General features: G+C 48.8%; 4 protein-coding genes across 6 annotated transcripts; 3 read left to right on the forward strand and 1 right to left on the reverse strand.

The window, feature by feature from the left end:
- The first annotated feature begins 16,479 nt into the window (after window positions 1–16,479).
- On the forward strand, window positions 16,480–37,514 carry LOC116938335 (uncharacterized). Its single transcript, XM_032945447.2, has 2 exons — window positions 16,480–17,286; window positions 30,113–37,514. Exons 1-2 carry the CDS (start codon window positions 16,903–16,905, stop codon window positions 32,246–32,248), a joined length of 2,520 nt encoding a protein of 839 aa, XP_032801338.2. The 5' UTR covers window positions 16,480–16,902; the 3' UTR covers window positions 32,249–37,514.
- An 11,216-nt stretch (window positions 37,515–48,730) lies between these two features.
- SH3BP5 (SH3 domain binding protein 5) lies at window positions 48,731–79,167 on the forward strand. Of its 2 annotated transcripts, XM_076052435.1 has the most exons (10): window positions 48,731–48,831; window positions 50,114–50,542; window positions 52,592–52,654; window positions 54,227–54,355; window positions 56,645–56,809; window positions 66,255–66,385; window positions 69,213–69,255; window positions 70,367–70,589; window positions 71,257–71,586; window positions 74,004–79,167. In XM_076052435.1, the coding sequence occupies exons 2-10, from the start codon at window positions 50,363–50,365 to the stop codon at window positions 74,630–74,632; spliced, it is 1,893 nt and encodes a 630-aa protein (XP_075908550.1). In that variant the 5' UTR covers window positions 48,731–48,831; window positions 50,114–50,362; the 3' UTR covers window positions 74,633–79,167. The 2 variants fall into 2 exon arrangements, with proteins under 2 accessions (XP_075908550.1, XP_075908551.1); XM_076052436.1 differs by lacking the exons at window positions 48,731–48,831; window positions 56,645–56,809 and having other exon boundaries at window positions 50,063–50,542.
- Window positions 79,168–82,586: 3,419 nt separating this feature from the next.
- Window positions 82,587–109,802, forward strand: CASC3 (CASC3 exon junction complex subunit). 2 transcript variants are annotated; one of them, XM_032975540.2, is made up of 13 exons: window positions 82,587–83,145; window positions 87,717–87,744; window positions 89,487–89,542; window positions 90,331–90,519; window positions 93,826–93,974; window positions 94,112–94,282; window positions 94,580–95,502; window positions 95,804–95,865; window positions 96,808–96,925; window positions 99,348–99,452; window positions 103,566–103,777; window positions 106,339–106,458; window positions 107,619–109,802. In XM_032975540.2, exons 1-13 carry the CDS (start codon window positions 83,002–83,004, stop codon window positions 107,643–107,645), a joined length of 2,304 nt encoding a protein of 767 aa, XP_032831431.2. In that variant the 5' UTR covers window positions 82,587–83,001; the 3' UTR covers window positions 107,646–109,802. The 2 variants fall into 2 exon arrangements, with proteins under 2 accessions (XP_032831431.2, XP_032831430.2); XM_032975539.2 differs by having other exon boundaries at window positions 82,589–83,145; window positions 107,611–109,802.
- Window positions 109,803–116,740: 6,938 nt separating this feature from the next.
- On the reverse strand, window positions 116,741–121,621 carry CMC1 (C-X9-C motif containing 1). The gene is made up of 4 exons (XM_032975542.2): window positions 121,514–121,621; window positions 119,278–119,367; window positions 118,076–118,166; window positions 116,741–117,470 (listed from the first exon to the last, which is right to left on the reverse strand). Exons 1-4 carry the CDS (start codon window positions 121,530–121,532, stop codon window positions 117,317–117,319), a joined length of 354 nt encoding a protein of 117 aa, XP_032831433.1. The 5' UTR covers window positions 121,533–121,621; the 3' UTR covers window positions 116,741–117,316.
- Between the last annotated feature and the right edge of the window lie 22,558 nt (window positions 121,622–144,179).

Consider the following 144,179-nt stretch of genomic DNA (forward strand, 5'->3'; position numbering starts at 1 on the left):
AGCTCAGTGGGCCTTACCTGGTAAAATTAAAACAAATAAATAAAGCACTCTTAATGTTTTGTCTGTCGCTCAATATCTACCCATTGCTAACTGTCCATTTGCCAATTTAAGAAAGTTCATCTGGAAATAGTTTTTGTTTTACCCTCGCCCCATGGTGTACAGTGCAGTCTACACCTATATCCACTCAATCTCTCTCTGGCATCTCTATATGCTATGAAGGGTCATTGACAGAAAAGTCACCTATGATTTTATATTAAGGCCACAGAGTGTAATAATAGGATTTTTCCCCTTTCTGGCAACAAAACTGAAACCTTCTTACAAGGGTTCATGTCTACATTAATCACGATACCTGCAGCCGCAGAGTGTTTTATATATATACAAAAACAACTGTTTAGTTAAAAATAGTTAAGACTTAAGAAAAGCGAGTGGGCCCCCGGGCAAGATGCGTCCTTGCTGGGAGGGATGACATCCATTGGCCGAGATGAATGACGGGAGGGGCACCCCAACGGAGGCATCGCGAGATCACCGCTACCTTGGAGACGGAGCGCGAGCAAGCGAGTACACGTGCGTGCGAGAGTGCGTGCGTGCGTGTTTGAGTCGGAAGTGGTGACACAGTGGACTAGCACGCTGCGCTACGAACTCAGCGAGCCGAGTTTGATTCCTGATCACAGCCAATTATCTGAACCGTTCCTGGGTCTCCCCTAGGACGACTCGGCCTCAAGTGAGCATCTGGTGCGGTGGGCAAACATCCTCACTCGGGAGACAAAGGCGGCTGGGTGTGGTACTGGCCACCGACCCACCTCGTGTGCTAACCTTCATAGATGCTGCTCATGAACAGCACTTGCCCCGACAGTCTGTGAAGGCCATCCGGGGGGGGATCTGTGTGTGGTTTGTAACCGTGCTCTCTGTTGTGTTTCTCGTTGAGCAGCGACTAATCATCCCGAAACAAGTTACAAAGTGATCCATAACTTCAGCTCCACCTCCAGATCCAATCAGCTCAGCCTCTCCAAGTCAGCTAATGATATTGGTGAGTGTTTTGGTTGATCATTGTATGCAATGCAAATGTCTCTTTATTTGTATTAGTCGTACCATTGGTATTATGCTTATTTGTCCAGGAAAGTCTGATTATTTTTCAGGAGGATCCTGCCATGTCTTTTTCTTGCAGTAGGAGGCAATGTTGATGCAGTGTCTGGTCAGAGTGAAGTGTAACTCGAGCACCACAAGTAGCACAAAGTTAAGCGATGCTCACATAACGAGCGGCATCGGTGGCTAGGAGATGTTACCTACCTCGCCTGGTAAACAGGAGATTGCGGGTTCGATCGCGACCCTGACGACTGCTGTGTATTTGGAGTTTGCATGTTTTCTCTCTCTCCCCGTAGTCGCGTGTATTTTTTACACGAGTCCTCCGGTTTTTCCCTCCACACTTAGAATCAACGTCACGCGTTTAGAGTATTTGGCTGCTATACATTTCCCACGATACGCCATTTCGTTGAGCTATGATTTGTGACCAGGTCGCTTCTGAGAAAGAGCCATATAGCTCAATGGGCCTTACCTCATGAAATAGTTTCTAGTTTCTACATCATTAGACCTCCTTTGCCGTTACCAAAATATAATAATAGAGATTTCCCTTTTTTTTCTGGCAACAAAACTGAAACCTTTTTTGCAAGGAATCATGTGTGCATTAACCACAATACTTGCAGTCAAAATGCAAACAAAAACACACTGGTAATATTTGCATTGTCCTTGAAACTGATTGGTCCACACCAGAGACGGCTTTCTTTTGAGCCTCGTCTCAATTGCTGCTCGACCAGAGGACGCCAAAAGGCGCCTGTAGGGGGTGGTTAATGCCGGTGTTATGGGGACTGTTATGGAAGACCGTTACAAAAGGTGCCACGGTGGCGAGATGTTAAATACCTTGCCTGGTATACAGAAGCTCGTTGCTTTGATTCCGACCCTGATGCCTTTGTATATGTGGAGTTTGCGTGTCTCTTTCTCCCCGTGGTCGCATGGCTTTTTCTCTGAGTTCTCCGGTTTTTCCCTCCACATTTAGAAAAAACGTATGTCTAGAATATGTGGCTGCTATACATTCCCACGTGATGATAATGATGATGATAAGTCACTCCATTGAGCTATAATTTGTGATGGCCAGGTAGCTTCTGAAAAATAACTATACAGCTCAGTGGGCCTTACCTGGTAAAATTAAAACAAATAAATAAAGCACTCCATGTTTTGTCTGTCGCTCAATATCTACCCATTGCTAACTGTCCATTTGCCAATTTAAGAAAGTTCATCTGGAAATAGTTTTTGTTTTACCCTCGCCCCATGGTGTACAGTGCAGTCTACACCTATACCCACTCAATCTCTCTCTGGTATCTCTATATGCTATGAAGGGTCATTGCCAGAAACGTCACCTATGATTTTATCTTAAGGCCACAGAGTGTAATAATAGGATTTTTCCCCTTTCTGGCAACAAAACTGAAACCTTTTTACAAGGGTTCATGTCTACATTAATCACGATACCTGCAGCCGCAGAGTGTTTTATATATATGCAAAAACAACTGTTTAGTTAAAAATAGTTTAGACTTAAGAAAAGCGAGTGGGCCCCCGGGCAAGATGCGTCCTTGCTGGGAGGGATGACATCCATTGGCCGAGATGAATGACGGGAGGGGCACCCCAACGGAGGTATCGCGAGATCACCGCTACCTTGGAGACGAAGCGCGAACAAGCGAGTACACGTGCGTGCGAGAGTGCGTGCGTGCGTGTTTGAGTCGGGAGTGGTGACACAGTGGACTAGCACGCTGCGCTACGAGCTCAGCGAGCCGAGTTTGATTCCTGATCACAGCCAATTATCTGAACCGTTCCTGGGTCTCCCCTAGGACGACTCGGCCTCAAGTGAGCATCTGGTGCGGTGTGCAAACATCGTCACTCGGGAGACAAAGGCGGCTGGGTGTGGTACTGGCCACCGACCCACCTCGTGTGCTAACCTTAATAGATGCTGCTCGTGAACAGCACTTGCCCCGACAGTCTGTGAAGGCCATCCGGGGGGGGGATCTGTGTGTGGTTTGTAACCGTGCTCTCTGTTGTGTTTCTCGTTGAGCAGCGACTAATCACACCGAAACAAGTTACAAAGTGATCCGTAACGTCAGCTCCACCTGCAGCTCCAATCAGCTCAGCCCCTCCAAGTCAGCTAATGACATTGGTGAGTGTTTTGGTTGATCATTGTATGCAATACTCTTTGGTTCTATTGGGTAAAGTCACGTAGGTAAAAAAGAAAATAACAAAAATCACGACGTTTCGGCCACAACACAAGCGGCCTTCATCAGGTGAAGGGACGAGACTGTCTGGAGGACAACGCTGGATTGTATGCAATGCAAATGTCTCTTTATTTTTATTAGTCGTACCATTGGTATTATGCTTATTTGTCCAGGAAAGCCTGATTATTTTTCAGGAGGATCCTGTCATGTGTTTTTTCTTGCAGTAGGAGGCAATGTTGATGCAGTGTCTGGTCAGAGTGAAGTGTAACTCGAGCACCACAAGTAGCACAAGGTTCAGCGATGCTCACACAACGAGTGGCATCGGTGGCTAGGAGATGTTACCTACCTCGCCTGGTAAACAGGAGATTGAGGGTTCGATCGCGACCCTGACGACTGCTGTGTATTTGGAGTTTGCATGTTTTCTCTCTCTCCCCGTAGTCGCGTGTATTTTTTTCCACGAGTCCTCCGGTTTTTCCCTCCACACTTAGAATCAACGTCACGAGTTCAGAGTATTTGGCTGATAAACATTTCCCACGATACACCATTTCGTTGCTATCATTTGTGACCAGGTCGCTTCTGAGAAAGAGCCATATAGCTCAATGGGCCTTACCTCATAAAATAGTTTCTAGTTTCTACATCATTAGACCTTCTTTGCCAGTACCAAAATATAATAATAAGAGTTTTTCCCCTTTATTCTGGCAACAAAACTAAAACCTTTTTTACAAGGAATCATGTGTGCATTAACCACAATACCTGCAGTCAAAATGCAAACAAAAAACACACTGATAATATATGCATTGTCCTTGAAACTGATTGGTCCACACCAGAGACGGCTTTCTTTTGAGCCTCGTGTCAATTGGTGCTAGACCAGAGGATGCCAAAAGGCGCCTGTAGGGGGTGGTTAATGCCAGTGTTATGGGGACTGTTATGGAAGACCGTTACAAAGGGTGCCACGGTGGCGAGATGTTAAATACCTCGCCTGGTATACAGGAGGTCGTTGGTTTGATCCCGACCCTGATGCCTTCTGTATATTTGGAGTTTGTGTGTCTTTCTCCCCGTGGTCGCATGGATTTTTCCCTGAGTCCTCCGGTTTTTCCCTCCACATTTAGAATCAACGCGCGTTCAGCGCTTTTGGCTGGTATAAATTTCGACTTCATTGAGCTATCATTGGTGATTGCCAGGTCACTTCTGAAAAAGAGCTATTTAGTAGCCTTACCCTGGTAAAATTTAAAATAGTTTAGTTTCATAGTTTTAAACAGTTCTGTTCAGGGCCTCCAAAGTGCCAGGATCAATAACTTCCATCACCCCTGCTGGTGAGTACTCGTCCCCCTGTGTGAATGCAGAGCGCTCCAGACCAACGCGGTGCCCTACCCGTTTTTTTGTCGCTCACAGACAAAATCATGTCCAACTTCACAAGCCTGTCCCCCCGTGGCGTGCCCTCCCGAGCAGGGCGTGTGTCTCCCGTGCCCTCTCGACTCGGTCCCTTTTGGGGACCCTAAAGGGTCTGAGGAAAGGACGAAGACCACGCAGGAGACAGCTTACACCACAAGTCTTCGACCGGCGTGGGACAACAACACCCACGCCTCATGCCACACCAACCCGCATTTTCTTTTTGGATGTTTAGACCACGTGGTGGTATTTTTATGCCAACGTAATTGTCATTAACCCCTCCATCACCCGACTGGGGCGCCGCGGTGGCGAGGTGTTAATTACCTTGTCTGGTATACCGGAAGTTGTCGGTTTGATCCCGATCTGAATACCTGTATTTTTAGAGTTTGTGTCTCTCGCCCAGTCGTGTGGATTTTTCTCTGGGTCTTCTGGTTTTTCCCCCTCCACATTTAGAATCAACAGGCATTTTGATTATGGCTGCTGTAAATTTCCACGTGATAAGCCACTTCATTAAGCTATAAATTTTGTATTCTTGGTTCTTTCGGTAAAGTCACGTAGAAGGGAAACAATAAAATAAGGAAAATATAAAACAATAAAATTCTCACGACGTTTCGACTGCAACACAAGCAATCATCATTAGGTGTGAAAACCACAGCAAGAAAATTTGAAAAAAGTAGCGTTTTTCTTCTTTTTTTTCTTTAACGTTAGCACCACGGAGAGTGATTTGGCAGTTATTCAGATGGACGAGTCCATCTATGTTCGTTAAAGAGAAGGGGGGAGACGAAAATAATGGATGTGGTCTGAAAGCCACCGTAAGCGTGAACAATCAATTAAGACCTGAAATGGTTTATCAAATCCTTCCAATGATTGCTAAGCCAGAATCCTTCTTCTCGGTTTGAAATTGTCTCTTTGTTTGTATATGTGGATATCCTCATGAACGAATCTCTCATGGTAGCCAGATGGCTTGCAAAGAACCTCTGTCTTGGAGAAGTCAATGTCATGTGAGCCTACTGAATTATAACAATGATCTGCCACGGCCGAGGTGTTGGTCCTACCGTGTTTTAGGTCTGCTTTGTGTTCGCGGATGCGGTCCGAGACATGTCGTTTGGTTTATCCAATGTAACTACTACCACAGAGGCAACTTCGTTTGTAGACGCCAGGGTACTGTATGTCCGGAATCACATCTTTTACAGATGGAACCAGATCACGGATTTTATGTAATGTGTTGAATCGGACCTGGATCTTGTGTTTATTCAAGATTTTTGAGATATTTTTTGTGATCCCCACAATGTAGGGTAAAGTGATCGTTTTGAAAGGCTCCTCAAGAGGGTCCTTCTTCATGGTTGGAGTGATAGCTTTGCGGATTGTGTAGTCGGAGTAACCATTAGCCTTAAGAGCTTGGTGTACGTGCTTGAGTTCACTGGCTATGTGTTCCTGGTCGGATATGCATTGGGCTCTATGGTGCAGTCTTGATGAGGGGATTCTTCTGGGATGGATGGTGGTGGGAATCCGGTTTTAGGTAAGCATCCGTATGGGTAGCTTTCCTGAAAACAGAGTGAATCATTGAACCATCAGGTCTCTTTTTTATTAGGACATCCATAAAAGGTAGCTTGCTATCTTTTTCCACTTCCATGGTAAATCTAAAAACTATAAATTGTGGTCAGGTCCTTTCTTAAAGAGAGCTATGTAACTCAGTGGACCTTACCTGGTAAAATAAAACATAGTTTGGAAGGTTTTTTTAATGGTTTAGATTACACGTGGCCCATGCATTTGTTGACCAGGAGGGGTAATAAACGAGTATGGGTGCGTTCTACTGGTAGGAACGAAGTTGTTAACTGAGTGTACCAGCCTGCAATAGATTAATGTGTCCGTCTGTCCGTCCGTCCGTCCCCTTTCAATACTTTAACGAAGTGAAATCTCGTGTTGTTGGGTGTAAAAAATTCCAATGTTCCTACCAGCCCACCCTGCAGGGACCTGTTATAATAACCAACTAGAATGGGGCGTGGCCGGGGGCGTGGCCGGAGGCGGAGCCTGGCCACACCAGGAAGTATATGAACCTTATGGCAGGGCCCCGGGGTCCCATAAACTCCCGGCTCTCGCGTAAACATATTTTGCTCTTTTTCACCAATGGGTTTGAAGGATGGTGGCAAGTGTTGTCTTGTTAATCTATGCCTTTAAAACTGAAAACTGCTTACCTGCAGTACCTCTATTTAAATACAATATCTAAAAAAATATTTACACCCCTCTGTCAATCATCGTGTTTCGCAGTGTGGATTTGTGAACACACTTTATAAACAGTACTTGAACTAGTCCACGTTTTCAATGCGCTGTTCGTATTGTAACAAGCGTTTATACCAATGTTACTCTATAGAGTAGTGGGTCGCCACTCCTCTTATCCGCATTGATAGGAGTATGTGGGGACTATGGCTTAACCACAAAAAAACCTATCTGCAGAGATGCATACGGACGAGAGAAGTATTATCAAACAGGAGGAATTAACAGTGCAACGCATTTCATGTGTTAAATATTTGCAGGTAATAGGATTACTCTTAGTTTTTTTCGGTAAAGTTACGTAGAAAGAAAATAAATTAGATAATAGAATACGACGTTTCGATTGCAACACAAGCAACCATCATCAGGTACGAATGAATGAGTAAACAAACCTAGTAAACTTATAAATATAATGCAATACAACTCAGAGTCGGCTAACACAACAGTCAACATCCTATCTTCATCAGGTGTCAAGAACAAATCATGGAGGTAAATACAACAAGAAGATGAGAGACGAGAATTCAACAAACCCAAGAAAAATTATGTGAAGCATAACCAGTCAGGCCAACAACACAGTTAGACACTTCCTGGCGGACCACAAATTTCAGAAGAGTGTTAAATTTCGTGTTCAACCTCTGGATTGCACTTACCAGCATAGACAGAGAAGCGAGGAGAGAGAGAGGGGGGGCCGGAGGGATGAACAGAAGCCTTAAATAGGAAATACATTTGGTGGGATGGGGAGGGGTCCGGCGAGAGAAGGTGCGGCAGCTGAAATAAGCACAACCTGCACATAAACAGAAGCGGGGGGGACACTCCCATCCACCAAATGTATTTCCTATTTAAGGCTTCTGTTCATCCCTCCGGCCCCCTCTCTCTCTCTCCTCGCTTCTCTGTCTATGCTGGTAATTGCAATCCAGAGGTTGAACACGAAATTTAACACTCTTCTGAAATTCGTGGTCCGCCAGGAAATGTCTAACTGTGTTGTTGGCCTGACTGGTTATGCTTCACATAATTTTTCTTAGATTTGTTAAAATTCTCGTCTCTCATCTTCTTGTTGTATTTACCTCCATGATTTGTTCTTGACACCTGATGAAGATCGCTTGCGTTGTGATCGAAACGTCGTGATTATTTCGTTTTAACATAATTTTATTGTATTTCTACATACGTGACTTTACCGAAAAAAACAATGAGTAATTTTATGCAGTCACGAAAGCTTTAATTCTTTATTAATCAACATACTACCTGGTTGATTCACGTTCTTCCAAAGAATGCTAAATTTGAGAGACAAAACACAGACACGGAGACAGACAGACACACAAGTAGAGAGAGAACACAGTCACAGAGAGGGACACACAGAAAGACAACACCTCTGTGTCGTGGCCTTAAATAGAGAGAGGGGGAATGGGGCAGAAGGAGGGGTAGAAAATAATGAGAGAGTTGTGTGGAATTCCTGCCCATAGCGGGCGGAGGAGCGACAATAGACTTACAAACAAGTACGGAGAAAGCAAGTTTAGTAAAATTAGGAAGTGTAATGCAATGCAACCCAGAGAGTTGGTTAACACACAGTTAACGCATAGCCTGGCTGATTACGTTATTTCAAAGATTGCTAAATTAGAAATTAAGTTTTGATTTAAAGCTTTCGTGACTGCAGTAATTCATATTCTTAGTTTTTTCGGTAAAGTCACGTTGAAGAGAAACAACAAAATAATAAAATATATATAAAACAATAAAAAAATTCTCACGACGTTTCGACCATAACTCAAACGGTCGTCTTCACCTGAAGACCATAACTCAAACGGTCGTCTTCACCTGAAGACGACCGTTTGAGTTATGGTCGAAACGTCGTGAGAATTTTTTATTGTTTTATATATATTTTATTATTTTGTTGTTTCTCTTCAACGTGACTTTACCGAAAAAACTAAGAATATAGAAATTAAGTGTCAAACAAACGCGGCAAATCGTCCCCATAGAGGTGGTTCAAACTAATAAGATTGTCATCGATTGATCCTGGCTGCAGACATTGGTAGGTCACAAACAATAATTAATATAAGAGCAGTTTCACTGTATTATTCATACCGTTATGACAAAGGACTTAAGTCGTGTAGGCAGTTTGAGCAGCTTTGGATAAGACTTATGAACCTGCCCATACCCAAGCATGGAGTGAATTCGCTTGTTCAGCTCGCTCTGCGCATTCGTCCTCACTACTGTGCTTGGACGACAAGACAACAGAACGATCCGTGGCAGGTGGGTCGCGGTGTTTGTGCGCGGTGGGATGGAGTCGCCAAAAATAAAATAATTAATTACGATTTTGACTTCCGATTATTTGGGACCCCGGGTCCCGCCATAAGGTTCATATAAGTGGTAAGTGACCGAAGGTTCGGGGCTGTCGTGTGGTCCGGGTCCTGGCTACCGTCGCTGTCTTCGCCATTATCTCTCTTCATCGTCCGGCCGCATGGACGATCCTCTGCACAGCTCCCATCCTCTGCACGGCTCCCATCGTCGTGGTCGCTATATTAGTCAGCCAGCTATATAGTTAAACGCCGACGATGGGGCTGTGTAGATGGGTCGGCTATGCGTAGCCGTATATATATGTCGCCCAGTGATTGCCTAAAGTGTGAGAAATAAGAAGCCCTCTACACGTTGTGTCTCGGAAGTCGCTCACTACACATCCATCATATTCTAACCGATAGGGCTCCTTCTCCTGCACCGGTGTCTCGAGAATTATCACTACTGAATTCAGCATCAATGTAGGATGGTGACAGCGTATCATCGCTCAAACCACTTCATGCTTCATCGGGGTAGAGCGTGCTCGGGAATCGAGTCAGGCCCCTTCAGCCAACTGCGAATTTAAAGTACCCGCCGTGACATCACCAACTGTTCCAAAGAGTGGCCGCCGGGTTTATATGTGAGTCACTTCCACTTATTTGCAATTGGCGCCTTGGCACGTTCAAACCGTTGGTTATTTCAAACAAACTATAAAACTATTCAACTATTTTTATTTTACCAGGTAAGGCCCACTGAGCTATGCAGCTCTTTTTCAGAAGCGACCTGGCTATCACAAATGATAGCTCAACAAAGTGGCTTATCGTGTGGATATTTGTAGCAGCCAAATGCTTTAAACACGTTTCTAGATGTGGAGGCAAAAGGCAGAGGACCCGGAGAAAAATCCACATCTCGCCAAAAGTGGCGCCCAAATACTTCCAACGAGACGGCCTTCATTTGGAATGGATCCGCACGTCTGAGCGAACAGTTTGCAATGGCTGTCGGAAGTGAATGCTGGGATTTGGGTGAAGGCTGTACTTTTAACATCACCAGTTTCTAGCATCACCAGAATTACATTAGCCTGCAAGTTTGCATTATGGTTTATGCTCCTTGACGAGATTAGCGATGTATTGTGGTTCATTTGTGGCAAGCACTTTGTGTGTAATGAGTGCGACCTTATAACAACGTATTCCTTCGGTAAGTGGAAGCCAATGCAGTTTGGCGAGCATTGTGCGGACATGGTCAGATCTTGCAGTACCCGTCACGACACGTGCCAGAGAGTTTTGTACATGCTGCACCTTGGTAAATATTAATTTAAATTGCAGGTCAACCAACCAAATGAGCCAGCCAGAATTAGGAATGGTTCCTCTACCATCCGCAACACTTATCATTATCAATCAGACTCTGGGAAAGAAAATACGTAGCGATATCAAATACATGACACCTCTAGCATTTGTAGACTACTGAGAGGTATTTGACTCGATAGAAATTCATGCAATCGTTCACACAAGTTCATGGTGTTCCGAATGTTTTTCAATATCACAAGCAAAATTACTTTTTCAAATTTTGAGAGGCTGCCTTAGCAGTGCAGACAAACCCCGCTCATTACGCTCGTGTCAACAGCACTTTACTTACTACGGCAACATCTCTTAGCACAGACGTTTTGGGCAATGGCCCTGCTTCAGAAACACAGCAGGGGGGGACAACGAGAGCAAACGAGAGATTAGGTGAACTGTATCGTCTGATGATTGTCCGAGACCCTGGTTCTCTGACAAATTAGGCGGTGTCATTAAAGTGTTTAACATGTACTGTGGTAAGCTTTACTAAAGTGCTTAACACGTAGTATTAAGATTTACTAAAGTGTTTAACACGTAGTAGTAGTAAGATTTACCAAAGTGTTTAACACGAAGTCGTAAGATTTGTTTCTCGATATGTGCAGAGAACATACTGGCGTCTGGTGGCAACCGGCCTTAAAAACTCTAAAGCCAAAACATGTGTAGTGACAGGATGCCATCTGTTGACCATGAGGGATAACTACGGGCATGGGTGCACTATATAACAGCCAACCATTAGGGGGGTGTAACTGGGCCAAGGGTCAGAGGCGGGGGTCAGTCGGGAAGCTCCTGGAACCTGCATGAGATTTCTAGAAGGGGGCGTGGCCAGAGGCGGGACTTAGCCAAGCTGATAAGTATATAAGGGGGGGGGGGGGGTAACTGGAGGTTCTGGACTATCTCCTTCGCCGTCATCTCTTCATCGTCGTCCGGCCGTATAGCCGATCCGCTGTACGGTCCCCATCATCATCGTTGCTGTATAGTCGGCCAGCTATATAGTTAGACGTCCGCGATGTGGCTGTATGAGTGGGTCAGCTATACGTAGCCCAGTATATATGTTATTCAGAAATAAACAAGGAGCCCTCTATAAGTCGTATCTCGGAAGTCGCACATTGCACATGGAAAGTCCTTGCAAACAAATGGCCCTCAGTCCCCCGCAGCCCTTAAGTGGACAGAGGGTGTAAATAATCTCGGGACCCAATGACTCTGCTGCTGCAGGGAGTGCAGACCCGGGCGGTGGTAGTATGTTGTCTGCACATATCGAGATGGCGAAACAAAACAGAAAGAGCAGAAGGTTTTCCGGAAGGAAGATAAGGTTGGCCACATGGAATATTGGAACAAAGACAGGAAAAAGTCATGAATTAGCAGACTGCTTGAGGAGGAACATCGACATCGCATGCATACAGGAAACACAATGGAAAGTCAGCAGAGCAAAATAGATTGGCTGGAGTTGTGCTGAGTGAGGATACGAAGATAAAGGTGGTGGAAGTCAGAAGAGTGAATGACAGACTGATGATAGACTGGTACCAGAGAGTGGGGTTGTAAACGTGGTGTGTGTGTATGCCCCACAGATGGGCTGCAGTGGGCAAGAGAAGGTTGCATTTTGGGAGAGCTTAGACAAGGAGTTTCAGAGCTTACAAGGAGATGAAGCAGTGGTGATGGGCGCAGACTTAAATGGAAGAGTGGGAAGAGGCAAGGACGGATATGAAAGGAACCATGAATGAAGCGGATATGGCAGTAGGAATGGGGGAGGGGAGGACATTCTTCGAATGGCCCAGGCAAATGATCTTGCAGTGATGCATACCTACTTCCAGAAGCAGGAGGGACATTTGATGACCTACCAGAGTGGAGAGGTGAAGAGCCAGATAGATTTTATTTTGGTGAGGAGGAAGCACCTGAAAGGAGTGGAGAACTGCAAAGTGATCCCTGGAGATTCTAGATTTGAAGCTTTCGTGACTGCAAGGATCCATACTCTTTGGTTCTATTCGGTAAAGTCACGTAGGTAAAAAATAAAGCAAAAAATCACGACGTTTTGGCCACAACACAAGCGGCCTTCATCAGGTGAAGAGACCAGACTGTCTCGAGGACAGCGTTGGAGTGAAACACAGCCAAGCTTAGACCGCGACCTTTAAGCTGTGTGAAAGTAATTAAGGTGCCTTGACAAAGGAATTAGCATAAAAATTGCATTTTAATAGGCGGACTTAGCATGATGAAAGGTAGGGAGGGGGTCGACCTGTGCAGGCTGGCGAGGGGGCACGGCAGCGTCCATATGCTGGTGGTGTGAAAAGGGGATTTTAAGAAGCTGCGAAAGTTTGGGGTACCACTACTTGAAAAATATACTGTATTATTGAAAATTAGTTTAATGTTTGGTTCGATTTAGAACATCTTTCCAATGGTTGCTTAATTTGAAACCATCTTCTCGGTTAAAATTGTGTCTGTGTTTGTAGATCTGAATTGCCTCGTGAACAAATCTCTGATAAAAACCCGTGGGTTTGCAAAGAACCTTGGTATCGGAGAAAATTATATCGTGATCACCCACAGCGTTGTAACAGTGATCAGCTACGGCAGAAGAATTCGTTCTGCCGTGTTTCAAATCTGATTTGTGCTCGCGAATTCGGTCAGAGACATGTCGCTTCATCTCCCCGATATAGCAATCACCGCAGGTACAACTCAATTTGTAAACCCCGGGGTACTGTAAGTCAGGAATGACATCCTTCATGAATGGGATCAGATCACGAATTTTGTGTACTGATTTGAACCGGACCTGGATTTTGTGTTTGTTTAGAATTTTGGAAATATTTTTAGTAACGCCTGCTATATATGGTAGTGTGATGGTTTTGACCGGAGTATCAAGTGGTTGTTTCTGTATGGAGGGAGAAACAGCTTGGCGGATGGTACAGTCAGAATATCCATTCCTTTTGAGGGCCACGTGTACATGTTTTAATTCACTGGTCAGGTGGTGTTGGTCCGAAATGCAATGAGCCCTATGGTATAAAGTTTTGATGAGAGAATTCTTCTGAGCTGGGTGGTGGGAATCAGGCTTCAAGTAGGAATCCGTGTGGGTGGGTTTCCTGTAGACAGAATGCCCCAACGAGCCATCAGGTCTCCTCTCAAACAGAACATCCAAGAATGGTAGCCTGCTATCATTCTCCACTTCCATGGTGAATTTGATGGCGGGATGTCTGCAATTGATGTGGTGTAGGAAAAGGTTCAGAGCTGGGAGGCCATGTGGCCAAATGACGAAAGTGTCATCCACATATCTCTTCCACAGGGAAGGTCTGAGGGTGGAAGTCTGGATGGCGTCCGATTCAAATTTCTCCATGAAAACATTGGCTATCACTGGTGACAAGGGGGAACCTATGGGAGTACCCTCATTTTTCTTGTAGAAGGAACCATTCCAAGTAAAGTAGGTGTTGGTGAGGCAGTGCCTGACCAGAGTAGGTACCTCGGGGTTTAGTCCATGTTGTACCAAATTTTCAATTATATCAATGGTATCAGGTACCAGGACCTTGGTGAACAAGGAGACCACATCGAAGCTGACAAGGATGTGGTCTCCTTGCTCACCAAGGTCCCGGTACCTGATACCATGTGGTGTTTATTTATATCGAGGTGTGCTACAGGGTGCCTAGAGAGCTCATCTTGTGGTGTATAAGAAGAAGAGGTATTCCTGAGGTATATGTCCAGCTGATCCAGGATATGTATGAAGTGTATGAAATCTATGTGCGAAGCAGCTGTGGGGTGTTGGAGAGAGTTCAGGTCAAAGCGGGAGTGAAGCAATCTGCACTGAGTCCCTTCCTGTTGATCCTGGTGCTGGACACACAAACGAGAGACATTCAGAGGGAGCCCCCCTGGTGTATGCTGCTTGCAGACGACATTGTGCTATGTGGTGAAAGCAGAGGGGTAGTGGAAGATGATTTGAAGTTCTGGATGCAAAAGATTGAAGGGAATAGGTTGAGGATCCGTCGGACAAAGACTGAGTATATGGTGGCAAATTTCAGTGTATATAATGCAGAAATAGGATTGCAAATTGGAAGTGACCAGTTAATGCAGACGAACGAGTTTAAGTACCCGGATGCAACGATGTGGTGCTGATGGATCACTAGAACGAGAGATTTGAACAATAACAAGAGCCTCGACTCACTCTATAAGCTGTTACGAAATATTCTACTGAAATTCAATCTTAATTTCTCCCCCACAATTCTTATTTTTGGATATAGGGGGAACGAGGGTATCAATGATAAAGAGGGGCTGACGAACTTCATCGTGAACAACGCCAAAATGTCCATCTAATGGGCCAGAAAATGCGCAATTGAAGGAAGCGGCTTCCCCAGCCACTGCCGCATCTTCAAGGCCCTGGATTCTGCCAGAATTTGGCTGGAATTTCGGTACGCTGTCGGCGCGTTGGGCTACCGAGGGTGCATTGTGTAATTTGACGAAAGCAGCGGATCTGGTGATGGCGTTTTTAGGGTGATTTTTTCTTGTTGGTGTCTATGAACACAGTAGCAACACAATGGGATTTATGTGACACGGGAAAACCGCGTCTAATCTTTGATTTAAAAAGGGGGCACATAAGCAAACAAAATAGACAAAAAAACGACGATGAACGAAGCAAAGTGCCGAAAAACCGGGCATCTTTGTGTTTCTTCTGATCATAAAGGAAAAAAAAGGAGGGAGTGGAGCCAGGAAGGGAGGGAGAAGAGCCAGGCAGGGAGGGGGAGCCACGAAGGGAGAGGGAGCCAGGGAGGGAGGGGAGCCAGGGAGGGAGGTAGGGGAGCCAGGGAGGGAGGGGGCCAGGGAGGGAGGGAGGGGAGCCAGGGAGGGAGGGGAGCCAGGGAGAGAGGGAGAAGAGCCAGGCAGGGAGGTGGAGCCACGGAGGGAGGGGAGCCAGGGAGGGAGGGGAGCCAGGGAGAGAAGGGAACCAGGGAGGGAGGGAGGGAAGCTAGCAAGGGAGGAGAGACAGGGACGGACAAAGAGCCAGGGAGGGAAGGGAGCCAGGGAGGGATGGAGGGGAGCTAGCAAGGGAGGGGAAGGATGTGAGCTAGTGAGGTGGGAGGAGCAAGGGAGGTAGGGGAGCCAGGGAGGGAGGGGGAGCCAGGGAGGGGGGGGGGAACCAGGGAGGGAGGGGGAGCCACGGAGGGAGAGGGGAGCCACGGAGGGAAGGGAGCCAGGGATGGAGGGGAGCCAGGGAGGGAGGGAGAGACGGGAGTCCGGGAGGGAGGGGAGCCAGGAAGGGAGGGAAGCCAGGAAGGGAGGGGGAGCCACGGAGGGAGGGGAGCCAGGGAGGGAGGGGAGCCAGGGAGGGAGAGAGGGGAGCCAGCGAGGGAGGGGGAGCCAGGAAGGGAGGGGGAGCCAGGGAGGGAGGGAGAGACGGGAGCCCGGGAGGGAGGGACGGGAGCCCGGGAGGGAGGGACGGGAGCCCGGGAGGGAGGGACGGGAGCCAGGAAGGGAGGGGAAGGATGGGAGCCAAGGAGGGAGAATAAGCCAGGGAGGGAGGGGAGCCAGGGAGGGAGGGAGGGGAGCCAGCGATGGAGGGGGAGCCAGGGAGGGAGGGGGGGCCAGGGAGGGAGGGGGGGCCAGGGAGGGAGGGGGGAGCCACGGAGGGAGCCAGGAAGGGAGGGGGAGCCACGGAGGGAGGGGAGCCAGGGAGGGAGGGAGGGGAGCCAGGGAGGGAGGGGAAGGATAGTGAGGTAGGAGCAAGGGAGGGAAGGGAGCCAGGGAGGGAGGAAGAGCCAGGGAGGGAGGGGGAGTCAGGGAGGGAGGGGGAGTCAGGGAGGGAGGGGGGAGTCAGGGAGGGAGGGGGGAGTCAGGGAGGGAGGGGGGAGTCAGGGAGGGAGGGGGGAGTCAGGGAGGGAGGGGGGAGTCAGGGAGGGAGGGGGGAGTCAGGGAGGGAGGGGGGAGTCAGGGAGGGAGGGGGGAGTCAGGGAGGGAGGGGGGAGCCACGCAGGGAGGGGAGGGCCACGGAGGGAGGGGAGGGGCTCTTGTGACGCCACCGGGGAGGAACCCGGGCTCGGGGCGCGGTCGCTTCTCCTCGCCGCGGTGATACTCCTCGTAGAAAGCAACAACAACAACAGCAGCTGCAGCAGCAGCACTGCGGGTGGCCGCGACCGAGCCAAAGCTTCAACCACACTGTCAAGTGCCGAGCAACTTCACCGTTTGCTGCTGCTGGTTCTGCTGGTCGTGCTAGCTGCTGGTGCTGCTGGTAAACTTTCCCACTGTGACTTTGAGAGAGGAAGAGGGAGGAGGAGGGGGGCTCTGTGGAGGCGGCGGCGCTTGTCAATCCGGTTGACTTGCACGCGAAGGAGCGCAACGCGTGCCACCCAGCGAGCACGCGAGGCCTGAGACTGCGCTCACAACGCGGAGTGCGTTGCGCGGTTCAATCGGCTCACGGCCGGGCGATGGAGTCGCTCGTCATGCCGAGCACCTCGGAGCTGAGCACCCTGAGAGTCCTCGAGTCCCTGGACAGACTCCTGGGCGAAGTGGAGCTCCTGCAACGGAGGCAGCGAGACTCGGGCCGGCGGCAGACGGAGACGATCGCCGCCTGTCACGCGATCGGAACCGACGTGAGGCGTCTGGCCCGGCTCGAGGAGAAGGGGCACGCGGCAAGCCGCGAGCTGCTGGCCAGGGTCGCCGAGACGGGAGGGCAGGTCCGGGCTGCCCGGGCTCACCTGCTGGTCCAGGGCCACAGTTTGAGCGCCGTGGCTCAGCACGCGCGGCTGCTTGGGCAGCGCAAGGCGCCGAGGATCCTCGTGGTGAAGCTAGGCGCCAATACCCCGCCCCAGGTGAGATCTTTGACGGGGGGAGGGGGGCTCGCTGGCACTGCTTCCAGCGAGCGGCATGGCTGGCTGGCGCTGTGTGGGATGTGGGGCGGCATCGAGAACCCGGTGCTCGGTGCGGTTTTCCTCCCATAGATTAAAAAAAATCCTCTTTGGCCGTAGCCAAACATCGCAATGCTGAAACGTGAAACTGCAAATGTTAACCCCTTTCCCGTTTGGGATGACAGCAGCAGCGTCGCCCTCTCTTCTGCGAACGCTTGGTGGGGGAGGGACCCTTGAGACTCGGTGAGGCTCTCCTGGATAAACACGGGGTGGTAATGATGATAACAATAAATTATAATCAATAAAAATACCCATTACATTTAATATGAACACAGCTGGATCAGTGCGTAGAAACGCAATGGACTCAGGGGGCTGGGTAGTTTCTCAGCATTTGTCTGCTGCTATACATTTCCACGCGATGATGATAAGCCCAATCTTGATTTGAAGCTTTCGTGACTGCAGGAATCCATACTCTTTGGTTCTTTCGGTAAAATCACGTAGGTAGAAAATAAATTTACCTACGTGACTTTACCGAAAGAACCAAAGAGTTTGTGATAAGCCAACTTCCTGGAGCGATCATTTCTGATGGCCAGGTCGCTTCTGAAAAAGAGCTAAACAGCTCAGCGGGCCTTACCTGGTCAAATAACTCAATCATGCACCGTGTGTTGTCTGTCGCTCTATCTATTATTCAATCTCATCTCTCTCAGGCCCTTCTTTGTGCTACGAAGGGCCACTGCCTGAAACGTCTTTTTCTCTCCAGGCCATATTTTTCATTCACAGCGCCGATATCATCCTGGGCTTCGATCCGGGTTTTAGCCGCCTGTGACTCAGCCGAGTTCTCGGTCACGGTCCGCGAGACGAAGACAACAAAACGTCGTTGATGATTAGAAACAACAACAAACAGATCGACTTGACTGGAATGCAATCGTTTGACTCGTGGGGTGTAACTAGCGCGGTTTAACTAGCGTGGTGTAACTTGTGTGGTGTAACTAGCGTGGTGTAACTAGCGTGGTTTAACTAGTGCGGTTTAACTAGTGCGGTTTAACTAGTGCGGTTTAACTAGTGCGGTTTAACTAGCGTGGTGTAACTAGCGTGGTGTAACTAGCGTGGTGTAACTATCGTGGTTTAACTAGCGCGGTTTAACTAGCGCGGTTTAACTAGCGTGGTTTAACTAGCGCGGTTTAACTAGCGTGGTTTAACTAGCGCGGTTTAACTAGCGTGGTTTAACTAGTGTGGTTTAACTAGTGCGGTTTATCTAGCGTGGTTTAACTAGCGTGGTTTAACTAGCACGGTTTAACGAGTTCGGTTTGACTTGCGTGGTTTAACTAGCGTGGTTTAACTAGCGTGGTTTAACTATCGTGGTTTAAGTATCGTGGTTTAACTAGTTTGGTTTAACTAGTTTGGTTTAACTAGCGTGGTTTAACGAGCGCGGTTTAACTAGCGCGGTTTAACTAGCGCGGTTTAACTAGCGTGGTTTAACTAGTTTGGTTTAACTAGTTTGGTTTAACTAGCGTGGTTTAACGAGCGCGGTTTAACTAGCGCGGTTTAACTAGCACAGTTTAACGAGTGCGGTTTGACTTGCGTGGTTTAACTATCGTGGTTTAAGTATCGTGGTTTAAATAGTGCAGTTTAACTAGCGTGGTTTAACTAGCGCGGTTTAACGAGTGTGGTTTAACGAGCATGGTTTAACGAGCGCGGTTTAACTAGCGCAGTTTAACGAGCGTGGTTTAACTAGCACGGTGTAACTAGCGCGGTGTAACTAGCGCGGTGTAACGAGCGTGGTTTAACGAGCGCGGTTTAACGAGCGCCGTTTAACGAGCGTGGTTTAACTAGCACGGTGTAACTAGCGCGGTTTAACTAGCACAGTTTAACTAGCACAGTTTAACGAGCGCGGTTTAACTAGCGCGGTGTAACTAGCATGGTTTAACGAGCGCGGTTTAACGAGCGCGGCGGTTTAACTGGGGCGGTTTAACTAGAGCGGTTTAACTAGCGCGGTTTAACGAGCGTGGTTTAACGAGCGTGGTTTAACTAGCGCGGTGTAACTAGCACGGTTTAACGTGCGCGGTTTAACTAGCGCGGTGTAACTAGCAAGGTTTAACGTGCGCGGTTTAACGTGCGCGGTTTAACTAGCACGGTGTAACTAGCACAGTTTAACTAGCACAGTTTAACTAGCACGGTGTAACTAGCACGGTTTAACGTGCGCGGTTTAACTAGCGCGGTGTAACTAGCACGGTTTAACGTGCGCAGTTTAACTAGCGCGGCGGTTTAACGAGCACGGCGGTTATCTAGTGCAGTTTAACTAGCACGGTTTAACTAGCACGGTTTAACTAGCACGGTTTAACTAGCACGGTGTAACTAGCGCGGTGTAACTAGCGCGGTTTAACGAGCGCGGTTTAACTAGCGCGGTGTAACTAGCACGGTTTAACGTGCGCGGTTTAACTAGCAAGGTTTAACGTGCGCAGTTTAACTAGCGCGGCGGTTTAACGAGCACGGCGATTATCTAGTGCAGTTTAACTAGCACGGTTTATCTAGCACGGTTTAACTAGCACGGTTTAACTAGCACGGTGTAACTAGCACGGTGTAACTAGCGCGGTTTAACGAGCGCGGTTTAACTAGCGCAGCGGTTTAACTAGCGCAGCGGTTTAACAAGTGCGGTTAAAACAAAAAAAAACTAAATGTTGCGTTGCTGCTGTGTTGACAGTTGTGCTTAACCACTGAACACAACGCATTTGTCAAGAACACTGTGGCACTACCATTAGCATAGCTCCGGTTAAAGCCACTGTGTTATTTCCGAATGTGTCGAAGGGATCTAGAAGTAGTTCTGTGTCGTCTCCTTCCGCGGGGCCCTTCTCTAGCACATACGCACACACGGGGCGCTACCCTGCAAGAGCTGCGAATTGCGATACATTTTAAAAGAGAAAAAACATTTTGGTCCATCAACCCACGAGGCTACTGGAGCAATGATTTCCAGCAACATTTGATTCAGCAATTGTTTAAGCCTGCAATGCAGGTACAAAGACAAAGATCCCCCCCGTATAGCCTTCACAGACTGTTGGGGTAAGTGCTGTTAGCGAGCATCATCTATGAAAGTCGGCGCCACGCCCGGCCGCCTTTGTCTCCCGAGTGGTGACATTTACACACCGCACCAGCTCCTCATTTCAGGCTGAGTCGACCTAGAGGAAGCCTAGGACCGGTTCAGATAATAGTCACTGGTGTTAGCCGTGAGCTGGAATCGAACCCGGGTCGCCTGTTTTGTAGTGGATTACACTAACCACTGCGCTAGAGTACACGCACACACGCATACATTCTGAAGACGTGCAATGTCTTACGGGCCCTGTGTACAAGTTTCCGACGGAATAAGCCGAGAAAGCGGATGAATTCGGCCTCTCAACGGTGCTTATCGCATTGACGCTGTGGAGCGTTACGTTGTTGCGAATCGCATTGGGCTTAGCTTCGACGAAATCAATCGGCGGCGCTTCGTGCGGCCGGAAAGTTCGTACCGGCCCCTTGCAGGAGAGCGGGGGGGGTGCAGCGCTCTGGCCGTCAATTCCTGGGCTGAATGGAATTCCTGCGCACAGGTGCAGAGGCAGCGCCGCGCGTCTTCCTCGAGCGCCAGTGAGCTCATGGGTTTATTGCGCCCTCCCACGGGGAGGTATCCCCTTACCTGTGAGCCGACCCTTCCCTGTGAGCCATCCCCTTGCCTGTGAGCCGACCCTTCCCTGTGAGCCGCCCCCTTCCCTGTGAGCCACCCCCTTCCCTGTGAGCCACCCCCTTCCTTGTGAGCCGTCCCCTTCCCTGTGAGCCATCCCCTTCCCTGTGAGCCACCCCCTTCCCTGTGAGCCACCCCCTTCCCTGTGAGCCGTCCCCTTCCCTGTGAGCCACCCCCTTCCCTGTGAGCCACCCCCTTCCCTGTGAGCCACCCCCTTCCCTGTGAGCCACGCCCTTCCCTGTGAGCCACCCCTTCCCTGTGAGCCACCCCCTTCCCTGTGAGCCACCCCCTTCCCTGTGAGCCATCCCCTTCCCGGCGGCGCCACGATGGCTAGGAGATGTTAACTCCCTCGCCTGGTATGCAGAAGTTCGTGGGTTTGATCCAGACCCTGATGCCTGCTGCTGTATATTCGGGAGTTTGCGTGTCTCTTTCTCTAAGTGGTCGTGTGGATTTTTCGCCGGGTCCTCCTGATTTCCCCACCATATTTAGTCAACTTGCGTTTCGAGAATTTGTCTGCGAAACATTTCTTCGTGATAATCCACTTCGAATGTATGTTGAACTTCTTTCACACCGTACGTAGCCAACTGTGCTAATCGGAGGTACGACAAATGAGCTATCATTTGTGGCCAGGTCGCTTGTGAAAAAGAGCTATGTAGCTAAGTGGGCCTTACCTGGTGAAAACCGAATAGTTTATAGGTTAAATAGTTTTATCCTTTCCCCGTGAACCGGCTGCTCTGTTGAGATATCCTCGCCCTGTGAACCGGCCGCTGAGTGGAGGGTTCCGGTTGGCCAGAGATGCTCGCCGTTACGATCAATACGAAACAAATTCAACAAATTACGTTGCCAGTGGTGCACAATCACAATTAATAGTAATATTTTTTGAAACCTTGACATGTTCCTCAATAACAGTGTGTTTGTGTCCTTCAAAGGAAAAAAAGTAATGATAGGCGACGTTTTGGGGCAGTGGCCCTTCCGAGGCCTCGCACGTCGTGTTTTTCATGGAATCCATTGACTTTTTCATCATAACAACAAACAGCAAGACTCTCCCTAGTGGACCAATAAACAGTGGCCCTCCGTCTCAGTGTCCCCAGAGTTCGGTGGCGAGATGTTAACTACCTCACATCGTATACAGGAGACCGTGGGTTCGATCCCGACCCTGACGCCTGTATATTTGGAGTTTGCGTGTTCTCCCCGTGGCCGCGTGGATTTTCCTCCGGGTTCTCCGGTTTTTCCCTCCACATTTATAATCAATATCACGCGTTTAGAGGATTTGTTTTCTATGAATTCAAAAATCGCAAAAATAAGTTCATAGCTCAGTGGGCTTTACCTGGTAAAATACAAATATTTAAGTTATAAAAAAAAATGTTATTTGCTTACCTTTACGATACTTTGCACTCCTACCGTGTTGTTGCACTGTTTGTTGCATTAACGTTCTGACCTCGTGCACCTCCTGGATATCTGTGAAAAAAAGGGCTTCATAGCTGATCGGATTCTTCCAGTATATTCTGATTCACATCCCTAATTTTTGCTATTAAATTAATGGGAAGGAGCAATTCCGATTCATGAAAACGTTGTTTTACGCGCGTTTTTTGAAGGACGCATCCCTTTGGTGAATCCAGAGACACCTGTACATTAAAGGGGGGTGGGGGGCACAAAATATAATGGATGCTTAGGGACCCCCCCCCCAAAGGGCCAGCACCACCATTGCCATCCGGCTGCCTGAGCGGCTGTTGGCATGCCACGTGGCAGCGGCGAAGGACTTCACTGCAGAGTCAAACCACCATGGCTCCACATCTGTCTGCGGTAGCGGCAGAGGGGGGGGCAGTGGCGTGATCATCAGATCTTGTTTGTGCCAACGCGAGAGTGTGTATGATTATTTTGTTTTAATCGCCTGCCACCGCGGTCAGAATGTTCCCCGTGGCTGCCACGGTCTGGGTTGTGTTTCGCGAAGTCTATCCTGGGCGAGGCACCCCCCCCCCCCCCCCCCCCCGTGGGAGACCCTCGTATAGGGGACGGTGCGTGCGCGCTTTGTGTGCATGTGTGTGCGCGCGTTCGTCCGTGCGAGCGCCGGCGCCGGAGGAGGTAACGAGAAGCAGAGTGGCGGCGGCGCCAGCACCCCGCTCGTGTTTCCCTTGACCTTCGAACGCGGAGCGTTGCTAACCGTTGCGACAGATCTCTGTTGACGTTTCCACATCAAATTAAACAAACTAACTATTTTTATTTTACCAGGTAAGGGCCCATTTAGCGCTGTATCTCTTTTTTCAGAAGCGACCTGGCTATCACAAATGATAGCAAAGTGGCTTGTTGCGCGGACATTTATAGCAGCTGCCAAATCCTCTAAATGCATGATGTTGGTTCAATATGTGGAGGGAATTAACCGGAGGACACGGAGAAAAATCCACGCGACCACGACCTCCTGCAAATCAGGCGAGGTAGTTAACATGTCGCCACCGTGGGGCAGATGCACGCGCACAGCCACTCTGTCAGTCCGCTGCTGGATCACAGCTAAGCCCAGTGCAGCAACAGATTTTTGATGACGACGGAGCCCCGCAGCTGCAACCCATAGCACCTGTGTCATGCACCGTGGTCGTCATCCATCCATCCAATCTTCGTGCAGGCTCAGCCCTGCTGAGACGAAGCATAATAAGTAGATATATACTCAACTGTGAGGCGCGCAATGAGTGGACGCTCGTTTCAGTCACGGGTTGTCGTACAGAATCGAGCCAGGCAGGACTCGCTCTGACCAGAAGGAACCAGGCACCCACGGCACCGATGGTGAACGATGCATGGCTTTTACTACCCCTATGGAGGGCAGAATGAGTGGGGGGGGGGCGCGGAGGTGCAACCAGATTCTCGTGGGAGAGGAGACTTCGACCGTGAGAGTTGGGCAGCGATCGTCGCGGCGTTCGAGGCATTGGGGCCCCGTGTTCAGCGCTGCCCCCTTCGAGTGGTAAAGCCCTCGTGTCTCACCAGGGGATTGTAGCACCGCAAAGAGAGCGCCCCCTCCCGCGGCGTCACCGCTGAGAGGGGGGGCCTCTGTCCCCTCGCTCGCTGCCCTGAATAATCGATCTGATGCAGCCGCTCGGCTTGATTTTGTTGGGGCCAGGTGAGAACTGAAAGAGACAAAGGATGAGTCTAAATTGTTTGAGTGACCCGGGGCATCATTCTGCCAGGAGAGGGCGATGATTGCTGCTGTTGTGTGTAGAGTCACAATTAAGCAATTTTCGGATTTGTCATTTTTAGAATTTGACAAATTTTGTCCCTGGTGCCTACTCTTGTGAGTGACATCAGGGGATCTTTCACGTTCACTCGCATTGTTACTCCTGCGGTGGTAATTGCACACAGTGGTAATGATCATGATGATAATAATATTACTGCAGGTGTAATAAGCATAACAATTACCTATGTATAATTTATAATGTATATGATATATATCGAAACGTCGTGGTTATTTTAATTTTATTACTGAAAGAACCAGAATAAGTCTACATTACAGACTGCCAGTGCGCTCACTCCGATTAAGAACCAGGCTACAGTCTACATTAGTGGGTTGTTTTGTTTTTATAAAAAAAATTTCACTTTATTTTTATTTTTCTATCTATGTGACTTTACCGAAAGAACCAAAGAATATAATATATATGCTTTGGAAGCCAAAGTGGTAGGCTTGGTCAATTTAAATGACAGGCAAAATTCCACGATTCGTTGGTGGTTGAGGAGGGCCCGGTTTTCCCACGAGCTGTGGACATCCGCGCTCATTTCAAGTGACCAGTGGCTTGTGGACGAGCCAGCAAAATAAACCATTTTTTTATTTTACCAGATGTAAGGCCCACAGCCGTGTGGCTCTTTTTTCAGAAGGAATGGGACTCGGAGAAAAATCCACTCGACCACGGGGAGAGACGGAGAGAGGCACGCAAACTCCAAATATACAAGTGTCGGATTTGGAATCGAACCCACAACCTCCTCCATACCAGGCGAGGTAGTTAACATCTTGCCACCGTGGCGCCCCAATAACACGCCAGGGACAGAGAAAACACGGGTTGGACGGTGCAAATTGTACGCATCATGTTGGCCGTTAAGGAAATAACATAACACGAAATAATAATTCGCGTCTTTGTGGAGAATATAAATATCAAAGTAAATTACACGTTGAGCTACGCTGTTCTTTTGGAAGGGTGACTCGGCGAGTCGACAGACATGGCAGCGAGAGTCAATAAACAAGATGTTAAGTATTACAAAATATAAAGTAAATAAAATCAAACTATCTCAGGAAACAATTACTTAAATTCGCATTTGGAAAATAGATAAGCAGACGATACAGACTCATTCACATATCCCTTCCCTCGCCGTAAAACAAAAGTACAGCGACACCCCGATGTACGTCTCTCCCCTTTTACGTATTTTCGCAAATGCGTCATCGCTTTAGTATCGCCTCAACCACCCCACACGCTCTTAACGTCGCTGACAGCATCTTCCCCTCCTTTCTCATTATCCGTCGTCTCTCAGCCTTCACCACCACCTACCACTACCCCTGTTAAATCGCTTCGATTGACATCGTCTCGATATTCGTCGTCGCACATTTCAGGAATGCATCCCCCCCCCCCCCCCCCCACACGTAAACCGGGGAGGGAGAGGTGTCACTGCATTTATGAATGCAACCAATCGCTTCCAGGGCCTGATCTCAGCCAGATTGACTCTGCCGACGAAGCACTGAACGTGCTGAAACCGGTCCAGGGGTTTGCTTGCACTCAATGCCAACGCTGCTGAAGTGATGTGCTCCCAGAATGCCGTGGCACCGATGATGGATTGGCAGAGGATCCTTGTATTTTATTTGTTGTATGTGGAGAGACGGAGACCTGAGTGGGCTTGGGCTCGAGCACCTCGCTCCAGGGGAGGGTCTCAGATGCTCAAGACTAAGGCCAGAGTCTTCGCGCTTATTACACCCACACAGTGCTGAGCCACAAGTGAACCACGATGCATTGGCTGATCTCGTCAAAGAGCACAAACCACCATCACGCAAACTCCGGTCGTGCTCACAGCAACAACGGCTTCCTGGCTGGCCATCGAACAAAAAATGGTCACCGCATCGCGCAGCGCTTTCAGATGAGCTTCTGCGGCCCTCTGGAACGCTATCCTTTCCGATATTAGGAAGACAATTGGAAGCGCCGCGCTTTTACAGAATCTAGGTTGAGAACGAATTTCTTTATAACTGCCTTTTGTATTTAGTTTGTCCTTTCCCCGCATCTCTGATTAGCACGGTTGTCTACGTATGGTGCGAAAGAAGTTAGACGGATATATACGTACAAAAGCAGGAACGCATCCGAGAGCAGCAGAGATAGAGCGATACAATCGCCTCGTGTGCAGGTGCTGTATGACGTTAACTGTGAGAGATCAGAATCTTTATTTCTCCTGGAGCAATCAGATGAGCTATGAAGCTCTTTCTCGCAGATGCTCGGTAGGGGCATGGGGTCAGAAGGTTACAACAACAACGAACAAGACAAAAAGACGACTGGAGTGCAACGTGTAGGAAAGGAAACCAGAAAATCACAAACAATAAAAATGTTAAATAGATGGCGGCGGCTCCGGAGAGGCCTTGATCCAGCAGTGCATTGATCGTGGCTGGTGGTGGTGGTGGTGGTGTTGGTGGTGATGGTGGTGATGGTGGTGATGGTGTTGGTGGTGTTGGTGGTGTTGGTGGTGTTGGTGGTGTTGGTGGTGTTGGTGGTGATGGTGGTGGTGATGGAGGTGGTGCTGGATCTTGAATTTCATTCAAGGACCCAGCTGGTTCTGGCTCCGTGTTCTGACATTGGCATTCACCCCCAAAGTCACATACTCTCCAAATGTTTGCAGTTTGGACATATAGTCAATATATTTCACTATTTGACCCACAATTGCACACTGTCTCAAATTGCAGTTTTTAATTGATGCCAATTCACACAATCTGTGAGTAATAAAAAAAATCTATAATTTTTCCACAAAGCGCATATTCATTCGTGTTTTCAGTAGGTCGGGAATTCTAGCCGCTTGCACAACAGTGAGGGAGGGTGGGAGGGGCGTTATGAGGAGAGGGTAGAGGGGGGCGTTATTAGTGGGGAGAGGGGGGGCGGAATTAGTGGGGAGAGGGGGGCGTCATTAGTGGGGGGGGGGAGGGGAGTTATTCTTGGGGAGAGGGGGGGCATTATTAGTGGGGAGAGGGGGGGCGTTATTAGTGGGGGGGAGGGGAGTTATTCTTGGGGAGAGGGGGAGCTTTATTCGTGGGGGGAGATGGGTTATTCTTGGGGGAGGGGTACTCGGCATGTAGCCCCCCCTCCCTGCCGTGCCCTCTTTAAATAACCACCACGTGGCATCCGAAACCACGCGGCGAGCCCCTGGCGTGTCGCACGCCCCTGGCTGGGGCCCGCCGCCCAAGCCCCCCCCCCCCTCCTCGCCAAATTGTTTCAACGAATCTCCTCCGGGATGCCGCGATCGCGTTTCGGGTTTTGTGCGCGAGCGTCGCGTGCCGTTGTGACAGCTACCCCGCAGGAGGAGAAGGCTCCTCTTGTTCTCTGTCTCTTAAAACAATAAATAAGAGGCGAAGCCAACGAAAACACGTAACAACTCTTGTGTTTGTGTGTTTTTTTAAGCAAGTACGAAAAATATAAATACCAAAAAAAAGCTACATTTCCACATTGTATTGTTTTGCACAAAGGATATGAATCGGTTGGAAAAACAGCAGCAAAAGGGCGTACGAACGGGACGACTTTGCGTCAAATATTCCGGCCGGGGTCAACTTAGTTCAGTAACAGCAGCATCATCAGCATCAGCAGCTTCCTCAGCAAAAGTAGTAACAGTATCAGCTTCTCCATACTTTTTGGTTCTTTCGGTAAAGTCACGTAGGTAGAAAAATAAAACAAAAAATAATATATCACAACACAAGCTGTCATCCTCAGGCGGAAAACATAATCCAGCAGTGGAACTGCCGGTTCATAAGTTCCACTGTCGTCGTGATATACAGTATTATGTTTATTTTATTTTTCTACCTACGTGACTTTACCGAAAGAACCAAAGATTATGGATTCCTGCAGTCACGAAAGCTTCAAATCAAGATTAAGCTTCTCCATAATAGAGGTTTTTTGGTTAGATTTCGTAAATATAAGTGTCGTTAAACCCGCCACCAGCCGATACAGCCAATTAGTAAAGGTTTGTCACGTAAACAAAACGTGCCAATTCGTTACTAGCACAGCACACCGGTGTGTTGGAGAGTAAAACCCACAACATTTACAATTCGAGTGTTAAACTGAGTATCAGCTTCATCATCAATCTTAACATCATAATCGTCATTATCATCATGAGGACGACCATCACCATCAGCAGCAGCATCATTAGATGCATCAGTATCAGCTTCATCATCAAACATCATCATCACCACCATCATCCCTCAGAGGCCGGTAAAATCTGCACACGTCCTAGTTAAGGCTGCTCCGTCACGTGGTGGGACAACAACAGTTTTGTCCTTTGGACGCACTGGCTCCCTGCCACAGGAATGTGGAAATGTCACCACTGACTCGGGATGTCCCATGGAGATTGTGCCGAGTGCTCCGTTGAACTCCTCCGCAACTCGACAAAAGTTGTTTATATAATTTATTTGCAAACATTTGCAAAACGCGTCATTTTGAGGAGCGGGGGCTTTGCTTGCGATCCACCGCAGTGAAAGCCCCGCCGGGTGCCGCTATTCACGGAGCATGCCCTGGGAACTCGCGTGGGGTCCAGGTCCGGCGCAAAAATTCCCAAAATTCCCTCGGCAGAATTCTCCAGATTCGTAATCTCACGCTCGCTGACGATCCCCAGCGACGACGGTGGCAGGGCGGGTCACGGGAGAAGTCGGCGCTCGCAGGAGCTTTAAAACAAAATAAAAAACACTTATTTTAAAAATATATTTTTCCCCACGATTTTGTGCAATTTGATCAATTAAAGGGAATATTTTTGTTACTTGAAGGTGATTGTAACGGCCGCACGAGCCAGGTCACTGCGCATGCAGCGAGCAGCGAGCGCCGTGCGGATAAATTGAGCGGCGCTTTGGCGCATACCCTAACGGACGCTCATGGTTTCTCTTGAGATGAGCGCGGTGGAGATCCTGCCGCGTGTTTTTGACACCCCGAGGACAGCCGGTGGACTCCTCAGCCACGGTGCCACCTTCATCGTTTTCCCAACGAAGGGTGAAAGCGTCCCCACCGTACGCGTCATAACGGCGCGCGTTCCGCGTCATAACGGCGCGCGTTCCGCGTCATAACGGCGCGCGTTCCGCGTCATAATGGTGCGCATTCCGCGTACTATTGGCACGCGCGTTCCACGTTATATCGGCACGCGCGTTCCACGTTATATAAAGGCGCGCGTTCTGCGATATAACGGTGTGTGTTCCGCATTATAACGGCACGCATTCAACGGTATAACGGTGTCCCTAGTGGAAGGAATCAAGCGTTACAGCAAAAACGCGTTCCAGTGTGAACACCACAACGCATGAAGCGAGGACTTGCCGCACACAAACTCTCTCTTACTCCTGAAGCCCCACTCATCGTGGCGGTCAGGATTCGACATTGGCATCCAGCTCCTGAGCATACTGCCAAACGCAAGAATAGAAACGGCGACAGCAAAGAATTTGCAAACGTTATCCAACTCTTTCCTGCACCGGTTGGAAGGGCTTGACCCTTAATTCTTCACGGCCATCTGTCTATCCATCACAAAAAGGCTGCTTAGGGGGTTGGTGGGGGCAACGAAAACCTCAATCACCCGATCTGAACCCTGCATTTAGGTTGACAGTGGAGGCCTGGGCTGTACTTTGGCCACTGGCTGGAGATGGAGAGACAAAAGCGTATTTCCAGATGCATGAAAAACATGCGCGTGTGCGGTAAATGTGTCGCGGTTAGCGATGCTGCGTGACGAACCTGGCCACCCGAGTTTGATTCCAGCTCACGGCCACCAACACCGCTCGCTAACAGCACTTGTCCCAACAGTCTGTTAAGGCTACACGGGGGATCTTTGTCTTTTGTTGCTTGTGCATACATTATTTATTTGACCGACGCACTGCAATGGATGTCCTCTCTACAGGCCGTACGCACGGCGCCGGGAATGGCGATCGGAGTCGGATCCGACCGGCGCTCCGTCGGGAACGAGCACGCGGCCCTCAACGGTGCAGCCTGGCTTTCCCGGCACGAGCGGCCGGCGCCAGGAGCCCCGGGGCCTCCTCGAGGGCCCTCGAGCGAGAGCTGCACTCTCGACGAGCGCACAATGCGTCCTGCAGCACTAGCGGTGGGGGAGTCAGCCCGGCCGACCCCCGTCCGCGGCGCCGGCCAGGTCAGGCGGCTCGACAGCATCAGCGAGGAGGAACGCGCAGATGTCGGTGCCTCGCCGAGTGGGGCCACAACGAAGCGGGAATCGGGGGATCCCGGTTTGGCTGCCCATGAGCCCAGCGTGAACTGGGCCGTGGGAGAAGAGGAGGAGCGTTCCATGGGTACGGCTGCCACAGCTGGAATGTCCAGAGGGGGTGCGTCGGCACCGCCCGACAGTCCGCGAGGTGGTGCGACGGCGACGATCGGCACGGCGGCCCTCTCTCGGTTCAGCGAGGACATCGCGAGGACTGTGACGGAGCAGGGCACAGCCGCCGCTCACTCCCTACTCAACGCCCGCTGTCCCCCGGCCGCTGCCGCCATGGAATATTCCCACGGCGGGAACAAAGCCGGCGGCCACGAAGGCGTCGACAGCGGGATCAGCCGGGCCGGCGGCGCGATGGAGGAGGAGGCGACGGAGGCGGTGATGGAGCGAGCGCGGCCGCCCGAGAAGAGCGCCGGGCCAAGGGGCACGCGCTCCAAACGGCGCCGCAGGACGGCGCCGCCCGCCACCGCCGCCGGGCCCCCCACTAGCCCCGCAGGGTTCCGGATTGCCCAGATGGCGCCGTGCGTGTGCGCCGAAGCAGAGCTACACCTCAAGGCCGGGCACGAAATCGCGAGCGCCTGCGAGGAGATCTCGCGGGCAATGGAGCGGTGCTCGCGGCCCACGGCCCCCGCGGCCTCCACCCCGCCAGGAGACGATCGCCCCCTGCCGCTTGAACTGCCCAGGCGGCAGGGACGAGGCCTCGGCGAGGATGAGGCGGAACCGGAAGAGAGAGCAACGGTGCCCGGGCGCGACGGGAGCCCGGTGAGATCGCGGACCGAAGTCGGAGCTTGGCAGGACGCGGACGACGATGGCGCCGTGGGGGCGCCTGCTTGGGCGAAAGACTCGGGAGGCGCCGGGAGAGGGCAAGAAGGCAGCTCAAAGGAGCGGGCGAGCGAGGGGCAAGGCGAGGAGAAGGCAGCAGCAGCGTGGTGCGGGAGTGGAGGAACCCCTCGGGAGGATGAGCGGGGATGCGTGGAGCAGACGGCCCTCGCAGTTCGCTTGACACCTCGAACGACAATGACCGCCGTCCACCCGGGGGAGAACGGGTGCCCCGTCCCGCTGGGCAGGCCGGGCGGTCAAGGGGAGACATCGACGCAGGCCGCAGGGATGCACGGTGGGGCGCAGCGGGCAGCGCACGAGGCAATCTCGAGGGCGGCCCACCTCTCCGGCCTGTGCGGCGACATCGCGAAGCAGCTGCAGCACCAGCAGCAGAACCAGCAGCTGAACCAACAGCAGCAGCACCAGCAGCAACAGCACCAGCTGCTGAACCAACAGCAGGAACACCAACAACAGCAGCAGCAACAGCAGCAGCAACACCAGAGGAATGCTCCTGAATGTGCCGCCCGCGCCACGTCCGATTCTGCGGAGGGCCAAGGCGGTTCAGCCCGCGGTCCTGATCCTGCTGCCGGGCGGAAACGTGGCACGGATGGAGTGGTGGGAGCAGCGAACCGGCCAGGAGAGCGCGAGGGGAAGGTTTTGAACACAAGGGCGATTTCTGAAGTTGGCCAAGTGGAGGAGAACGACAGGAAGGGCTTGGCGGGGACAGGCGGCAGAGATGGAGGCACGCCGCACGGGAGTGAGGGTGGGCGGAGATTGGCGAGGGAAGGCGCGATGCCGAAGCGGCAGTACGCGCACGCCAGTGGCGGCAGAGGGGCAGGGGAGGGGAGGCTGGATACCAGGCCGGCCGTTAAGAAGACCAGGAATGTGGAAACGAGGATCCGTGGAGAGTCGGAGGGCCTCATACCGAGACAGAAACGGGGGCAAGGTTTTAGAGGAAGAGTCGGCCCATTGCACATTGATGACGAGCTGTAGTTTCGAGTTGATGTTGTTGAGCCCAGCGAGGTCTCGAGATTTTGTTGAGCCCGGTGAGATCTCGGGATTTTGTTGAACGCGGTGAGATCTCAAGATTTTGTTGAGCCCAGTGAGATCTCGGGATTTTGTTGAGCCCAGTGAGATCTCGAAATTTTGTTGAGCCCGGTGAGATCTCGCGATTTTGTTGAGCCCGGTGAGATCTCGGGATTTTGTTGAGCCTGGTGAGATCTCCAGATTTTGTGAAGCTCGGTGAGATCTCGAGATTTTGTTGAGCCCGGTGAGATCTCGGGATTTCGTTGAGCCCGGTGAGATCTCGAGATTTTGTTGAGCCCGGTCAGATCTCGAGATTTTGTGGAGCTCGGTCAGATCTCAAGAGACCAGGATAGGAGTCTCACTCGCAAGAGTGCGGCCAGTAGGAGGCAAAGATTGCCATGCAGTGTCCCAATTGAGTATTTTGTGACATGAAATTTTGACCCACACACACCGGCACTCTTGAGAATGACATTGGGGGGATCTTTAACGTCCACTCGGAAGCAGATGGCGGCATGTAGCATTGTTGTGGTTAACACGCATCACAGTATTAGCCAGGGTGGCCACTGGATTCGAACCGTGACACCTCTGCAACAACAAGAGACAAATGCGCTACCGCCGGGGGTACCTTTAGATAATTCCAGTTATTGTAACACGACGATCTTTATCTTAGCCCAGCCAATCAAACTCCTGTAGCCATGATCATGCCATTAAATTAATGGCAGTGCATAAAATCTGATGATGATAGTGATTCATGACTAATCAACGTGTGGTGGCCTCTCAGACGAGCAGTGATTTATGAATGATGCAGTAAAAGGGGTTTCTCTGCTTTCGTGTTATCTTCAAAACTCCCATTGGTCACGATGCTTCTTATTTTGCAAACAAGTTTTAGAATAGCGGCTTCTCCGTCAGTTCACTCTGCTTCCTGCCGGTCGTCTATAGCTACTGAACAACATTCCTGGTCGGAATATTCGATACCCATAACCGTGAGCCATGGTTCTTCCATGTCCCCACGTCCGCACAAAGCAACGGTGGAGATTGTTGTCCAAGGGTGATGATTTGAGTTCGCTCATCGCCCTTGCGTCGGGTACTGTGTGGCAAAGCGCTTCTGCTCCACAGCAGGGGTGGTGCAGAAACGACGCCAATGGAGGGCAGCGCCAAGGGCAGGAAGGGGAAACCTTTGGGAGAAGAGATTAAACAAACGAATTACAAAGTGACGAGTTGCGCAGAAACTTAAACGGAGGCGGTGAACAAAATGCCACGCAAAAGTCTCTCTCCCCGTGGTCACGTGGATTTTTTTCTCTGGGTCCTCCGGTTTTCCCTCCATTTAGAATCAATGTGCGTTTTCGAGTATTTGGCTGATATAAATTTCCACGCGATAAGCCACTTCGTTGAGATATCATTTGTGGCCAGGTCGTTTCTAAAAAAAAGTGCTACACAGCTCAGTGGGCCTTACCTGGTACAATAAAAAAAGTTGTTGAGTAGATTTTGTTTTGTCAGTGTATAAGGCGCATGCAAGCCTGTTTCCAGGCGGTTCACGTCAATCGGGGAGAGAACGAGGGAGCAAGAAGGGATGGGAAGTGAGGACGAGGGGAGAGTGAGAGAGGGAGAGAGGCAAGTGAGGAAGGAGGGAGGGGAGATGGGAAAGGAGTGCGAGGGGAGAGCGAGGGAGAGAGGGAGGGGAGATGGGAAGGGAGGACGAGGGGAGAGTCAGAGATAGAGGGAGGCAAGTGAAGAGGAAGGGGGGAGGTGTTAAAGGAGTGCGAGGAGAGAGCGAGAGAAGCGAAGGAGAGGGGGAGGAGAGATGGGGAGAATGATGGAGATGGAAATGGAGGACGAGGGGAGAGTGAGAGAGGCGAGGGAGAGAGGAGGGAGGGGAGATCGGAAGGGCGTGCAGGGGGAGAGCGAGGGAGGTAGGGAGGGGTGACACCATGGCACGGCGTGGGCCCAGCGAGGCCATGTGCAGGGGGATGATGGGGCCCACGAGGGGCGGCACCGACGAGTCCGGAACAGATAAAGCCCGGAGGGCCGACGGGTCAAATTTGAAGAAGGCCCCAATTTTACTTGGACGAGATCAATCAATCTTCCATTTACGCGCCGATATCGCCCTCAACAAAGTAGTGCATCGGTGAAGATGAAACCGGAATGGAAACGGTGCCGGTGGAGTGAGACGGAGCAGCAACAGGGATGAAGAAAGGAACCCCAAAAAATGACCTCAGCGGCTAGCGCCGACCGAGCAAAGCGAAATCGCAACCGCTCGCAGAATAAAGTATGACCGTGCGCAGCGAGTAGCGTGAGAGAAGTAGAAAATAAAATTTTAAGAAAAATGAAACAATTGTTTATTTATTTAGGGTTTTTTTGGGAAGGCGAGTCTGAGATGAACGGGAAGTCCCGCCACCCACTCGGCCCGGCTCGCCACAACACCTGCAGTGGGGTGAAGCGTCGAGGCAGCGCTGTTTCTCAAACTTGCTTTGGGCCCCACTCAGCCGATGGAAACATTTCCGCGGACCACCCCAGCTCCCCACCCCCGCAACCCCCTGGCGACAAATTGCATTCACTTATCTCTCTTTAAATACCACTCGAACAACATGATTAAATATTAGAACATACAAAATATAACAACGCTGTTATAAGATTTTTTTTTGGGGGGGGGGGGGGGGGCATTTATATCTTACAGTCAGGGTCGTTTAATCAGGGCAGTTTACCTAGTTTCAATGAAAATGTAATATCATGAGTAAAATAAGTATTAACGTCCGAAACAAAAGGCGTAATAAACGTCATTATTCTCTGGATCAACCGGCGTTTCCATCGCAGCCATCGCGCATCCACCCTGGAGGATGCTCTTTACACATCAAAGGGGCCACCGCTGGGCTGTTGCATTGGACGGGGTGTACGAGCACACTTGTCCTGCCAATCAGACGCTTACTCTGGTGCTCACGCAGATCCCCCAGCCAATCAGGCGCCTACCCGGCTGATTCTGCCTTCTGGGTGCCCGCGCCCATCATTCGTGGCTCCGTCCCCCCTCTACCTGCCGCGCTGTGTGTGTCCTAACCGCGGTGGCTGAGTAGCCTCGTCATGACCATGCAATTTCACGTCAATTCACGGCGCCACAGTGTAATTCAACTTGGGGGAAGTCGGCCAATTCCCTGGCCCCAGGAAACCGTGGAGGATGTTCCCACGAGGAGGGCTCCTGGGTGAAAACCTGGAGGCCAGGTGACTTCCCCACGAGGTTCTACGTGGGGGTGTGTGTGTCTGTTCGTGTGGGGGGTGGTGAGGGGGAAACAGCGTCGGCCAGGCTGCTTTGTTGCGGGGGCATCGCAGGCGCGGCGCCGACAGAGCGGCTTCTCTGCTATGGCATCACACTTGTCCCGTGTTCAAAGGTCTAAATTTATTTACAGTTACCAAAATTACCATTACAGAATATAAAAAATCTATAATATATTTGATATAGATATACATTGAGGGAAAAAAATATTTATCCCGTGCTGATTTTGTATGTTTGCCCACTGACAAAGAAATAATCAGTCTATAATTTTAATGGTAGGTTTATTTGAACAGTGGGAGACAGAATAACAACAAAATCCAGAAAAAAACATGTCAAAAATGTTATAAATTAATTTGCATTTTAATGAGGGAAATAAGTATTTGACCCCTCTACAATACATGACTTAGTAGTTGGTGGCAAAACCCTTGTTGGCAATCACAGAGGTCAGACGTTTCTTGTAGTTGGCCACCAGGTTTGCACACATCTCAGGAGGGATTTTGTCCCACTTCTCTTTGCAGATCTTCTCCAAGTCACTAAGGTTTCGAGGCTGATGTTTGGCAACTCGAACCTTCAGCTCCCTCCACAGATTTTCTATGGGATTAAGGTCTGGAGACTGGCTAGGCCACTCCAGGACCTTAATGTGCTTCTTCTTGAGCCACTCCTTTGTTGCCTTGGCCGTGTGTTTTGGGTCATTGTCATGCTGGAATACCCATCCACGACCCATTTTCAATGCCCTGGCTGAGGGAAGGAGGTTCTCACCCACGATTTGACGGTACATGGCCCCGTCCATCGTCCCTTTGATGCGGTGAAGTTGTCCTGTCCCCTTAGAAAAACACCCCCAAAGCATAATGTTTCCACCTCCATGTTTGACGGTGGGGATGGTGTTCTTGGGGTCATAGGCAGCATTCCTCCTCCAAACACGGCGAGTTGAGTTGATGCCAAAGAGCTCCATTTTGGTCTCATCTGACCACAGCACTTTCACCCAGTTGTCCTCTGAATCATTCAGATGTTCATTGGCAAACTTAAGACGGGCATGTATATGTGCTTTCTTGAGCATGGGGACCTTGCGGGCGCTGCAGGATTTCAGTCCTTCATGGCGTAGTGTGTTACCAATTGTTTTCTTGGTGACTATGGTCCCAGCTGCCTTGAGATCATTGACAAGATCCTCCCGTGTAGTTCTGGGCTGTTTCCTCACCGTTCTCATGATCATTGCAACTCCACGAGGTGAGATCTTGCATGGAGCCCCAGGCCGAGGGAGATTGACAGTTCTTTTGTGTTTCTTCCATTTGCGAATAATCGCACCAACTGTTGTCACCTTCTCACCAAGCTGCTTGGCAATGGTCTTGTAGCCCATTCCAGCCTTGTGTAGGTCTACAATATTGTCCCTGACATCCTTGGAGAGCTCTTTGGTCTTGGCCATGGTGGAGAGTTTGGAATCTGATTGATTGATTGCTTCTGTGGACAGGTGTCTTTTATACAGGTAACAAACTGAGATTAGAAGCACTCCCTTTAAGAGTGTGCTCCTAATCTCAGCTCGTTACCTGTATAAAATACACCTGGGAGGCAGAAATCTTTCTGATTGAGAGGGGGTCAAATACTCATTTCCCTCATTAATATGCAAATCAATTTATAACATTTTTGACATGCGTTTTTCTGGATTTTCTTGTTGTAATTCTGCCTTGTATGTTTGTCAGTGGGCAAACGTGCAAAATCAGCAGGGGATCAAATACTTTTTTCCCTCACTGTGCGTACACCACTGGAGCAACAACGATTATGCATCGGTAAAAACAATGATTATTAATGTTGTATTTTAAATGACCGTTTCAGCCAAAATACGTTTCTATTTGCACGTGTGACACAAATTCCCAGCGACAATTAACGACGCTGTCCGTCAATTCTAACGACCTGTCTCTGCAACGCGTGATATTGTATTCCCTGAACATTAAAAAAAAACCACGATACAAATGAAAACTGCCCGTGGCTTCGTGTGAGAACGCCATTGTTTTACTGGGCAGTGATTGTGTACACTACAACAATGACACTGGATTGTATGATTGTGTTCCCTACGAAAGTATGTATGTATGTCAAACCGAGAAAAACATACGGTCTTGGTCACACACGGGGCAGCATTGGAAACTGGTGGAGGAACAACTGGGAAACGCAAATATCATCCTGAATATACCCGTCGTCGCACATCTCATCACCATCACCAACCTGGCCAGCAGGCGGCTCATTGCCCTGCAAGCGGTGGGGGAACCGATGGGTCTGTGTGAGTCTCTATGCGAGTCTGTGTGAGTCTATGGGTCTATGTTTGTGTCTGTGGGCATCTGTGCGAGTCTTTGGGTATCTGTGTGAGTCTGTGGGTCTATGTTTGAGAGTCTGTGGGTTTCTGTGTGAGTATGTGGGTCTATGTGTGAGTATGTGGGTCTGTGTGAGGTCGTGTCCACTGCGAGCGTTCTCCGAGCGCGTGAATGGATGTTCCCTGATGCCAGCAGCTGGAATTACTGACCGAGACATCCATTTACCGATGCTACTCTCAATCATATCCAGGATGAAAAAGGAATCGGTTTTACCTTCCACGGTTCCCACCATAGGAAAGTGTACCTCTTACCACGTGACGAGGAGTACTATCCAAGATTGGTTGGAGTGTCGAGACACTTTGAGAAGAGATTTAGAGGCCTAGAATCGGAACCAGGGCACAGCCTGACTTCCTTCGTACAAAGGCAAAGTTCCCCGTATAGCCTGAACAGAATGGGGAAGTTCTGGGTGGCCAGCATCACGCCCTGCCGCATTTTTTTTCTTCCGAGTGGCGATGTTTACTCACCGCACCAGATACTCATTTGAAGATAAGTCGACCTAGGGGAGATGCAGGACAGGTTTAGATAATCTCCACTGGTGTTGCCCGTGAGTGGGAATCGAACTCGCTTCGCCAGGTTTGGAGCACAGCGCGATAACCGCGACTACATTACCGCTTCCTTTGTACACACACACGTGTTGTACACACACATGTCGTGTTAGCTATGCTAGCAAATCCAGTGCAAACAAAAACCTATTACTAATGTCCTGTATTAGTTTATCTGCCAACAAAGTACATTTAGTATAAATAGTACAAGTTTTCTTACATTTTGCTATCTTCGCAGAGGAAGCAAAGCAGTTACGATGATTCAGACCTTTTTTTGGGAAATTCAAAAAAAACTATCTTGCCTCTCGAAAATATAACCAAATATGGAATGCCGTGGTAGTTCAATCACGGAGCTTTCATGCACAAAAGCAAATCTTGTTTTGTTTACGGGATGGTTTATAAAGGCAAAGCTTCACACCACGTGGACCAATCTTGATCCACTTCACCACCACGTGGACAGATCTGGATCCACTTTACGACCACGTGGACCGATCGGAATCCACTTCACCACCACGTGGACAGATCTGGATCCACTTCGCCACCACGTGCACCGATCAGGATCCACTTCACCACCACGTGCACCGATCTGGATCCATTTCACCACCACGTGCACCGATCAGGATCCACTTCACCACCACGTGAAGCGATCTGGATCTACTTCACCACCACGTGGACCCATCTGGATCCACTTCACCACCACGTGCACCGATCTGGATCCACTTCACCACGTGCACCGATCTGGATCCACTTCACCACCACGTGGACCCATCTGAATCAATTTCGATTTAAAGTTTTCGTGACTGCAAGGATTCATCTTTTTAACACAGCTTAAAGGTCGTGATCTCAGCGTGGCTTTCTCACTCCAGCGCTGTCCTCCAGACAGTCTCGTCCCCTTCACCTGATGAAGGCCGCTTGTGTTGTGGCCGAAACGTCGTGAGAATATTATTGTGTTATTTTATTTTATCAATTTATTATTTTATTCTCATTCTACGTGACTTTACCGAAAGAACCAAAGAACATCTGAATCAACTTTACCACCGCTGCCCCGCGAGATCACTTTGCAATCCTTCAAGAGCCTCCCACCACACGACCACGGCCGTCACTGCACATGAGCGCACGTGTGACATTGGTTTGTCTATGCGCCTGCCTGCTGAACAACTCACTTCGTTAGAATTGATGTTTGTGTTTAGTTTGTTGTCCTTCCCCCGCACCTTCCTATTATCGCGATTGCGCAAGTATAATTGTGTCGTTAAACCCGCCACCACCCCACACAGCCAATTAGTAAGGTTTGTCACGTAAACAAAACATGCCGATGTGTTGCGGCCGCACACCCTGGTGTGTTGGAGCATAAACCCACGACATTTACAATTCGAGTACGACGTTTCATTGGTGATTGCAACCAGCTTCGTCAGACGATTAGCCCAAAAAAAACCCACCTTTATTATGGATAACATTGGTCGCGAAAGCCTCCTACGTGTTAAACTTGTATTGTCTTTGCCGGTTCCCAGTGTTTAGTTTGACGAGTGATCGTCATGGTAAGATGCTGCCACGCAGCTGCCGCATCTTTGTGCAGCGTTTTTAAAACCCTCGATGAAAGCCGCTTTATAAGTAAAATAATTATTACTACTCCGGTTCTACACTTGCGAGGGGAATTTTCTTCTGGGTGAGAACCCTGGATTTGAACACAAACACAATCAGGCTCACCTGGCCCAGTGCGCTCACCCAGGTGTATTCAAGGCCGTAGGCATGGAGTCAACGTTGGGGGGGACCAAATCTTCCAGGGTGTCTGGGGGTCCCAACCCAGAAAAAGATATAAATTTGAAAACTAATTTCCTGCCTAAAATAAAAAAAATCACTAACACATGGGATGGACTTTTTATTTATTTTTTACAACAATGTCTAATAGTGTATCGTATTACATTTCTCTGTTTTTACTTTTTTACCATTTCATGTTTCATTGTATGTAATGGCAGAGATTAGGGATTAATAAAGTACAAACATAACCATATAAACAGAAATCTATGCATTGGTTTAGCAATATATTGGGGAGGGACATTTTGAGCATATTTGAATATTGGGGGGACACAACCCACCCGCACCCCCCAATATATATTATAATTATAACCTTGGAATCATTCCGCTTTGATCCAGAACTCGGTAGAAGAGAGGTGGGGGAATCGCGAGATCTGTGAAGTTCCCAGCGCCACTGGGATGCGAGGGCGCCGGGGAGATGGCAGTACCAAGACAGCTGGATTCTTGAATCCATCTGAGCAGAGCTTTCGAGCGTTAACCTCTCACATGCGTGGGTTATCTCCAGGTAAGTCCGTTTACTTCCACGTGCCAATCACTCCCTCCCCTTCATGCCACTGGCGAAACACCACACACGCATGGCCTTTATCAAAAGCCATCGAAGAAAGGTGGCCATCGCTTCGCGCGCGTTCAGATGCGCTTCTGCGGCCGTCTGGAACGCTCTTCCTTTCGATATTAGGAAGCCACTGGGGCTATGCACTTTTAAATCTGAATTGAAAACTGTTCGTTTCTGTTTAGAACTGCTTTTTCTGTTTAGTTTGTGGTCCTTCCCCCGCACCTCCGATTTGAATTATTGGCTATTACGGTGCGAAAGAAGTTCAATATAATGTATATACATACAAAGGCATCGATACGTTATGAGGCTTTCTAGGGTAACGGACATCATTACGGTATCGATATGGGGGCCCTTTTGCCAGTACTGTACAGCGATGCCCGTATTTTGGTGGCCTTTGGTCTACATAACACTGATTGGTCAACGTATGTACGTGCCGTATGCAGAACTTCTTTTGCACCGTACGTAGCTAACCCTGCTCCTCGAAGATGCGGGAGGACTACGTGTGTGCTCCTTAAAGGAGGCTACATTTGTGTGTTTTACCACGAGCATGTGTGGTGGTTGCACAGACGCGATGCCTTGTATGTGATTGGTGTCCATTTGGTGTTTGAACATCTTAACACCACCTGCATTTACGCGAGAAATGGGAAAGCGTTTTGCTTGTCATCAATGAACATCCTCATTGTTATTATTATGATCTTGCATATTTTAAAAGACTCGATCGATATGTATATGAAGATACACGACGCTGTTTCCGGAACGTGTCTATGCACTCGATAAAGCGGAAAACAACGCATCGATTCCGCGACTTGTTTGTGATCCTGTGGGCTCGAGGCGCCCTCTGGTGTCGCAATGCCCACCCCCCGCCTTTGGGAGAGCAAAATTGCAAGTCGTGAAAGTCAACGGGAAGTTGTTGGTCCACACGTAAAATAATAAATGATACATTACATTGCTACAAGTGGGTAGCACAAGCACTCATCAATCACTCTCACACCGCGTGAGTCATCAACACGGCCTCACGAAGGAACACGTATTGCAGGGTGCTTCAAAAAAATGTGAACACTTAGGAGACTATCGTTTTAATGGAAACATGATAACAAATGTAATGCTAATACCTTCAAAAAGTCAGAGAGTCTCCCACTTGTTCGCCATCGTTGTCTCCGCATGCCTGGAATCTTCCCCAGGTGGTCTCCAGAAACCGGAGGCAGCAGCACATTTCTCGGAGCATTGTTGCAAATTCTCGAAGTGTTCACATTGTTTTGAAGCACTCTGTAGATGGTGACAAATCATGAATGCACCTCCGGTATTCTTTGGGTCTTTCGGTAAAGTCACGTACAGTGAGGGAAAAAAGTATTTGATCCCCTGCTGATTTTGTACGTTTGCCCACTGACGAAGAAATGATCAGTCTATAATTTTAATCGTAGGTTTATTTGAACAGTGAGAGACAGAATAACAAGAAAATCCAGAAAAACGCATGTCAAAAATGTTATAAATCGATTTGCATTTGAGTGGGCAAACGTAAAAAATCAGCAGGGGATCAAATACTTTTTTCCCTCACTGTAAATAGGTTGCAAGAAAATAACAAAAAACTACGACGTTTCAATCACAACACAAGCGATCGTCATCAGGAGGAAAAAAAAAGCTTTCTTTCTCCTGATATCTAATCTTGATTTGAAGCTTTCGTGACTGCAGGAAAGTCACATAGGTATAATATAAAATAAATCACGACGTTTCGGGCGCAACACAAGCGTCCGTCATCAGGTGGACCCTTTTAGATCAATGATTAATGTTTCGATGAAATTTATATTTACTTCGTTATCCATAATAAAACTAGTTTAAACTAAACCATGTTTTATCTTACCAGGTAAGTGACCTGGCGACAAATTATAGCTCAACGAAGTGGCGTATCGTGTGGAAATATATAGCAGCCAAATACTCCAAGCTCATGTTTTGTAAATGTGGAGGGAAAAAACCGAGGGACCCGGAGAGAGATTCACGCGACCACAGGGAGAGAGAGAGACGCACACTCCAAATATACAGCAGCAGGCGTCAGGGTCGGGATCAAACCCACGGCCTCCTGTATACCAGGTGAGGTAATTAACATTTCTGAGCCACCGTGATGATGAGAGAGAGACACGCACACTCCAAATATACAGCAGCAGGCGTCAGGGTCGGGATCAAACCCATGACTTCCTGTACACCAGGCGAGGTAGTTAACATCTCCGAGCCACCGTGATGATGAGAGACACGCACACTCCAAATATACAGCAGCAGGCGTCAGGGTCGGGATCAAACCCACGACCTCCTGTATACCAGGCGATGTAGTTAACATCTGCGAGCCACCGTGATGATGATGAGAGAGAGACACGCACACTCCAAATACACAGCAGCAGGCGTCATGGTCGGGATCAAACCCACGACCTCCTGTAGACCAAGCGAGGTAGTTAACATCTCCTAGCCACCGTGATGATGAGAGAGAGACACGCACACTCCAAATACACAGCAGCAGGCGTCAGGGTCGGGATCAAACCCACGACCTCCTATATACCTGGCGAGGTCGTTAACATCTCCTAGCCACCGTGGCGTCCTGCACGCTCCCCAACAACGAATACAAAACGTTGGGGGGAGGGGGGGGTGTCGCTATCGACTTTTGCGCCTTCATCTCACTGGAATGCTGAACCCAGAACCCGAAACCCAGAACCTGAAACCCAGACCCAGGCCGTCTCTCGCAGCTGTTGTTGCCCTGGGCTCCATGACCCCGGGCAGCCGCAGTCACTCACGGAAAGCGAACGGCGGCCACTCGGGCGGGATGATTTCTGACAGCGCAGCACGGGCGAGTTCTTCACGATTATCACGATTATCACGATAATCGTGATAACAGCGGCGCGTTAATGGGTAACGAGCAGCAGAGGCGGCGGCGTCGGCGTGCAGAGGCATGCGCCAGATCTCAAGCCAGTGTGTGGTTGCGTCACAAAGACAAAGATCCCCCCTATAGCCGTGACAGACTATTGGGGCAAGTGCTGTTAGCAAGTAGCACCTATGTAAGGCCGACACGGCACACGAGGGGGTGGGGTGGCCAGAACCACGCCCGGCCGCCTTTGTCTCCCCAGTGGCGATGTTTACACGCCGAACAAGTACTCATTTAAGGCCGAGTCGACCTAGGGGAGGCCAAGGGACCGGTTCAGATAATCATCACCGGTGTTGGCCGTGAGCGGAAATCGAACCCGGTTGGCCGGGTTCGTAGCGCCGTGCGCTGACCACGGCACTACCGCTCCCCTCGTGGTTGCGTCACACACACACGCGCGGACGCCGTGTGTGTGTTACTGTGTGTGTGTGTTACTGTGTGTGTGTGTTACTGTGTGTGTGTTACTGTGTGTGTGTTACTGTCCGGCAAAACAACCCCGTACCTCCTCGCGGTGCCGGACGGGCAACTCTGTCGTGGACAGTGCTGTGGGGGGAGGTACAATTTTGATTGGCTCCTCCCCCCATGGCATATGTGTCCACCACAGGTGCTAAACGGGGGCTCTGGACGGGTGTGAGGGGCTGGTAACCCCTCCACCTTCAATTAATTACCACTAAACCACGAGTTAAACTGAAATATGTAACTAATAAGCTTGTGCCAGAGGCCCCGGGGGGCCAGGCGAAACCCCAATTGGCGGAGCCAGGAGATTGAATATGTACCCTCGGGGCTCCTCCAGAAACAACGAAAAGCCACTACGGGTGGCCACGTGGAATGTTCGAACGCTCACTGCGGAGGAGAGGCTGCCACTCCTCTGTCGGGAGCTGGACCTGTACCGCCTGGATCTGTGTGGCATTCAGGAGGTCCGGTGGACCGGCTCTGGCTCCTGCCACCATGAGGGGTGGACAGTCCTCTACTCGGGGCAGCAGACTGCCAAAGAACAGGGTGTGGCTCTTCTTTTGAACAAAAGAATGAAGGGGGCGTGGGAGCGTGGTGGTGAGGTGTGGGAAGCTGTAAGTCCCAGGCTACTTTGGGCTCGCCTTCCCATCAACCGGAGGCGAGGAATGGTGGTCATGGTTACTTATGCCCCCACCGAAGATGAACATCCGTGGAGGGATGCAGGCAAAGCCGATGAGTCAGATGCCTTCTATGACCTCCTGTCACAGGTGCTGGCTAAAGTGGCCCCTCGGTATAGAGTCATCATGTTGGGGGACTTCAATGCCTGAGTTGGTCATGATACTGGCACCTGGTCTGGAGTGATTGGAGGTCATGGGCCAGATCAGCTCAATAACAACGGCAGGAGGCTGCTAGATTTTTGTGCAGCCCATGGGCTTGTAATTACCAACACGCTGTTCCGGCATCGGCGCATCCACACAACATCATGGATGCATGCCGGGTCCAAGCAAGAACATCTGCTGGACTACATAGTGACGGACCAGCCGATGCGAGCCCATGTCCTAGACACCAGGACCTACCGTGGAGTTGATCTGCCCTCTGACCATCGACTAGTCATCTGTAAGATGCGCCTGCCATTCTTCCACTTTGGTGGTGGGTGTACACCCAGGACCCCATTCCAACCTAAAGTGGCCTGGTCTCAGTTATCTGATGAAAGTTGCAAGCGAGAATTTCATCATCTCTTGCAGCTGGGATTGGCATCGTCCCCGACTCCTCCTGATGTCGAGGGTAAATGGGCGAGGTTTAGGACTGTGACTCATGCAGCTGCAATGGCTGCTTTGGGTACGCGGTCCAGACCTCCCCAGAGACCCTGGCTGACAGAGGAGGTGTTCAGGATGGTTGAGAAAAAGCGACAGGCCCACTGTCATCGGCTACAGAATCCCACGTCAGAGAATGAGGAGGCTTACCGCAGCCTTCGCTCGGAGGTTCGGAGAGCCTTGAGGCGCTGAAAGGGTGGGTGGTGGTCGCGGGTTCCTGAGGAGATGGAGTCTGCCTCAGTGGCCCGCGATCACAAATCTCTATTTAACTCCATCAAAAAAGTAACCTGCAGCACCACACCTATTACCATCATTAGGGGGAATAAACGGTGATCCAATCTCCGACCCCCAGGAATAGGTTTGCAGATTTGCTGAGCATCTCTGTGAGGTCCTGGGGGAGGGGAAATCCCTCAGCTAGGAAAACATCGTGGCACAAAGTGGGGATGACCCTGCTGAGGCTGCAGTGCCTCAAATATTGGAAGAAGTCACCCCCTGTGAGTGGCTGGCTGAGGTGCCATCTGTTGAGGAAGTACTGAAGGCTATCCGGAGTCTGAGACCAGGAAAGGCACCGGGCAGAGATGATCTCCCAAGCGAAATGCTGAGGGAGGGCGGTGTTTGTGCACAGACTGCCCTATATGACATCATAACAACAATCTGGACCACTAGACGGGTTCCGCAGGATTGGAAGGATGCCCTGGTGGTCCCCCTTTTTAAGAAGGGGGACCGCACAGACTGTAACAACTACAGGGGCATCTCACTCCTCAGTGTGCCGGGAAAGGTCCTGGCAAGGATTATTCAACATCACCTTGCCAGGCACACTGAGGAGAGGCTTGCGGAGCCCCAATGCGATTTCAGGAAAGTGCGGTCCTGCACAGATGCCATATTTTCTGTCCGTCTGCTACAGCAGAGGTGTAGGGAATTCCAACAAGACCTACATCTCTGCTTTATTGACCTGGTCAAGGCCTATGATACCATCAGTAGGCCAGGGCTCTGGGTTGTTCTTCGTGCTTTTGGAGTACCTGACCCTTTGCTCACGATCATTAAGGACCTTCATGATGGTGAGCGGGCCCAGGTAAAACTACGTGGTCGGGAGTCAGAGCCATTCCCTGTACACCTTGGGGTGCGACAGGGATGTCCTCTGGCTCCCACATTATTTAACATCTATTTTGACCACGTAGTTCGTGAAGCCTTCAATAGCTGTACCGGGGGAATCTCCATATGGTACAGATATAATGGGAGGCTGATCGATGCCCGGGTGTGGTCAAGGGATGGCTCCCTATTGCTCAACCACGTTATGTATGCTGATGATTTGGTAATAGCTGCTCATTCAGAGAAGGAGTTGGAGACGCTGCTGCTGAGACTGGAGCGTGCCACTAAGAGGTGGGGCCTTACCATCAGCCCCACCAAAACTAAGCACCTGCCTGGGTATTTTGTACCATCGGACACTCCATCCCCACAACTGCCCCATCACCGATTGGGAGTTGTGGGGAGAGTGGAGAGTTTCCCATACCTGGGCAGTGTGCTTATGACTGGCTCCAGTTTAACAGCAGAGGTCTCACTCCGAATCAGTCGAGCGGCAATATCTTTTCATCGGTTGCGTAACGCTGTGTGGAAGCTACCTGGTCTGTCGCTGCGCACTAAGCTTCAGGTCTTCTCGGCCACGGTCATTCCCTCCCTTCTCTACGCTTGCGAAACGTGGACCCCCCAAATGGAACATCTTCGCCGGTTAGAAACATTTAGGCTGGCCTGCCTACGATCCATCCTGGGTTTAACCAGACTGGATTGTGTGAGGAGCTCACAAATCCTTGAAAGATCTGGGCAAGGTCCCATCGGTGAGCTCCTCCGGCGGGGAAGGCTGCGATGGCTGGGTCATGTAGCCCGCATGCCCAGCCACCGCATGCCGAAACAGCTTTTGTTCGGCCGGATCGAGGGGGCTAAGCGGGCGCGGCACGGGCTAGAGAAGAGATGGAGTGATGTGGTACAGGAGGACGTGGAGCTGAGTGGACTTGCCGATGACTGGTACCAGCGGTGTCAAGATCGTCCTCTGTGGAGGAGGCTCGTGAAGGATGCTACTGGGCAGTTGGAAGTAGTCGCCCTCCAACAACAACGGAGGGCGGAGGAGCGACGCTCACAACAACGAGCGGAGCGCCGGGTGGCTAAAGCACAGCAGGTTGGCACAGTAGGGGGCACAGGTGGTGCATCAGCCAGTCATCTCAGTCAGTCGACCCGTGGCACCTGGGTCTGCCCCGTGACCTCCTGCCAGCGGGCGTTCGACACTTCACGTGGCCTCAGGGTGCACATAGCCTGGCACAAGCGTCGTGGTGACGTCACCGCCACTTAGTGGCGAATGGCGGTTGTTGTTGTGTTACTGTGTGTGTTACTGTGTGTGTTACTGTGTGTGTATGTTACTGTGCCCCTACAGTCTGTTACAGGCTATATGGGGGATCTTTGTCTTTTTTTGTGTGTGTGGCAGTGAACACGCCGCGCTCCGAACCCGGCGACGCGAGTTCAATTCCCGCTCACGGCCAACGTCAGCGACGATTATACAGTCTATCTGAGCCGGTCCTGGGGCCTTTCTCTAGGTCGACTCAGCCTCAAATGAGTACCTGGTGCGGTGTGTAAACATCGCCACTTGGAAGACAAAGGCGGCCGGGCGTGGTTCTGGCCACCCCACCCTCTCGTGTACCGTTCCGGCCTTCGTAGGTACTCGCCAAACAGCACTTGCCCCAACGCAGGCTACACGGGGGATCTTTGTCTTTGTGGACGTGATGGAGGCGGAGTTCGATCGCTTTGTCTGAAAATTTCGCAGCCTCAGCATTCGTGGACCTCCCCCCCCCTTCTCTCACCCCCCCTTCTCTCACCCCCCCCCTTCTCTCACCCCCCCCTTCTCTCACCCCCCTTCTCTCACCCCTCCCCTCTCTCACCCCCCTTCTCTCACCCCCCCGCCTTCTCTCACCACCCCTTCTCTCACCCCCCTTCTCTCACCATCCCCACCCCCCCCTTCTATCACCATCCCCCCCCCACCTCTCACCTTCCCCTCCCCTTCTCACCATCCCCCCCCTTCACTCACCCCCCCCTTCTCTCACCATCCCCCCCCCTTCTCTCACCCCCCCTTCTCTCACCCCCCCTTCTCTCACCCCCCCTTCACTCACCATCCCCCCACTCACCCCCCCTTCTCTCACCCCCCTTCTCTCACCCCCCCTTCTCTCACCCTCACCCCTTCTATCCCCCCCCCCTTCTCTCACCATCCCCACCCCCTAGTGGCGACTTCGAACGAACCGATCAGAGTGGCGGTCGGTCGGCCCCGAGAGGAGTCTCTTCGCGACGACTGGCAACAGCGGGGTGTGGTGGTGGTGGGTCATTGTTGGTGGTGGTGGTGGGTCATTGTTGTTGGTGGTGGGTCATTGTTGGTGGTGGTGGGTCATTGTTGTTGGTGGTGGTGGGTCATTGTTGGTGGTGGTGGTGGTGGTGGGTCATTGTTGTTGTTGGTGGTGGGTCATTGTTGTTGTTGGTGGTGGGTCATTGTTGGTGGTGGTGGGTCATTGTTGTTGGTGGTGGTGGGTCATTGTTGGTGGTGGTGGGTCATTGTTGTTGTTGGTGGTGGGTCATTGTTGTTGGTGGTGGGTCATTGTTGTTGTTGGTGGTGGGTCATTGGTGGTGGGTCATTGTTGTTGGTGGTGGGTCATTGTTGTTGGTGGTGGGTCATTGTTGGTGGTGGGTCATTGTTGTTGTTGGTGGTGGGTCATTGTTGGTGGTGGTGGGTCATTGTTGTTGTTGGTGGTGGGTCATTGTTGTTGGTGGTGGGTCATTGTTGTTGGTGGTGGTGGGTCATTGTTGTTGGTGGTGGGTCATTGTTGTTGGTGGTGGGTCATTGTTGTTGGTGGGTCATTGTTGGTGGTGGTGGGTCATTGTTGGTGGTGGTGGGTCATTGTTGTTGTTGGTGGTGGGTCATTGTTGTTGGTGGTGGGTCATTGTTGTTGGTGGTGGTGGGTCATTGTTGGTGGTGGTGGGTCATTGTTGTTGGTGGTGGGTCATTGTTGTTGTTGGTGGTGGGTCATTGTTGGTGGTGGTGGTGGGTCATTGTTGTTGTTGGTGGTGGGTCATTGTTGGTGGGTCATTGTTGTTGGTGGTGAGTCATTGTTGTTGGTGGTGGGTCATTGTTGTTGGTGGTGGGTCATTGTTGGTGGTGGTGGGTCATTGTTGGTGGTGGTGGGTCATTGTTGGTGGTGGTGGGTCATTGTTGGTGGTAGTGGGTCATTGTTGGTGGTGGGTCATTGTTGGTGGTGGTGGTGGGTCATTGTTGGTGGTGGTGGGTCATTGTTGGTGGTGGAGGGTCATTGTTGGTGGGTCATTGTTGGTGGTGGTGGTGGGTCATTGTTGGTGGTGGTGGGTCATTGTTGTTGGTGGTGGGTCATTGTTGGTGGTGGTGGGTCATTGTTGGTGGTGGTGGGTCATTGTTGGTGGTGGTAGTGGGTCATTGTTGGTGGTGGTAGTGGGTCATTGTTGGTGGTGGTGGGTCATTGTTGGTGGTGGAGGGTCATTGTTGGTGGTGGAGGGTCATTGTTGGTGGTGGTGGGTCATTGTTGGTGGTGGTGGGTCATTGTGAACAACGTCGGTCTTGTCGCCACTGGGCAGGGTCAGTCCCGGGGGGGAAGACGACGACCACTGCCGTGATGCGACCGACAATTCATTGCCTTCGCCGTGCCGGGCAGCTGTTTACCCTGACAGCAGCTGCTCGAGGCCATCCATCTATCGCGTAGTGAGTGGACGATCAGTCCGCCCCCTGTTGTTGGACGAGACGAGTAGGAGGAGGAGGGGGAGAGAGAGGAGGAGGGGGGAGAGAGAGGGAGGAGACGGCGAGTTACTGCTGCTGCCGCTGCTGCCATGGCGGGCGTGGGGGGAGACACTGCGTGCAGGACTGCACAGGCCGCCGGGGTCCGCTCGCCACGACCCCGCGACGAACCGGGGTCTCCGAGCTCGGAGGAGGAGAGGCTTTGGGATGGTCAGCGCGACCCCAGCGGTGGCCACCGGGAGGAGGACGAGGGCGTGGACCCACGCGTGCAGGTGATGACAAAGATACAACACCACCACCACCCGTGTAGCCTTGGCAGACTGTAGGGGCAAGTGCTGTTCGCGAGCAGCACCTATGAAGGCCGGCACGGTACACGAGGGGGGTGGGTGGCCAGCACCACGCCCGGCCGCCTTTGTCTCCCCAGTGGCGATGTTTACACTCCGCACCATTTGAGGCTGAGTCGACCTACAGCTGTATGAACACACGCGTGCCATGCTGTGTAGACTAAGCATTGGACATTCGGGTTTATCGACCTATATTTTACGCAAGCGTGATGGATAAACAGGACACTATGGACAGGTTTCCACTTCTCCGACTCTCATCAGCAAGCGCGTGGTTCGTTCAGTTCTACTTTGCCTCGTGGCGTTTGGTGGAAATTCCACATTCCCATGGCAGCGGGCTCATTCCTTCATTAGAACGGCCACTGTTGACTTATCCGCAAAACAATACTGTGCAATGCTTTATCGACCTCAAAGGAGGTGATGGGCCGATTCTAGAACAAACCGGGTTTCTGTACAGAGAGCATATGTATTGTACAGTAATCAGACGTGCAGTATGCACATTCATTACCCATAGCATTGTGAAGGCAGAGTTAGTGCGCACTGTTGTCGAGTACAATGCACACTGCTCCAACCCACATTGTCTTTCCTGCAATACACGTGTACGGGGTGGCCGGAAATAAACATACCGAAACGAATGTTGGATAGTTGTATTGTTATTAATTTTAATATGAATAAATGTCACGTATTTTTAAGTTGTAGTTCATTTAAAGTGTTATGCTATTAATTAGTTATTCTCGAATTGTGGTTAAACTTCGACGTGGTCCATGACCTCCCTATCGATGTAATTCGGCGTTCAAACTTTAGGGAAAAAAATGCCAACAAAGCTGTCAGACTGTAGCATGATAGCATCGGAGTAGTTCAATTGTGATCACACACAACTGAATTGTTGAGACCACGCGGTGTCGGTGGTGTGGGTCCTCCAGCGAGTGCTGGTGGGTGCACGTGGGAAGCGGTAGTGTAGGGGTTAGCACGCTGTACTACGAACCCCGCTCACGGCCAACACCAGTGACGAGTATTGGAGTCAGTCAATGGGGCCCTGCTCTAAGTAGACTCAGCCTCAAATGAGAACCTGGTGTAGCGGTGTGTAGTAAACATCGCCGCTGGGGAGACAAAGGCGGCCGGGCGTGGTGCTGGCCACCCACCCCTCTCGTGTGCCGTGCCGGCCTTCATAGGCGCTCGCTAACACCACTTGCCCCAACAGTCTGTGAAGGCTACACGGGGGATCTTTGTCTTTGGTGGGTGTATGGTTTGGGTTCACTGCATCCGTTTCCAAAAAAACATTTTTCTCGGCGTGGGTTACTGCCAATGGCACTGTACACAGAATGAGTAATAGTGACCATTTGTATTTAATGCGATGTATTTTACGTGTAACACGAGCAGTGTGTGTCGTGGTGTGTAGCAACAAGCAGATTCGCTCACGATCTCTCTTTAAGCTTTTTAAAATCCTCTATTTTGCCGCTATGTTGACAGCCAAGCCAGTAAACAGGCAACGTTGAGCCGACGTTAGAACCGCTGGGCCAATGTTGGCCGAACCTTGTCCCAACGTTTCCCCCGACTTTCCATGTCTCTTTGGTGTATTAATAATGTCCTCACTGATGTTTGCTCTGGAATAATTTGCTGTGGTGAGTAAATTAATGGCTTATGAAACAGCTATTTTAGCACAAACCACAAAACGACGATTAGAACAACAACAACACAAAGCCACAGTGAAGACAGTTCCACTTATTCAACACCTCCCAGAAGTTACTTACGCCTGCAAGGGGAGCGGTAGTGCAGTGGTTAGCGCACACCTCTGCTTAGCACGGTTGGCTATGTACGGTGCGAAAGAAATCAAATGTACTGCACATACTGCCTGTTTGGCGTGAGCACTCTGTGTACTGCGTTATTGGATGCTGTGCCAGGTTTCCACTGCTGTATTTCACATACACGTATACTGACTGACTCCTCGTGGGGATTTTTGCCGTTCCCCGCTGCTCGCAGATCGAGTTGGAAAAACTGAACCAGTCGACTGACGCCATCAACCGCCTCGAAACGGAACTCGAGGTAACAACGGTTCCGCTGGGCTTGGTGACATCGTTTCAGGCCCCTGGCCAATCGCATCAGACCCCTCAAGGGAACACATTTCTCCCGTCAGTGACAATGATTGTTCTCAAGTCGTGTTTTTTTTAATGAAACTGGCCCCTGGCAGGAGAGAGAAATAAATAAACTCAACACATTTAATCAATGACATCCTTGCTGCGGTGGTAAGCGATGTGTTCAGGGGCTAGTTGACAATGTCGAGGTCTGATAGCCGTGACGAGAGGGCTTCAGCAGAGAGAGAGTTCCTGTCGTTTTGCTCTTCCTCATCCATTGACGGAGCGCAGACCACAGTGGGTTTACGGTACGGTCCATAGTTTGGGTTGCAATGGCCTTCATCGCAGCATTGGCTTGTCTGATATTGGCGCACATTCGTCAATATCTCACTGTGGCCTGAACATAAAAAGTTTATAACAGGTGATGCTTTGGGCAATTGACCTTCACAGCAAATGGAGAGTCATGGCGGTTACAAGTTACAACCAAAACACTAACCTTGGACCAGCACTCCAGCAGATGAGGTTTTGGTCTCCCTGGAAATTACCCCTCTTGATTTTGACACTGAGTAAAAAGCATTTTTATGGGAGGTAACAATACCACATCAACCTGTAGTAATGAATAACTTCTACAAGGGCTGTATAACCCAGAATCCTAACTTGTGGTGTGTGCATTAACTCGAGCCTGACATTTGAACGGCAATCTTACTTTGAGCCATCGCACTGTAATGAACAGAACTTGTTCATCCCGTACACAAAACAAACTTGGGCCAGGTCTAGCAAACCCAAACAAGTTTTTCAAATTAAAATCTTTAAAAAATATTTTTTGTTAATTTAACAGAAACATATTTTTGCTTTCATAAAATATAACAACATGGAGTTTTTGTAAAATTATAATGTTTTTTACTCCAAAGGAAACGAAAGCCACCGCTCACTGTAGTTGAGCGGTCACGCCGGAGCAGTCGTTGTGTGTCGACTTGCGGTGACGCTTTTCCTGCCATTAGGCCCTCCTGGCTCTGCAGGGTTTTTTTATTTCCGGATAGGAAGTCCCTTTGCTTCTTGGAAATTAATTGGTGATAACATCTCAAAAGAGCATTCTTGTCTTGCACGCCCCAGGGTTTCTCTCAGCAAACCAAAGACTCCCCAAAATTGTAATTTGTTCATCTTCGCTTGCAGAATCCCTGTGAAATATCCCCGAGATCTAAGTTTTGTGCAAAAGAGCTCTCGATCACCGCGAGCAAGGTTTTGTAGCAACGCGTTGATTCGGGCTCAGTCTATCCTCAGGGGCGCCGCCGGTGGCGAGATGTTAACTCCCTCGCCTGGTATGGAGGAGGTAGTGGGTTCGATCCTGACCCTGACGCTTGCTTTATATTTCGAGTTTGCATATTCTCCCTTGAGGCCAGGTTCGTGTAACTCTATGGACACTGCTCGGGCACAGAGGGACAGGGCACAGAGGGACAGGGCACAGAGACGCGCGTGCCAATGCGTGGAGCGCCCCGGAGCACGGCCACTCGCACTTTGTATGCTGGGGCGTGCGTGCTCACAGGAGGCTCGCAGCCGGTTCCGGGTGGTGTTGGCAGAGGCGACGGCCAAGCTGGACGAGTTTCTCAAGAAGCTCGGGAAGTCTGTGGAGGAGTCCAAGCCGTACTGGGAGGCGAGGCGAGCGGCTCGGCAGGTAGTAGCCGACCCGGCAACGTCTCCCCATCTCTGCACCATAACGACGCGGCCCGGCGATGGTGGCACGCTCCCTCGCTCTATTCCCGCTTCTTGCAGTGGTGTCACTATTCACTTCCGGCGGCCACCCTGGTTATTGCTGTGGTTGTGTCATGACCATGATGATGCCACGCGCTTTCTGCGTTCACCCTTGGTGGACGGTAAAGATGACCTCGCGTCGATCGGCTCAGTCAGGCGTCTGGACTACATTTTGTGAAATCCGAGATATATCCACAATTTGCTAATTTGGGATTCTACAATGCGCACCTCCGATTAGCACAGTTGGCTACGTATAGTGGGAAAGAAGTTAAACATACATACAAATACCGCACCTTTAATGATCACGGTTTGCTATGTACAGTGCAAAATAAGTTCAACTTACATACAAATACCGCACCTCTGATTATCACGGTTGGCTATGTACTGTGCGAGAGAAGTTCAACTTACATACAAATACCGCACCTCTGATTATCACGGTTGGCTATGTACAGTACGAAATAAGTTCAACTTACATACAAATACCACACCTCTGATTATCACGGTTGGCTATGTACAGTGCAAAAGAAGTTGAACATACATCAGCAAACATCGCCCCTCCCCCCAGCACCACTGGCAGCAGACTCATACCTCAGGTCACTCTTGCAAATGAGACTTATCCTGGTCTCTTGAGTTCTCACCTTGTTCAACAAATCCAACTTGAACCTAACTGCATTTAACGTCTTAAAGCGCAGGAGTCACTTTCGGCTGCAGTGGAATATTGAATCGCTGGGTGGTAAACATTTCACGGATTTAATCGCTGATTTGGCGAATGCGACTTTGGGACTGTCCATAAATGACGTCACGCGACTTATGACGATTTTTGACCCCCCCCCCTCGTCACACGACGTCACAAAAAGTCAGACCCCCCCCTTAAATATGATGTCACAAAACTCTGCCCCCCTCCCCCCCAAAAAATATAAAATATGCTTCAAATCGCTTTAAACTATTGTCATTGTAGTGCTTATTTAATGTGGCGCTGCACTCTGATGTTGTAGGAGAAAACATTTATTAAAACGTCTATTTAATTAAGTAGAACGTGTTGTCTATATTTATTTAAAGTTGCGCATTTTGATGTGATGTCACATTTCTCAAACCCCCCCTCCCCCTAGGTGCGTGACGTCATTTATGGACGGCCTCTTTACACTTTCTCAGAGGGACTGCATTTTGGTTGAACTGAAAAGTGGCAGCGGCCACAAGGCGCCCAGCACAGTCGTTTCTTACCAATCTGTGTTCGGATTTCTTCTGACAAATTTCTGATCCGTGTTTATTTTTGGAGGTGAGGCCACTTGCCTGCACTCTTGTGTCAAAAGTATTTTCATTATGCCCTCCACCACCCAATAAGATTGTCACATTCCGCACCTCCAGTTGGCACGGTTGGCTACGTACGGTGCGAAAGAAGTTCAACACACATACAAGGATATCATTATTATTATTTACACGTGCGTTGAGATTACATTCATGAACGATACAGCTTCTAGTCCTTCTTCAGAAGCAGATTCTTTATTGAGACTGGAGGGGAGGAATCTGATGAGCTATAAAGTTATTTTTCACAGATGTCAAGTATAGGCACATTAGCAAGTTACAATAACAAACAGTACCAACAACACGATAGGAGTGCAAAGTATAGGAAAGGTAAACAATCTTGATTTGAAGCTTTCGTGACTGCACCTGGCTATCACAAATGATAGCTCAACGAAGTGGCTCATCATCATCACGTGGACATTTATAACGGCCAAATTAACATAATCAGAAACGAGAGAGCATGAGCAGGATGCTCGTCGCAGAGACGTGAGTTAGCGTGTTCAAGATTACGTCGAGTGAGAAAAAGATCGGCGGTGAGTGGGAGAGGAGGAACGTGGACTTTTCTCCGGGTTCTCAGGTTTTTCCCTCCACATTTAGAATCGACGTCACGTGTTCAGAGTATTTGGCTGCAAGAGATTTCCACGCGATGTATGTTGCACTTCTTGTGCACCGCACGTAGCCAACCCGTGCTAATTGGAGGTGTGGGGGGGGAAGGACAACAAACTAAAGACAAGAAGCAGTAAAGGCACCCCGTTGAGCTATCATTTGTGGTGACCAGCTTGCTTCTAAAAAGAGCTTTATAGCTCGGTGAGCCTTACCTGGTAAAATAAGAAGTTTAGTTTAGATCAAGTCCGATCGACGGACCGACTAACGCCGGAATTAATTTTTCCGGGGGAAATCTCCTTTCAAGGCACAAGTTTTGGCGCAGAAGGCAACTCAGGATTTCCAGCGTGCGAGCGAGGTCCTGCGAGCGGCCAAGGAGACGATCGCGCTGGCAGAGGAGCGGCTGTTGGAGCAGGAAGATCGTCACTTCGACTCAGCCTGGCAGGAAATGCTGAACCACGCCACTCTCAAGGTAGCAGCGGGGGTGGAAAAGGAAACGGCGGAACAGATGCGGTGGAATAGATGTGTCAAATGTTTTGTTTTATCGCCAAGGGAACTATATTTCTTTACTATTGTTTTAATGTTACCAGGGTAAGGCCCCACTGAGCTACGTAGCCCTATTTCAAAAGTGACCTGGCCATTGGAAATGATAGTGGCTTATTATCACGTGGAAATTTAGAGCAGCAGCCAAATACTGTAAGCGCACTCTAATTCTAAATGTGGGGGGACAAACCGGAGGTCCTGGAGAAAAATCCACGCGACCACGGGGACAGAGACACGCAAACCCCAAATATACAGGCGTAGGGGTCGAGATCAAACCCACAACCTCAACTTGATTCCTGGTTACGGTACTGCAGAAGGCCTCTCGCTCTGTAAATAAATAAAACACACGATTTCAGTTGACATTCCATCCACGTACGTCCGTGACAATGGTCCCGCTTGCACTTTTACGTGAGCGTAGGAAGTCGATTGGCAGGTCTCGTATCGTGGTGCAAAGTGCGGCTGCTGCAATCTTTTCCGAGGTGTTTTGCTGGCGTTTAAGAGTAGGCCCCAATACCTTCGAGTGGGGGGCCTCCAGAAGGTCCTCGCTAGAGCACCCTCTGGCGAAGCCCCGTCCGTCAGCAGCGGGCGTGAGCGAGTGGTTTTTGTGCAGGGCCGCGCCTTTAACCGGTGACCTCTTTTTTCATATTTACGGTAATTTATTCGTTCGCACGGCCGCGTGTTATTTTGTAAAGCTTTGGGACGCATGACCTCGGGCTAGAACCCTCGTGTGTCGCGGCGGCCATGCTCGCACACACGAGGGGTGTGCTCTATGGGCTGTCAGTGTCGAGGAATAAAACGAGGTCAGGACAAATACAGTCAATATTCCTCGCGAGTTTCTTTCTCCGATTATCCATCCATCAGCGGTCCTGTTTTATCAAAATTAAAAAGCGTGCATTTCTCATTTCATAGGCGAATGCAACTTCTGTTTGACGGAACTCAACGTTCCGTAGGCTGGCACTGTTAAATGACCTTGCCAAAGGTGGGTGATATATTTATTTAATTGCTATGCACATTTTAATCCACTGTTTGAGCAAAACACATTTTTTGCATTCCTGACCCGAGTGGCCCCAAACACTGTTGCCACTGTTCGAAACACGGAAGGGGGGTGCTTGTTTTTGGACTTGCACGCTCCCTGCGTGAATAAATATTTTGGCACCGACAAAAAAACACACATTTGGCAAACATTACTTTGCTGGCAGGGCAGCTGGCGGCGGCTCTGTGGCAACGCAGTGGTTCGCGCTCTCTGTGCCTCACGCAGCAAGAACTGCCTGGGTTCAATTCCCGACATTGACGCACGCCTCTTTTGTGTGTGTGTGCGTAGAGTTATTTAGGTAGAGTAGCGGTTAGCGCACTGCGCTACGAACTCGTCGACCCGAGTTCGATTCCCGCTCACGGCCAACACCGATGACGGTTATCTGAACCGGTCCTGTATCCCCCCCCCCTAGGTCGACTCAGCCTCAAATGAGTACCTGGTGCGATGTGTAAACATCACCACTGGGGAGACAAAGGTGGTCGGACGTGGTGCTGTGTACCCACCCCCTCGTGTTCCTTGCAGGCCTTCGTAAGTGCCCACTAACAGCATTTGCCCCAACAGTCTGTTAAGGCTATAGGGGGGACCTTGTCTTTTTTGATGTTTTCCCTCGCCTGTTCTGCGTGGATTTCCTCTGGGCTGCCCCGGTTTCCTCCTACAGCAGTCGTAGTGGACTCGACTTGTAAGAGAAATGCGCGAAAACAAAGGGTTCAGACTTGATTACAAATTAAAGCTTTCGTGACTGCTGTGGTTTTCACACCTGATGATGATTGCTTGTGTTGCAATCGAAACGTCGTGAGAATTTTATTGTTTTATTTTTATTATTGTATTATTTCCCTTCTACGTGACTTTACCGAAAGAACCAAGAATAGGGTTCAGACTTGATTACAAATTAAATAAATTATGTCACTTGTACGGGCCAAACATCCCAATGCAAAAAAAAATACTTTGGAGGTCGTGGGTTCGATGCCGATCCTGATGCCTGTACATTTGGAGTTCGCATGTTCTACCCGTGGTTGCGTGGATTTCTCTCCGGGTCCTCCGGTTTTTCCCGTTACATTTTGAATCAAAGTGCATTTAGAACAGTTGTTCTTAACCTCTACTGCAGCCTTGCACCCTTTTGGTTCTCAATCATAAAAAAAATATGTTAATAAATAAATAGGGTTCGATGAAACAAAGTATTTGTACTTACGTGCCCGTGCTTAATTAGTTTTTTCGATGATTTACCTTCGAAGAAAATCCGGCCATGTTTCGCATCCCCAGAAAGGGCATCTTGCACCCCCAGGTTAAGAACCACTGGTGTAGAGTATTTGGCTGCTATAACTTTCCACGTGATAAGCCACTTCGTTGAGGTATCATTTGTGATCACCAGGTCGCTTCTGAAAAAATAGCTTTAGAACTCTGGGCCTTACCTGGTAAAATAAAAAATAGTAGTATCGCCACCCTCCCTCCTGCGCACACTTGACAGGACCCTTCCGAAAAGAGTCTCGAGTGAGAAGAGGGTATTAGAGTGAGGCATTCCTGAGTAAGCAAGCGTAAAATAACAAACAGCAATGGCTTAATGCTGTCATGAAGGACGATAGAATGTTACCATGTGCACGGCACGTGTGGAGAATGTCCCGGGATTTGGTCCTGCTTTGCCGTCCGCTGGGGTGACTCACCCTTGAATGAGAACGTCGTGTGGTCCGGTCAACGGCGATCGCCGGGGAGACCGCCGGCAAAGTGGGGATGGGGCCACGCCACCTTCCTCTGTGCCGCACCAACAACCTCAGTAGACACTCACCAAACTAAACTTCAGGATACAATTTAAAGTATTGCTGCTCACCTAGAAGGGCCTTGAACCGGCCTCGCACCATTTTGCATTCAAATGAACGATAAACCAGCAGGCACCGTCGCGGCCTCTCTCCGATCTGCCGGTTTTACATCCACTTCGTGTGCCGGCAACTCGACTCTGCACCTGGGGTGACTGAGCCTTTGCGTGCGCTGTGCCAAGACTACGGTGGAATGCCCTTTGGGTGCCCTGCGCCAAGACTACGATAGAATGCTCTTTGGGTGCGCTGCAACAAGACTAGAGTGGAATGTCATCCCCACCAACGTTAGGCAGGCGAGCTCAACTCACCCCGTGTAGGTCTTCTCTAAAGACTCACCTGTTTCGCCTGCCCTACACGTCACACAGTGGACTCTGGAGGACTTTGTCATATTTCCTAACTTCGTGCATGGTGCACTGAGATGCCTGGATGAATTGCACCTTATAAATGTAAACTATTGTTTTTATTATTAGTTCTGTTGAGTGAGGTTATAACGGGGGACTCCTTCACGGTGGCTGTGGACGGGGGGGGAGAGGGGGGGGGCAGTTTGCGCTGGCAGGCGTGAGTGCCAGTGGACGCCGTTTTCTCCGGCAGGATATGTGCGAGAGCCGTGCCATTTGTGCTATTTGCTCAGAGGGAAGCGAGTGCCTTTCCTTTTGAAGCAGATTTTGGGTTTTTTGTTGTTTTAATGCTGCCAGTGTGGGTTCATGTGCTGCCAGTGTGAGTCCAGTCAAAATTATCCATTACTCGTCCCTGTACGATGGACTTTACTCAAGTGCGGTGACGGATGGACGGACGGACAGGTGGATGTGTACTGTGTAAGGGGTGTGAGGGGTGCTGCGGTGGCACGGAGATGCTGACTATCTCACCTGCTATGCAGATGGCCGTGGGTTCGATCCCGACCCTGACACCTGCTGACATGAGACCTGAACCATCGGCCCCAGCAGCTGGCGGGGGGGACGCTCAACATTGTGAATAACTGCGAGCCTCAAGGGTTAAGCCTTGAGACTTGATGTGTATGAAGGCTCTGCACGTGAACATCATTATACAGTCATACCTTGGTATATGACCACTTCGGAATACGTCGAATTTGGTATACGTCGTGTTTTGACGAGAAAAAAATGTCTTGGGATACGACGTCTTGCTTGGGATACGAGGCGCTTGCTAGAACTTGTATGGGTCGGGATGAGTCACCGCGTCCCCGCGTAGACCCCGTTCACGACTGAGACAAAGCGCCGCTCCTCAGTCTGCCTGTACAGTAGATCTGGTTCCGTGCACAACCCCCGTAGGGTATCAACTCCTCTCAGCAAGGTAAAGTGACGTTAAATTTTATTTTTATTTCAATTTATTTTAATTTATGCATTTATTTTAATATATGTATGCATTTTAGTAATAAGTAGTGTCTAAATAATGTTATACAACCCCATTAATGTATAATATGCCATATAAAATATAATTTCTCATACTCTGGAATGGATTATTTCCTATCCCTTTATTTCTTATGGGAAAAATTCGTTTGGTATTTGTCATTTTCGGTTTAAGTCCTACCATCTGGAACGAATTAACGACGTATACCGAGGTACCACTGTAATATGTTTTCGTTTGCTTTAAACGGTTAATAAGTCTCACCTGTTTTTTTTATTTTATCAGTTAAAAGGCCCACTGAGATATATAGCTCTTTTTCAGAAGTGACCTGGCCACAAATGATAGCTCGACAAAGTGGCTTATCACGTGGAAATTCTAGGAGCCCAATACTCTAGACAGCATGTTGATTATAAATGTGGAGGGGAAAACCGAAAGACCCGGAGAAAAATCCACGTGACCACGGGGAGAGAGACATGCAAACTCCTAATCTATAGGTTGGAGTTGGGATTGAACCCACGGCCTCCTAAAAACTAGGTGAGGTAATTAACATCTCGCCACCGTGGCGAATATTCAAACGGGTATGATATTCCATCCAGTTTGCAGCATGAGCACTCATCTGTCAGTGAACTCTATTGGAGCAGTTGGGAAAATTATAATAGTAGTGCTGAAGATATCTGTATAAAGCATGGAGCATGCGAGTTGGGAACCTTGCGATCCAGAGAGTGGATTGCCAAAACGGGTTGCACGTGTGCTGTACATGGGATGAGCCTGGTGAGTGCGCCGGAGTGTAACGGATGTGTGCGTGCCCGTGCGGTGGTGTGCTTGGCGCGGGGCTGATGCACGCCGGATGTTAGTGGCACGGTGCCACGTTGCATCTTCCCCGGTGGTCGGCTCGAGCTGGATAGAGAGAGCGGAAAAATACGGCGAGAGCCGGGGGCCCCGCAGGACCGAGCAACGGCAGCACCCCATTGCGCGCAGCCGTACGCGAGAAACTAATCTAAACTGGATTACTATTAAAATAATTTCCATACTGGCAAAACAAATCCCATCGATATAACTGCTCAACCCGAGCTATTAATTATTTGCTACTTGCATTGCCTTTGCACTGTGTTCGCCTTTTGGCGTTCTCCGGTCTAACACTGGTGGTGAGACTAGGCCATAAATGAAGGCTGGTGTAGGCCAATCAGTTTCAAAGACAATGCATGTTTTGCCACAAGTATGTGTGATTAACACAGATTTGATGCCTTGCAAAAGGTATTTTATTTTGTTGTTTGAACATCTTAACTCCTGTTTTATTGCCAGAAATGGTTAAACCTGGTCTTATATTTTATCATTATTATTATTTATCAGGTAAAGCCCACTGATCTATTAGCCCTTTCTTAGAGGCAACCTGGCCACACGTGATGATATAGCTCATCATTAAAGTGGCTTATCATCACACGTGGGAATTCATATCAGCCAAATCATCTAAACGCACGTTTCTAAATGTGGAGGGAAAAACCGGAGGAGACCCGCAGAAAAATACACGCGACCACCACGGGGGAGAGAGAACACGCAAACTCCAAATATATACACCATATCCAGGATCAGAACTCACGATCTCCGGCGCATCGGAGAGGGAGGTAAACATCTCCTCGGCGAGGTGGCGGCATGCGTGCGGGCGCCCCGAGGACCGTCTGCACCTCGGTACTTGGACCGAGAAGTTGCAGAATGTCGTCACCTTTTAATTTATTAACGCGAGGATTAAACATGCCTTGGGAGCTCAGCGCCGATCAGATTTTGACCGGGCTCTCTGCTGAGTGCGAAGTTCACGCCGACGTTCTCAATGCTCACCCCGGTCCGCCGCTTCCGGGGATCCGCGGCAAGAGAGAACCCTGGTGGTGATGCTAGCGAGTGGAGTTCGGACTGCCGGGGGAGTCGAGCCGTTCGTTGTCGGGTGCGGTTTCGGCTGCACTGGAAAACACTGCTCAAACCAGTTACAGTTCCAACATTTTGTTTTTAGTTTCGATGCAGGTTGAATGTTTTTGGTGTAACAATAAACTGGTTTAGACCGGTTCAAATTAGCATATTTATGGTAATGTATCAAAATGAAGGCATTCCGCGTGATCAGCGTTGCAGAGGTCGTCATCCCTTCGTGCAAGCGACATGTCTCTGCCCTAACCCAATTCAATTGTATTAACGGTGAATAAAACCGTAAAGACATTTGGAGCAGCAGTGACCTGATTAAAAATGAAACATGAGCCACAGCAGTGCGACTGTGGCCATGCAACCCAGACTACGGACCGCACAGTAAACCCGCTGCGGTCAACGCAGGAGGAGGAGGAACGACAAAACGACACAAACTCTCTCTGCTGAAGCCTCTCGTCGTGGCCAGCAGCAGACCCATCGAGTTCCTGAACCATATTTCCCAGCGTAGAAGACAAACATACTTGCATAGTGACCCATAGATATACAGAGGCTTGTAGAGACCCACAGAGATAAATTGTAGACAGGCCACAGGAGTGTGACCGTGCCCATGCAACCCAAGCTATGGACCGCACAGTAAACCCACTTTGGCCTGCGCTCCTTCAACGCAGGAGGAGGAATGTCAAAACGACTCAAACTCTCTCTTTCTGCTGAAGCCCTCTCGTCGTGGCCAGCAACAGCAGAAGACCTCCACATTGGGGCCGTCTAGCTCCTGAGCCAGACTTCCAGATGCAAGAAGAAGAAACTAGAGAGAGAGAGAGAGGGATAGAGATCCATAGAGATGCGATGAAGACTGTTGCCACACAACCCAAACTGTGGACCAAGATAATAAACCACTCTGTCCTGAAGCCCTCTCGTCATGGTCAGCAGCAGCAGGACGTCGACATTGGCATTGAACTCCTGAACAATATCCCTGCCATGGTCAATTACACAAGAATATAACGGCTCCTCTTCAGAGTGGAGTTTACAACGTCGCTGTCAAGGTGTTAGGCGGTGCTGAACGCCACAGCTGGTTCCGAGCCAGTATTAGCGACTGCGCTTTACTACGGTTGGGGCCAACCTCGCCGTTGCATGGCATCAGCTGTTGCCTTCACGCCAAGTGGCCCCCGCCTTGCTAGGTCGCACTTAGCCCCTTCACACTGGCGCTGGCGCCCGCACTTTCTCTCCGGTTGAATGCTCCAACACGAGTGATCTTTCTCCGGCAACACTCTGCACTTCGCCAGTTGGCACGGTGGCGCGTGTTTCCGAGTGCAGTTGGCATGTGGCACCTATTAGGGGGGGGATCCATTATAAAGGTACAAAATGTTATTTCCATCGCGACTGAAGTCACGTGGCTCTCGGTATCACCCCGAGTCAGGTTTGAACTCGTGCTCACGGCAGACGATGTGGTTTGAGTGAGCGCTGTTGCTCGTGGCGGTTGCAGTGGTTGACTGGGCCAGTGGGGGACCCGGGCTGTGGTGGGCTGGGCCGGTGGGGGACCCGGGCTGTGGTTGACTGGGCTGGTGGGGGACCTTGTGCTGTGCTTGACTGGGTCAGTGGGGGACCTGGGTTGTGGTTGACTGGGCTGGTGGGGGACCTGGGCTGTGGTTGACTGGGCCGTGGTTAACTGGGCCAGTGGGGGACCTCTAGGATGTGATTGACTGGGCCGGTGGGGGACCTGGCCTGTGGTTGACTGGGCCGGTGGGGGACCTGGGATGTGGTTGACTGGGCAGGTGGGAGACTTGGGCTGTGGTTGACTGGGCCAGTGAGGGACCCAGGCTTTGGTTGATTTATGGCCGGGGGGTTCCTGGTCTGTGGTTGGCTGGGCCAGTGGGAGACCCGGGCTGTGGTTGACTGGGTCATTGGGGGACCTGGGCTGTGGTTGACTGGGCCGGTGGGGGACCTGGGATGTGGTTGACTGGGCCTGTGGGGGACCTGGGCCGTGGTTGACTGGGTCAGTGGGGGACCTGGGATGTGGTTGACTGGGTCAGTGGGGGACCTGGGATGTGCTTGACTGGGTCAGTGGGGGACCTGGGATGTGGTTGACTGGGCTAGTGGGGGACCTGGGCTGTGCTTGACTGGGCTGGTGGGGGACCTGGGCTGTGGTTGACTGGGCCGGTGGGGGACCTGGGCTGTGCTTGACTGGGCTGGTGGGGGACCTGGACTGTGGTTGACTGGGCCTGTGGGGAACCTGGGCTGTGGTTGACTGGGCCTGTGGGGGACCTGGGATGTGGTTGACTGGGTCAGTGGGGGACCTGGGTTGTGGTTGACTGGGCCGGTGGGGGACTTTGGCTGTGGTTGACTGGGCTGGTGGGGGACCCGGGCTGTGGTTGACTGGGCCGGTGGGGGACCTGGGCTGTGGTTGACTGGGCTGGTGGGGGACCTGGGCTGTGCTTGACTGGGCTGGTGGGGGACCTGGACTGTGGTTGACTGGGCCTGTGGGGAACCTGGGCTGTGGTTGACTGGGCCTGTGGGGGACCTGGGATGTGGTTGACTGGGTCAGTGGGGGACCTGGGTTGTGGTTGACTGGGCCGGTGGGGGACTTTGGCTGTGGTTGACTGGGCTGGTGGGGGACCCGGGCTGTGGTTGACTGGGCCGGTGGGGGACCTGGGCTGTGGTTGACTGGGCTGGTGGGGGACCTGGGCTGTGGTTGACTGGGTCAGTGGGGGACCTGGGCTGTGGTTGACTGGGCCGGTGGTGGACCTGAGCTGTGCTTGACTGGGCTGGGGTTGGACCATGCTGGCGCCCACCACGGATGGCACTCGTTGTCTCAGTGGGTCTCTTAACATGGTCTCGCAGTTTGTGCACCGATGATGACTACGACGACGATCTTGGCGATTGTAACAATGGTGATAACTTTTGATTTAAAGCTTTCGTGACTGCAGTAATTCATATTCTTAGTTATTTCGGTAAAGTCACGTTGAAGGGAAACAACAAAATAATAAAATATATATTGTTGTTTCCCTTCAACGTGACTTTACCGAAAGAACTAAGAATATAATGGTGATAACGTTGATGGCAACGAAGACAATAACAATGGTGGTGGTAACAGTGATGACTATGGTGATAACGATGGTGATGCTGATGATGACAATGATGATGACGACGTTGATGATGATGATGGTGGTAACGATGATGGTGGTGGTATAACAATGGTGATGACAAAGATGATAAAGATGATGATAATGACGATGATGATGGTGGTGATGACGATGATGTGCCTGCAGGTGATGAAGGCCGAGCAGGACAAAGGCAGGAGCGAGCTGGTGCACAAGCAGACTGCGGAGCGCTACAGTGTGACCATGGTGCACATGAATCAGCTGGAGCGGAAGCTGAAGCGTACCATCAAAAAGTCCAGGTGGGCCCGGTGGCCCCGCGGGCACTACCAGGCTCGTGTCAAAGCCACACTGAGTCGGCATTGCTGATGAGATCCTGTTTTTTTTTCTTTCTTTTCCACTGCTACCTTGAGAGTGGCGTAGTTCAGCATTTCCTGCCACCAGGCCGAGTTGAAATCACAATCTCCCTACTCCAGCAGCCTCTGCCAGTGTGATTGTCTCCTTCGGCCGCTCGCAGAACCTCGCTCGCGCGCCCGGAAATCTTGACTCGCCTTCTGCGCCGAAACTTGTGCCTTGAATGAAGATTTCCCCGGAAGAATAAATTCCGGCGTTAGTCGGTCTATTGATCAGACTCGATCTAAACTAAACAAAATTTGTTATTTACCAGGTAGGGCCCACTCAGCTCTATGGAAACAGATGGCAATTAGTGTCCACTTGGTGTACCGCCTTCTCCTGGCGAGCCAGGACTACGGCACCTCCACGGTGATCGACCAAACCCTTGCTGCTGCCTCCGCAATGCTGGATCACAGGCAGCAGCCACGTGCGGCAGCGTAGCCGCCACTACCACTCGCTGTCCCCTTTTTCTTAGCCTTTATGTGTTTCGATTATAATTGTGTATATTTGTTTAGATTTTTTCTTCAATAATTTTCCGTACTATAATTGCTGCCTTCGTTTTATTATGTGGCTCGGGATGCAGTACTACGACTACTACTTTTATGTTACCAGGTAAGGCCCACTCAGCTATATAGTTATTTTTGAGAAGCAACCTGGCAAAAAATGATAGCTTGTATTCTTTGGGTCTTTTGGTCAGGTCACGTAGATAGGTTCAAAGAAAATAACAAAAAAACGTTTCGATCGCAACACAAGCGGTCATCATCAGGAAAAGGGGGCTAGCTTCTAAAGGCGAACTGTCTATAAAGGATAGGTTTTCCCCTTTTTTCTGGCAACAAAACAGGTGTTGAGATGTTCAAACACCGAACTGAAACCTTTTACAAGGAATCATGTCTACATTAACCACAATACTTGTGGTCATGATCCCTTGTAAAAGGTTTCAGTTTGGTGTTTTAACATCTTAACACCTGTTTTGTTGCCAGGAAAAAGGGGAAACCCTATTCTCATATTTTGCTACTGGCAAAGGAGGTCCCATGATGTTTATAAAGGTTTGAAATGGACATAGCCCAAGTGTCAGCAGCATGCGCGGGGCAGCTAATGTAAGTGACGGGCGGCGACCGCGATGGTGGTGCGTTTCTACCAATAAAGGGCTATGTTAATGTGAGAGATGAGCATGTTAATGGCAGATCACAGAGCCGCTGCCACCTCGAGGACGCGAGCGACGGTGGCTGTGTAAGTTTGAGAAATTTTACCTGGTAATGTAAAATCGGAGGGCCGAAAATAACAACTAACATCGCAAGGTGGTAGGATGGCAACATCACAGCCAGTTATGACTTAAACTGGTTGATAACGTCCTGTCAATGATTGCTAAGTTTGTCAAATGATTGCTAAGTTTCGTGGAGGCTGCTCACCGATCTCACATTAACATGCTAATTTTTACCTGGCAGCCCTTTAATTGGTGGGAAACGCACCACCGTCACGGTCGCTGCCCACCACTCACATTAACATCAGCTGCCCCGCCCATGCTGCTGACATTTGGGCTACGGCCATTTCAAACCTTTATAAACAGTTCGCCTTTAGAAGCTAGCCCCCTTTTCCTGATGACGACCGCTTGTGTTGCGATCGAAACGTCGTAGTTTTTTTGTTATTTTATTTGAGCCTATCTACGTGACTTTACCGAAAGACCCAAAGAATATGAATTCCTACAATCACGAAAGCTTTAACTCATGATAGCTTATCACGTGGAAAATTCTAGCAGCCAAATACTCTAGACAACATAATTATTCTAAATACGGAGGGAAAATCTGTAGGACCCGGAGAGAAATTTATGCGGCCACGGGGAGAAGGTGCACACTCCAAATATACAACAGGTGTCAAGGTCGGGATCGAACCCACGACCTGTATACCAGGCGAGGTAGTTAACATCTCATAGCCACCGGGTTTAGCTTCCAGCTTCACAGCCGAGGGCGCCGAGTGGCGCGGAGGTCGTAGCGCTGAGCCGGTGCCGCTGAGATCTTGGGGCCGAATCCAAGCAGCCTCCTGGTAATTAAAATGAGTTCTCAAGGGCAATATGTGGATGGCCTCAGCCCGCATTGTACCAAAAAACTGTCCGCGTAAAATTGTTTCTCAGCTCAATTTGGCTCATTGGCAGCTCTGAGAATAGAAAAATACTTGCTTTGATTGTCACGTGATGAAAAGTGATCGGTTTCAGGACAATTGGCAAAGTGCTGCCCCCTAAAGGGTCTTAGTGGGAGCTCTGTGGTAACCTCCACAGACTGCAGTTCCGAGACCCTAACGCACAATCCGGATAAAATTGGAGAAAAATACAAAATATATCTTTAAATCAATTACAGCTTGACTCCCAACTTTGAGGCAGATTCACAGATGCAACAATTTCGTTGGTTTCTGTTATGTCACTAAGAATCTATTTCACACCTCTGATTAGCACGTTGGGCTACGTACATTGCAACAGAAATTCAACATACATGCATTTGGTGGTGAATGGTAGCACCTCTAGTGGCTGCATGGACGATGCAAACCCATTAAACAAACGAGTTGAAACAAAATTAACGATCGCACGCACGAATTCGACGCGTGATTTTGAGTTTAAGAATCGATGTTAACGAATAGGACGACACGTTGTTCCGGCCATAGATAAATCCTCCAGGAGTGATATGAATGTTGGAACCCGACCCAGTTGCCATTTGTAATTTCCCTCGCTTTGTGTGTCTCGTGCAGACCGTACTACGAGCTGAAGGCCAAGTACTACCTCGAGCTGGAGGTAGGTGTCGCATTGTCACGGTGGCCAGATGTTAACTACCTCGCCTGGTATGCAGGAGGTCGTGGGTTCGATCCCTATCCTGACGATGCTTGCTGCTGTATATTTGGAGTTTGCGTCTCTCTCTCACCGTGGTCACGTGGAGCTTTCTCCGGGTCCCTACGGGTTTTCCCTCCACATTTAAAATCAGCATCATGCATTTAGAGTATTTTGCTGCTATAAATTTCCACGTGATGAAAAGCCAATTCGTTGAGCTATCATTTGGAACAGCCAGGTCGCTTCTCACAAAGAGCTGCATAGCTCCATGAGCCTTACAACTGCAAAAATTATTATTATTGCCCCAGCCTCTTTACCCCAGTTCCACGATATCAGATGTACATTGCACAAGTTGCTTGTGAAACAACAGCAACAACGCATTACAAAGTTGCAATGAGCAGAGTCGCACGCGTGCAACTTCACGCTGCGGCACACGTGAGAGGTTTATACTTCGTCGAGTCTCATCAGAACCGGCTTCACGATCCAGCGCCGGTGGGGTACGATCACACTCTGGCCAGGCACGACGTGGATTTCCCGCCGGTTGTCCTTTGGAGAGACCGGTTCCTGCCGTAATCAGCGTAGACATTTCTGCACGATCTCTACGGATGTTTAATCCCTTTCCCATTCTGAGACGTCTGCAAGTTGCAGGGTGTGGGTGTCCCGTTCACCGCTGAATCTCGGAACGCGCAAGCAGTTCAGCATTAACTTTATTTGGAGAGGCGTGGTAGTGTCGTTGTTTTTAAACACATTGTACACGCCGCAGAGAACCATAACGACACGACCGCCGCCACTTTACGATAGCTGGCGCCAAATTTCGCCACGCGCCCTGCCACACGGCATAGTCATCGCAACGTAACCAGAAGAAAAACTTGAATAAAATAACTGTATCGGTACCGAGGCTCCTACAAGGCCATGCGGGAGGGCGTGCGGCATGTGTAAGTCGTCGCAACGGAACCGAAAGAAAAAGAAACGGTGACGCACGCGGCACGTCACGCGCTACGTCACCAGAAAGTGGCCAAGGGGGTTTAACCCCGGCTATCATTAACGCCGGGGGGGGTGGTTGGCGTGGTCACGGCAGCACCAGAAGCAGCGTGTGGAGGGCCTGCAGGAGGCCGTGGCCGCCACCAAGGGGCAGTACCGTGCGGCGCTCGACAGCCTCGAGCGAATCTCTGACGAGATCCACGCGCGGCGCAAGGCGAGCGCCGTTGAGGAGCCCCGGGGTCGTGGGGTCGGCGCAGAGACCACCGGCGCCTTCAGCATGGAGCTGGGGTTTTTCTCCATGGACGGCGACAGCTTCTCCGGTAAACGCTTGCCCACTCGTCGATTTAGTTTTGCTTTTCCCCCCGATGTATGTTGAACTCCTTTCACACCGTACGTAGCCAACCATGATAACCGGAGGTGCGGAGTATGTATGTTGAACTTTTTTCACACCATACGTAGCCAACCGTGCTAATCGGAGGTGTGGTATATGTATGTTGAACTTATTTTGCACCGTACGTAGCCAACCGCGCTAACTGTAAGTGCGAAGGAAAGAAATAGACTAAACACAAAAAGCAATTCTAAAGAAAATGAGTTTTTAATCGAGATGATAATTTAAACGTGCACAGCTTCCAGTGCCTTCCTAATATCGCAAAAAAGAGCATTCCAGACGGCCACGGAAGCGTATCCGAAAGCGAAGCATGCGACGCAATGACCGTCTTTGTTTGATGACTCGCCAAAAGCCGATGCTGCTGCGAGAATGACCGGAGTGATGATGGTTTATGCTCCTTGACGAAATCAGCACGCTGCGGTGGCGGGGGGAGGGCGGAGGGGGAGACCACGCCACACCGGTTAGCGCAATGCGCCGATTGATTCATTCGTCAGCTGATTGATTTTAGTCAGTCATTGGTTTGTTACCCAGTTGGTTGACTGATTGGCTGACTGCTGTTGCGTTCTGCACCGCCGCCGCTGCCTGCCTGCCTGCCGCAGTGGCGTCGGACGCGTGCGAGTCGGATGCCTGCAGCCTCATGGCATCCAAGGACGACAACTATTTGGAGTCGTGCAGCCCATGCGCCGGTGGCGCTGTGCCGCCCGCTCCTCTGCCCACGCGCCCGCCCGCCCTGCAGCTCGCGGCTTCCGAACCCGGCTCCGGCTCCAGGTCCGGGTCCAGCTCCGGCTCCGGATCCAGATCCAGCTCCGGGTCGGGCGCTGACCCTGACAGTGGCTTCTTCAGCCCCGTGCAGGACGAGCGGCTGGGTCCTCGCAGTGACTGCAGCGGAGCGTCATCCCCCGAGTGCGAAGGCCTGCCGCCCTTAACAGGTGTGATTGCGAGTCCGTGAATGTGTGTGGGTGAATATGTGAGCGAAGCTCACAACAACGAGCGGAGCGCCGGGTGACTAAAGCACAGCAGGTTGGCACAGTAGGGGGAACAGGTGGTGCATCAGCCAGTCATCTCAGTCATCTCAGTCATCTCAGTCAATCGACCCATGGCACCTGAGTCTGCCCCGTGACCTCCTGCCAGCGGGCGTTCGACACTTCACATGGACTGAAGGTGCACATGGCCTGGCACAAGCGTCGTGGTGACGTCACCGCCACTTAGTGGCGAATGGCGGTTGTTGTTGTGGTAGAGTGTGTGTGGGGGGGTTTGGAGAGCCGTGAGGCGCTGCAAGGATGGGTAGTGGTCGAGGGGTTTCTGAGGAGACAGAGTCTGCCTCAATGGCCCGCGATCACAAATCGCTCTTTAACTCCGTTAAAAAAGTAACCTGCAGCGCCACACCAATTACCATCGTGCTTTCGGAGTCTCTGACCCTCTGCTCACGATCATTAAGGACCTTCATGATGGTGAGCGGGCCCGGGTAAAACGACGTGGCTGGGAGTCGGAGCCATTCCCTGTTCACCTTGGGGTGCGACAGGGATGTCCTCTGGCTCCCACATTATTTAACATCTATTTCGACCACGTAGTTAGTGAAGTCTTCAATAGCTGTCCTGGAGGAATTCCCATCTGGTACAGATACAATGGGAGGCTGATTGATGCCCGGGTGCGGTCCAGGGATGGCTCCCTATTGCTTAACCATGTTATGTATGCCGACGACCTGGTAATTGCTGCTCACTCAGAGGAAGAGTTGGAGGCGCTGCTGCTGAACCTGGAGCTTGCCACTAAGAGGTGGGGCCTCACCATTAGCCCCAACAAAACTAAGCACCTGCCTGGGTATTTTGTACCATCGGACACTCCACCCCCACAACTCCCAATTGGTGATAGGGCAGTTGTGCAGAGAGTGGAAAGTTTCCCATACCTGGGCAGTGTGCTCATGACCGGCTCCGGTTTAACAGCAGAGGTCTCACTCCGAATCATTCGAGCGGCATTATCTTTTCATCGGTTGCGTAACACTGTGTGGAAGCTACCTGATCTGTCGCTCCGCACGAAGCTTCAGGTCTTCTCGGCCACGGTCATTCCTCCCTTCTCTACGCTTGCGAAACGTGGACCCCCCTAATGGAACATCGCCAGTTAGAAACATTTAGGCTGGCCTGCCTACGATCCATCCTGGGTTTAACCAAGCTGGATTGTGTGAGGAGCTCACAAATCCTTGAAAGATCTGGACAAAGTCCCATCGGTGAGCTCCTCCGGCAGGCAAGGCTACGTTGGCTGGGTGATGTGGCCCGCATGCCCAGGCACCGAATGCCTAAACAGCTTTTGCCCGGCTGGATCGAGGGGGCTAAACGGGCGCGGCACGGGCTAGAGAAGAGATGGAGTGATGTGGCACAGGAGGATGTGGAGCTGAGTGGACTTGCCGATGACTGGTACCAGCGGTGTCAAGATTGGCCTCTGTGGAGGAGGCTCGTGAAGGACGCTGCTGGGCAGTTGGAGGCAGTCGCTCTCCGGCAACAACGGAGGGCGGAGAAGCGACGCTCACAACAACGAGCGGAGCGCTGGGTGGCTAAAGCACAGCAGGTTGGCACGGTAGGGGGCACAGGTGGTGCATCAGCCAGTCATCTTAGCAGTCGGCCCGTGGCACCTGGGTCTGCCCCGTGACCTCCTGCCAGCGAGCGTTCGACACTTCACGTGGCCTCAACGTGCACATAGCCTGGCACAAGCGTCGTGGTGACGTCACCGTCACTTTGTGGTGAATGGCGGTTGTTGTTGTTGTGTGGGGGTGCTGTGGGGAGTGGTAGTGTAGTGGTTAGCGTTACAAACCCGATGACCCAAGTTCGATTCCCGCTCACGGTCAACACAAGTGACGATGATCTGAAGCGGTCCTGGGCCTCCCTAGGTCAACTCAGCCTCAGATGAATACCTGGTGCTGCGTGTAAATATCACTCCTCAGGAGGCGGCTAGGAAAGATGCTGGCCACCCACCCCCTCGTGTGCCGTGCCATCCTTAGGTGCTCTCTTACATTACTTGCCCTAAACAGCCTGTTAGAGGCTATACGGGGGATCTTTGTCTTTGTACAGGTGGATTTATGGCATTGGCTAATGTTTTATGTTGGCATGCACCGTGTGTGTACCTTGCTACGGCCAAATGAAACGAATTGTCCCGTAATAAATTCCAACATTGTTCAACGCTTATGTAAAACTGGAAAAAGACAAGGTTAAGCATGGATGATTATGATGATGCCGATAATTATGAAAATTATGTTGGTGATGACAATGATAACGATGATGATGACGATGTTGGTGATGATGATGACGGCGATGACACTGATGACGATGATGACAATGCCGATATCCTTTTTGGTCAGGTGCGGGTTCATCCCTCCCACCGAGCGAGGCAGAGGCCGAACCCGCAGAGAAAAGTCGAGCGGCAGAGACGGGAAGGGAGGGGTTCTGCGTCGACAGCGTGACGCCCAGAGGAGAGGAGGAAGAGGAGGATGGCAGCGATGCAGCGGCAAGCGGGGCGTCGGGGACGCACACCGCCATCGCCGACGGCGGTGTCGGGGGTGGGGAGAGAGAGCGAGATATGCGAGCAGCGGAGAGGAGAGAGCAGGAGGAGGAGGAGGACGGCGCAGACAGCGGAGAGGCCACGGCGAAGGAGAGTGGCGATGGACAGGTGGCAGAGGGTGAAGGGCGGAGCGTCTCCGGTACCGATGGCGGCGCAGCCATGCACGAAGCATCTCCCGAGGAAGAGCCGGCGGCCGCGTGGGCAGTCAGAGCGGAAGATTTGAGCGTCGGTGGAGTCAAGCTTGAGCAGAAGGATGAGGAGGTGGAGGACGAGGGGGTGGAGGTCGAGAAAGTGGAGGTCGAGGAGGTGGAGGAGGACGAGGAGGTGGACCTGCAGGGCGATATTGGAGACCGTGGCGGGGAAGGTGTGGCTGGCGCGGGCTTCACAGCAGGCGCCCTGGGAGCGAGCGTGAGGGACGTGGCACTGTAATCAAACCCCACGCGGCGCGTGTTGTCCCTGACGGCCGCTCGACAAGGAATCAAAAACGTCCATTTGTACGGAGCCGTAGGTTTCGAGGAGGGCCAGGGCGGGGGTTGGCGTCGCGACGCTTTTGTAATTGTCCCGACGAGCGACTCGCCGAGTGAGGTGTGAACGCAGCGATTCGCTGTTGCGTTTTAGAAACGAGAACTATGTTGTTTGCCGACTTCATGCCGATGGGGATGTTCCTTTGTTGCCTCTTTCTCTTGATAGTTTGCATCGTTATTTCGCGATAATGTGGAGTTCATGTGCAGTACCCTTAAATCGCGTTCAAAGACGTTCGCGCTATCAATTACGCCATCATCGTCGTAATCAGCGGTGTATTAATGACTTTGAAGCAAAAATTGTGGCCATTTGTTCGTGCGTAGTTTTGATTAGATGGCTTTTGAAACCAAAACTTTTGTAGTCAATGGGATAGAGACACGAACAAGAAAAATATATTTTTCGTCACGGCACTTCTCATGACTTTTTAGAAAAGCACACGATCGTCCTGCACCTCTGATTAGCACGGTTGGCTACATACGGTGCGAAAGACGTTCAACATACACACACACACATACACAGGAGTTTATAAACAACTGCAATTTCGAATTATTTGATTGGTGGCTTCACTGCACAAACTTGGCTGCGATGATTTTCCCCTCGAGGTCAAATGAACCGTTCGCAATTCTAGAATGGAATTATCTTTTTTTCTTAAACCGCATCGCCTAGTTCCCGCATTGCAGCGTGTTTTATATGACCTACTGGATGGTGGTAGGACAATCCATTGAATGTACTCATTGCTTTAGAGGCAAAGACGCCGAGATGTTTTCAGTTCTATGAAAAGAAATAGGAGGATGCAGCGATACCCCGATGGATGTCTCTCCCCCTTGACGTTGTTTCGCAAATGTGTCGTCGTGTTATTATTAACACCGTTATCGGATTAGCATCGCTTCAACCTCCACATGCTCTTAACGTCGCTGACAGCATCGTCGTCCCATCCTTTCTCGTTATTTGTTGCCTCTCGGCCTTCGCCTCCACACCCACCCACTCCTACTACCCTTGAAAATCGCTTCCATTGATGTCTTGATTTAAAGCTTTCGTGACTGTAGGGATTCATATTCTTGGTTCTTTCGGTAAAGTCACGTTGAAGGGAAACAATAAAATAATAAAATTCTCACATTGTTTTTGTTGTTTTATAATAAAATATATAATATATTTTATTATATATATAAAATATATATTATATAAAATATATATTATATATTTTATTCTTTTATTGTTTCCCTTCAACGTGACTTTACCCGAAAGATCCAAGAATATGAATCCATTGATGTCGTTTCGATATTCGTCGTCGCGCCTTTCAGGAACGCTTCCCCCCCCCCGCGTCACAAAGAGGTGGCCGGGTGGCTTTAGTGGTCAGAGGAGCGCTAAGCCGGCACCGCTGAGATCCTGGCTTGAAATCCAGGCAACCGCTTGTGATTAAACCAACATCTCAAGTGTAGTGTAGTTGATGGTCTCAGACCAGTCGCCACAAAAAAAGCGCATCATATTAAATTTGTTTCCGTGCGCAATTTCCCTAATTTCCAGCTCTTGAGAATTAAAGCTATTGGCTTGACTGTCGTGGGTTCATCCTCATACTCATATGGCAGAGTGAGTGGGAAATACCCTCTACTGTGTGTGGACCAGTGCCACTTGAAGAGATCTCGAAGGTAGTTCTGTGGTGTCCACTTCCGTGAGCCGATCTCTAACAAGAATGGTTGTAGGTACGTATGTTGAACTTATTTCACACCACCGTACTTAGCCAACAGTGCTAAACACAAAAGGCAGTTCTAAAGAAATGGTCGCACTGTCCTGCGAGATTTCCAAATTCATTTTTAGTCTCATGACCAGACAGCAATTGGGGGAAATGCAAAAAATGTAGAGAAAAATCCCCTGGATTGAGGTCACGGGCCCAGTTCTATTCGTAGCAACATGATTCACATTTTGATTTAAAGCTTTCGTGACTGTAGTAATTCATATTCTTAGTTTTTTCGGTAAAGTCACGTTGAAGAGAAACAACAAAATAACAAAATATATATAAAACAATAAAAAATTCTCACGACGTTTCGACCATAACTCAAACGGTCATCATCAGGTGTGTGGTCGAAACGTAGAGAGAATTTTTTATTGTTTTATATATATTTTGTTATTTTGTTGTTTCTCTTCAACGTGACTTTACCGAAAAAACTAAGAATATGATTCACATTCTCATGCTACAAGAACCGCACTTACATCACCATGTAAGTGATCCCAATGTGGTCTGGGAAATATAAGGCCACCAAATCTATTTTTTGGCACCGTGTGCATCCAGTAACAGGACCATCCAAGTGTTAAAAGTAACTTTTGAATAGATGCCAATGATTTACCCAGGAAAATAAAAAAAAGTTACAAGAATATTTCAGGATTGTCCTGAATTGGGATGTTTGGCCCGATTCCGTCACCATGATGAGTGGCACGCGGGATGGAGACGGTGAGCCCGCATAAAACCCTCACATGCGAGAGGTCCACACCTTTGCAGCCGAGCACATCTGAACACATGGCAAGCACTGGTGGTCACCCATCCGAGTACTGGACATCTGAGACAAAGAGCTTTGTAGCTCATCAGATTATTCCAGTCTATATATATATTTTTTACCAGGTAAGACCCACTGAACTGTGTAGCTCATTTTCAGAAGTGACCTGGCCATCACAAATGATAGCTGAACCAAGTGGCTTGTCACGTGGAAATGTATAGCAGCCAAATATTCTAAACGCATGTTGATTCGAAATGTTGAGGGAAAAACCGGAGGACCCGGAGAAAAATCCACACAGCCACAGGGAGAGAGACACGCAAATTCCATATATACAACAGGCGTCAGGGTTGGAATCAAACCCACGACCTGTATAGGAAGTGAGGTAGTTAACATCTCGCCACCGTTGCACCCCTTCGGATCAATATAAAGATTTTGATAACCAGGCCTCTCTTGGCTCGGCTTCAGAAATCGTGCGTATTGTAATGGTAATTTATCCATTTGCGTAGAAATGTAGTGACAGTATATGAGTGTAGGGTATGAACGGTGGAAGTGCTGCGTATGGGACGATGGGGCACAATATGCCGCTTCTCAGAGAAGTCCACACCGCTCTGTACTTGGATGTTCATTGACTCATGACCACCCAACGTGCTGCCGCGTTTTTGCCGTGAATATTTGTCACGGTGAAATGTCTCTCTGTTAAAGAGTGGCACGTCTCTACGGGAACTTATTTGGCTTCGGCAAACGTTGCATGCGCGAGTGATGTGATCGTCTGAAAGGAAGTTGTTTTGCAGCCCTTTGCAACTCATCGGACTGCGTGAGGCTTTGTCCCGGCAGCTAAACGAACCCAACATTGCTCAGGCTAGCTGGCTTTGGCAGGGGCGCAAAGTGACTGGCTATTTTGGTTGAGTATTCGTGCACTAAACAGAATTAATGTCGGTATTTGTTCTGTGTTTATGGCTGTGGTTCGGCGTGTAGTATTTGGACTTTAACCGAACACGCGGTTTTTGTTCTATTTTCCTTAAAGGAATACGGAGCGTTCGGCGGTGCACAGAAAATTTCCATTGACGATAATGCCATCGTGTCAAGTTGCACAAGGTGACTGAGGATGACACAGTGCATGTGAATAACTAATGCTTGTGGCATTGACGAATGATGAACAGGAATTACTTGAGCAATAAAACATCTCGAATGGCTGTTTTAAATCCGGTTTAAATGACAGTATTGCATATCGATGTCTTGGCCTTGCATAATTGTATTGCCGAGCACTTTCCGAGACGCCTTGTGTTCGGAGAGTCGTTAAAGGTTGCTCCGAGCCAGCGGCAGGTGTGAACGTGGCAGGTTGTCTTCGCTATGGCAGTGGCATTTGGCATTTTACATTCCGCGCTTGTCGCGTTGTGATGTATACATGGTATAGACTATCGCGACGGGTCAGTAACGTCGGTTGGGAGCGTTATCGACGAGCCTTTGAACTGAAATCCGATTGCAAGTCGGGTCCCTTTTGCCCTGTCTTGGTGCAATCGTTGCACGCAAATCTGAAGGTATTTTCTGTCGCGACTGTAAAAGAAAAAAAAACAGTTTTGGTATTACCCAGCGGCAATGGTTTAGCGTTGGTGACCGTCACCCTTGAGTTGTCTTTGAGAGCGGTCCACCAAAGTACGCACGCCTATCAGTGTTTGTTTTATAGATGTGAACCAGCGGTGTGTTTTTTTTATTTTACAAAACGTGGAGTGGGTTTTTTTAAGGCAGCGGATCGGTGTCGCGATGGTTTTTGTTTTTTTAACCGGCTGCGGTGATCGACGGTTCTCAGCACATGCGCCTCTGCGGCAGCCGCAAGTAGTCCACGCGTTGTCCGTGCGTTATCCTCACGCATCGCCCGTCGCGTGTCGTGGACATCGCGATCCCAGCATGACGGTGGAAGAAGTTTCAATAAACTTGTACATCTCTAGAATCCCACTGTGGGTTTTTCTGTCATTATTTTTTCCATTGTTTCCAGACGGTGATTGTAAAGCCGGGTGGTGGTGGCGGTGGCTCCCGCTGCTGTACTTGACTGCCCTATAACGCAGCACTGCAGAGGTAGTCACGGGGGGTTGGTGGATCACCGCACACACAGATGTTGCAAGACTCCCTTCACCGCGGGCGTCGAGGTGCCTCACCCTGGCCGGGCAGCGGTAGGCAGCAGAACAAGAGGACTAATCGGCATCTTTAATAAATAAATACATAAAAAAATTGGGGTTAGATCGCATCAATATTCATTTGTCGTTAAACCCACCACCACCCCACGACCAATTAGTAATGTTTGTGACGTAAACAAAACATGGCGATTCGTTTACATGTACTCGAATTGTAAATGTTGTGGATTTACTCTCCAACACACCGGTTAATGCTGAACTAATAATTGGAATATTTTGTTAACATGACAAACTTTACTTATTGTTTGTGTCGGGTGGTGGCGGGTGCAAAGACACATTTATATTTACGCGATCTAACCCAAAAAACCTCATGGATAATATTGGTTGCGAAAGCCTACTACCAAGTGTTCATTCTCCATCTGTTTCCATCTGTACTGGGATAGTACAGTGCGCACGTAAATTTTCTCCGGGTGCTCCGGTTTTCTCCCACTTGTATAATAAACGCAAGTCATCATTCGTTAGCTTAAAACATGTTACAAATAAAAACCCAATGCAGGACCCTACGATTAAGCGTGCTGAACACATAAATCAAAGTATTTTTTTTATAATATTAAGTGGCACTTTAGATAAAACGGTCTCTAGGATGATTGCTATTAAATGCGATGCGATGGAGAACATGGCCTTGGACAGGACCCGTCATGGCTGGAAGGGACGGCGGTCGCATGTGCAGACGAACCACGGAATGGCAGCCGAGGGAGTGGAGGGCTCCCGCCACGGAGATGGAGTGACGGACATCGGCTCGCACGCGGGAGCCAAATTTTATCGTTACGTCGCAAGACCGCCAGAGGTGGCAGATGGCTTTTGTGAGAGCCGTTTCCATCAAGCAGTGGATAGACCACGGCTGGTGATGGTTTGGCCGCATGCAGTGAATGAATGTGGGATGGGTTGTGCCGGTGTACAATGTTGGGGGTTTCCTTTCTTTCAAGCCTGATGACCTGGGCTCGTTGTAGAGGTTCATTGATTAACCCGGCGATTCAGTGAAATGTTAAGATTCACGGGTTTTGATTCTCTGTCAGAATTATACATACTCTTATTGCGGTAAATGTCAGAATTACCATATTTATCCTGGAGAAAGCCGATGAGCTATGAAGCTCATTTTCACAGATGTCCAGTAGGGGTGGGTCAGAAAGTTACAAGACAATAAAAAAACAGATCGGAGTACAAAGTATAGGCAAGGAAAGTAAATCACTGTACTGTATTTAAACAAAAATATGTAGTGGCTGCAAGATTCACGCGAACCGATTACAGGTATACTAAGTTGAACACATCAATTTCAATACGCGAGAAGTTTTAATTGTAATTTTACCATACCTGTCAACCCCGTATCATTGCCTACCTTATTGCAGACCAATTCGGACCTTATTGGTCACCCAGTGCCCTTATAAATCTCAACGTTCATCCGACAAAGTCCCATCACAAGGGAGAAATACAAACAGTGAAATACATTAGTTTTTTTCCCATATTGAAACGCAGCTGTACGCTGTTTGGGTTGACAGGTATGTTTAATTTTGACTTTAAACTTTCGTGACTGCAGGAATTCATATTCTATGGTTCTTTCGGTAAAGTCACGTAGATAGAAAAAAAATCACAATAAAAAAATAAAGTTAATAAAAAAAATCACGACGTTTCGATGACGATTGCTTGTGTTGCGATCGAAACGTCGTGATTTTTTATTAACTTTACTTTCATTTTTATTATTTAATTGTCATTATTTTTCTATCGATCTCCGTTACGTCACTAAAACGCGCGATAAATTGACGTCATAACCGTTCGGCTCTGAAGCGTCACGAGCGCGTCATCGCGGTGAGCGGTAATGACGTTGCTAACCCCGATTTCGCTGCAATGTAGTGGACACAAAAAAAAATCCCTCAAAAGTGTATAACAGGCGACGTTTCGGCACGTAGCAAGGCCAGGGAGGTAGTGTTGTGAAGCAGGTCCATTGCCCGAAACGTCAACCAATTGTACACCGTTTATGTTAAGGCCACAGACACGGGGTTATTACAGACGCACGTGTTGAGCGTTTGTGTTTGTTAATCCATGCGTGTGCACCACCGGCAGCGTCTCGATTGCTACGGGGCAACGATGCCGTCACTGTCGCATCACTTCCACCGTTCATACCCCACACTCAAATACTGCCACTACATTTCTACGCAAATGGATAAATTACCGTTAAAATACGCACGATTTCTGAAGCCGAGCCAACATAGGCCTGGTTTTGAGAATATTGTATCGCCTTGATTTGAAGCTTTCGGTAAAAAAAGGTTTTTCTCGCTGTGGTTTTCCCACCTGATGATGATTGCTTGTGTTGCAATCGAAACGTCGTGATTTGATTTATTTTAATTTATTTCTAACTACGTGACTTTACCGAAAGAACCAAAGATTAATAAATGTATCGCCTGCTGTATATTTGGAATGTGCGTGTCTCTCTTCCCTGTGGCCGTGTGGATTTTTCTCGGGTGTCCTCCGGTTTTTCCCCTCCACATGTAGATTAAACGTCACGCGTTTCGAGAGTATCTGGCTGCTATAAATGCCCACGTGTTGAGCCCACTTCGTTGAGCCATCGTTCGTGATAGCCGGGTCGCTTCTGATAAATAACTACATGGCTCTGTGGACCCTACGTGGACGAATAAAACATAGTTTAGTTTTGCCTGTATTTTTTACGAAGTTATTTGTTTACCTTACCAATACTTTGCACTGCTATCGTGTTGTATTGTTGCAACGTTCTGACCCGCAACCTACTGGACATCGTGTAAATATAAATGACGTCACGCGATTTTGGACGATTTTTGACCCCCCCCCTTCGTCACACGGCGTCACAAAAAGTCAGACCCCCCCTCAAATATGACGTCACAAAGCTCTGCCCCCTTCCCCCCCAAAAATAAAACATGCTTCAAATCGCTTTAAACTATTGTCATTGTAGTGCGTATTTAATGTGGCGCTGCACTCTGATGTTGTAGGAGAAAACATTTATTAAAAAGTCTATTTAATTAAGTAGAACGTGTTGTCTATATTCATTTTTTAGTTGCGTATTTTTATGTGACGTCACATTTCTCAAACCCCCCACGTCGTCACACATCGTCACAAATGTCTGACCCCCCCCCCCCCCCCCCCAGGTGCGTGACGTCCTTTATGGACGGCCCCAAAGAGCTTTATAGCTCATCGGATTGCTCGCAGCAGCAGCAGCGGCATCGGCGGCCTTTGTCCGGCCATCGAACAAAGACGGTCACTGGCATCGCGCGCATTCAGATGCGCTTCTGTGGCCGTCTGGACAACGCTCTTGCGAGATTGCGAAGCCGCTGGAGCTATAGATGCACTCTGTAAATCATCATCGAGATTGACAAACTCGCTTCATTAGAACCGCTTTTTGTGCTCAGTTCAACCTACATACAAACGTGCGGACATTCTGATTCTGATCTTCCAGAACCGCCGCGCACATTCCAATTCGGATGGCGTCACGCTCCCCGATCGACGTCTAACCCGCGTACTTAGCGTCATCCGTCTCGCTTGGTGACGTCAACTCCTCGTTAACCCCCTTTCCTTTACATGCCGATGACGCCACGCTCGGCGGCGACATGACGTAACACCATACCAAGGCGTGATGGCGGACAGGCGGCGGCGGACTGGCGCCTCTCAGGACAGCGACGAGGAGGAGGAGGACGAGGAGGAGGAGAGCGACCTCTCCCCGGGACGCGGGCCCGAGAAGGCGGCCGCCATCCCCGCGAGGGCCGCGGAGTCCGAATGCGTAAGGGCGGCTCGGGGGGGGGTGGGTTGGGAGGCGCGCGGGGCTCGGCGCGAGAGACGCCTGCGGCCTCCCCAGCGCCTCGCTGCCGCTTATTGCCGCTAAATTCTGTAACTTGCGACTGCCATCGTTCGATTACCTTAGCGCGCCCTTAATGATTACTAGAGCTCTTACTGACGCACTCACCTTGATAGTGTTAGTAGTACTTACTAGTGTACTCTCAGAGAGACTGCATTATTGATACTGTACTCGCATCGAGACCATTCTAACACTGTAATACTACAACTGTACTCGCACTGAGACCATTCTAATACTACTACACTCACACTGAGACCATTCTAACACTGTAATACTACAACTACACTCGCACTGAGACCATTCTAATACTACAACTATACTGGCACTAAGACCATTCTAACACTGTGAAACAACTGTACTCGCACTGAGACCATTATAACACTAATACTACAACTACACTCGCACTGAGACCATTCTAACACTAATACTACAACTATACTCGCACTAAGACCATTCTAACACTAATACTACAACTACACTCGCACTGAGACCATTCTAACACTAATACTACAACTATACTGGCACTAAGACCATTCTAACACTGTAATACAACTGTACTCGCACTGAGACCATTCTAACACTGTAATACTACAACTACACTCACACAGACCATTCTAACACTGTAATACTAAAACTATACTGGCACTAAGACCATTCTAACACTGTAATACTACAACTATACTCACACTGAGACCATTCTAACACTGTAATACTACAACTATACTCACACTGAGACCATTCTAACACTGTAATACTACAACTACACTCGCACTGAGACCATTCTAACACAGTATGAATGCCAGTACAGTAGTATAAATATTGTCATTAGTAGTAATATTGTAATTACTACAACCCATTCATACTATAGGACACATTCATGCTAATGATGTACGACCAATGCTGCACTGACAGTGAAAACCACAATTCAATATTTTTGTAAAACAATGAACTAAAACCAAACTATTGAAAATGTACCAGGTACAGTAAGGCCCACAGAGCGATCTAGCTCTTTTTCAGAAGTGACCTGGCCATCACAAATGATAGCCCAGCGAAGTGGCTTATAATATAATCACGTGGAAATGTATAGCAGCCAAATTCACCAAACGCGTGTTTGAAATTTTCGAGGGAAACACTGGATGACCCGGAGAAGAACGCACGCGATCACGGGGAAAGACACACAAACTCCAGTTCACGCCGTTATCAAGACCGCATTGCTTTAACTTGCATTGGCGAGTCGGTGAAACGTTTACTATCCCAGAGTTGCAACTCCACATACACTTTGTTTGCAGCGGTGCACGAACAGCTCTTGTAATGGCTCTGCGTTAGCCCTGTAACAGAATCGTGTGCAGTAATAGGCTGCAGTTTAAGCCATTGGCCTTTCATTGCGGAAAGTTACTGATAGTTTAAACACCATTCGCCCAGCTGAGAGAGCCCATTGTGATTGCTTAACCAAGCTCATTGAGTCGATTTAACCGAGCGAAACTCCCGCCCCCCCCCTCGTGTTGATTATTTAAGCGCGCGAGAGGCCATTGAGATTGTAAGCTCATTGAGATTTTTTTTTTTAAACATGAGAGAGGGTCCATTGGCATTGTCTGTATTTGCAAGGGAGGTCTGCGAGTGGCACTGGTCAAGTTCGGACCGAATGTCCATTATGCTTTGTGTACAGTCAACGTTCCAGCTTCCCTGAGTCTTTTTTTTAGGATTCGTGACCTGTGAAACTGGTACACAATGGTTGTCTACTTCACAGCAGACTTTAGCAATACTTTAAGACTGAAACAGTTAGGGTTTCTCCACAACTGCGGCTGTCGCCTGATGCGACTGGTTGTAATTACCGGTGAAACGTCACGGTACTCGAATTGTAAATGTTGTGCGTTTACTGTCAAGCACACCGGTGTGCTGAACTAGTAACGAATTGGCACGTTTTGTTTACGTGACAAATCTTACTAATTGGCTGTATCGGGTGGTGGCGGGTTTAATGGCACATTTATATTCACACGATATAACCCAAAAAATCTCTATTATGGGTTAAACAATACCTAACAGAAATAAAGAATAAAGATGATAATGAAAATAGTCCGTTCACGTGGTCACCACATTCTTATGGAAATGAGACGTTGGTTTTTGCATCTTGCATGTGGCCAAAAATACCGTCTTCTGAAAATAGTGACCGATTCCCCGTTGTGTCATGTTGAGGATGTTTTTTGCATTTTCTACAGCGTTTACATTTTATGTTGTCTGATGTCATCCATCAATGACCCCAAAGCCTTTTACATTTTTATTGTTCAGTTACCACATTCACAATCATTCGTGCCCACATATATCAACACTTCCTGAACCGTCTATGAATGTAAATGTATCGCTGAACGACTTGGCTGTCACTGCACTGAACAAAACCCAGCACAGCTGACCAGAACCTTCTAGAAAATAAAAACATAGGGAGGAAGCAGGCCCATGCCTCTGCTTGTTTGTTGTTGGCTGGTGATGTCACAAGCCATATGTTTTTGGACTTTCTTCCTTCTAGACGTTTCTGATTATTAGCTGCTGTTGCTTCTGAAACTCCCACACTCTCCCTTAATACCTGCTACATTTTGACTTTGAGATTACGTTTTATTGAATTGTAAGACCTTGATATGCGTCATTTGCAGCATTCATGTCCAGGGACTTTCCGTGTTTTTTTCACCGGCCAGTTGTCATTTGTAAATTGAATAACCATGAAGTCCATTGGATAAATTAGAGAGTGCTTTTCAAGATAGTGCTATATAGCCATCTGTTGTGTTTTTGAGTCGCACCGTGTGTGTTTCTTCGCGTGATGTCCGACATTTCTCTTCATGTGCTGGTAGCTTGAGGAACTGAAGTGGTACAATCATAAGACAGTTGTTTTGTAATAAACAGAATGTAAATTTAGAAGGAGTAAACAATGTATCTCGAGAGAGGTAAGACTAAGGAGACAAGATAGAGAGCTGGAGAGAGAGGCCTTGTTAAACAGGTGGTGGGGTCTTCAGCGGGAAACTTAGAAGTCTCCATCAACTGCGAGTTCCTGACCTCCCAAAGGCAGTGTATTTTCAAGAGTTTGAGTGCCATGCGGACACCCGAGGGTCGAAGCTTGGCGTGCGGTATGCTGAGTAAGGCATGATCGGTGGCTGAATCATCTCCTGTATGTACGGTGGAGCGAGATGTTAAATACCTCGCCTGGTATGCAAGAGGTTGTGGGTTCATTCCCGACCCTGAAGCCTGTATATTTGGAGTTTGCTTGTATTCCCCTTGGTCACTTGGATTTTTCTCCGGGTCCTCCGGTTTTTCCTTCCATGAACACATGTTTCTAAGTGTGGAGAGAGCTATAAAGCTCAGTGGGCCTTACCTGGTAAAATAAATAAACATGTTTTGAGTTTAAGCCCTCTTATTTATTGACGATTTGATGAAAAAATAAGAATAGACTTTACCCTTTCTGGCAATAAAACAGGAGGCATTTAGATGTTCAAATACCAAATAGATACCTATTTTAAGGCATCAAGTCTGCATTAGCCATACATGTGGCAAAAGATCCAAACAAAAATCCCATAGATATCAACGTTTTATACACTGATGTTTTCCCTTGTGATGATATTTGTTTCAAATACATTTGCAAAGGACTTCCTACATTCCATTCATTCTAATTTATGAAGTGAGAGATGCATGAAGGAACTGAGTGATTACGCAGGGACCCATCTTCACCCACGTTTGACTGCTTGTTAGTCTGGCCAACTTGAATCATGTTCAGCTTCAAATCAGTTTAAATTGTCAGTACCTACTGGAAGCGCATAGTAAAAATCTGATATGCACCCTGCATTTAATCCATAATTAATATTACAACTCTTTAGCTGTAACTAATATTACAACTCTATAGCTGCAAGGTTAACCCCATTGTTAATTGCATTGTGGAGTATATAAATGTTCTATATATATAAATATTTTTTGCAATACGAGCTCTGCAATTACGTGGATAATAAATTACAACTGTCATCGTTTATTGAACTTTCCGTTTGTGCTAAATGCACTGAGGGGTTTCATAATTCACACCCTCGCCCCCCACGTTTGATTCAAATGTCGCGATGCACGGTCACGGTTCGACCTCCCCTGAAGGTGTCATGTGAAACCGTTGCATGCAAACGATACGGTGCAAAAGAAGTTCAACAAATGCATGCACACATACAAATTAAAGCGTGAGCTCCTGCACACGTGATTTGACGCATGTATTGTGCGCTTAATTCATATCGATTGATGTCTCTCTATATATACACTGTCATGCCATTACTAAACACCATTGCCTTGCTGACAAGTACAAGCAGTTGAACCTGCATTTTATATCTTTTAACTGTTCATCAGTAATGAAACTTTTTTTTTATTAAGATAACCAATCACATCATACAATTTGTGGCAGTGTATGACAGAGCTCATGTCCATTTTCATATGAAGAGACATAAATGTCACTAATTGCTGCTGTTTGTGTTACCTCTTAGGAGAGTGAAGGTGTCCCTGAGAGAGATGGTGAGTTGTTTTTTGTTGTAACTCATGAATGGCTCTAACAAGAGCCACAGCGTGGAGTGTGGTGCTGTGCGGGAAAGATTTGGGGAGCTGGATGAGATGGAATGGAGGAAACTGGAGCCATGGGATCTTTCTTTGTGCAGAGACCTGAAAAAAGATGAGATTCATATTTACATTTGCCACCATAATAGTTGCTCAAACTTTGCATATGTTGTATTAGCTTTATTAAATAGCCTTTAAAGTTTGGGTCTGGCATACCACCGGAATCCATTCAAGCAAGCAAGACTGATTATGCTGATGATAAACTTAATGTCAAAACCAGTCTAGGGTTTGCTTGAACTCATTCTCAATGCTGCTGAATTTATGCACTCCCAGAAGGCGATGGGGGCCCGATGAGTTGTGTAAAAATATACTTTTGCTTTTGGGGAAATACAGATGGAGGAGGTTTATTGTGTGAGATGTATTGTGGTTACACTGCACGTGGCCTGTAGTCCTGCCCTGTGGAGGCAGCTGTGAGGGTTGAGGAGCAGGGCCGTATTATCCAATAGGCACAGTGCCTTTTATAGGCCCTTTAGTTTTCGTAGGCCCTAGGAACAGTGCCTACTGTGCCTGGGGCCTATGAAAACTGAAGGGCCCATACAAAAAATTACTATGTTTTTTTGTATGATAAAAAATGTAACCAAGATATCTTCTTAAATAAATAAATAAATTGCCATTGCAATGATAGGCACAGTGGATATACAAAGAGGCAGTCTTGTCAATGTCAATCTTTTTTTTCATAAGGTGAGGGAAATTAACACCTGAGGTTAACTTTTCAAGGAGGTATACCCTGGCACGCCAGTCGAAGGCAGTACAGCAAGTGAACTAATCGCCGTCCGTTTCTGTCTGTACGGGGATAGAGCGTTGCCCCCTCGCGCGTATGTGTGTTTTCTCCTGGTGCTCTGGTTCCCTCCCACTTGGATAAACACAACTCATCATTGCTTGGCTGAAAACATCTTTAAAGTAACAACCCTCCTGAAAAAGAGTCGTACGACTCGGTGTGGTTCTCCTGGATAAATAAGTAGTTATTGTATCAGTGCTGTTATTTATATTATCCACAATGACACTAATTATTTAACTTAAGTTAAGGGCATTGTAATAGCATGCAGCACTACAAATCGGTTTTGGTCATAGGCAGTGAATATTTGTTAGCCTATTCAATTGAACCACAATTAGAGCCAGACTGCAATCCGCCAGTGTACGTTTTGCCTCTTAACATTTCTAGTCCGTGAAATTCCCTTTGTCGGGTTCGTATTGCGTCTTGCGATAGGTCCACTAGGGGTGAATTTTAAAAATTTTGACATAACCTGTTGTCACTTAAGCTACCATAAATATCCACGGGCTGCAAGGGGGAATGGTGTCGAGTGGCCAAATAAACTACATGTACGTTTTTTTCCTCTTCTCTCAGCTGTTCTTGCATAGCTGGCCAGTTTGACCTGGAAATCCCACGGGAGAAAGCGATTGGTTGAAATGGCCTTCGCTTTGCAGCACCTGCTGTGGTCCAATGGAGGCTGACTGGCCGAAGCAGATGGCGGGGTTGTTAATTAGACGTCGTAGCATGTTGCTGTATAGTGTCTCTAAATCACCACAGGATTAGGTCCGCGTAGACATCATCTTTGCTTTAGGGCAAGTGGCGTTCTGCTTAAATGTCTCTGTTGGTACCACCCCTTTTGTTGTGGAGCTGATCACGTGTTGTGTTTTTCTAGGTGTAGTGCTTTCTGGGTACGAGAGCGCAGATGACAACTACTCGCACTACTCGGAGGTGAGACTCGAGCAAAGCGTTTCAGTGATGCACTTTGACTCTTGGGAAACTATGAATAAAACACCCTTTCACGCCATTAAGCCCACAAAGGTACTTCTCCGTGGTAGCCCTCAATAATGTAGTGCCGTCATCTGTAAGGGTAATGTCGCTTAGGAACAGACTGGGTCTCGGTCTGTTTTGAACGAGTTACAATGAAAAGCAACTCGCCATTCTCTCTGAGCGGGGACACCTTCACTTTCCTGAATGACAAAAAGAATAGTAATTCGTGTCATTTATCTCTTCACGTGCAACCGGACATGGGTTATAACGTCACCCACTGGCACGAACGGTACAAGACTCCCAGGAATATTCTCAAATCCAAACAAAGTGAAAACAATATTTTACCAGCGATCTGGCTATCACAATTGATAGCTCAACAATGTGGCTTATGTGGAAACTTATAGCAGCCAATTACTCTAAACGCATGTTGATTCTAAATGTGGAGGTAAAAACCGGAGGATCCGGAGAAAAATCCACACGACCATGGGAAGAGAAAGACACGCAAACTCAATATACAGGCGTCAGGGTCGGGATCAAACCCACGAACCTCATGCATAACAAGCGAGGTTGTTAACATCTTTCCACCGTTGCGCCCATGTAATTTGGAAGCTACTTTAAACTCTGTTAAAGGTTAACATTTGATTTGGGAGAAAACGCGGCACGGCACATAACATATCCCCCCTTCCCCCTCAGCTGCCAGAAATGTTGGTAACGGCGATGACTGGTGGTGGCCATGGTCTGTGCTACAGGATGAAAAAGAAGAGGAGGAGGGCTCGTGCTCCGTGACAGACGACGAAGTAGCTGAAGAGGGCTCCTCTGTGCCCCCCGCTATCACTGGCGTCGTCGCCGGAGAGAAGATAACGAGCACCCCCACGGACAAGCGGCCGGAGCGGCCGCACCGAGTGCGCAAACCTTCGCACGGCTCGCAGGAGGCCCCGGTAAGCAGCGTCATGTCGTCGCCCCCCCCCAACCCCCCTCACCAGGGGCTCCTCTTGTCTCCACCGACAGATAGGTTTTATTTTTACAAATCTCTCCGTGGTCTTGCCACAGAGAGATTTCACGATATTAGGAAGCTCGCTGCAGCTATGCACTTTTAAATCGTCGGAACTCCTTTTTTGTGTTTAGTTCATTCCTCCTCCGCAGCTCCCAATTAGCACGGTTGGCTACGTACAGTGCGAGAGAAGTTCAACATACGTACAACGTATCTCGCTTCCCTCATTCCGTTCCTTCTCACCCTCTCCGTTCACAATCCCAGCTGTCTCTGTTCCACTCCTCCCTATGCCCAATCGCCATTACGTTCTTTCTTGCTTCTGGCCCCCTTATTCTGGCACAATCTGCTCCTATGTCAAGCAATAAGCCTCGTTCACTATTCATCGTTATTCCCTTAAAACATTCACTTGTTAGCCCTCACTTACCCCAACTTCCATATCCTCTCCCTTCCCCATCACTAACTCTGTCACTCTTCCCAATGTCTCTACCCACTCATCGCACTCGCTCATCATCATCTACCACTTACTGTCGCTCTCATCATCGTTTATTTCCCGCGTCATCAATCATATTCATCGTGCACTACCATCCTTCTAATCTCATCTCGCCACACCATTTTCCTGAACAAATTAGTAAATATATGTTAAGGCGCTCTATGAATTAAAATCGGAAAACATATTTCGTCAGGAGGGGGCCCAATAAGCTGTTACGCTTTCATGTCATCGTACAGTACAGATCTTTGTTACAATCGTGGGTGCGTAGGTCGCGATACAAGCAGCAAGTATTGATACTTTGCTTTACATGTTACAGGAACAAGGAACCGGTCAAAAAGTAGAGAAATAAACAGTTTTTGTATTTTGAGAAGGGTCCGTTCTGTCAGTCACTTTCTAAAGAGCCCGTAATACGTGCTGGTTGTATAAATCGATTTCCATAAACTCTCTTTTTGTTTTTGTGTCCTGAAGCGGTTTAAGAGAAAAATATTACTCTTAAGATGTTTTAGCCAATGAGCCACCGGTCTGTTAAGCTGCAGTGTGAATTAATTTTGCAATGTCATTGTGACATTGCTGAATGTGATAAATTATGAGATAACATAGCAATCAGGACCACAGTTTAGAAATGTCTGGAAGAGAGGATTTCAGAAGCTCATGCGACACTTGAAGATTGACAACGTTCTAGTTGTGAACATCCAGAAGCAAAAAAGCCATTTCCATTTGTGAGTGAAGTGTACGACCTTAACCTGCAGCATTAGCCAAGCTGGCACCGAGGGAGGCCGCTTTGAATCGGCCTCGTGCTGTCAGGAGTCCTCTTTTTTTCTGCATACCTTTGTCTGCCGTGTGCACATGGCCCAAACCAACCTTCCTCGTTGGTTCGGGCCGTGGTGCTGCCTACAGGCGCGATTATTTATTCCTCGGGTAACGGCTCGCTTTTGTCGGGTAACGGCTCGATTTTTTGAGAAACGCCCCCAACCACAGCTCGCCGTGACATTGTGCTCTGGGGCCTTTATATTTTTTGGGTCTTTCGGTAAAGTCACGTAGATAGGTTCAAAGAAAATAACAAAAAACTACGACGTTTCGATCACAAGACAAGCGGTCGTCATCAGGAAAAGGGGGTTAGCTTCTAAAGGCAAGAGTGTCCCATTGAGCCATCTGGTCTCTTTTCAATTAAAACATAAGAATGTTAGCTTGCTATTCTTTTCCACCTCCATGGTGAATTTGAAAGAGAGACCAGATGGCTCAATGGGACACTCTCTGCAGGAAAGCCACCCATACGGATGCCTGTCTAAAACCTGACTCCCACCACCATCCATCCCAGAAGAATTCCGTCATCAAAACTCTCCACCATTGAGCTCGATGTATTTCCTACCATCATCGCCGAGCCAGTGAACTGGAACACATACACCAATCTCTCAAGATTAATGTATATTCAAGACTACACAATCCGTAAAGCTATCACCCCAACTGTTTGGAAAGAACCATCTGAGGACCCAATCAAAACCACCACCTTGCCATACATAGCAGGGGTCACCAAAAATAATTCCAAAATCATGAGCAAACACAAGATTCAGGTTCGATTTAACACAGTACATAATATTTCTGATCTGATCCCATCTGTAAAGGCTGTGATCCCTGAAATGCAATACCCCGGCGTCTACAAACTAATCTGTATCTGCGGCGTCTACAAACTAAGCTGTGTCTGCGGCAGTAGTTACATTGGGGAAACTAAGCGACATGTCTCGGACCATGTTCATGAACATGAGGCAGATCTGATACACGGTAGAACCAATACCTCGGCCGTGGCTGATCATTGTTTTAATGCGGTGGGCTCACGTAAAATTGATTTCTCTAAGACGAAGGTACTTTGTAAGCCCACTGGCTATCAAAAAGATTCGTTCATTAAGCTATCCACATATACAGACACAATAGAAAAGATGGGTATAAATTGAGCAATCATTGGAAGAACGTTATCAACCAGTTTAAGTCATAACTGGCTGTGATGTTCCCATCCTACCACCTTGCGATGTTAGTTGTTATTTTCGGCTCTCCGATTTTACATTAACGGGTTAAATTTCTCAAACTTACACAGCCGCCTTCGCGCACCGACCTAGAGGTTGCGGCTTTGTGATCTGCCATTAACATGCTAATCTCTGACATTAACATAGCCACTTCAGCGCGCTTGCCGTGGAGGCTGCTCACCGATCTCACATCAACATGCTAATCTCTCACGTTAACATAGCCACCTCAGCGCGCTCGCCGTGGAGGCCGCTCACCGATCTCACATTAACATGCTAATCTCTCACATTAACATAGCCACCTCAGCACGCTCGCCGTGGAGGCCGCTCACCGATCTTACATTAACATGCTAATTTTTACCTGGCAGTCCTTCAATTGGTGGGAAACGCACCACCGTCACGGTAGCCGCCCACCACTCACATTAACATCAGCTGCCCCGCCCATGCTGCTGACATTTGGGCGACGCCTATTTCAAACGTTTATAAACACTTTTCCTTTAGAAGCTAACCCACTTTTCCTGATGACGACCGCTTGTCTTGCGATCGAAACGTCGTAGTTTTTTGTCATTTTCTTTGAACCTATCCTACGTGACTTTACCGAAAGACCCAAAGAATATTAATTCCTGCAGTCACGAAAGCTTTAAGTCTCTGGGGCCTTGTCCGGCACTGTGTTAAAACCCTCTCAGCGCCAGAAGTGGTGGATGCTGCTCGTTTAATGCTCCTCCCTCGCCCGCGGTGTCCATTACAGGAGGATGACGCCCCGCCCACCGGCGCAGGCGGCAAGAATTCCAAGCGGGACGAGGAGGAGGAAGACCAAAAAAACCCGGCGTTCGTGCCGCGGAAAGGGCTCTTCTTCGAACACGACATTCGAGGAGGCAACAACAAGGAGGATGCCAGGTGAGTGCCGTGTGGTGATTTAGTGGGGCCCCCCCCGAGCCACACCGGGGAACCTTACGTGCCCTTCCCGTCTCAAAACGTGAGTCCCCCGTTGCCGTGCTCTTATCTCTTATCTGACGTCGGCGGCGGCGGCGCAGGGCCAAGGTGCACAACCGCAAGCTGTGGCGAGACGCGGGCCGCTGGGAGCACGATCGCTTCCGCGAGGACGAGCAGGCACCCAAGTCGCGCGAGGAGCTCGTGGCGCTGTACGGCTACGACATCCGCTCGGGCGCTCACGCCGATGACGCCCGGCCTCTCCGCCGGCCCAGGTAGGACCCCCTCGGGCACGACCCCCTCGGGCACGACCCCCTCGGGCACGACCCCCTCGGGCACGACCCCCTCGGGCACGACGCCATCTTGCAAAATTTGATGCGACGAGGTTTTCGAAGTCGTATGCGTTCGGACGAAGACCATCAACCCTCTACACTTCATTCGCACCCAGGATCTCAGCGGAGGCAGTTCGGAGCGCTGACTTCCGATCGCCACGGCCAGGGCGCCCCTCAATGTCTCACTGGGCGTGCCACCGCGAGCGATGGTGACGACTGTCGCATGTTTGTGCCACGCAGATACCGCAGCCCCACCGGTCGATGGAGCCGGGAGAGTCCCCCCGTGAACCGCGGGCCTTACCAGGCCCCTAAGCGGGAGCCCGTCGAGCGGCCGGCACGTCTGCGCGACGAGGACAGGGACACGGAGCGGAGGCCTGCGCCGCGGAGGCCGGGCCCAACCACCGCCGGTCCCGCGGCACTGCCCGGCAGGCCCCGCGCCTACGTGGAGCAGCGCGCCTACGTGGAACCGCGCGCCCGCGCCCACACGCAAGGAGACTCCAGCAGGGATCAGCCCCCGGGGACGCCGGCGGCGCGGGACGGCGCTCGGTCGTCCCCGCAGCGTCACCAGCAGCGGCACCAGCAGCACAACGGGAACGGGGAGGAGGAGGGCGAGAAGCGGGCGGAGATTTTATCCGCGGGCACGGAGGCGGAGGTAGGAGCGAGGGGCGCTCCTGCAGCTGCTGCCGCCGCAGCGACCGTGGCGCCGGCAACCGGGGACGCGGCGTTCGCGGTGGACCTGGCGCAGGACAAGGCGCCGGAGCGGAAGTCGTACTCGCGTGTGCGCCGCTTGCGCAACAAACCCTCAGAGCTGCCGGGACAGGCGTCCACGACGGACCCCGTCTCGCCGGCGCCGCTTGCGGCGCCTGCGCCGAGCACAGTCCCCCTCGTTGCGCTGCCCGAGACGCAGGCGGCCACCGCGCTACCGCACCAGCACAATCCGCAGCAGCTGCAGCTGCAGCAACCGCAGGCGCCACCCCTAAAGCCGCTCGGTGAGCGCACGAGACCGATCGCCGCGCTGCTGCCGCAGCCGTTGTGGGACGTGCCCGTGTTGGAGCCTTCGCCCGTGGGTCGCCTGGAGCACGGCATGGCGCAGATCAGCCTCGGCCAGACCTGGAACCCCGGGGCACAGCCGCACTACCTTCCCACGCAGCGCGAGCACAGAGGTAGTGTGACGCATAACGTCAGTGGGGGGATCCGGCCGCGGGCTCACCCGCGCGCCGTCGAAACGGCGCAGGCGTGTTACGCTGGTTTCGCTCCATACCCCTCTTGCCCGTGAATTACGAAAAGCAAAACTGAGAACATTTTTATTGATTTAATGTGATTTTAGGAGTCACGGGGATCCCCCCACAAATGTTTAAAATGGTTTGGCTTAATTTCAGAGTAGTCAACTTTCTTAGCAGAGAAAGCTGGGCAGTTATTTCATGGCGCGACGTACGTATAACAATGGGCGTGTGTTTCACTCAGGTGGTGCCACGCATCTCCCTGTCAATTCAGTGCCTCCACCGTTCAACCGAATCGAGGATCTGGTAAGCCGTGCAAGCTTTCTCCCCATCACCACGTGTTCCAACTTGGTATACTCGCAAAACTGTAATGGGTTCGCGTGAATCCTGCAGCCACTAGTGGGCGCGTCGTTGAACGCAATGTTAAACAAAAACATTATTCTTGACTTAAAGCTTTCGTGATTGCAGGAATTCATATTCTTTGGGTCTTTCGGTAAAGCCACGTAGATAGAAAAATTATCAAAAAACATTCTTAACGAATCACAAAACGTGAATTGTAACGTTTCACTTGAAATGGTCACAAAGCTTAAAAAAACTCGACACTTTATCCGACCACATGACCATGTGAAGTCATTCAAATCCAAACCGTGACCCAAGTCGCAAGTTGTAAAACATAAAAAAGTTGAATGTCAAAATAAAGAAATTAATTTAGTAGGCTTTCACAGCAAATTTTATCCATAATAGAGGTATTTTTTTGGGTCCAATCACGTAAATATAAATGTGTTGTTAAACCCACAAAAAAAGTCTTAAATAAATTCATTTTTTAATTTATCCTTTTTAAATGTAAATATGAAATACGCATGCCATGCTTGCCTGGCTAAATAAAGCTTAAACGAATACCCCATGACTTGTATGAGCAGTCTCGAGGATAAATTTTGTTACCATGAGAGAACCACGTGATGTGAGACCTCCACCTGCGCAGGTCAAAGCAGTTCTGACCAATCAACCGTGTAGGCATTGGCCGCGCGTGTGCGTCGTTGCCCGTGCCTGCGTGTCAATGCTTTAGATGACATCCGTGACAGCTGCGAATGTGGTGTGGGGGACGTTGGAAAGCATTATCGCCGTGAGGTCGCGTCAGCCACGAGTGCGGCAAGATGGTCTCTTCTCTCGAGGGGCGCATGCTGAGCTATGTCGTCATCGCGCTGCTGCTGCTGCTGCTGCTGCTCACTCCTTCCCCCTCCCCGGCAGGGCGGCCAGGCCGGCCGGGCAAAGCGCTACTCGTCTCAGCGCAGTCGGCCGGTTCCTGAGCCGCACCCCACCCCCCCCATGCACATTCCGCTCATCGAGGGCTCCTACTACGATCCAAGTGAGCTCACTCGTACGCACTCACACGCACGTAGATACGCACAACCATGCGCATACATCCGCACACATGCGTAGATACAACCGTGCAAACACGCGCACGTAGAGACGCACAACCGTGCACACGTTTGGCTTCGTATGGTGTAAAATAAGTTATACACATGCGCACACACATAGATACACACAACTGTGCACGCACACACGTAGATACAGACAAAGATCCCCTGTGTAGCCGTAACAGACTGTTGGGGCACGTGCTGTTAGCGAGCACCTATGTAGGCCAGCATGTTCCAGGAGGTGGTGGGTGTCCAGCACCACACCTGGCCGCCTTTGTCTCCTCAGTGGGGATGTTTACATAGGTACTCATTTGAGGCTGAGTCAACCTCAGAGAGGCCCATGACCGGTTCAGATAACCGTTGCTGGTAATGGCAATCGAACTTTGGTCGCCGGGTTCGTAGCGCAGCCCGCTAACCGCTGCACCGCCGTTCCCCATACAGACAGACACACGCACGCACGTGTACGCACAGACGCGCACGGACATGCTCTGTGCAGGCAGTGTTGTTGTGGACGACTATCGTCTGGATTGCCTTGATGTGCTCACACTGGGCACGCAACGATGCATCGATTAATCAACTACAGTATAGTTAAACCTCTCAACCGTCACGAATGTTTCTTTTCAGATGTCCCGAAATGTCATATCTAGGTCCGATTTGTTGACCTTTGAGTTTAATCTGAAGTTTCGGAACACATCCTTCTCGAGCAGAATGGCAGACACCCGCCCCCATAACCGGGGGCGCCGCGGTGGCAAGATGGTAACTATCTTGCGTGGTATACAGGTCGTAGGTTTGATCCCAACTCAGACGCCTGTATATTTGGAGTTTGTGTGTTCTCTCTCCCCGTGGCCACTTGAATTTTTCTCCGGGTACTCCGATTGTCTCCTCCACATTTAGAAACATGCATTTTGAGTATTTGGCTGCTATAAATTTCCACACGATAAGCCACTTGGTTGAGCTATCATTTGTGGCCAGGTCACTTCTGAAAAAGAGCTACATAGCTCAGTGGGCCTTCGCTGGTATATAAAAAAAGTATTGATTCTAAAGCCTACGATACACACTGCATCGGGCATGCAAGGGTTGACTGTTTTCTATTTGCGTTATGTAGTGCATATGTAATGCTTGTATGTAATCGGTTCACGCGGCGGCTATAAGCCAAACGATTGAACGCCCCTGAGAGAATAACCGGCATGGAAGTGGATCAATGAGATCAGACCATGCGATGGACCTAAACTCATTGCAGCTTCAAAAGTCCGTGAGAAGGATGGTGATGACATTGGGGGCCTCCATTAAGCAGTGGATAGACCATGGCACATGATGATGAACCTCTGTGGCCACAGAGGTTCTGCTTCCACTACAATGTTATAGTTATTGAATTAATTCACCATTATAGCCTGAGATGATGCAACCATTATTTCCCTGAGTCACCAGTTGACCTCCCTGTCATTTATGATTTAATCATCCTTGCATTCACATAAACAATTGCATGTTCCAGCTCTGGCAGGTTATATCAGCTCCAGTGCGGTGTCTTAAAAGTTGTCACTGATGTAACAACCAGCCTCACAATTCCATGAATTGTCATGATTTAGGGTTACGGTTCCATTCAAGATTTAAAAAATTTACATTGTAGCACATAGCGCCTCTGTTGTTTGCAGGAGTCACTGAGAGCCCTTTGCCCACTGCATAATAATCAAGTCTTGTGCTTAAGATTCAATTAACTTATCGCAAGCACAAGTCGCAATGCTTAATGGAGGAATTATGGCGTCATTACATTTCAAATGTGAAGCTCTGTGGATGCCTCGCACCCAACAATTGTAGAAACGCTTTCAATATTGCGGTGTGGATACTTTAATGCCTTGTAAAAACGCTGTCGAGCTCATTGAGCTGCATTTGTTTCCAGTTGCCGAACGAATATGTCATAAGGTCGCACTCATTGCACACAAAGTGCTTGCCACAAATGAACCATGATAACTTGCTGATCTCATTAAGGTGCATAAACCATCACGCAAACTGCGGTCATCCTCGCAGAAGCGGCTTTTGGCTCGCGATCGAACAAAGACGTTCACCGCATCGCACGCTTTCTGATGCGCTTCTGCGGCCATCTAGAATGCTCTTCCGATATTAGGTGTGCAATTTTAAATCATCTAGGTTGGAAACTAATTTCGTTAGAACTGCTTTCTGTGTTTAGTTTGTCCTTCCCCCGCACCTCCGATTAGCACGGTTAGCTACGCACCGATGCAAAATAAATTGTACATACGTACAACAAAGTTACGTAAACGCGCACATATTGCGTCGGCGTAACCAGCACTCGAGAGTGAACGTGGCTGGAAAGTAAAAAGCGTGCGGCGCGATGGCCCGGTTTTCTGTGCGCAGACACGGCATACCAGGCTCCGCTGTACGGGCACGGTGGGGACAGCCCGGCTGCCATCCCTCCCCAGGGAATTATGGTGCAGCCCGACCTGAACCTCCCACACCCTGGTGAGCCCGTGGTCCATACCCTCCACCCTCTCCCCCTCCGCCTGTTATAAACTACACATGTGCGGATGCAGTGCAAATTTGATTTTACTTGGAATTGTATAGCGCCTACATTTAATTGCATGCCCAGATTTGAAGCTTTCGGGACTGCAAGGATCCATACTCTTTGGTTCTATTCGGTAAAGTCACGTAGGTAAAAATAAAATAACAAAAATCACGACGTTTCGGCCACAACACAAGTGGCCTTCATCAGGTGAAGGGACAGGACTGTCCTGTGTTGTGGCCGAAACGTTGTGATTTTTGTTATTTTATTTTTACCTACGTGACTTTACCGAATAGAACCAAAGAGTATGCATGCCCAGACTTTAAGTTAAGCGCGCCTTGCTACGTATGGTGCAAAAGAAGTTCAACATGTATATATTATGCAAGATGGAAGGGGGGTCATAAGCATCTGAGAAAATCTTGAATTTTAATTTATTATTTCGCTCACAGCAATTGTGTCAAATTGGTTGAGAAGTATGCGAAGAAAATAAACATTACAGTCTTAATGATGCGAACGAGGCAGAACAAACAAGACGGAACATAGGATGGAGACAATAAAAATTAATCTTTATTTGAAGCTTCTTTTTCTCTCTCACCTTATTCCCACTTGGAATTTCACCCCCACCCTCTCGCCCGTTACGGCAGCCCCTCCCCTCCCCCCTCGGATTAACCGAGGTATACCTAGCTCTGCGATCTTACATTTACTTGCAAATTCCATCTGTAGCCCCGCCCAATTACTCGTGGGTTGTACCCACCTCAAACGTATACAGTGGTACCTCGGTATACGTCGTTAATTCGTTCCAGAAGGTAGGAGGACTTATACCGGAAGTGACGTCTACCAAACGAATTTTTCCCATAAGAAATAAAGGGAAAGGAAATAATCCGTTCCAGAGTATAAGAAATTATATTTTATATGGCACATACATTAATGTGGTTGTATGACATTATTTAGACACTACTAATTACTAAAATGCATACATTCATTAAAATAAATGCATAAATTAAAATCAATTGAAATACAAATAAAATTTTACATCACTTTACCCTGCTGAAAATTCACGTTAAAATTACCAAAACACTTGAAAATTCACAGAGTTATAGCAAGGGTTGTGCATTGAACGAGATCTACAGGCAGACTGAGGAGCGGCGCTTTGTCTCAGTCGTGAACGGGGTCTACGCGGGTACGCGGCGACTCATCCCGACCCATACAAGTTCTAGCAAGCGCGTCGTATCCCAAGCAAGACGTCGTATCCCCGTCAAAACACGACATGTACCAAATTCGACGTATTCTAAAGCAGTCGTATACCGAGGTATGACTGTATAACCTTTGGCTGCAGTAGCTCTCTCGCTACATTTCTTCCTGCCTCAGCAGTCCGCCTGCTGTATTTTTTCACCTGAAGACGATGGCTTGTGTCGCGATCGAAACGTCTTGATCTATTCTTTATGTTTCTATCTCGGTGACTTTACCGAAAGAACCAAAGAATACAAATTAGGCGAGACAAATGAGGTACAGCAATGTCGCGTTCTTCGCGTTATACTTAGGGCTAATGGAGATAAGGACCATATATGAACGAGGTGGGGGGAAAAAACCCAGACACAATGCAAAATGAGAAAATAAACAAATGGAATTCTTGAGTTGAACGAGGATTCAATTGCAACTGTTTTTCAAACCGCCGTGGAGGGAAATCGTTGAGACGCCAACTCTAGAAATCACCGGGGGTCTATGTACCTTCGCATTTATTAATTGAACCCAGGTGTGATCATTTCAAGAGACGTGGGGACACCGAAACTGCAAAACAAATAAAATGCAGTACATTCGTGTAACGGATGGGGGGAAGCCGGTTAACCAATCGCTGTTGGGTACCGTGCTAGAACCCCCCCACCCACTAGAACCGTGCTAGAACCCCCCCCCCACCCACTCTAGAATCGTGCTAGAACCCCCCCACTCTAGAACCGTGCTAGAACCCCCCACCCACTAGAACCGTGCTAGAACCCCCCCCACCCACTCCAGAACCGTGCTAGAACCCCCCCCCACCCACTAAAACCGTGCTAGAACCCCCCCCACCCACTTTAGAAGCGTGCTAGAACCCCCCACCCACTCTAGAACCGTGCTAGAACCCCACCCACTTCAGAACCGTGCTAGAACCCCCCCCCCCCCCCCCCCACTCTAGAACCGTGCTAGAACCCCCCCCACCCACTCTAGAACCATGCTAGAACCCCCCCAACCACTCCAGAACCGTGCTAGAACCCCCCCACCCACTCCAGAACCGTGCTAGAACCCCCCCACCCACTCTAGAACCGTGCTAGAACCCCCCACCCACTAGAACCGTGCTAGAACCCTCCCCTGCCCACTCTAGAACCGTGCTAGAACCCCCCCACCCCCACCCACTCTAGAATCGTGCTAGAACCCCCCCACTCTAGAACCGTGCTAGAACCCCCCACCCACTAGAACCGTGCTAGAACCCCCCCCCCCCACCCACTCCAGAACCGTGCTAGAACCCCCCCACCCACTAGAACCGTGCTAGAACCCCCCCCCCCCCACCCACTCTAGAACCATGCTAGAACCCCCCCAACCACTCCAGAACCGTGCTAGAACCCCCCCACCCACTCTAGAACCGTGCTAGAACCCCCCACCCACTAGAACCGTGCTAGAACCCCCCACCCACTAGAACCGTGCTAGAACCCCCCACCCACTAGAACCGTGCTTGAACCCCCCACCCACTAGAACCGTGCTAGAACCCCCCCCACCCACTCCAGAACCGTGCTAGAACCCCCCCACCCACTAGAACCGTGCTAGAACCCCCCCCCACCCACTCTAGAACCGTGCTAGAACCCCCCACCCACTCTAGAACCGTGCTAGAACCCCCCACCCACTCTTCCCGCAAGACGCTAGATGCGTACGTATGACCTCGGTGGCACTGCCTCAGTACCCGAATTTGGGAAAAGACCCCGTGAGCCAACCACAGAGTTTCAAATATTACTACAACAAAAACAAGCGTTGTTTTTACAACTGCATCTGGACCAATAATTATCTGAACGCCGACTCGATTCCCAACTCGGAAAGGCGCTCCTTACTCACGTGACACGATGTGGCGAAGCGGTGACGCACGCGCCTCCAAAAGCAAGAAGGGCCTTGGCTCAATTCCCGACTCGGGCATCTTTTTTGCGTTTAGCTTGTATGTTCTCCCTCCTATGCTGTGTACGGGCTTCCTCCGGATATGTAACCAATAGTATCCAAACCATCCCAATTGTAATAAAATCAACTGCAAATCACTCAATTACACACAGCAACGTTTAACCCCCGACTGTGAAAAATGTCGCATGACCCTCCTCAAAAAGAGTCGGCACTGCTTTCCTTGGTGACGAGCATTACAATAATATAATCACTCATTAGACCTCGGTGCTTAGGGAGATGGTGGGGATGAAATGTGCCCCGGAGAGTGTGAAGATTGAACCAGTGATCTGAACATTGTTTCCATCGGCGGCTGTGTTCATTTGACCTCTGGGTAACCTCCTTTTGTAAAGATGTACAGTACTGAGAGCTCCAATTTATAACCCACGCAAAAAAAGGCTGGAGGCAAAATCCAATCGTGATCCTCGATTGGGCCTCTTGCGTTTGGTCTAATGTTGGTGGCTCTGCGATCGCTGGGCATTTAACAATTCACCCCAGAACTTTCACGAATTGTCATAATTGGAGGTTGTGATTGCATTGAAAGATACATGTTTTACTTGTATTGCAATCTGTTTTGAATTTATTCTTGTTTCTTTATTGCATTGTTAATTGGCCTGGATTTAATATTAGCGTTAATTTCCAATCTGCGTAAATGATAAACAATCAATCATCACGATTTGATGTGTGTACTGTGGGCATAGTTATTGATCTTTAATAAGTAAGACATTTTAATTGAGAATCTGTGTTAAACCGCTACATGCCTTACAATTACCCTCTGAGCCCCACGGTTTTCGGTGGCGTCCATGGTGATCGCTCCGCCCACAAAATGTCCTTCTGCCACGGAGAGAGAGTGCCGTGTTAAAGAAGTCGTCCATGCTCAGCCGTGCGCACGCTGCTTTCAGGGTTGCACCCGCACCAGTCGCCCACCCACATGTACGCGCCGCCCGTCTCCATGGCGACGGGCCAGCCACCGCCGCCGGGCCAGATGCTCGGTTACTTCCCCAGCAACATCATGTACCCGGGGGCGGCGTTGCCCAACCCCGGCTACACCTACACGCCCGCCCCCATACCGCCGCCTCCGCCGCCGCCCGCACACATCTTCCCTCCACCGCAGGTGAGAGTTTGTCGAAACGTTCAAATGATATCGGAAAATAAATCTTGAGATGACTATCGGCGCCACGACAGCGTTGTGCAGCAATTGTGGTGAAAATAAATTAATTTGAGCGACAATACGCACACAAAGTGCTCGCCACAAATGAATCGCGATACCTTGCTGATCTCGTCAAAGAGCATAAACTGTCGTCATGTGGACTCCGGTCATCCTCGCAGCAGCTGCGGATTTTGGCGAGCCATCTAACAAAGTCGGTCACCGCATCGTGCTTTCAGATGCGCTTCTGCGACCGTCTGGAATGCTCCTCCGATATTAGGAAGCCACTGGAGCTATGCACTTTAAAATCATCATTTAGATTGAAAGCTCATTTAGTTAGAACTGCTTTTTGCGTTTCATTTGTTGTCGTTTCCCTGCACCTCTAATGAGCACGGTTGGCTACGTACGGTGCAAAATAAGTTCACCTACACATTGTTGTCATCGATGCGGCTGTCCAGGTGTTTAAACATCGCTAGTTCACGGTTTGGACTCGTGTGTAGAATGCATCCGGAAAGTTTACTGACCGTGGCAGTGTGCCGACTTGTCGCGGTGAGGAATGATGTTGAACGGAAAGAGCGACAGGTAAAGGGAAAGATGAAGCTAGTGCAAGATCGGGAAGTGGAATTATTTAAAACGTTATTCCCTCGTTTTTCACGATTGCTTTGTTCCGGAGATGCTCGTGAATAGAAAATTTTATGGATATATCTTTTTAAGAAAATAGTAAATGCATAACAATTATAATAACACCAACATTTTTTTTTTGGTTATGATAAACATATATTAAAATGAATATTAAAGTATTAAATACGTTTATAAATGAACTTACCTTTATCTCTCATCACATTCTCTCATCACTTTTTGTCTCTCGATGCAGCAGCCGTGTCGATTTGTGGATTGCCAAAATCATGGATAAGTTTGTGAATAACGAGGGAATACCGCATACTGAGATTGTTTATCCAGGAAAACCTTACTGAATCGCAAGACAATGTTTACATGAGGGTCCTGCCAAGTTTATCGCATTAGGAGATGGATGTTACGGTGTGTGTAATCCCAATTAAGTCACTTTCAGGTTATTTTTTGGCATTTGGACCGTTTGGCAAATACCCAGTTAGAGAACAAAGGGGGGGAACATTTTAAATTAGAAATCAGAAAGGCGCGCAAGACGGGAATTGAACGCAAGAGTCTTCTCGTTATGGTGTGCAAGTAAAGGGATCTAATTTCACCACCATGTTCTCTTCAAGACGATGGGAGGGAACTAAAGAAGAGAGAAAAAAACAATGGAAAACACTTGACACTTTCCTTTAACATGCTAATTACAGTAACTCATTTTAACGCAGTAGATGCGTTCATTAAAAGTGCCGTGTTAAGCGAGAATGCGTTAAGCAAGGAATTACTGTATATACATGATGAATAAATAAAATGCATAATCTAGTTTTTGGGTTAGATCGCATAAATATAAATGTTTTATTAATCCCGCCACCACCCAACAGCCAATTCGTAAGGTTTGTCACTTAAACAGAACATGCCCATTCGCTACTAGTACAGCACACCGGTGTGTTGGAGAGCAAAGCCACAAGATTTACAATCTGTGTGACGTTTCGCCAGTTATGGCAACTAGCATCATCACGCGGACAGCCAGATTTGTGGAGAAATCCTCTTGTTTCGTTCCTTAAATAGAGGGATACATGTGATGACTTCACTTGTGATGACTTCACTTGTGAGCCCTTCACGTGCGCATGGGGGGGGGGGGGATTCATGAATTCATATAAATTACAATGGGTATCCATTACCTGTTGGGTTGCGAAAGCCTGCATGTTAAACCAAAGAAATAAAAGCAGCGCAAATTTGAATCACATTTGAACTATAAAATCAGCCTGCAGTCATCCCATTGCGGGCCAAACAAGTGAGACGGGCTTATGCCACCGCGTACCGCATCACTCCGCGTGTGTACCCAGAATTCCCGTACCGCTCAGCCGCAAGCAGCACAAGAAGGTAGTTTGTTGTCGACAGCTCGGCACTCGCTTTATAACTGGGCACGTTCCGCGTTGTGTGAAAAGCGTTCTGTAAGAGAAGCACCGCGTTCCAGCACAGACGCGTTGTGTGAACACGCGTTAAGCGGGGCCTTGCCGTGCAAATATTTCACTCGTTTACTGAAGTTAAAGGAACGGCAGTTGGATTTGAGTCCCACATGACCCGCCCATGAACACGTGGGGTATCTTCATTGCTTTCCTCTCTCGCTCTCTCTGCTTTCAAGTCTCTCCTGATAAATTCATTATCAACCTTGCTTTTCGTGACCTGCCCTCAATATCTTTATATTCTCCTTCCCTCGCTTGGCCCCTTCCTATTCTGCCCTGCCCGCTGCCTCCTCTGTACGTGTGCGCGCCGGGGCTTCTGTTGTGTTGCGTGCGCGCGTTGCGAATGGCGGGCGAGTGGTTTTGTCGTCGAGCGTGAAGGTAGCAAGAGGAGTGATGCCTTTAACGCGCGCCCCCTTTCTGCTCGCGCGCCCACTCCCGCTGTTCGGTTTGAAGGCGCAGTCTCAGGTTTATGGCGGAGTGACGTACTACAATACGGCGCAGCAGCAGGCGCAGCCCAAGCCGTCGCCGCCTCGCCGACCCTCCCAGCCCGTCTCTGTGAAGCCCCCGCCTGAGGTAAAAATTACTTTAAACCATTTTTTTTATTTTACCCCAAGTAAGGCCCACTGAGCGGTTTTTCAGCGGGCCACCTGGCCACAGAGGATAGCTCGACGAAGTGGCTCATCACGTGTGGAAATTTATAGAGGCCGCATGCTCGTGAACGCACGTCGATTCCAAATGTGAAGGGGAAAAACCAGAGGACCCGGAAAGAAATTCACACGGCCACGGGGACAGACGCGCAAACTCCAAATATACAGGCGTCGTCAGGGTCTGCATCGAACCCACCACATCCTTCATACGAGGGCGATAACATCTCGCCACTGGCGCTCTCCACACACTTTGTATGCAGTGGAGCCCTGTCCTGCTAAGACCCTCGGTTATCCATTCCGGATGCGGGGTGATCCATGCAAAGCATCGAAAATAAGATCAGCCAAGGCGAGGAGGATGCAAGTGACGATTGTGTGCGGTGTGTGGTGATGTGTTGCCGAATTCCTTCCATGTCCACACGCCACGGGGAGGTCTTTGCCCCAGCGATGGCTTTACAAAGGGGCCCTGCACGTTACTTGCGTCACTTACACATATACGCACTGAATTTAGACGAATGAACAATGTGGGATCTCAGGCTACGTTTATATTGCAGGTCAGATGGATGCTCTGCTCTGTATTACACCTCAAATATGACCAGAGTATTCCAACCCTGGCTTTTATTTCGTAACAGCCATTCGGAGTTCACAAGGCTTTGGCATGGAAAATAAACCGAAGCTCCTTCAATGCCTCCTTTTGCCAGATTTCCTCCAGGTCTTGTACGAGCAACGCTTAGTGAGGCCCACCACACGTGATACGTGATGGGAAGTCAAAGGTGGTTGAATCTTTGGACAATCCGTTCCCCGCCATAGAAATCTGGATTTATTTTCTCTCCCATTTTAAGCGCACTGTGCACAGTGAACACTTTGACGATGAAACAAAACGACAACAACAAAATGGGTTGCGTATATCGGGCTGCCGAGGCAGATGAGGCGAGTGGCGATCGTTCTCAGCCCAAGCTTTCACCTGGCTCTCGTTGGCACGTCGCGCAGCGCGGTGCAAAATCCAACCGCATTGTTGCCCCCTCGTGTGCTTTGTTGCCTCTCCCAATCCCCCTCCATCCCCACATCCCCACTTTTTTAGGTGAGCAGGAAGGACAGGCTGAAAGAAAGGAGTAACGTGTGAACTTGCTCCATGGTGAGGGAGGCTGGCGGTGCCCAGCCTCACGGAGCCTCGCGTCGCAACCGAGGTCACGGCGTTGACGGCGGCGGCGGCGGTTGGAGCACGCAAGCTGCATCTGAGACCCGGGCTCGGCGATGAGAGGAGCGAGCGAGGGAGCGGGTGGGGGAGGGGGACTGGGGATTGGAGCGGGGGGGCGGCGAGGAGTGGCCGTGGTGCCTCGACGGCAGAAGTCGCCCCACGGTGCGTGCGCGAGTGTCGACGTGAGGGGCGCCATCCACTGCTGGCGCCTGCGGGGCAGGGGGGGGGGGGTGCGCCGGGTTGCTGTCGAGAGCTGTGCCGGAGAATGCCCAGAAACTTTGACGAGCGGCTGGCCCTTTTTGTCTGGTACACAAAGCGTATGTGCAGTCGTACACGCATGCATGCACGTATATTCACCCGCACGTACATGAGCACACGCGCGCTACCACAGTGTACGCGGTGCTTGCGTACGCACTCGACGTGCGGACATGCACACAAACCTTTGATTACTTAAAGTGAAGTTATAAACGGTGCAACTTACTTGGGATTAGTTTTATCCTCGCTTTATTGGTTTTTGCGTTGTTGGTCGGCGGTTACGACGCAGATGTACTTTGTCGCGTGGGGCCGTGTCGAGTGTCGAGCAACGTTCGTCCCACTGCGTTTTCACTCGTGCTCTGATGCGTTGGATCGAGTCACGGGGGGTTGTCGTGGTAATCTGAAAGCTAAAAAGTGAATGTGGCAAGTCTCTCGTCTGAGTTGCTTCACGTGTATTTTCAAATTTTTTATTTCTCAAAAATGCTTTATACATTTTTCTCTCAAAAGGCCTGAGCAGGCACTTTGCCATGCCCTTCTATATTCTTTTCCATGTTCAAGTGATCTTGAGCTGGGTCATCCAGGGTGTTGGTGTCTGCCGTTAGGCCTTCTTCCCCGAGTTGCTGCTGCATTAATGGTCACAGATATGGGCTGCGACTAACCCGGTTACGAGCAACTATGTTGCAAATTTAAGTCGACAGTTTGTACTTCCATATCGGAGTGTTGTACAACGTCGAGCTATGCCCAGGAACGTTGTACCGCTTTAGCTTCGCTTTAGGTTAATATTATTAAACATGACAAACACGGATACTCAACATAACATTGTTTTAGTATTGCCTACCTACATTGGCCACATTCATACACACATGCACACGTTGCATATTACACGAATTATTAATTAATGCGGGTCCACGCGTGTTCGAAGTGGTCGACTTCAGGAAGCGTGTCCCACGTCACTTCACTGGTCAGTAGTTTAAAATATTCAAGTGAAAATATTGCCCAAAGTGAATCTCAAGTCAAACGGTGAAACTACCCCGCATTCATGTTGCTGAGCCAAATTTGTGTTTTTATTCATCCGCATTACTCGCAAAGTGTTTTTTGTGGCATTTCAGAATATTTAAAAATGTCGTTCTATGACATCGACTGAGCTACAGTTGGCTGGACGACGTCACAATTCATCATGGGAATGAGAAAACAATGCAAAGCTGAATGTTTTGAGTTTTGACGGCATAGATGTTAAATAAGAATTCTAGAGTAATCCGTCTTGATAAGGGTAAAAATCACTCCCCTTCGTGATTGGTGAACAAGACCCGAAGCAGGCACCAGTTCCTGGATCTCTCCCTGGGGTCGTGTCAGCGCTCGACCGAGCAGCCAAACCGGGGGGGGGGGGGGCGGGGGGGAGCCCACGGTGTTGGGGGTGGGGGGTCTCACGCCTTCCAATGCTCGCGCTGATTGCAATCGACTATACAATAGCAGTCGCGTTTGAAACTTTTTTTTTTCACGGAACAAATCGACAAAAGTTGCGGCGCTTAAACACGGAGTGTTTGTGCCCCATTTGAAGATGGCGGCAATTTTTATTTTATTTTGGGAAAGTTGTATCTGTTGAAACTTGAGGCTCATATGCCACTGCCCTCGATGCAGGTCTCAACTTTGTCAAGAAATCATCCTTTCACTGGTCCACCATTGTTGGTTGCTAATCGAATGACCCCTGATTTTATTGTTACCGCCTAATTCTACTGACAACCGTTAGTATTGAATAAATGCAAAAGTGTAATTGTTTATTTTCTACCTGAAAAAATAAAAAGTTAAAAAAATTGTCATTATATGTTACTGCAAGGAACGTTGTTGTTTTTGTTTATGCAATATATAAATTGTAATGGTATGCCTTAACTGTATGTGTGTGTGTATATGTTGCATATCAAAAAGTGTGTGCGTCTTGCGCCGCTGAACACTGGTTTCTCCACAAGCATGAATCGTCCCTCGAGGACATTGGGTAAATGTCACGATGACACGATGGGCGATGGCTCTGCTGCTCTCCGCTCTGTCCACAGCGCTCGCATACCAGACTCTGACTTGGCCTCCGTACTGTGCATGAGTTGCGGAGTACTCGAGAATGACGTTCTCCTCAGCAGCGACCGAACGAGGTTGCTCGGTTGTGGATGGCATTTTCTGGGGGGGGGGGGGGGGTTATTTAAGTTTTTTTTTTAGTACGTTTGCGCGCTCCTCCCTTTTGCGTGCTGGGGCCCAGCGGCCCCGACTGGATGCAGGGATTTCAGCCGCTCACATGTTCAAGCAAATCACCCTTTGAGGGGCGTCTGCGTTCCCACTGTTGGGTTTTTTTCATCGTTGTGCTTTTCAAGTCGGCGTTTCCATCGAACCATGTCTGTGAGCGTGCGTGCGCGCTGTGCTGGTGCAGCCTCGACAAGATCAAGGGCTTGTCTGCAGTATTTCCGCTGTTCACAACCCCTGTCCCACGCGTGTGTAATAACTAGGTCTTACAAAATTTACTTTGTTTCCGTGCAGCACTTGGGCTCACTTCACCGCACGTGTCACGGCTTATCGCACGCACGAGCGTTTCGGCGTAGCTTTTCCGTGCACGCGCAAAGGTTTTCGTCGGCACGGATTGTGTCACGGTGACTGCCGCGTAGGAGGCGGCTCTTGTCCACGTCTCTTGAGTTCACCTCCGCCCCTTCCTGACAGTCGACTTCACCACTTAAATGATAGAGGCTCTTTGTTGATATGATATTAAGTATAATATTAAAATATATTGGCACCCTATTCATTTTATTTTACTATTTCATTTTACTAGGTAAAGGCCCACTGAGCTGTCTCTTTTTCAGATGCGACCTGGCTATCACAAATAAATAGCTCAACAAAGTGGCTTATCATCATGACGTGGAAAGTTACAGCGGCCAAACCCTCTAAACGCGTGGTGATGTTGATTCGAAATGTGGAGGGAAAACCCGGAGGAGCCGGAGAAAAATCCACGCGACCACGGGGAAGAGACACGCAGACTCCAAATATACAACAGGCGTCAGGGTCGGGATTGAACCCTCGACCTCCTGAATACCGGGCGAGGTAGTTAACATCTCGCCACCGTGGCGACAGTCTCGCGGTCTAAATCGTTTGTGAAATTTACTGCGCTAAGGAACTACACGTGCAACTTTTTTATATATATGCTTGGAACAATGACATTGGCGTTCACGTGCCAAAGTTGACATGGCGTGAAGCCGGTCGGTGCGTGTGAAATGGGGCCCAGTGGTCGGCATCAGAATTTTATAAGATTTCAACTTTCTTCTAAAAACACAATTGTATGGTTCCTCCTCCCCCCCCCCCCCCCCCAATTCTACTGAACATCTTTTACACTTCAATAAACACCCCCGTGTTGTTAAGACGGCACAAGAAAAAGCCTACGTTGTGCAGAAACGCCTGAACGGCTTCCGTGGTTAGGTTGCTATCGTCACGGGGCACCACAGTCCCTCTTGTTCACGCGATGAGGAATCTACCGCGTGTGTAGGAGCACTTACGTCATTAATATCCAATAAGCCTTCACTGTAATTAACTTCATTTTAGGAAACTCCGTGTGTTGGGAACCTGTGCACGCGCGCGTGTTTTCTATGTGCACGAGAAGGCCGCATGCGAACCGGGCAACAATAACATCATCTTCAGTGTGCCCGGGGATTGTATGACCCTCGTTGACAGCAGTGTATGTACTAAGCATTAAGCATTTACACACACAGGTTGTGGGCTTCAGCGTCAATAGGTCGCAGACCCTTAAATGATTACACAATGCAAGCGCGGGAGGGTGGCACAGGCAATAGATATATTATATGCATGAGTGTATTAGATACGTATACATTGTGCAAGGTGGACGGTCAAATGTTTGAGACATCGTCCGTACTGGTCACGGGAGAATCCATTTTCCTGCGTTAGTTTCCATCGTCATCGCAATACTGTAGTCGCGTTAGCGCGCGTTTATTTCGATGCCCTATTCTAGAGACGTGTGAGCAACCGCCGTGTACACAATTAGACCAAAACAAAAAGAGATGCCCTCTTCAGGAAGGAAAGTCGACGGGTTTTTTTTTTCCGAAAGCAGAGGGGAAGCGAGAGGAGTAAATTGATATGAATACATTCCTTCGGGTGATGCCAGGTTTTTATATAAATTCCGGTAAGGCCCTCTCTACCAGGCTCTGGATAGGAGGGCTGCTATTACTGAGTCACGTCCCTGGCCCTCTGGGCTGCTGTGGGTCTCGAGAGCGGTAACGTCATCCCGGCCTGCACCGGACGAGTGGTGTCCTCCGACGTGTTGCGAACTGCAGCAGGGTTTTGTGGCGTGCCCAACTCCCTGATATTGGATGCAATGTCCACATACGATCCTTAATTAATGTGGGGGCGACGACCACTGAGCAGACGCGGTCTCGAGGTCAGGCGGTCCTGCGAAGGTTGCCGGTGTCATACAGAGCAAATCTGTTGCTTGGCGCAACACGGTGACATTCAGGGTGTTGTGTATATGCTGTGCACTGCATATTTTATTTTCAAGTTGCAAACTCGCAAATTATTTGTCCCCGTGAGCCAGAGAGCCGGTGCGTATATTCTGTCCGGCAAGAACAGAAATTTTGATGATTTCCAAATCGATGTTTGATTCCGGGAGGCCTCGCAAAGTACCCCCCCCCCCCCTGCACAATTGGAACGCCGTGCGTGCAAATTATCCCAACAGACGCGCGGGGCGTTGTTGTGGTACGCCATCTCGGGCCGAGGTCCCACCTCCCAAATTACGCGCACCAGCTTCCCAAACATCCGTTGTTGGGTAAATTGGGCCCGAGGTGGCATCACCACGGGTCCCATAGCCCCCCCGCTGGGCGCTTTGCTGAACGAGCCCGGCGTATCATCGTGGGAAGGGAAGCAGCAGTGGCGTAAATTGAAAGGGCATTGGGGAAATGTCACAATTATAGAGCGTTCTGAAATTAATACGGGCAATTTAATGCACCTGCAGAGAATGGAAACTGGATTCTTTCCTGGCCGCTAGCTATAATAACACATTCTTGGGGTCTTTCGATAAAGCCACGTAGATAGAAAATAATCAAAATAATAACTATCACGACGTTTCGATCGCAACACAAGCAATCGTCCTCAGGTGAAAAAAGCTATTTTTTCACCTGAGGACCCAAAGAATATGAATTCCTGCAGTCACGAAAGCTTTAAGTCAAGATATAACTATACACTTCGTGCACAGGTGCGTATACAGAAAGCAGTGCAGGGACACTTGCGGTAGAATAGATTGGTCAGGAATAGGCTGCATATTGTTTGCTGCGATTACTCATTGTTTGATATCAGGGCTCAACCCCCCTCCCCCCACACAGCTTTCATGCTGACGATGTTGATGCGTCGATGTTGGTCTTGGTCTGTTGATGTAAACGTGTTTGGGCACCGGTCACACTGCGGGGGAAACGTGAGTTGAAAAGTCACTTACAACGAACTGCACACGTGGTGCTCAACAAAGAATTTTGACAGCTCAGAGACTGCGGGTCCTAAAGACGACAAGTATGAGAGACGACCTTTATGTTATATACTGTATGTTGAACTTCTTCCGCGCCGTACGTAGTCAACCGTGCTCATCTGAGGTGCCGGGAGGGTGGGGGAAGGACATCAAACTAAACACACAAACAGCGCGAGACCTACAGCTCTTTCAGAAAGGTGTCCGATGTGATTGCTCCACAGCGGTTGAGCTTGCTGCTGTGCATGTGGGTCGTACACACAAACACACTGGGTGCGCACGCTACCCAACGGGGCCCGACACCGCGGGTACCGTGGGGTCACGTGGCGGGGGAATGACCACGTGGTCCCTGTGATGTCGCGGCAGTGGCGTTGATGATTTGCGAATCTCGAAGAGGGGGGCGATCCGAATTGGTTGGCTTGTGCTTGGCTGTTAATGTGGCAGATGTGAAATGCAAAGCTGTTCGCAGGAATGATGTTTTTTTGTATTTGACAAAAGTCGCGCGCTTAAATTGGTAAATTAATAAACAGGTTTGCCGTAATCACTTTTACGTGATCGATTCTATATATTGTACAGTTGAGTGAATTCTGCATGTTAAATTAGAAAATAAAGATATCGTTTTCTATTTACAATCTTACTACTGAGCATTATTAAACTGACGGTTGCAATCCACTCATTACAGATTCGGTAATGGTGAAACGCTTTAAGCTGGACCTAAAGAGTGACCAACGTAGAAGAAAATTGTTGCACAGAGAAGAAGACAACCGGATGATGATGCAGGCAGTGACAAGGAAGTTGGCACTATTTGGACACAGGTAGGATGGACAAACAGGAAAATTAAGTGTGATCGGAAAAATCGAAGAAACCAGAAAGAGAGGAAGACGAGAGAGAATGGCTTGACCATGGAAACTTTTGTAACCAGTGTAGTGTTAATAGCGCCAACTGTTGTCCAGCAACTGCGGTGGACAAGCAGCACACACGCCGGTGAGCATCTACACGCCTGTGTCGGCAGGGCGGACGGATTGGGGCAAGTGTCATGGAAGGCCCCATCTGGAAGCCCCTGGAACCTGCTAGTGGGTTTGAGAAGGGAGGCGCGGCCAGGGCGGAGCCAGGTGGCGCCAGGGAGCATAAAAGCAGCTGAGAGCAGGAGCTCGTGGCTACCGCTTCTGGCAGTGGACTCGTCTGTCGTCTTCGCTGCCTTCGTCACTGCCATCTTCGCTAGGTATTGCACGGCCCAGAGTTGTTGGCTGTCTCGGTCAGCGCCATCGGTGTTACACGGTCAGGGTTGTATTAAGGCTCGGCTAGACGACGAGGGAGTGTGCGAGGGCGAACCTGAAGGCGTCAAGTTAATAAAGGTGCTCGTGAAAAACCTCGTCTCCCGCTCCGCTGACACTACACCAGTATCAAAGTATGAAAAATAATAGGTTTTACCCTTTCTGGTCTGACACTGGTGAGACTAGGCCATTAAGAGGGCTCTGTCTGGTGTCAGCCAATTCAAAGACAATGCATATATATCACCAGAGGATGTTTGTTTGCATGTTCACCACAAGTACTGTGTGTGGTTAATGCAGACTTTATTCCTTGCAGAAGGTTTCTATTTGCTGTTTGAACATCTTAACACCTGTTTTACTGCCAAAAAGGGTCAACAATTTTTAGAGAATGGCTTCACGACGACATAAGACTGGTGTCAGAAATGTGGCCACTCCTTGAGCACATTGGCACAAGACAGGAAAGTGGAAACAAATGACGAAACGTGCAGTGGACACCTAACGGGGCTATCTGCCCGTGCATCGCGATGACGATGAAATTCTTCGGGAACTTGTACACATTATGTAAGACTACAATACTCATCGTGGCACCTCGCGAGAAGGGAACGATGGCCGGTAGGTACAGGCTCAGGACAGAGCAGCACCCCGAAGGAGGGAAATTCTCCCGAGAAGAACGCCGTGGCGACAATGCGACGACACCCGGCTCGGCGTGCAGGAACTCGCCAGGTGATCAAGCCACGAGCGCGTGCCACGTGGCAAATGCTCGGGGATTCCTAGGCATCCATTCAATGCTAATGGATTCTAAAGCGTAAGGTACTTTAATTAACCACTCCTCACTTTTTTGGGTTTTAAAAATAACTTTGCAATAGTTTTTACTTTTTTGTAACATAAGTTTTCCTTTTTTTTTTTTACAAAATGTTTTCAGCGCGATGCCAACCCCTGCGTCTGATAACAGACCAGCTTGCCCCTGGAGTTGTCCAAATTGAATGCGTGTCTGGATCACCGAATGGCTGGCATTCCCTGACGCAGGCTGGTTTGAGCAGGTAAGACACATTCGGCCATGGGGAAGATGCGAGGCAAAAAAAATATCCACCGGGCACAGCTGGTTTGGTTGTAGCGGCCTACAGGGCAAGACTGATGTTCATTTTGTGGCTGTCTTATCTCGGCACGGGTCTCAACTCAGGCGAGTACCTTTTTCACATCTGTTGACACATCCTGGAATGTTGGTCTAATTCTAGCTTCTGATGGCAGGGAACCTGTAATCCAGCAGCTTTAAGGAGTATGCGGACTTTTACAAAGCTAATACAGTTGATCATCGATTATCCGGCGCACGATTATCCGGCTTCCAACATTATCCGGCGGTCTCAGGCTGATCCGGCAAAACCAATCCAGTCCACTGATCGGCACCATGTGCATGAGAAAAAAAGTAGCTACGCTTGATTTCACTGTTAAATAAATACAGTACATTATACACTACGTACAACTTAAACAATGAGAATACTGCATGTATATGCATCACCCCATGCAGTCTTCGAGATTGGAGTGGTAAGCACGGTACAGTAAATACAATAACTTTTTAAAGTAGGATATTTATTTGTCTATTTATGCCAATTTCACATATTAAACAAATTTAAAACACAAGTATATAACAACACCTAAAAAACATGTCATACAAGAATGTGCAAACATACTTATTAATATTTATAATTAGAGATTATCCGGCGTTTTAAAATATCCGGTGCCCCCTCACCCCCCCCCCCCGAAGCTGGCGGATAATCGATGATCGACTGTACATACAATCATACAATAAACCTGGCGGGGGGAATGGGAATCCTGACGGTGGCAGGACGGGAAGGAGGCCGCTGTATTCTCAATGTGGAGTTCGGGTGCTTTGGTGAATCCGAATGCCACAGACGAGTTGAAGATGCAGTGTTAAAAATAAATGCCCAGGCTAGTTTGCACTTGGGCTTAAACGTATAAAAGTGCATCACAACAAAAATAGGAATACATATTTATGTATATACTTGTACATACGTGTAACCCCTTATGTATAAACATAATGCTCATAATACACAAAGGTCGGACATATTTTGCACGTCTTATGTCTGTTACAGGGTGTTTCTTCACGATGGCAGTCACGTATCTGCCTTGTTAGAACATCAATTTCTCTGGAAACCTTCTGCAATGAATACCGTATTTTACTTTTATTTATTTTCTGCTGCTGAGACAAGACTGACATTTTTTGCTCAGGGAAGAATGATTTCGAGCGTGGGATGTTCAATTCACTTGCGACGCCTTCACTCATTTCGTCAATTGAGGGGGCGAGTGGCCGTGGTGGTTAGGAATCGCCTATCACGGTCAACGTGACTACTTACGAATCATAAAAAATAAAACACTTGGCATTCCAAAGGGCACATTTACAGAGCTATCGACAGTTTTCCCTGAAGACATTCAGTTAGCTGATACCACAGAATCTGTTTTTTCTATCCTTCGAAGTGACACATTTACATTTTCAAATGTATCCCTTTTCAAAGTAATCGCCAGACATGAGACGGGGGGGGGGGGGGGGGCGATGTCAATGTCCCGCTTCTTGATTCCCACCCGCTGCGGCTGCGGCCGCCGCTTGCTGCTGCTTCCGCAGTTTCAAAGGAATCCCCCTTATCTGGAAGTCTTCCTTCTCCTGCAGGTACTCGCGCTTGCACATGTCGTAGAACTCCGGGTCCCTGTAGCTGAGGGCAAGGACACACACACACGTGTGCGCGCACGTTGACACGACAACAACAAACAGCAAGGGGGTGTTAGCCACGTGTCTCCCACGACAACACCTTCCTACGCGCGTCCATTTGAGAGTTATTGACTTAGCCACTAGTTACCACTGTTGTACAATAGATTTTTTGCATAGCTTTACATTTGCATATTTTCGCCTAGATACATCCCATCTCTGGTTTCGGTGTTACATACGCGAGCTAATGCCTATATCTGTGTAGTTCCTGCATAGCCGAGTTGAGCTAGGATCCCAGAGCATCATCATTAGAAATATCTTAGCCCATCGTGTGAAAGAGAACATGAATATAAAAAATGAGTGATGATTCTGAAATGTTTCGTGACGTAACAATGCCACGCATTACTCAATGTCACCGTGTCGGGGAAATAAAATCGAAACGTTGAGCGGTGCAGAGCAGGTACGGTGGGACCTACTAACCGGTGAGACTGACTAACCAGTGAGACTTACTAGCCAGTGGGACTTACTAACTGGTGAAACTTACTAGCCAGTGGGACTTACTAGCCGGTGGGACTTACAAACTAGTGAGACTTACTAACCGGTGAGACTTACTAACTAGTGAGACACGTCTTCAGCGCGGTGTTCTCCTTGCGGCACTTGAACACCATGAACACGCTGCTGGACTTGCAGCACTCGCTGAAAGCTGCCGCGCACACACACACAGCAATCCACGCACACAAACAGCAACGCACGCACACACCAACGCACACAGATAAACAGTAATGTACACATACAGAGCAATGCACACACACACAGCAACGCACGCACACACAGCAACACTAATGGGCTGCTCTACGTATGGTTGGCTACATATGGTGCAAATGAAGTTCAACATACATACATCACACCTCCGATTAGCACAGTTGGTTACGTACGGTGGAAAAGAAATTCAACATTCGTACATACACGGCGAACACGTGTTGCGTCGGTGTGAAACAGTCCAAGTGCAACGCGTAAAAAAAACTCCAGCAGAGGTGTGTGCGTGCGTGTAACTAAGGAATTGAATGAGGCAATGAATTCATTTTATTTTGGTATCACAATACTTGCATCAAACCGCGCATTTACGAACTAACGTTTTTAAATGTGTATGTGTCATAGGGTCATGCTGACCCTGCCGTCACGAGAGGCGCTACCATTCGCCATGTTAAGAGGAAGGGCGCCACGGTGGCTAGGAGATGTTAACGACCTCGCCTGGTATACAGTTCATGGGTTCGATCCCAACCCTGACACCTGCTGTATATTTAGAGTCTGCGCGTTCTCTCTCTCTCTCCGCGATTGCGTGGATTTTTCTCCAGTTCCTCCAGTTTTTCTCTACAAATTTAGAGTCAACATCACTCGTTTAAAATATTTGGCTGCTCTCCATTTCCACGTGATAAGCTATGTAGCTCTTTTTCAGAAGCGACCTGGCCACAAATTAATAGCGCAACAAAGTTGCTTATCATCATCACGTGGAAATTTATAGCAGCCAAATACTCTAAACGTGTGTTTCTAAATGTGGACGGAAAAATCAGAGGGCCCGGAGAAAAATCCACGCATCTACAAGGAGAACACACAGGCATCGTCAGGGTCGGGATCGAACCCATCTCCTCTTGTACACCAGGCAAGGGGAGTGAACATCTTGCCACCAGGACACGGGACTGGTATTGTAGGCAGAACCATAACTAGAATATCCTTCACAGTGCAAGCAGAATCTGAAAGCGACAACTTGGGATGAACGTGACTATGATATATGGGAATATGTGAAACTGCGGTACCGTTCACGTGCTCGGAGCACAAGACCTGCCCCTTCTCCCGCATCTTCTTGGGAATGAGAACGTCCATCTCCACGTGGCGCAGGGTCCGATCTGAAAGCCAGGGATGGGTGTTCAACACGGCCAGTACGGTAATCGTCGGTCTGCGATCACACTGGTGCACAAAGCGCTAGGCAACAGATGAGCCAAGATACCTTGGCTCATCTCGTGTAGGAGTAATAAAACATCATCCTCGCAGCAGCGGCTTTTGGCTAGCCATTGAACAAAGAGGGTCACCGCATCACGTGCTTTCAGTTGCGCGTCTGCGGTCATCAGGAACATTGGGAAGCCACTGGAGCAATGCACTTTTAAATCATACAGACTGATAACTAATTACTTTAGAACTGATTTTTGTGTTTAGTTTATTGTCCTTCCCCCGCACCTCTGATTAGTAAGGTTGGTTACGTACGGTGCGAATGAAGTTCAGCATACACACATACACGACTTGACTAAGTGTGTACTGAAGAGGTATATCACCCACTTTGACAGTGATCACAAAAAAAGTTGGCACTGACAAAGAAAATGGAATAAAATCTGAAAATGCGCAGGGAAGCATGGGAGAAGCACGTGCTTGGAATTACACCGAGACTAAAAGAGGAACACATGATCACACACACACATGGTACTGATGCAAAGATGCTAAGTGTTTAGGTCAGTCCACTTTCTGGGCAGTAGCAACATGCAATTTGCCTGACACCACTAAAGGCGTACGTGTCATTACTAGCTCAAATAAGCGTTGTTGTGTGTGTGGTGTTGAGTACATCTACTGGGCCAGTGGTGAAGATTCCACGTTAATATGGCAGTGCCTGGATTATCAATAAGGTAGCAATCGCGTTTGACTAATTTCATGAAAAGGTGACACTGTACTCATTTTACCGACCCTCGAGGAAGAATGATGACCAAGATTATGGGGCTGAACTCAGATCCTATCAGGTACTAATCACGACACGATGAGGCAGAATAGTGTCACACTCAACAAAGACAAAGATCCGCCGTGTAGCATTAACAAACTGTTGGAGCAAGTGCAGTTAACGAGCACCTATAAGGCCTGAACGGCACACGAGGAGGTGGGTGGCGAACACCACGCCGGACCGCCTTTGTCTCCCCAGTGACGATGTTTACACATCGCACGAGGTACTCAATTGAGGCTGAGTCGACCTAGAGGAGGCCCACACCAAATTCAGAGAATCGTTACTGGTGTTGGCCGTGAGCACACACAGAAGTGAAACTACAAAATGACATAACACGACACGTGTAAATACACGTACATAGGAAGGAGCAACGTGTAAACACTGGCGTTGGCCGTGAGCGGGAATCGAACTCGGGGTGAGAGTGCGGCGCGCTAACCGCTACACTACCGCGCCCCACGGGCCACACACCGTGTGTACACACGGTCGTATGTATACACGTGTGTACACACAGGGTCGTATGTATACACGTGTGTACACACAGGGTCGTATGTATACACGTGTGTACACACAGGGTCGTATGTATACACGTGTGTACACACAGGGTCGTATGTATACACTGTGTACACACAGGGTCATATGTATACACGTGTGTACACACAGGGTCGTATGTATACACGTGTGTACACACAGGGTGGTATGTATACACGTGTGTACACACAGGGTGGTATGTAAACACACGCGTATACACACAAAGACGTATGTAAACACACACACGCGTGTATACACACAGGGTCGTATGGAAACACGCGTGTATACACAGGGTTGTATGTAAACACACGTGTATACACACAGGGTCGTATGTATACACGTGTGTACACACAGGGTCGTATGTATACACGTGTGTACACACAGGGTGGTATGTAAACACACGCGTATACACACAAAGACGTATGTAAACACACACACACGCGTGTATACACACAGGGTCGTATGTAAACACGCGTGTATACACAGGGTCGTATGTAAACACGCGTGTATACACAGGGTCGTATGTAAACACACGCTTGTATACACAGAAACACGTGAGCACCCATCACTTCCTCACAGGCAATGGCCGAGGTCAAGGGCGAAGCCGAACCTGTTACCGTCGGCACGATTCCCCCCCCACCCCCTCTCAAACTCCTCCTCGGCCGAGACTCCAGCAGCCGCCGCGTGCCGGGTTCCAGCCACAACAACCACAACAACAACCAGTAGTGGAGAGAGCACGGCAGAGGCGCGCGGTCACTCACCACCACGGATGTCGGCCATGCTTGCTGCTGTACGCGAATGACTGTAGGAAGTGACGTAGCGCAGGAAGTGACGCGCGAGCTCGTGTGATGCGGCGGCCAGCAGGTGAGGTGACCGTGGTTACCAGGTGATGGTTACGTAACCGTGGTTAGCAAGTGAAGGTTGAGTAACCGTGGTTACCAAATGATGGTTGAGTAACCGTGGTTACCAGGTAATGGTTGAGTAACCGTGGTTACCAAGTGATGGTTGAGTAACCGTGGTTACCAAGTGATGGTTGAGTAACCGTGGTTACCAGGTGATGGTTAGGTAACCGTGGTTACCAGGTGATGGTTAGGTAATCGTGGTTACCAGGTAATGGTTGAGTAACCGTTGTGTTCCAAGTGATGGCTGAGTAACCGTGGTTACCAGGTAATGGTTGAGTAACCGTGGTTACCAAGTGATGGTTGAGTAACCGTGGTTACCAGGTGATGGATGAGTAACCGTGGTTACCAGGTGATGGTTACGTAACCATGGTTACCAAGTGAAGGTTGAGTAACCGTGGGTACCAGGTGATGGTTAGGTAACCGTGGTTACCAGGTGATGGTTAGGTAACCGTGGTTACCAGGTGATGTTTAAGTAATCGTAGTTACCAGGGGATGGTTAAGTAACCGTGGTTACCAGGTGATAGTTAGGTAACCATGGTTACCAGGTGAAGGTTAAGTAACCGTTGTTACCAAGTGATGGTTGAGTAACCGTGGTTACCAGGTGATGGTTAGGTAACCGTGGTTACCAGGTGATGGTTAGGTAATCGTGGTTACCAGGTAATGGTTGAGTAACCGTTGTGTTCCAAGTGATGGTTGAGTAACCGTGGTTACCAGGTAATGGTTGAGTAACCGTGGTTACCAGGTGATGGTTACGTAACCATGGTTACCAAGTGATGGTTGAGTAACCGTGGTTACCAGGTGATGGATGAGTAACCGTGGTTACCAGGTGATGGTTACGTAACCATGGTTACCAAGTGAAGGTTGAGTAACCGTGGTTACCAGGTGATGGTTAGGTAACCGTGGTTACCAGGTGATGATTAGGTAACCGTGGTTACCAGGTGATGGTTAGGTAACCGTGGTTACCAGGTGATGGTTGAGTAACCGTGGTTACCAGGTGATGGTTAGTTAAACGTGGTTACCAGGTGATGGTTAGGTAACCATGGTTACCAAGTGATGGTTGAGTAACCGTGGTTACCAGGTGATGGTTGAGTAACCGTGGTTACCAGGTGATGGTTACGTAACCATGGTTACCAAGTGAAGGTTGAGTAACCGTGGTTACCAGGTGATGGTTAAGTAAATGTGGTTACCAGGTGATGGTTAAGTAACCGTGGTTACCAGGTGATGTTTAACTAATCGTAGTTACCAGGGGATGGTTAAGTAACCGTGGTTACCAGGTGATGGTTAGGTAACCATGGTTACCAGGTGAAGGTTAAGTAACCGTGGTTACCAGGTGATGTTTAAGTAATCGTAGTTACCAGGGGATGGTTAAGTAACCGTGGTTACCAGGTGATGGTTAGGTAACCATGGTTACCAGGTGAAGGTTAAGTAACCGTGGTTACCAGGTGATGTTTAAGTAACCGTGGTTACCAGGTGATGTTTAAGTAATCGTAGTTACCAGGGGATGGTTAAGTAACCGTGGTTACCAGGTGATAGTTAGGTAACCATGGTTACCAGGTGAAGGTTAAGTAACCGTTGTTACCAAGTGATGGTTGAGTAACCGTGGTTACCAAGTGATGGTTGAGTAACCGTGGTTACCAAGTGAAGGTTGAGTAACCGTGGTTACCAGGTGATGGTTGAGTAACCATGGTTACCAGGTGATGGTTACGTAACCATGGTTACCAAGTGAAGGTTGAGTAACCGTGGTTACCAGGTGATGGTTAGGTAACCGTGGTTACCAGGTGATGGTTACGTAACCGTGGTTGCCAGGTGATGGTTAGGTAATCGTGGTTACCAGGTAATGGTTGAGTAACCGTTGTGTTCCAAGTGATGGTTGAGTAACCGTGGTTACCAGGTAATGGTTGAGTAACCGTGGTTACCAAGTGATGGTTGAGTAACCGTGGTTACCAGGTGATGGTTGAGTAACCGTGGTTACCAGGTGATGGTTACGTAACCATGGTTACCAAGTGAAGGTTGAGTAACCGTGGTTACCAGGTGATGGTTAGGTAACCGTGGTTACCAGGTGATGGTTAGGTAACCGTGGTTACCAGGTGATGGTTAGGTAACCGTGGTTACCAGGTGATGGTTGAGTAACCGTGGTTACCAGGTGATGGTTAGGTAAACGTGGTTACCAGGTGATGGTTAGGTAACCATGGTTACCAAGTGATGGTTGAGTAACCGTGGTTACCAGGTGATGGTTAGGTAACCGTGGTTACCAGGTGATGGTTGAGTAACCGTGGTTACCAGGTGATGGTTACGTAACCATGGTTACCAGGTGATGTTTAAGTAATCGTAGTTACCAGGGAATGGTTAAGTAACCGTGGTTACCAGGTGATGGTTAGGTAACCATGGTTACCAGGTGAAGGTTAAGTAACCGTGGTTACCAGGTGATGTTTAAGTAACCGTGGTTACCAGGTGATGTTTAAGTAATCGTAGTTACCAGGGGATGGTTAAGTAACCGTGGTTGCCAGGTGATGGTTAGGTAACCATGGTTACCAGGTGAAGGTTAAGTAACCGTGGTTACCAGGTGATGTTTAAGTAACCGTGGTTACCAGATCATGGTTGAGGAAGCGTGGTTACCAGGTGATGTTTAAGTATCCGTGGTTACCAGGGGATGGTTAATTAACCATGGTTACCAGGTGATGGTTAGGTAACCATGGTTACCAGGTGAAGGTTAAGTAACCGTGGTTACCAGGTGATGTTTAAGTAATCGTGGTTACCAGGAGATGGTTAAGTAACCGTGGTTACCAGATGATGGTTGAGGAACCGTGGTTACCAGGTGATGTTTAGGTAACCGTGGTTACTAGGTGAAGGCGAGGTCACCTTTGTTACCAGGTGAACGTTAAGTCACCATTATTGCCAGGTGAAGGTTAAATAATGGTTATCAGGTGAAGGCGCGATAACCATGGCTACCATGTGAAAGTTAAGTAGCCATGGTTACCACACGAAGAGGACATAACCAGTTACCAGACAGATATATGAGGGCGCCTATGTTCTCTTTGTCTACCGTGTTTTGTTACTCATGCTCTGCACAACGACGCGAGCGGTTATTTTGTGCCCTGACATGAATCGGAAACTTTGGACATTGACAAAGAAAGTGGAACCAAACTTGCGGAGAACGCACACCGCACCCGGAATCACGTGCGTCTCGGGTTGCTTAGAGTATTTGTCTGCTGCTATACATTTCTACGTGAAAATCCACTTCGTTGAGTGATGACCAGGTCGCTTCTGAAAAAGACGCTCATAGCTCAGTGGGCCTTACCTGGGAAGATGAATAAAAAATTGGTTTAGTTTAGTTCAGGAGTTGAAGACCAATGTCGAGGTCTGCTCCTGGTCACGAGAACAGGGCTTCAGCAGAGAGAGAGAGTTTGTGTAGTTGTGTTATTCCTCCGATGAAAGAGTCACTTTAAGAGCATAGTCACTTTAAGATGTTTTCTTGTTCATGTTTTTTTGTTTGTTGCGGTTGCGCCCGATTCAAGAGCCGCATGGCTCACAGGGCTATACCAAATACTTGAAACTGAAAACTGAGAGAGACCACAGTGGTGTGACGATGTAGTCCATCGCTTTGTGTTGCATGGCTACAGTCGCACTCCATTCGCTGCCAGCGGAGTGATGATCATGGCTGATGATGATGATCGCGCCTTTCACAACGAGTAGCACCTATGAAGACTGGCCAGGCACACGACGGGGTGGGTAGCCAGCACCACTGCCGATCTATCCCATGACCAGTTCAGATAATCGTTACTGGTGTTGGCCGTGGTCAGGAATGGAACTCGGGTCGCTGGGTTCGCACTGCAGCACGCTAACCGCTACACTACCGCTCCCCCATAATCTATAACACATACACACACATAAACTCTAATACAACCACATTATTATTAAAAGCTTTCGTGACTGCAGGTATTCATATTCTTGGTTCTTTCGGTAAAGTCACGTAGAAGGGAAACAATAAAATAATATTTTTTTATTATTTTATTGTTTCCCTTCTAATACAACTGTTAAGAAACTCAGCTATCGAGCATAAGTAGACTGCATTTAACACTCAGCACTGAATGAAATTACACTTACACCAATGAAGCCAGTGTACTATTCAAGTCAATGTCTACGGACATCATTAAAAAAATCAAAATCATGGATGGACCGAGAGTGCATGATTAGAAGGGACTAGGAGTAAGCTAAGCCTATTACTACCCTGCGTCTGTCGAACGGATATTAAGACCCGGAGCCTAGGGACATTATATATACTGGAACATCCAGTTCTGAATGATAAAAGGGTTTAGAATCGATTTGCAAATAATAATAGTGTTACCATTGCACACCTATTTGTCAATCCACTGCTGGATGAATGCCTACTCCCCACGGCGCGTTGGCCAGGATGTGTTGGTGAAGTGCAAGTGGAGAGGAGAGAAGGATCAGTTCAGATGTTGTTACTCGGCATTCGCGCTAGCAGACGTGGCCCAAGAATCGAACTTAGGTGGCCTGCTTCATGGTGCTGCGCGCTAACTACTGCACCGCCCCCCCCCGCCTCCCTTCCGAATTAAGAGTGAAACCAGATTGACACAGACAAAACGTGTGCGATGCAGACCGATATGATTTCTGAGAAATGTCTTATAGCAAATTGCACATTCTTCATCCTCTATTTGTGTATCCTACAGTGCTGGATGGATAAACGCAAAGTTAGTTGGGAAAGTGTTGGGGGGGAGGTCAGTAACATAATTGAGTCGCGTACGCGCGGTTGACAGATACTGCGGGCTGAGCACCGGTTGAGAAATGTGACAGCGTTGAAAGATCCTATTGCGCTGTTGCCCTGGCTACGGCTGACCTCTGGCATTTTGCGGTCGGAAATGGACGGCGAAAGCTCGCGGTCAATCGTGACCGGACCACCACACGGGCGCACACACACACACAGGCCACTGTAAAACCCAACACCTGCCATCAAACAAGCACACTCACCGCCACCAACGATGAGCGGCAGTGGAACCAGTGCTGTTGACAAAGTAAAAAAAAGGTCAACGTGATTTTTATTTATTTATTTTCTAAAAAAAATAAGCTCACCTCTCCGAGCCTCTGGTGGGAATTTAGATTCGCACAACCCACGCTCACACGTTGCATTTCATCGCGAGCGCAGAGCGTGGGGATACCGGTGCGGTTCATGGCCTCGACTGTTCAAGGTCACCCCATTGGCCTGTCTCCGGCCACGGCGCGCAATTTCATTGCACGGAGCATGGGCTCAGAGCAAACTGACGCGCATTCATTTCTCTACGATACAGCCTCTCTGGGGCAAGTGCTGTTAGCAAGCACCCAGGGGCGCAACGACCAATTTTAATGGAGGAGACAATGTAAGATCCGACTGTGGGCCCCCCTCCATTCTCCCGATTCACTTTTACTGAAATTGCTACGACGGATGTGTTTAACACGTATACAATAATATGTAGGCTATAGCTTTATATATTATTTTAGTTGCACCGTGTATTGGTTTAGAGGAAGATAGTCTAGCAGTGACAGTATTAATAAAAATATGTAAAGGTACAATGCTACTCACAATTCAGTTATCAATGCATCTTGCTTCCATGCGGCCCCACCGCTCTAGGATTACCACAAAGGGGGTGGACCACGCAACTTTACACTGCTCTATTGATTCGATAGTCAGATGTATTAGTCGGGCTTGGTCCATGGTAGACCCCATGTTATTTTGAATATTTATTTTAAATTATATTTTGTTACTTATTCTTTGGATCTTTTGGTAAAGTCACGTAGATAGGTTCAAAGAAAATAACAAAAAAATACGACGTTTTGATCGCAACACAAGCATTCGTCATCAGGAAGAGTCACGAAAGCTTTACGTCAAGATTTTGTTACTTGTGTAGTGACGTAAATGGTGTCACTAGGGTGTTCGCGCCAGCTACTGTTACAGTGGTGCAACTGTGCGTCCGGAGCCTCTCTCTCGCACAAGAGTAAGTACGGCATGTCAGCCAACCCTAGGGGGCATAGTCCCGGTGATGGCCTGGGAGAGGGCAAGTGAGGACGTGGTAGCCTGAGTGGGGCACGTGATGCTCGGTCGAGATCCTTCGGGAAAGGTCTAGAAAGGGGCGTGGCCAAAGGCGGAGGAAGGCCACGCTCAGGAGCATCAAGGGGCAGTCCCGGGAGTGTTCTTGGCTCGTCTGTAGAATCAAGCCTGGGTCCCGCGTCTCGTCGTCTCCGGGTCTTCGTCTGGAGTTAACTCGCTACTCACAAAGTGAGCCACATCACCTACTATAGAACCTGAGTTACGTTCAGTGTTACCCACTAAATAAAAGTGTTGCCTCCCAGTCCAAAGTTTGTGCCTCCGTGTTAAACACTTCACTTGTTAACTTGTTGATTCGGGGGTCCCCCCTTGTGGCCGACTGGGTCCCGATGCGTCGCATAATGCTGCCCCATAACCCCCCCTCCTCATAGTTGCGCCCCTGCGAGCACTGAAGAAGGCCGACACTGTGGCACACGAGGTCATGGGTGGCCAGCACCACACTTGGCCGCCTTTGTCCCCCCAATGGCAATGTTTACACACCGCACCAGGTATTCATTCGTGGATGAGTCGACCTAGGGGAGGCCCAGGACCGGTTGGTTGGCTGTGAACTGGAACCTAACTCGGGTTAGACATTCATTCAGCGCACTAGAGTTGTATCATGTGGTCAGACAAGTTCAATATCTACAGGACCCTTTTTTGCCAGCATATAGATGATGAAAAAAGAAGAGGCTTTACCCTTTCCAGAAAGAATACACGAGGTGTTAAGATGTTCATACACAAAATAGACACGGTACCTATTATCACGAGGCATCAAGTCTGCCTAAACCACGAAATAATGTTTGTGGCAAAACATGCACGCAAACAAACGCGCTGTCGATAACATTCATTTTTCGATTTAAAGCTTTCGTGACTGGAGGGATTCATCTTCTTGGTTCTTTCGGTAAAGTCACGTAGAAGGTAAATAATACAATAATAAAATGTAAACATAAAATAGTACTGCTTCTACACAGTTTATCATCTAGCTCAGTGGTTCTTAACCTTGTTGGAGGTACCGAACCCCACCAGTTTCATATGCGCATTCACCGAACCCCTCTTTAGTGAAAAATAAAATGTGATTTTTTTCAAATTCAAGACATAGATATGTTTTTTACTGGTACACAAAATGAGCCGTGCATGAACATTACCTTGTTCAAAGAATAAAACCAACACAATGCATAAACTCACAACCAATTACATACCTGGAAATCAATGTGACTTCTGCTGTTGCCTTTGAGAGATCAGTTCAGATATGCGTGGCTTCACCTTGGCAAGTGCCACTCTCATGTCATTTTCACAGCAAAGTCTGTTCCTTTTCTTCGTTTTTATGTCCAGCATCCTCGAAAAGGATTGCTCACAAAGATATGTTGTAACAAATGGTATAAAAAAATCCAGGGCTTTCTTAGCAATAACTGGATACTTGTTCATTTGTCGACACCAAAACGTTGAGAGCGTTGTTGTTCTGAAGAGTTGCTGTTGAACCTGGCTCTGCTGAATTTCAATGATTTCGTCGAGGAATTCATCATTGACATCTGCTGTTTCAACAGCAAACGTGAACGGCTGTCTCACCCATGCTGGATATGACTCTCTTGTAGGGAAATATCCGTCGAGAGACTTTGCAAGCTCATCTAAGTGCGTGGCAATTGTTTGCTTCAGTTCCGTGGATACAGAAATATCTCCGATTCCAGACACATCTTCGATCTTACTTGCACAGTCGTCCAGAAGCGGGAAGTTTGCGAAGTTATTGTTCTCTGTTCGTCGTTTCCATAACGGTAGCTTTTTTTGAAAAGCCTTCAGGTGTTCTTCCGCTTCCATGATATTGACTCCACCACCCTGCATCTGCTGATTGAGATGATTGAGAGCTGCGAATATATCAGCCATGTACGCTAAAATGAGAATGAACTCAGGATTTTTGAAGCAATCTGCATGGCAGTGTTGGTGCTCTTGCAAAAACAGGGCTAATTCCACACGCATGGCAAAAACACGATTCAGCACCTGTCCCCGGAATAACCACCGAATATTAGAATGAAGCAGAAGTACCTCAAATTCAGAGCCCATTTCTTTACACAGCTCACTGAAGATGCGGTGCCTCAGAGCACTTTTTCGCACATAGTTCACACATTCCACCACAGTTTTTAATACTTCTGCCATTTTTGGAGGTAAGGTTTTTGTTGCCAACGCATGCCTGTGCAGAATACAATGCGTCACAATGATGTGTGGTGCATCGGCCTTTACTAGCGCACCAAAAACCAGACTTTCTTCCCAGCATGACTGGAGCTCCGTCCGTACAAACTGCAGAAACCATATCCCATGAAAGCTTGTTGTCTCTGAAGAAGTCATCCACAAGCTTCTTCACATCGGCTGCCTTCGTTGTTGTTGTAAGAGGCTTACAAAATAAAAACTCTTCTTTTATCATGTCGTCTTTCACATAGCGTACAAAAACAGCAAGCTGGCTTAGATCAGAAACGTCTGTGGTTTCGTCGAGTTGAAGGCTGAATTTTGCCGGGCTTGAAATCAGATCCGCGACTACTTGAGCTAAGATGTCTTTACTCATGTCTTCTATTCTGTCACTGACGGTGTCATTTGAAAGGGGAATTTGAGATAATTTACCTTCGGCCGCTGTTCCGAGTATCAGATTCGCCATCTTTAATGCAGCTGGTTTCACAAGTGTTTCACCAATGGTGTGTGGCTTGCCCTGCTTTGCGATCAGGTAAGCAACTTCGTACGATGCTGTCAGGATCGGTTTGTTAACAGGTACAAATCCAAGAGCAGGCAGAGTGGCCCTTTCATCGAATCTGGCTCTCTTCACCCTGAATTCAGCAAGTGTTGTGTTCTTGTATTCCCCGTCTCCATGCAGCTTCAAGAAGTGTTCCTTTAGTTTTGCCGGTGCAAGACTAGAGTTGCTCAACTTGGCGTTGCAAATCATGCAGATAGGACGCTCACTCCCATCACGTTCCGTGATACATGAGAATCCATGTTGTACATATTCGTCCGACCACTTTCTTCTTTTGCCCGACATAGTTAGTATGGATAAAATATTAAAGAAATCACACGACGTACGACAACAACAGTCACACGTTGACTACTGAGTGCGCACTAAATTCCCCGCAGCGCTGATTGGCCAAGCAGTGTAGCATGATCATCTGCAGCCAGTGATGGCCAAGCGGGCCGTGTGTGTCATCACAAATTTACACAATAATTCAAGTGTGTCCGGACCTCCGTGGCGGGGGCTCTGCCGAACCCCTGAGATCGACTCACCGAACCCCTGGGGTTCGATCGAACCCAGGTTAAGAACCACTGATCTAGCTACTAGTACCCCTACTACACAGATTATTATCTAGCTACTAGTACTACTACACAGTTTATCATCTAGCTACTAATACTACTACTATACTGTTTATCATCTAGCTACTAGTACTACTACTACACAGTGTTTCATCTTGCTCATATACTACACAGTTTATCTAGCTACTAGTACTACTATAATATTTATCATCTAGCTACTAGTACTACTACACAGTTTATCATCTAGCTACTAGTACTACTACTACACAGTTTATCATCTAGCTACTAGTACTACTACTACACAGTTTATCATCTAGATACTAGTACTACTACACAATTTATCATCTAGCTCCTATACTACACAGTTTAGCTGCTAGTGCTACTATACTGTTTATCATCTAGCTACTAGTACTACTACTACACAGTTTATTATCTAGCTACTAGTACTGCTACTACACAGTTTATCATCTAGCTCCTATACTACACAGTTTATCTAGCTACTAGTGCTACTATACTGTTTATCATCTAGCTACTAGTACCCCTACTACACAGTTTATCATCTAGCTACTAGTACTACTACTACACAGTTTATCTAGCTACTAGTGCTACTATACTGTTTATCATCTAGCTACTAGTACCCCTACTACACAGTTTATCATCTAGCTCAGACATGGGCAAAGTACGGCCGCCGGGCCGTATACGGCCCGTTGGGCATTTTTAATCCGGCCCGCCGAACTTGTCCAAATATTATTAAATTAAACTTTCCCCTTCTCCTGTAATGCCCCCGTTTCCCCATTAGATGGCGCACTTTGACCGGGAGTTACGATATGTTTTTGTGTTCGTGCAATTTGTTAAATTGCCTTGCAAATAAATGCTTTGCTACCTGTTAAAGGCCAAATCTTTTCATGTAATGATTTTTCCATGTCATTTGTATTAGTTCACACACAAACACTCCATCCATCTGTTCCTGGCCCGGCCCCTCTGGCAAATTTTAGAACCCATTGTGGCCCGCGAGTCAAAAAAGTTTGCCCACCCCTGATCTAGCTACTAGTACTACCACTACACAGTTTATTATCTAGCTCCTATTCTACACAGTTTATCATTTAGCTACTAGTACTACTACTACACAGTTTATTATCTAGCTACTAGTCCTACTACTACACAGTTTATCATCTAGCTACTAGTACTACTACTACACAGTTTATAATCTTGCTACTAGTACTACTACTACACAATTTATCATCTAGCTCCTATACTACACAGTTTATCTAGCTACTAGTACTACTATACTGTTTATCATCTAGCTACTAGTACCCCTACTACATAGTCTATCATTTAGCTACTAGTACTACTACTACACAGTTTATCATCTTGCTACTAGTACTACTACTTCTACACAATTTATCATCTACCTCCTATACTACACAGTTTATCTAGCTACTAGTACTACTATACTGTTTATCATCTAGCTACTAGTACTACTACTACAACACAGTTTATCATCTAGCTACTAGTACTACTACTACACAGTTTATCATCTAGCTACTAGTACTACTACTACACAGTTTATCATCTAGCTACTAGTACTACTATACTGTTTATCATCTAGCTACTAGTACTACTACTATACTGTTTATCATCTAGCTACTAGTACTACTATACTGTTTATCATCTAGCTACTAGTACTACTACTACACAGTCTATCATCTAGCTACTAGTACTACTACAACACACTCTGGTTTTTTCGGTAAAGTCACGTAGAAATAAGACGTAATAAAATAACAATACTATACTAATACTATACGACGTTTCGATTGCAACACAAGCAATCTTCATCAGGTACAGAAGAGCTAAATTTAAGAGAGAGGGAACACATAACCGCAGATATATATACAGACACCCAAATAGAGGGAATTAACACAAGGGGATACAAAGACGGAGGAGCACACTAAATCAAACAGGGTTTAGCAAAATTTAGAAATTATATAAAGCAACACAGACGATCGGTCAAAACACAACGCATGGTCTGGTTGAATATGTTATTTCAAAGATTGCTAAATTATAAGTTAAGTGTGAAATCCAAGAGAGTGCTGTAAAACAGACCGCATACACATATATCGACATCCAAGCATCACGGGTTAGCACAGAGACATATGGGGAGAGACACGCACACAGAGTGAAGCAACCTCTCTGTGCCGTGGCCTTAAATGGACGGAGGCAGAGGAGCTGGACCTGAGAGACAATGGGATACAAATTTGCATAAAGACGTTAAAGTTAAACATCAAAGGACGGCGTGATGGAGGGGTACTACAGGTTTTTGAGCACATGGGGTGCTGCAGAGGAAGTCGCAGCGCACACTCGGAGGCACCAAGGCACACACACAGGTAAAGACAGCACAGTGACACAAAACCAAGTCAAGACACAAAGGTGGACACACCAGCAGAGACAACACAAAGACACAGACTTAATACCTCCCCGTAGAGGTGATTCAAACTAGATTTTGGTGCTTTCGTGACTGCAGGAGATACTCTTTGGTTTTTTCGGTAAAGTCACGTAGAAATAAGACGTAATAAAATAACATAATACTATACTAATACCATACGACGTTTCATATAGTGTGTCCACCTTTGTGTCTTGACTTGGTTTTGTGTCACTGTGCTGTCTTTGCCTCTATGTGTGCCTTGGTGTCTCCGAGTGTGCGCTGCGACTTCCTCTGCAGCACCCCATGTGCTCAAAAACCTGTAGTACCCCTCCACCACGCCGTCCTTTGATGTTTAACTTTAACGTCTTTATGCTAATTTGTTTCCCATTGTCTCTCAGGTCCAGCTCCTCTGCCTCCGTCCATTTAAGGCCACGGCACAGAGAGGTTGCTTCACTCTGTGTGCGTGTCTCTCCCCATATGTCTCTGTGCTAACCCGTGATGCTTGGATGTCGATATGTGTATGCGGTCTGTTTTCCAGCACTCTCTTGGATTTCACACTTAACTTATAATTTAGCAATCTTTGAAATAGCACATTCATCCAGACCATGCGTTAATTGTGTTTTGACCGACTGTCTGTGTTTCTTTATATAGTTTCTAAATTTTGCTAAAACCTGTTTGATTTAGTGTGCTCCTCCGTCTTTGTATCCCCTTGTGTATCTGTTAATTCCCTCTATTTGGGTGTCTGTATATATATCTGCGGTTATGTGTTCCCTCTCTCTTAAATTTAGCTCTTCTGTACCTGATGAAGATTGCTTGTGTTGCAATCGAAACGTCGAATAGTATTAGTATAGTATTATGTTATTTTATTACGTCTTATTTCCACGTGACTTTACCGAAAAAAACAAAGAGTATCTCCTGCAGACACGAAAGCACCAAAATCTAGTTTTACTACTACACAGTTTATCAAGATGACGACCGTTTGTGTTATGGTCGAAACATCGTGAGAATTTGTATTGTTTTATGTATTTTTTATTATTTTATTGTTTCCCTTCAACGTGACTTTACAGAAAGAGCTAAGAATATGTACTACTACACAGTTTATCATCTAGCTACTAGTACTACCGCTACTACTACACAGTTTGTTATCTAGCTACTAGTACAACTACTACACAGTTTATCACCTAGCTACTAGTACTACTACACAGTTTATTATCTAGCTACTAGTACTGCTACTACACAGAGTATCATCTAGCTACTAGTACTGCTACTACACAGTTTACCATCTAGCTACTAGTGCTACTACACAGTTCATCATCTAACTACTAGTACTACTATACTGTTTAGAATCTAGCTACTAGTATTACTACACAGTTAATCATCTTGCTACTAGTACTACTACGACACAGTTTATCATCTAGCTACTAGTACTACTATACTGTTTATCATCTAGCTACTAGTACGACTACTACACAGTTCATCATCTAGCTCCTATACTACACAGTTTATCTAGCTACTAGTACTACTATACTGTTTATCATCTAGCTACTAGTACCCCTACTACACAGTCTATCATCTAGCTACTAGTACTACTATACTGTTTATCATCTAGCTACTAGTACGACTACTACACAGTTCATCATCTAGCTCCTATACTACACAGTTTATCTAGCTACTAGTACTACTATACTGTTTATCATCTAGCTACTAGTACCCCTACTACACAGTCTATCATCTAGCTACTAATACTACTACACAGTTTTTCATCTAGCTCCTATATTACGCAGTTTATCTAGCTGCTACTAGTACTACTACTACACAGTTTATCATCGAGCTACTAGTACTACTATACTGTTTAGCAACTAGCTACTAGTACTACTACTACACAGTTTATCATCTTGCTACTAGTACTACTGTAGTGTTGTAAGGACGAACAGACTTCTTAGGAGGCACACTCTGTTTATTGTATTATTTCCTTATACAATGCTTAACACACACAGAGGGATATACGGTCCCCTCACCCGACACCCTAGGGAGGTACAGCCTCCGGACTTGGCGGGACTCACACGTCTACCGCTATCCTAGTCATCTGGCTAGGACCTAGGGGAGGCTATCTGACCCACCGCTGGCCCGGTGGGTCCTGACCACTTGGTATGCCGAGCCTTAGCCCTTAGAAGGGCTGGAAGGCTGGTCCAGGGTCCTAGCTAGGCTCCAGCCCAGTCTTCTGTCTTCGGGTAGGGAGAGAACTCCCCGAGGTCCATTGGGTCACCCGTCTTATACTCCTTCGTGGCCAGGCAGAACCAATCATACATTCCCACGTGGAACCGTCTGATTGGTTCGTACCAAAACCTGGCTACGATCCGTTTCACCTCGACTGACCCCAACCGTTGTACCCAGGGGTAATGCTGCACTGCCCTGGTGGCAATGCAGGTAACGCAACAGCGCGTAGTTAACACCTCTACATCACCCCCTCCTTCGGAAGCTCAAGCCGTCCCGGATGCAACAATGGGAAACTCCGAAATTACCAACGGTAGAAGAATTGTGAGTGTGCCTCACGAACAACAAGAACAATAAACCCCCTATAAATACCCCCTTACAACATAACGTATGTACAAGGCACTAGACATGCCAAAGAACATCATAACAACCGGCGAGATTTCGCGCGCGTGTGTTTCGCGGGACCATCGTAGGGGATGGCAGGCTTTGTCGGCGGCACAAGGGAAGGAGGAGGATGAGCAAGAGCATCCAGTGGGCCTTTAGGTATCTCCACGGGGACACCTGATGCTCCACGGTCCATTGAGGCCGAACGTGGCCTGCATGGAGCCGTCACTCCCGCGTCATCTGCAGGAGGAATGACACGCCTGCGCTGTGGGTTAGGCACCAACGGGGCAACATCTGGCTCGTCGGACGCATCGCACACTCGGCCCCCGTGTCCTGTGTGTTGTGGAGGGACGCGTGGCGTGACGAAGGGTTTCAACCGAGAGGGGTGAACGCACCAGCAACGACCTCCCCAACAAATTTTTACACATTGGGGACGCAGGACTTCCACGACCTCAACTGGGCCTCACCATGGTCTGAGGAGTTTGGCCGACGTGGACACCGGCACCTGGGGGCAGTGGAGCCATGCCCTGTCTCCCGGTGCCCACCGATGCGTGTACGTCCGAGGGTCACGCAGTCACAAATTCGCCCGTTGGCGGGAAGCCGAATTTTCAATGGCAGCCTCCCGTGCCTCGGCCAACTTACGGAGGTTGAATCGCAAGTGGTCAACGAGCTTTGACTTTTGCGGTGGCTGTTCGATTTTCAGCCGAACTTCGGCGGGAGGAAAGGCATCCCTGCCGTACATTACAAAGAATGGGGAAAATCCCGTCGCCGCGTGAGGTGCCATACGGTATGCGTCGAGGATCCCCGGAACCTGCAAGTCCCAATCGAGGTGGGATTCATCGACCTGATGGCATAACATAGCGGTGAGAGTTCTATGAAGGCGCTCCACCATGCCGTCGGTCTGGGGATGGTAGGGCGAAGTGCGCACTCTCTTAGTGCCCAACAGGCGGCACACATCATTCAGCAAGGCTCATGAAACATTTCTTCCCTGATCGGTCAGCAACCGTTCTGGTGCGCCCTTGTCCAGGACGTTGCCCTGAACAAAGGCGTCCACAACGGCTGCCGCCGACTGGTTGTGGAGAGCCTAGGCCATAGGCCACCGTGTAAAATACTCTACCCCAACCAGAAGGTACTTATTACCCCGTGGCGTAGTAGGAAAAAGGCCCAAAATATCGAGAGCCACCAACTCATTTATACAGGAGACCGAAATGGGTTGCAGGGGTAGACATGCCAGTTTAGCCGGCGGTTTACGTTGCGCGCAATGGGTGCATCCCAGCAAAATGTCAGTGACGTCGCGCAGCATGCCCAGCCAGAAAAATTGCAACCGCAACAACCCAATGGTCTTATGAACACCCAGGTGTAATAAACGCTCATGCGATTTTATGTTGACACGATTCAGCATCCCAATGCATCAACAAGCCGTGCTTCATGACGAATGAATTAAATTTCCCCTGTCTTGGAGCCGCATTATTCGCGTGGCGACGCAACCGCAGTAACGACATGTCATCGCTCTGGTACTGACCCCATTCGGCCAAAGTTAGCCCCAGCAAATCGTCACTGGCCATTGGATCTGCATGATCCGTCATCGGCGCTGAGGCGGCGGGAAGTGCGGCTGACACCATTGTGAGAGGCGCGACTTGCGCAGGCAGTGGCGGCTTACAATTGCCCGAGCCCAAAAAACACGCACATTTTTGAGCTGGAGAGAGGCGAGACAACACATCGGCATTCGTGTGTTGTTCACCCCTATGGTAAGTGACATTGAAATCGTCGTCCTGAAGGACTTCGAGCCACTGAGAAAGCTGCCCGGACGGTTGGTCAACCCGCAGAGCGTACTGTAAAGCCGAATGATCAGATCGCACGGTAAAATGCTGACCATACAGGTACGGCCTGTATTGCTGAAAAAAAAAAACAATGGCCAGCAGCTCACGTCGGGCCATACAGTATCTTTGTTCAGCAGGAGACAAGACTCTGCTACCATAGGCAACAACCCTTTCAATGCCATCAACTTTTTGGGACAGAACACCCCCAATCCCCGTATTGCTAGCGTCGGTGTCCAACACAAATGGCACGGAAAAATCGGGGTACGCAAGGGACGGTGCCGTCACAAGCGTGTTCCGCAAGGAGTCGAACGCGGCCTGTTCTGCGTCCCCCCAATGAAACGCCACCCCTTTTGACGTAAGGGCGTGGAGCGGCTTGGCAATCGTCGCAAAGCCAGCAACAAACCGGCGGTAGTACGATGCAAAACCAATAAAACTACGAACATCGCCCGCAGATGTAGCGGTCGGCCATTGTTGAACACATTTGGTTTTTTCAGGGTCGGTAGAGATGCCCGAGCGGCTAACTACGTGGCCCAGATAGCGCACAGACTCACCCAGAAGGTGACACTTCTGCGGCTTGAATTTTAAGTTAGTGGCCCGCATTTTCAAGAAGACAGCACGCAACCGTTCGATGTGTTCGCCGAACGTGCGGCTAAAGACGATGACGTCATCAAGATAAATGAGACATGAGTCCCACTGGAGCCCAGCGAGGACCAGCTCCATGAGCCTCTGGAACGTCGCTGGGGCCGAGTGGAGACCCATGGGCAATCTATTAAACTCGAAAAGGCCCTGTGGTGTCTGAAAAGCAGTCTTAGGTTTTGACGCTTCGTCGAGGGGGAGTTGCCAAAACCCCGACAGAAGGTCCAAGGTGGAGAAATAGTGCGCCCCTGCCAGGGCATCCAATGACTCATTCATACAAGGGAGAGGGTAGGTGTCCGCTACCGAAATTTTATTTAGGCGCCGAAAATCAATGCAAAAACGGAGACTGCCATTGTGCTTTTTGACCAGCACTATTGGAGCACCCCAGGGACTAGTGGAGAGAGAAATTATATCAGCCTTCAGCATGTCATCCACAGCTGATTTAACATGCTGTTTCTCCCCCGGGCAAAGCTGAAACGGGTATTGTCGAATCGGGGCAGCGTCACCAGTATCAATGTGGTGACGCAGCAGCTTGGTGCAGCCAATATCAAATTTAGATTTACTGAAGACATCGGAAAATTCTCGCAGAAGAGCGCGCAATTTAATTCGCTGCGAACGAGACAGATCACCCGTGTCTGTGCAGAGCGCGTCCAACCATCTCTCATCCGATTCGGAAGGAGATGGGATCTGCGGCGTGTCACGCACGTGTCCCGCGACTCCGGTCCCCAGCGGCACCGGGGTCGTGTGAGCGAGCACAGTTCCTTGCGGAATGACGTTTGTGGACAATCCAACATTCAAAACCTGCAAGAACGGCTCCCTGTTGGCTGCTACGAGGGTCTGTGCAGCCACCAAATCTAACCCCTTAGCAGCTGCGTTTGAAGGCCCCAGCAAAATGCCATGTGCCGAGGCCTCCGGGGCTAGCGGTTTTTTAAGTTGCAAGGGCACGAGCATTTGTGTCCCTGGCGGAATGCGGACTGTGCTCGCGACAAACGCCTGCACCGAGGCATTAGCCATGCGCGGATGTGAGGGTGTGGGCAAGAACGCCATCCGTCGACCCGACGGGAGTTCGATGCAGCCTTGATCTACAAGGATCTTAATAGGCATTTTCGCAAGAAAATCAGTGCCTAACAAACATGCCACGGCGAGGGAAGAAGAGACCAAAATAGGCCCTGCCAATTTAATGTCTCCAATCGAAATTTGCACCCGAATTTGCCCGATAATGCCCAGCGAACTGCCATTAGCGGCGAAACACGGGATAGAAATCCGTTCCAAGGGGTGGCATCGTACGGGCAGTATATTGTAAATCAAATCCGAAATGATCGTAGCCGACGCACCAGTATCGACCAACACGCGAAATTCCACACCCTCGATTGATCCGACAACCATGGACGAACCTGCCGTCGCCACGACTACCCTATGGGCCAACTCAGACCACTGCCCAGGTCCGAGTGGCCGTGAAGAATCGCCAGAACACCCCCCATCACACGCCGATTCGCGAGCCTTTCTTATGGTGCGGTGCGGTGTGTATGGTGTGAATGAGGGCCGAGCGTGAGAGGCGTCGCGACTTGCCTGGTTTTGCTGCGATGCCGTGGACGTTCTGTAGTCCTGGCCCCAGGATGCGGAGGGGCAACGTCGAGGCGCACGGCAGTCGGAGGAGATGTGACCTCGTCGGCCACAGTTGAAGCACATTATGTCGCCACGTGGAGGAGGCCGTCCCCGCTGCTGGTCGTTGCGGCGACCAGCGTGGTCGGACGATCGCCGGCCCATTGACCTGGTCGCCATGAAGGCCCGGTCGGGGGAGAACTCGGTGTCCCTGCTGGCAGGCTCCGACGTTGAAGCCGAGGCGGCGATGGTCGATTCCGTGTGGAGCAGCAGATGTGCGTGGATGCTCCGAGCGGCTCGTAGCAAGCACATACTGTCGTCGTCCACCGCTTGGATGACGATGCACAGCTCGCGTGCCAGCTCCAGCATCTTCTGGAGAACGATGGCATCGATGGCCTCGTCGTCCATGCGGGGGTAACCCGCTCTTGCCATCGCCAGTAGAGCGGTCCGGAATGCCAACGGAGACTCTTTAGGGCGGCGTTGCCTGTCGTAAAATCGGCTGCGGACGTCGGATGGAGGCCCGTAGACGTCGGACATCCGTCGGAGGGCCGATTGAAGAGTCGCCCTTTGGTGCCTGGGGATGGTGAGGAGCAAGGCGAGAGCGTCGTCATCCAGAGTGGCCGGTAGCGCTCGGAGCGCTTGTGCGTCCGACCAGCCCACCATCTCTTGGTGGCTCAGGAAGCGACGCTGGAACGCCGCCCAGTCGCCCCCTTCAGATGCAAATTCCTGGAAGATGGGCAGGCGTTGTTGGAGGGCGGACGTCGTCTCCTCCTCATCTGGCAGCGTCTCGAACTGGAGATCGGTGATTTCCCGGCCGATAGATTCTCCTGTACCGTGTCGGTACAGTGATAACGCGGCGTCCGCTGAGGAACTTGAATTTTCAGCATCGCGTGCTGATGGCGTTGTGGGTTGTGATTGACCGCCCGCGTTCCCAGGATGCCCCTGTCTTCCACTTCTGGTGGGATCACGTGGTTCACCGGCGGGAAAATCAAAATGTCCGCCTTGGCCGATGGCGGGAACGTCTGCCGGCAGTTGACTCGGCCTGCCCGCGACCTCCAAGTTGATCTCTTAGAGAATGGAGGCCGCGGCATGTAGGAGTTGGGAGAGACGGCCGTGTGCTGCCCTGAGTCTGTCCCCCATGGCAAGAGGAGTGACCGGCTGCTCGACCAGTGGCTGGGCGGCCATCAACGCGGCAGCATTTTCAGCGGAGCTGGCGGTGCTCGCAGGTGAGACAGCGTTATCTTCGTTCTGGCTCTGCGCGTGGGCTGAACTTCTTGTTTCCATTTTCAACCACTTCTGACTCCAGTTGTAGTGTTGTAAGGACGAGCAGACTTCTTAGGAGACACACTCTGTTTATTATATTATTTCCTTATACAATGCTTAACACACACAGAGGGATATACGGTCCCCTCACCCGATACCCTAGGGAAGTACAGCCTCCGGACGTGGTGGGACTCACACGTCTACCGCTATCCTAGTCCTCCTGCTAGGACTTAGGGGAGGCTATCTGACCCACCGCTGGCCCGGTGGGTCCTGACCACTGGGTATGCCGAGCCTTAGCCCTTAGAAGGGCTGGAAGGCTGGTCCAGGGTCCTAGCTAGGCTCCAGCCCAGTCTTCTGTCTTCGTGTAGGGAGAGAACTCCCCGAGGTCCGTTGGGTCACCCGTCTTATACTCCTTCGTGGCCAGGCAGAACCAATCATACATTCCCACGTGGAACCGTCTGATTTGTTTGTACCAAAACCTGGCATCGATCCGTTTCACCTCGACTGACCCCAACCGTTGTACCCAGGGGTAATGCTGCACTGCTCTGGTGGCAATACAGGTTACGCAACAGCGCGTAGCTAACACCTCTAAATCACTACTACACAGTTTATCATCTAGCTCCTATACTACACAGTTTATCTAGCTACTAGTGCTACTATACTGTTTATCATCTAGCTACTAGCACCCCTACTATACAGTCTATCATCTAGCTGCTAGTACGACTACTACACAGTCTATCATCTAGCTACTAGTACTATTACTACACAGTTTATCATCTAGCTACTAGTACTACTACTACACAGTTTATCATCTAGCTACTAGTACTACTACTACACAGTTTATCATCTAGCTACTAGTACTACTACACCGTTAATCATCTAGCTAATAGTACTGCTACTACACAGTTTATCTAGCTACTAGTACTACTACACAGTTTATCATCTAGCCACTAGTACTACTACACAGTTTATTATCTAGCTACTAGTACAACTACTACACAGTTTATCATCTAGTTACTAGTACTACTACACAGTTTATCATCTTGCTACTAGTACTACTATACTGTTTATCATCTAGCTACTAGTTCTACTATTACACAGTTTATCATCTAGCTACTAGTACTGCTACTACACAGAGTATCATCTAGCTACTAGCACTACTACTACTCAGTTTATCATCTAGCTACTAGTACTTCTACTACACAGTTTATCATCTAGCTACTAGTACTACTACTATACTGTTTATCATCTAGCTACTAGTACTACTACACAGTTTATCATATAGCTACTAGTACTACTACTACACAGTTTATCATCTAGTTACTAGTGCTACAACTATACAGTTTATCATCTAGCTACTAGTAATACTATACTGTTTATCATCTAGCTACTAGTACTACTACTACACAGTCTATCATCTAGCTGCTAGTACTACTACTACACAGTTTATCATCTAGATACTAGTACTATTACTACACAGTTTATTACCTAGCTACTAGTACTACATCTACACAGGTTATCATCTAGCTACTAGTGCTACTACACAGTTTATCATCTAGCTACTAGTACTACTACTACACAGTTTATCATCTAGCTACTAGTACTGCTACTACACAGTTTATATAGCTACTAGTACTACTACTACACAGTTCATCATCTTGGTACTAGTACTACTACTACACAGTTTATTATCTAGCGACTAGTACTACTAATACACAGTTTATTATCTAGCTACTAGTACTGCTACTACACAGAGTATCATCTAGCTACTAGTACTATTACTACACAGTTTATCATCTAGCTACTAGTACTACTACTACACAGTTTATCATCTAGCTACTAGTACTACTACACCGTTTATCATCTAGCTAATAGTACTGCTACTACACAGTTTATCTAGCTACTAGTACTACTACACAATTTATCATCTAGCCACTAGTACTACTACTACTACACAGTTTATTATCTAGCTACTAGTACAACTACTACACACTTTATCATCTAGCTACTAGTACTACTACTACACAGTTTATCATCTTGCTACTAGTACTACTATACTGTTTATCATCTAGCTACTAGTACTACTACACAGTTTATCATCTTGCTACTAGTACTACTATACTGTTTATCATCTAGCTACTAGTTCTACTATTACACAGTTTATTATCTAGCTACTAGTACTACTACACAGTGTATTATCTAGCTACTAGTACTGCTACTACACAGAGTATCATCTAGCTACTAGTACTACTACTACTCAGTTTATCATCTAGCTACTAGTACTTCTACTACACAGTTTATCATCTAGCTACTAGTACTACTACTATACTGTTTATCATCTAGCTACTAGTACTACTACACAGTTTATCATATAGCTACTAGTACTACTACTACACAGTTTATCATCTAGCTACTATTGCTACAACTATACAGTTTATCATCTAGCTACTAGTAATACTATACTGTTGATCATCTAGCTACTAGTACTACTACTACACAGTCTATCATCTAGCTACTAGTACTACTACACAGTTTATCATCTAGCTACTAGTACTATTACTACACAGTTTATTACCTAGCTACTAGTACTACATCTACACAGGTTATCATCTAGCTACTAGTGCTACTACACAGTTTATCATCTAGCTACTAGTACTACTACAACACAGTTTATCATCTAGCTACTAGTACTGCTACTACACAGTTTATATAGCTACTAGTACTACTACTACACAGTTCATCATCTTGCTACTAGTACTACTACTACACAGTTTATTATCTAGCGACTAGTACTACTAATACGCAGTTTATTATCTAGCTACT

This window comes from Petromyzon marinus, chromosome 56 (genome assembly GCF_048934315.1).
Source record: "Petromyzon marinus isolate PM22_M1 ecotype Great Lakes invasive population chromosome 56, UKy_Petmar_22M1.pri1.0, whole genome shotgun sequence".
Taxonomy (NCBI): Eukaryota; Metazoa; Chordata; class Hyperoartia; order Petromyzontiformes; family Petromyzontidae; genus Petromyzon; species Petromyzon marinus.

Excerpts from the sequence above, each read along its gene's own strand:
- LOC116938335 (XM_032945447.2), top strand. The coding sequence starts at position 16,903 with ATGGAGTCGCTCGTCATGCCGAGCACCTCGGAGCTGAGCACCCTGAGA. Across the intron at positions 17,287-30,112 it reads GCGCCAATACCCCGCCCCAG|GCCGTACGCACGGCGCCGGG; the intron begins GTGAGATCTTTG and ends TCCTCTCTACAG.
- SH3BP5 (XM_076052435.1), top strand. The coding sequence starts at position 50,363 with ATGGCGGGCGTGGGGGGAGACACTGCGTGCAGGACTGCACAGGCCGCC. Across the intron at positions 50,543-52,591 it reads GCGTGGACCCACGCGTGCAG|ATCGAGTTGGAAAAACTGAA; the intron begins GTGATGACAAAG and ends CGCTGCTCGCAG. Across the intron at positions 70,590-71,256 it reads GGACGGCGACAGCTTCTCCG|TGGCGTCGGACGCGTGCGAG; the intron begins GTAAACGCTTGC and ends TGCCTGCCGCAG.
- CASC3 (XM_032975539.2), top strand. The coding sequence starts at position 83,002 with ATGGCGGACAGGCGGCGGCGGACTGGCGCCTCTCAGGACAGCGACGAG. Across the intron at positions 87,745-89,486 it reads AGGTGTCCCTGAGAGAGATG|GTGTAGTGCTTTCTGGGTAC; the intron begins GTGAGTTGTTTT and ends GTGTTTTTCTAG. Across the intron at positions 99,453-103,565 it reads CCTGAACCTCCCACACCCTG|GGTTGCACCCGCACCAGTCG; the intron begins GTGAGCCCGTGG and ends CGCTGCTTTCAG.
- CMC1 (XM_032975542.2), bottom strand. Across the intron at positions 118,167-119,277 it reads GTGCTCCGAGCACGTGAACG|CTTTCAGCGAGTGCTGCAAG; the intron begins GTACCGCAGTTT and ends TGTGCGCGGCAG. Across the intron at positions 117,471-118,075 it reads AAGACGTGTCTCACTAGTTA|CTACAGGGACCCGGAGTTCT; the intron begins GTAAGTCTCACC and ends CCTTGCCCTCAG.